This window comes from Triturus cristatus, chromosome 6, assembly GCF_964204655.1.
Source record: "Triturus cristatus chromosome 6, aTriCri1.1, whole genome shotgun sequence".
Classification (NCBI taxonomy): domain Eukaryota; kingdom Metazoa; phylum Chordata; class Amphibia; order Caudata; family Salamandridae; genus Triturus; species Triturus cristatus.
The window spans coordinates 1,284,738,918-1,284,883,096 of record NC_140589.1 but is presented as its reverse complement, the minus strand read 5'-3'; positions in this window follow the sequence as shown (position 1 = coordinate 1,284,883,096).

Genomic DNA, 144,179 nt, shown 5'->3' with positions numbered 1-144,179 from the left:
TATCTTGGCTCAGCGGCTCAGTGACCTTGGTATCTCGGGGCCGGCCCTGTCGTGGATAAAATCCTATCTTCACAACCGCTCTCTTCAGGTGGCGGAGGGCGACTTCATCTCCAGGGAGACTCCTATACGTTGCGGAGTGCCTCAGGGCTCCTCATTGAGCCCGACGCTCTTCAACGTGTATATGTCGCCACTGGAAGGGATTGTCTTCCCGTATGGTATCAAACTCCTGACCTACGCGGATGACACCCATCTGGTTGTCTCCCTCAGCCGGCAGGATAATCCCACCATCGATCTCTATTCCTGCCTGGGGGACATGGTCAGCTGGATGAACTCATCCCACCTAAAACTCAACGGCGACAAAACGGAGATAATGGTGATGGGCAACCAGTCCCATTTCCGCCCGGAGTCTCTGTGGCCCCCATGCATGGGCCCGCCCCCAACCCCCAAAGCCGAAATCAAAAGCTTGGGGATTTGGCTCGATCACAATCTTACCCTAAACACCCAGGCAAGAAAAACTGCTGGAACCTGCCTTGGTCTCCTACGTACCACCGGCAAGATCCTTCCCCTGCTCCCTTTTCAGTCAAGAAAACTTCTCTTACAGGGTCTCATATTGTCCAGACTGGACTACGGTAATGCTCTATATCTCGGCGCACCTAAGAAAGTTACAGCCAGGCTACAGGTTGTGCAAAACGCTGCCGCTCGGATTCTTACCAACACTAAGATCCGCTGCTCTGCTAAACCAGCGATTAGAGCATTACATTGGTTGCCCGCTGAGCAAAGGGTGCATTTCAAGGCCTTGTGCCTAACCCACAAAATCCTTCAGGGAAAAGCCCCGTCAATCCTTAAGGACCTTGTTGTCCCGCATACCACGTCTAGAACTCTCCGATCTTCGAACGCCCATCTAACCCAAATTCCCAGGATAAAGAAAGCTCGCTCCGGAGGCCGGCGCCTTTCCTATCACGCGTCCAAGCTGTGGAACACCCTGCCGCTTGACCTTCGGGCCCAACACAATCTGCTGCCTTTCCGAAAGTTACTAAAGACATGGCTGTTCCCATAACCTTCTGCTCCGCAATCGGCTGATCTCTCTGGTACATCTTTTAGCGCTGGGACGCTCAAGGGCAGTCATGCGCTCTAGAAATCTCATTACAATTACAATCAGCGCACACAGCACGCGCCAACGTCATCAGGAAGCACTGGACGCCTGAAAACCATTTGTTTCCAGGTGTCCAGGCGAGGTGCAAGTAAGTTATGTGCTCCGGTGGGGCGGGGGGGGAACATCGGTTCTCATTGAGGCATCGGGGGAGAGGAAAGAGTGTTTCCTCTCACCTGATGTCTTAATGCAGGGCATTCCTGCTGCACGATCGCGCACAGCGTCGCGATCGTGCAGCAGGAATTAAGGGTGGGCATCAAATTCCGTTCCGTTCCGCTCACGGAATTGTGATATTTTGACATTTTCGCGCTCTGCGGAGAGTGCGAAAATGCCAAAATGTCCACTATTTGCCGCGTTGCGCAGATTTTTTTTATGTTCGCGCTTTGAAAAAGCGTTCTAGCGCACATGATCACCTTACCGGGATCCCTGCGTTCGCCGCCGAGTTTTCCAAACCGTTCGCGTGCTCCACGAGATGTTGATAGCCGGTCGCGCTATCCTGTGAGAGTTCGCGATCGCGATCATGTCATTCTCCTCACCATCAGACACCGCGAGAGTCTGCGATCGTGAGAGAGAGCGTGAGGTCGCAAACACGTCAATCTCCACCGCGACAAAGAGCATGAGATCGTGAACACGTCATTTTGGACGCGCCATCGACGTCCGGAGGAAGTGTGGTGAAGGTCACGATCGCGAACACGCCAAATTTTCGATTTGGAGAAGAATGTTAACTCTAGCTGCATAAAACCTCCTCTAAATGATGATTTGGATTGAAAAAACTCCTCTGATTGACATTTGGCTGTCCTTTTTTGTGCAAGGAGTCCTTTTTTTAAAAATAAAAAAAACATGTAAAAAAATCCCACACCTGACCCACCCCTCTCCCTAACCCCAACCAAAGTTCGTAAAGAAAATGTCCAATTGTCCAAAAGAGAAAACCCAACGCCCGATTCCCACCCACCACAAGAATAATTTAAAAAGGGGCAATAATAACAGGGCCTAAGTTTGGCGAGCTTTTTTCAGGACACAAACTTGTTCCTCCAGGCGGGCAACACGGCGCTTCAATGCACGGCAGTTGCATCCACGGGGGGCAGCACTGATGGAGGGGCGGCGGCGGGCGGCTGCCAGACGGTGGTGCCGTACCACTGGAGGGCGGTGGCTGGGGCTCGGGGCATTGGAGGAGGCTGCAGCTGCTGCCGCCTCCTCCTCTTCCAGAACCACCAGCTGACGATATTCAGTCTGTATGGCCTCCAGTTTCCGGCGCCAGGCCTTGGCTGCTAACTCCATCCGGTCAGGTTTCCCCTTGGAAGGAGTAGCTATATATGAAGAAGAAAAAACAAGACTATTGTAAAATATACTCTTAGCAAAGCAGTAAGACAAATATTTCTACACATAGTGTCACAGTAGCACTAGCAAGCACAGTACATAACATTTGTGGTATGTACTATCTATCCTCCCACTTTCTTGGACTTTAACATTTGTGGGAGTTTCAGGCATTCAACCAACCATGCATCTGATTCCTATTAGCCACCCATGCATGCTGCATGCATCCCACAAATCCTTCTCTGCCAGTCATAAATCTTAAATCTCGCCCGTCCTTCTTCCTTCCACTCTTCTTTCCCTTTTCGTTCAATCCATCCATCAAGTAGGGGGGGCGACAATTTCCGTTCCGCTCGCGGAAATTGCGACATTTCGACATTTTCGCGTTCAGCGCGGAACGCGAAAATGTCGAAACATCCGCGATCCGCAGCTGGAACGGACATATGCAGGTGCAGGACAGGATTCATTCTGGCACGATGCTCCTGTCACAAAAATTAAACCTCAACAGGAAGCACTTACAGATATAAATAAAGCAGGGGACTAAGTTGGAGCTCAAATTCAGCAACGCATTAATCAGCACAAAACATTCAGGAGCTAGGTCGAGGCTGGGCCCACATCTACCGTCAAATATTAGCTGTGATCTTCGATGGAGCTCTGTGCATCCACGACTTTCTCGAGCGCAATCCCCGTGTAGCTCCTGACGCCAGGAGGTTCTGTCTCCTCATCTGCTGCTCTGATCGGTCTCTGGCCCTTTATAAACAAGAGGCATGTGAACTGCGATGGACAGCTGACTCGAGGGACCCCGGGGCCCGTCGACCTGGTGGCAATGTTAGAGACACACATGGTCACTGTAGACAACTCTTCTGGCCCTTTACGCAGCTGTAGTGTGGGGAAAGCACTAAACATTTACCCAACGAGGTAGCACTTACTGATTAGCCAGTAGAAAGTACTCCAGTTGAGTAGAGGTATTGCACAAAACGGTGGCATCTTCTTGGGTAAATATGCAGGGTAGGATTCATTTTGGCACGATGCTCCTGTCACAAAAATTAAACCTCAACAGGAAGCACTTACAGATATAAATAAAGCAGGTGCCTGAGTTGGAGCTCAAATTCAGTAACGCATTAATCAGCACAAAACATTCGGGAGCTAGGTCGAGGCTGGGCAGGTGTGCTTTTCTCCCCACATCTACCGTCAAAAATTAGCTGTGATCCTTGATGGAGCTCTGTGCACCCACGACTTTCTCGAGCGCAATCCCCGTGTAGCTCCTGACGCCAGGAGGTTCTGTCTCCTCATCTGCTGCTCTGATCGGTCTCTGGCCCTTTATAAACAAGAGGCATGCAAACTGCGATGGGCAGCTGACTCGAGGGACCCCGGGGCCCGTCGACGTGGTGGCAACGTTAGAGACACACATGGTCACCATAGACAACTCTTCTGGCCCTTTACGCAGCTGTAGTGTGGGAAAAGCATTAAACATTTACCCAACGAGGTAGCACTTACTGATTAGCCAGTAGAAAGTACTCCAGTTGAGTAGAGGTATTGCACAAAACGGTGGCATTTTCTTGGGTAAATATGCAGGGTGGGATTCATTCTGGCACGATGCTCCTGTCACAAAAATTAAACCTCAACAGGAAGCACTTACAGATATAAATAAAGCAGGTGTCCGAGTTGGAGCTCAAATTCAGTAACGCATTAATCAGCACAAAACATTCGGGAGCTAGGTCGAGGCTGGGCAGGTGTGCTTTTCTCCCCACATCTACCGTCAAAAATTAGCTGTGATCCTTGATGGAGCTCTGTGCATCCATGACTTTCTCGAGCGCAATCCCCGTGTAGCTCCTGACGCAAGGAGGTTCTGTCTCCTCATCTGCTGCTCTGATCGGTCTCTGGCCCTTTATAAACAAGAGGCATGTGAACTGCGATGGACAGCTGACTCGAGGGACCCCGGGGCCCGTCGGCATGTTGGCAACGTTAGAGACACACATGGTAACCGTAGACAACTCTTCTGGCCCTTTACGCAGCTGTAGTGTGGGAAAAGCACTATATATTTATCCAACGAGGTAGCACTTACTGATTAGCCAGTAGAAAGTACTCCAGTTGAGTAGAGGTATTGCACAAAACGGTGGCATCTTCTTGGGTAAATATGCAGGGCAGGATTCATTCTGGCACGATGCTCCTGTCACAAAAATGAAACCCCAACAGGAAGTCAGTAACGCTTTAATTCAGCACACAAACATCTCCGCGATCACGCGAAATTTCGCGTGATCGCGGAGATTTTTTCTCATTCCGCGATATTTTTTAAAGGCACTTTCGCAAATTCCGCCCACCCCTACCATCAAGGTCATCTGATCTGACTTTTAGTCTTCTCCATAAAACTTTCACAGCTGAGTTGAAATCAGATAGAAGTGACCATTGGTTACTCAACACTCCCGCCACTAATGCTTTTACTAATGCTAAGTAAAGGGTGTCTTCAACCGTTCACAACAACTTCTTGCTTAGTAAGTCAACTGTACAGTATTATACAGTACACCCTTGCAGTGAGTCTAATGTCAATAAGTAAGGATTAGGAAAAACTTACCACCGCCCGCAACTGCTGCTGGCTCACCCCCTGCAACTCCTCCTGCAACTGCTGCCTCCTCCTCTCCTCCATCAGCAGCCGTGTCGCCTTCGCCGCTGGCCCTGGCACTGGTGGTTGGTAGTACGCCTTGAAAAAACATTACACATTTTTTAGGTGTCATATCCACCTCACCCAATTTTTCACTAACAAGATTGAAAAATGAGTTAATAGTAATACATACATATACAAGATGCATCACTAGTACAAATGAGGTAGTAGAAGAGTAGACACTAGTAGTTATATGGTCCCTAGGGTCATTCTAGTCTTTGCTTAGTTAGCCCGAGCCATGCTACCATTTTACCTTTGTGTCTTTTATTTTAGCACACGCGTTGTTACCTCGCAGCTTGTTGTATAAAGAGTGACGCCTTTGGGCCCAAATGAGCTCATACTGCTACTAAGCACTGCATTCAAGGTCAACCAAAACAAGCCACTTTGTTAGGGAGTTCTGGTGTTAGTCCATATTGCTTATCCAAAATGCTGCACTTTTTGCCACGACTGAGAAATGCTTGCAATATACTAACGCAAACCATTTTTCTCCTAACAGATGGAAGATTTCCTTCTACGAACCAGAGCTTTGCAGAGCTTATGATGTAACCAGTACTAGCTTCTTCTAAGGTGAGGCGTCCACAGAATTTGCTCAGAGATCTTCATTTATAACTTTATATAAACTATATTCCTATTCCTACAAAGGGGATGGTGGTGCTTCCACCACTGTTCACTTATTATCAATCATGATTTCGCATTTTTTTTCTTCGTTCTATGGACTTGTAGTTGTTGTAAGTGTAACTAAGTGTAACAATGTTTATAGTTTTAATCATATGCATTTTGCTGTTGGTGCTGCATTATAGAACAACGTACAGAGCTTGTCAGTTGCCAATAAAAATTTTAAACTTACATAGACTCGGTGGATTTGGTGTGGATGGACTTACACGAGTGAGCGAGCGAAAGGAAGGGTGTGCAAACTGTGCATGTGCATTGATTCCACAACTGAGAGGTTGGGAGTGTTATGTTCTGGGTTGTCTACTCATTTGGTATCTTGGGGGGGGTTCGGAGAGCTAATAGTAATGAAACACTATTATAACTAGTCAGGCAGGGGATGGTGGTGGGTTCTGTTCTGATTGAGGTGTGAGTGTGAGGAAGGTCCAACCTCCGATCACCAACATTCTATTTTGTAAAATCTGGTAGGGCATTTTGTTGGTGGGAATTGTCGAAAAACATCAAGATTAATAAAACCTCAAAGATTAAAAAGAATAGAAGGAGTACAAGAGGACAACCCAAAGGACTGGACTCATCAATTGCTAGAGCTACTGGTGAATCTGAGTTTTATTTAAAACCTTTTAAATAAAGAGTGGTCAACTGTGCATGCTTAGCTACAGACAGACTAATAGTAGTAGTACAGAGAGTCATAGCAGAGGCAGTTAGAGGCAGGGATAACAAGAATCTAGAAACAGATAGTCTAGATCGAAGGGTAATTGTTGGTAAAAAATAGCATTAGGAAATGCAAACAATAGTTCGGGAAAAAAAATACAGTGCAGTAAAAGTTAGAGAATAAGAATTAATATTAAAAACAGGAAAACTTACTGGGGCCAGCAGAAGAGCCCTCGTTCTGGTCCTCCTGTCCGACTGGAACTGCTCCCGCCGACTCTGCCTCCGTCTTCTTGCCCCTGGGTGCTGATCATGAAATGTATAAGAAAGAAAGAGACAAACATTGAAGATTGGTGTGAAACAAATAAAATATTTTTATAAGACTGTCAAAAAAACATTTGTGTCGACAAGTAGTATCTGGGGACAAGTAGTATCTGGGGATTCGCGGACCTACTAGTTAATATTTATCTACACTAATCCAGTGTTCCATTCTGATTCCAGAATACTAACTAGCCTAAGTAGTACGTACCACCTGACCTAGCCCACCTATTCCAGGTGTGCCAATTGTACATTAAGTAAGCATTTCCACTTCTTTTAGTCCTCAAAAATGCATAAATGGAGGACATATGCCTGTATTTTTGCATACACAAAATTGTTGGTTGGTTGATGCAGATGTTCTGCTAGTGCTAAGCCTATTACCACTCACTGAACAAACTACAAAAGTTTCTACTAAGGACTGGGGTAACTAGCAGCACTCAGCAGCACGTGATGTAATAGAGGGGGCGTCGCAGACCACTAAAAAATTACAAACTTATAATAAGTAACTAAACCTAAGTATCAATCCACCCCTATCTCTTAGTGACAGGACAAAGGAAGGACTAGAGTCACTCTAGCATTACCTAACTTAAGTTTTCTAAAATAAACTCTTACATAATCACGCAAAACGAGTGCAAACGCAAAGCTGCAAATAACAAGATCAGTAGCGCAGAACACCTGTGTCATAACAATCACAGAAGACTTTTAAACGTAAATTACCTGTAAAGTATGTAAGCAGCAGCATTCTAGCTGGTCGGAAAAAAAAATATTCGCAATATATAACACAGAGCAGAAGAAGAGACACAAAGTAGTAATAATTAAATAGCTACTCACCAAGACCCGGGACCTCCACTCCTAGCAGGTCCAGCAGGTCCTGCTCCAGGATATCGGACCACTGGTGCGTCAGCTGGTTCCGGACACCCCAGCAGCGAAACACTGCCTGGAGCACCTTTCCCCACCGCTGCCGACGCTCCCGGAGCCCGTACCCAGGCCTGCCGCCTGCTGCCAGGGTTAAGGGGAGGTGGCACTGCACAGTGCGGCCAACTCCACCTCCCCAAATAAGGCCCGTGCCTGCACCCCTTGTGGGCGCCACCTTCCGCAAGGAAGGCAGTCGCGGCTCAGGCTGCGATGCCCCCTGTGGCCCTTTGCCATGGTTCTGGGGTAGGCGGGAAGCTGAAAAGAAAAGGTAAAAATTAAAAAAGTAAGCATTAGAAATTAAAAAAGCAGGTAATAGAAAAAGTAGTTAAAAAACACACAAAAAGTAGACAAAAACAAAAAATATAGAATCAGGAAAATAGAGAGAGAGATAATAATTAAAAAAGATCAAAAAAAAGTTTTCAGAAACAAAGGATTGAAAAGATAGAGGGAGGATTGAAAAGCAGGCCCCAGAACCATAGCATAGAGTGAAAAACAAGATGGGCACGCCCATTGCGACCGCATGGGCAAGTTCGCGAGATATTTTCCCCCGAGCACACAAAAAGCGGCGTGAACACCCAATACGCGTTCCCGAACAGGAAATACCTATCGCGAACAAGCGCAAGCATGCATTGCGCGACGCGAAACAGGAAATAGCATCGCGAGCGGGCGGGACAAGTGAAAACAAGATGGCTGCGCCCATTAGCGACTGCATGGGCAAGTTGGCGACACATTTCCAACGCAATCATGCAAAAAACATCGCAAACAGGCGGGACAAAAACTTCCGCGTCTTCGCGATATTTGCGCGTATTCGCGGAAATTTTTAGCATTTTCGCAAAGATTTGCGTAGCGCGATTACGCAGTTTCCGCCCACCCTTAGCAGGAATGTCCCCACTAGACACCAGGGATTTTTTTTTGCTTAAAAGAAGCGACCCCTTGGGCAAGGGTCGCTTCCTTAGGGGGCAATAATATTTTAAGACTGTTCTGCCCCCCTGGGATAGATCGCCTGAATTTTGGGGTGTTTCTAGCCCCAGGGGGGGCAGGAAAGCCCACTAGAACCAGGGATATATAAAAAAATAAAATGGAAGTGACCCCTTGGGCAAGGGTCGCTTTAAGGGGACATATTTTTTTTAAATGTGTATTCCGCCCCCCCAGGGGCAGATCAGCTTGTTTATTTGGTCTTTCTGCCCCGGGAAGAATACCCCACTAGACACCTGGGAGTTCTTTATTTATTTACAGGAAGCGACCCCTTGGGCAAGGGTCGCTTCCATAGGGGCACGTTATTTTTAAGACTTTTCTGCCCCCCCTGGGGGCAGATCGCCTGTGTTTTTTTGCGTTTCTGGCCCCATGGGTGGCAGAAAAGCCCACTAGAGACAAGGATATTTGAAAAAATAAAATGGAAGTGATACCTTTGGCAAGGGTCGCTTCCAGGGGGCATATTTTCTTTTAATGTGTATTCTGCCCCCCTGGGGGCAGATTGGCGCATTTTAGTTGGCCTTTATGCCCCCGGGGGGGGGCAGAATACCCCACTAGACACCAAGAAGTTCTTTAAAATTTAAATGGAAGCGACACCTTGGGCAAAGGTCACTTCCGGGGGGGGATTTTGTTTTTTATATGGCAGATGGCCCATTTTTAGCCCCGAGGCAGAAAACTCCACTAGACACCAGGGACTTATTTTAAAATTAAAATGGAAGCGACCCCTTGGGCAAGGGTCGTTTCCACGTGGCATATTTTTTTATATGTGTATTCTGCCTCCCCTGGGGGCGGATCTGCCTGTTTCTTTGGCCTTGCTGCACTAGGCAGGAGGGGGGAGATAGAAAACCCTATTAGGCACCAAGGATTAATTCATTTTGCAAGGGGGCACATTTTTGTCGGCTGTTTTCTGCCCCACCTGGGGGACAGATCGGCCTGCCCGACAACCTCACCCGATCCCTTGGGCAAGATCACACCCCCATTTTTTACTCAGCCCTATTTGAAGGCCCATCTGGCAGATTGACTATTATAGCATGTTATAATGTTAATTGTTTATTTTTTTTGTGAATTGCAATGGTAATGCTTTATTTCTCCCTTTTTGTTCTAGGTCAAGGCTTTTGCTCTTTAGACTGTTCCAGGTTGCGGTTTTGTTACTGGTGGTTCTGCTGTTTGTGTAGTTGCATGTGTTTGGTAAGAGACTTTTTTTGTACACTGTAAATGAGTTTCATTTCTCTGCATGAATGTATTTTTTGCAAATGGTGTAATAATAGAAGTATATTTGGCTTCTGTTGTTTGAGTATCAAAAACTTTTAGCATTTGTGCTAGATGTGTATTTTGTTGTCTTGTGAGTAATTGGTTTTGTTTTTTTCATCCTAGTGGGATATCGTTGTTTCTGCAGAGTAGGTGCTGGTGACAAGCTGTGTCTTGCAAGTGAATTGTATAGTTTTTGAGTATATAGATCTTTGTTATATAGGTACACTCTTTTTTACTTGCTTATTTTGCAGTCTTGGTTGTTGTTGACTTGTTTGTGCAGTCTCCTTTCTTAGTAATGATAACGGCTAGCCGCAGGATTACTGCTTACTGCTCAGCAGGTTATGGTATGCTTTTTAAGTCTTCCTCTATCATGGTTCAGAGACTGACTCTGCATCTTAGGCAGAGGTGGGAGGGGAAGATTCAGGCAGTGAGTTTTCTCTCCACATGGAATTATCGGATAATGAAGCCACTCTCAGTGCGGATGAAGCTACTCTTAGTGCGGATGAAGTGCCTGTTTTAGAGGAAGACATTGATGTGCCGATAGTGTAGCAAGAGGCATCTGGGCTGCAGCCTGGGGCTGCAAAGCTTCCAGTTGGAAGTGATGACCTCTGGGTTGCCCCAGGCATGGTGCAGCCGGCATTGCCAGACTTTACTGGTGTTCCAGGGTGTAGAGTGAATACAGAAAATTGTTAGCAGATACATTTTTTTCAGTTGTTTATGGACGATGTATTTTTGGCAGAGATTGTTGAGCAGACTAATTTTTATGCCGAACAGTTTTTGAGGGACAACAGTGCCAGCCTTAGGCCCCGCTCTAAAGCTACCCGGTGGACTCCCGCAAATCTGGACGAGAAGAAGAAGTTCTTGGGTTTAACTTTTTTGATGAGCTTGCTAAGGAAGCCATCAATGTCTTCCTATTGGTCTACTAGTCCCTTGATGGCAACGGCTATATTTCCGGCAGTCATGAGTCGTGATAGGTATCTGCTTCTGCTTCGGATGCTGCATTTTGTCGATAATAGTTTAGCGTTACCACTAGATCACCCTGAGTGTGACCATCTTTTTAAGATTCGTCCTGTCATTGATCACTTTGTAGGTCGATTTTCTGATATCTATGCTCCAGGGAAAGAAATAGCAGTGGATGAGTCTTTGGTCTTGTTCAAGGGCCGCTTGGTTTTTAGGCAATACACTCCTAGTAAGAGGGCTCGCTATGGAATTAAGCTGTATATGCTGTGTGACAGTAGGACTGGATATGTCTCTAATTTCAGGGTGTACACCGGTAAGGAATCCAGGATTAAGCCCCCTGGTTGTCCGTCCACCTTTGGAGTGACTGAGAAAATTGTGTGGGAGCTTGGTAGAGGCCTTTTTAACAAAGGTCACCATTTATATGTAGATAACTTCTACACTGGTGTGCGGTTGTTCAGGGAATTGGCTAAAGTGGACACTGTGCTCTAACCGTAAAGGTTTCCCAAAAGAACAAATTTGTCAAAAGCTTGTGCGGGGACAGTGTAGTGCGTTGCGTTGCGAGGAACTTCGAGCTGTGAAGTTTTCAGACAGGAGAGATGTCTACATGCTGACTACCATCCATGATGAAAGCACTTCACCTGTGACTGTTTGGGGTCAGGTTGCTGAAGCGCGCAAACCTGTGTGCATTTTAGACTATAATAGGCACATGGGTGGTATTGATACAGTAGATCAGAGGTTGGAACATTACACTGCCCTTCGTAAGTCTTACATTTGGTATAAGAAGTTGGCTATCCATTTTTTCCACTTGGCAACCTTTAATGGTTTTGTTTTTTTCAAGGATTCTTGTCCTGAGTAAAAGATGACGTTTGCTAATTGTGTCTGTAATTAGTCTGTAATAGGCAGCCTTGTTGTAGTGGAACAGGCATGTGTTCCTAGAGTTGGAGTGATGGAGGATGTGGCTAGATTGAAAGATCAAAACCAAAGGGGATGATGGAAGGAGGTGTTGAACATTGCAAGCACTCAACCCAGTCAACTGATCTGGGTTTAATCCATCATCATTCTTTCGCTCACTCCACCACCCCAGTTCAGACATGGCCACATGCAAATCAGTCTGCCCCTGTGCCTCATGGGAACAGTCCAGCCCGAACTGCCAAGCCATGTCTTCCCTGGACTGGAAACAAGCATCCTGGGACCAGTTTCTGGCTAATCAGCCGTCATCAGCCAGGCTAGCTTGAATCCAGTGGCCAAATCCAACCAGTATGTTTTTATGCTTGAGAAACAGATGGCTGTGCAGTAATCTTTTTCTTTTTTGTCTCTCTGCCAAGGTGTACATTCCATCTAAGAATAACCTACCAACTGTAGATATTGTTGTAAACTAAACACCCATGGGAGTACATGGTGATGTTTCTCTTGTGATCCCAATAAGTTATCTTACACACAATGTCCTGCAAAACTCAAATTGTGTCTGTCATATTTTCCTTGCATTATTGTGCCAAAATGTTCACGCTGCAGAAAGAAACAACAAATATCCTACCCCCGCCTTTCTCCAAGTATCCCAATAGAAATGGTACCTCACTTGCGTGGATGGGTCAAGGACCCGTGTCAGGCAAGGGCCCAAAACCTAGTGAGGTGACATCAAAATTACCTATCACGAACCAACCTGGTTTTGCAAGGGTTTTTGGCCCTGTCCTCGGCGGCCAGCCTGGGAAACCTACCAGACCCACACATTTCTGAAAACTAGACACCCAGGGAATTCCAGGGAGGTATGGCTTGCATGGATCCCCCAACGTTTTCTTACCCAGAATCCCCTTCAAACCTCAAATTTAGATTAAAAAAATCACTTTTTCCACACATTTTTGTGTGGAAAAGTTGTGGGCCGTGTCCTGTCGCGGGCGCTAGGCCTACCCACACAAGTGAGGTACCATTTTTCTCGGAAGCCTTTGGGAACGTTGGGTGGGTGGAATTTAGTGGATCCATGCAGATTCCAGAACTTTCCACCACAGAAATGTGAGGAAAATGTTTTTATTTTTTTATTCTTTAGGTTTGCAATCGATTCTGGGTAATAGAACCTGGTGAGACCCAGTCAAGTCACCCCATCCTGGATTACCCTGGGTGTCTAGTTTTCAAAAATGTATAGGTGTGCTAGGATTCCCTAGGTGCCGGCAGAGCTAGGGTTAAAAAACAACAGCTTGGCACTTTTAAAAAAAGGGTCATTTTTCACTGTGAAAATGCGGTGTGCCCACCTTGCTTTTTGGGCCATTTCCTGTTGGGGGCACTAGGCCTACCCACACAAGTTAGGTACCATTTTTCTCGGAAGACTTTGGGGAATGTGGGGTGGGTGGAATTTTGTGGATCCACGCAGATTCCAGAACGTTCCACCACAGAAATGTGAGGAAAATGTGTTTTTTTGACAATGTTTTAGGTTTGCAAGGGATTCTGGGTAACAGAACCTGGTGAGAGCCAGTCAAGTCACCCCATCCTCACTTCCCCTGGTTGTATAGTTTTAAAACATGTATAGGTTTGCTAGGTTTCCCCAGGTGCTCGCAGAGCTAGGGTTCAAAAACTACAGCTAGGCACTTTGCAAAAAAAGGGTCATTTTTCACCGCGAAAATGTGGTGTGTCCACCTTGCGTTTTGGGCTGTTTCCTGTCATGGACACTAGGCCTACCCACACAAGTGAGGTACCATTTTTCTCTGAAGCCTTTGAGGAATGCGGGGTGGGTGGAATTTTATAGATCCACGCAGATTCCAGAACTTTCCACCACAGAAATGTGAGGAAAATGTTTTTATTTTTTTATTTTTTAGGTTTTCAATTGATTCTGGGTAATAGAACCTGGTGAGACCCAGTCAAGTCACCCCATCCTGGATTACCCTGGGTGTCTAGTTTTCAAAAATGTATAGGTTTGCTAGGTTTCCCTAGGTGCCAGCAGAGCTAGGGTTTAAAAACTACAGCTATCCGCTTTGCAAAAAAAAGGGTCATTTTTCACTATGAAAATGTGATGTGTCCACCTTGTGATTTGGGTCGTTTCATGTCACGGGCACTAGGCCTATCCACACACGAGAGGTACTATTTTTCTTGCAAGACTTTGGGGAACGCGGGGTGTGTGGAATTTCATGGATCCATGCAGATTCCAGAACTTTCCACCACAGAAATGTGAGGAAAATGTGTTTTTTTACAATTGTTTAGGTTTGCAAGGGATTCTGGGTAACAGAACCTGGTGAGAGCCAGTCAAGTCACCTCATCCTCAATTCCCCTGGTTGTCTAGTTTTCAAAAATGCATAGGTTTGCTAGGTTTTCCTAGGTGCCGGAAGAGCTAGGGTTCAAAAACTACAGCTAGGCACTTTGCAAAAAAAGGGTCATTTTTCACCGTGAAAATGTGGTGTGTCCACCTTGCGTTTTGGGCCATTTCCTGTCGTGGGCACTAGGCCTACCCACACAAGTGAGGCACCATTTTTCTCGGAAGCCTTTGGGAACGTTGGGTGGGTGGAGATTTGTGGATCCACTCAGATTCCATAACTTTCCACCACAGAAATGTGAGGACAATGTTTTAATTTTTTTATTTTGTAGGTTTGCAATCGATTCTGGTGGCAGCCAGTCTGGTCACCCCATTCTGGATGCCCCTCGTTGTCTAGTTTTCAAAAATGTATAGGTTTGGTATGTTTCCCTAGGTGCCAGAAAAGCTAGGGTTCAAAATCTACAGCTAGGCACTTTGCAAAAAAAGGGTCATTTTTCATTGTGAAAATGTGGTGTTTCCACGTTGCGTTTTGAGCCGTTTCCTGCCGTGGGCCATTTTTCTCTGGAGTCTTAGGGTAACACAGAATTGTAGAGCAACTGTTATTACCTATTGACTTTCGATGCATTTCTGCCTTCCAAATGAAAGACAATGTGTATAAAAGCAGTCATTTCGAAAAATGTCATAATTCTCATGCTAGTATGGGTACTCCCAATTTCGGAAATGTGCAAATATCTACTGTTTCGTAACTCTATACACGCATTCGAGACTCCTGTAATCGCCGTGAGGGAAACGGCTGGTACACAGAATTCTTCCCTTATCTCCTAGACAGCCTGGTTTTATCTCGAGCGAAGCCGTGAGGGGAACGGCAGTGTGAGGACCTAAACCACAACCCCCAGAGGCCCTAGCGCGCTTGACGCCTGACGCGCATTACGGAGAGCAGCTGGTAGCCCTTATCAGCCCGGGGCGCCTCCCGCAGCGCGGGACACGCATTCGAGACTCCTGTAATCGCTGTGAGGGAAACGGCTGGTACACAGAATTCTTCCCTTATCTCCCAGACAGCCTGGTTTTATCTCGAGCGAAGCCGTGAGGGGAACGGCAGTGTGAGGACCTAAACCACAACCCCCAGAGGCCCTAGCGCGCTTGACACCTGACGCGCATTACGGAGAGCAGCTGGTAGCCCCTATCAGCCCGGGGCGCCTCCCGCAGCGCGGGACACGCATTCGAGACTCCTGTAATCGCCGTGAGGGAAACGGCTGGTACACAGAATTCTTCCCTTATCTCCCAGACAGCCTGGTTTTATCTCGAGCGAAGCCGTGAGGGGAACGGCAGTGTGAGGACCTAAACCACAACCCCCAGAGGCCCTAGCGCTCTTGACGCCTGACGCGCATTACGGAGAGCAGCTGGTAGCCCTTATCAGCCCGGGGCGCCTCCCGCAGCGCGGGACGCGCGCGGGCCAAGGGCAGGCCCGTCCTTGCCCGTCGAGGACCGTCCGAGGCCTGGCTGGGCATGCCCTCTGACGTCTGCAACAGAACACTTGAACTAACTTTGATATCTTACCTGTACTCCCTGGATTTAATTTCCGAGCCTGCTGCCTGTCTCCTTCCCGCCGCCGCCATTCCAACGTGGCCGCTGTGTGGAGGGGGACCACATCTTCCAGCATTTCCAGCGGCGGAAGAGGAAGTCGCTTCCTGTAGTCTCGCGCCCGGAGGCGCATAAGTAACAGCTGGGCTACCGCCTCGTGTGGCCCTCAGAGGCATAAAGAGGCTGAGCTGCCCCCCCCCTTATTATTCGTCTTTTTGTCCCCCTGATTGTTCGTGACTTACAATCTACCTGACACTGGACTGTTTTCATCTACCTGAGATCCACAAACAGTAAGCTGCTCTGTATAAGACTTTCCATTAATCGTTGGCTGTGAATATTTTCATTATTTTCACTATTACTTATCTGTTTCTCGCTGATTTGTATAGTGTTCTAATTTCAAGCTCAGATTGATTGTAGTGTGCAAAATGACCCTTCCTGTTTCCAAAGTGTCATCGTTAGTGGGAGGAGCATTTAAACGAGGGACATTGGATAACTTTGTGATTAAGGTACCCACTGGATCTGATAGAGACCTTGCTCTCGACGAGCGACGGGCTGATAGACGTCGCTCAGTCGAAGCAGTAAAATACAAATCCTTATCCCTTTTCTCTCCACAGTTAGTCACGTCTTGGGAATTTACTACTTCTTGTGAAGCAGAGACTCATGACGTATCCTTCATTGACAATACACCTTTACTTTTTCAAGACACCACCCCTCCTTCTAACCTAAACAAAGATTCAATCACTACTTTATCTTTTTCCTTTTCTGACGCAATATTTGAGTCAGACGCTTTATTAGATACACCTGTACAGGCGGCGAGGAAAACTATTGGTACCCCCAAGACCTCCAAGACCCTATGCCTTCAAGGTCCACCTCCCAAAAAAAGGAAAAAGAGGGGAAGTGAATCAAAGAGAGACAAGGTCAAATTAACCAAGCCTGTTAAGGCCAAGATCTCCTCATCTAAAAAATCTTTACCATCTCTTATGGCAGTTTCTTTATATCCCCCAGTGGCTGAAACCCCAGATATCCATCTACTGGAAAATATCGAGAAAATGATCAGATCTTTTATTTTTCCAATACTAGAAAGACTAAAAACAATTGTTTCCCACTTGGGGAATTTAGAACAGACAATCGGGGTGATTAAAGAGGAAATCAGGGATCGATCAAACCCTGTACCAACGCTTTCATCCATTCCATCGGACTTGAAAACTATTGATCGAAAGGGAGGAAAAATAATGACTCAAACAGTACCGAAGTCGGACAATCCAATTCCCCGTCCAAAACCTTCCTTAACTGTGACATTCAAGGAAAAAGAGGTGGAGGTGGGTGAGAAAACATATTCCCAACAAATATCTCAAAATCGCAGCGACAACGAAGATTCTGCAAGGTCTTCTGCTTTTCCAATTCATAATGTGGATCTGCCCCCGGAGGCAGTTCCTCTCGTGGTGGTCCTTACTCCCCTAAAAGCCGGTACAAAAGAAGATCACAGCCAGCTAAAAAATAAGGTCATATTCTGGCTCAGACAAAACCGTTCACTTCCCCCAGATATAAATGGAGAAATCCTACACGTCAGGCGTCTTCCTTGGCTGGGTTATAGGAAAAAGGATATCACTGGGGAAATTATAATAATTAATTTTCGAGATAAAAGGGCAGTTAGATATATCCTTAATTGGTTTCCCTTGAACTCTTTTAACACCATTAAACCCTTTTATCCCAGAGTAGTCCCGATAAAGGAGAGCAACTCAAACTTATTATCTCAATTGCAGGATGAATGTATTAGACCCTTAATCCAACCTCGGGATGGCTACCCTAGGTCCCCATTTAATCATCAAGCTGACCATGACATCTACTCAATTCAACATCCGGAGGATTGTCCCAGCTCCCTCATTCTAGGAAAGACAAATTATTATAATCCCTCACGTTGTTTTCAGAGGGATACTTGTAGGTTTCCACCGCAAAGTCAAAACCAGAATTATTCTTCTGGATTGCAATTTTGCTCTCAGGCTGATTCTTTTGCTCCCTTAACTCAATACCAGAACCATTATCTAAGGTCTCCATTTCAGTATCAGGAACGTCCTTTCAGGTCCCGTCCTAAAACTCAGGACTATACTGGCTTTGTACCCTTCCACTAGGATGATCAATTATTTCTTTCTCATAACCGCTTTGCACCATTATCAGGCTTGGAAGGTGTGGATTGACTTAACTTTTGGGGAGTTAAAAAAGAACTAGTTGATAGTCCTCTAAAGGTCTCTTTTACATGCACAGAAGTAACTCCTAAAAAAACCTCGCATCTATCCTACGGATTTAACTCAAAGTTGAAGCAGTCCCACCCTATACCTACTGACCTATTAGCAAAGACTATAGACCTAAATCTGGCCGACTCTGTCTCGGTTTCAGAGCTAGAATCAAATCCTAATCCCATGATTGAACGAGTGTCAGATATACAGGAATATATAGGAGACAAGATTAACACTAAGTCTCAAATTGAAGTATTATTTTGGAAGATAGCAGGCCAGCGGTCGAAGGTAGGAAATGATATATGGACTGAATTTAGTTCCAAATTCGATATCACAGCACTCCAAGAGACTTGGACCATTGAAGTGGTACATATGGAAGGCTTTAAAACTTATTTCACTCCAGCTTTACCCTCCTCCTCAGGTAGACCGAAAGGAGGCCTAACAATTTACATTTCAAACCTCCTTAACTTAAAGGAAGTAGTTGTCATAAATCTGGATTTAAATTTTCAGATTCTCAAACTGGCTTTGAATAACAGGGACAGCTTCCTTATAGTGAATTTTTATAACAATCTTTCTGATCCTGAGGCAATTAGCGTGGCATCTCAGATCCGCTCCATATTACAAAATACTATAAAGAAATCCTTAAAAGAAGAGATAATTGTTTGGGGGGGGGATTTTAATCTGGGACCATGTTCTACTACCAAAACTGGCAGCATTTGTGGCATTCTTGATGAACTTGTAGCCCAATTCCACATTTTAGACACTCGCCTTTAGGCAATTACCTAAATGAAATTTTGTTTGAGTTGGACCTGTTCCAGGTAAATACCCTGAAAGATATGAATTTAACATTGGCTCCCACCTTTCACGGTAGAGGATGTTCAACTACAATAGATTACATTTTGGCCTCAAACAGTGTGAGGACATTAGATGCAGGATTTAATAGACATCTTATCCCGCTATGTGACCACTATCCCCTTAGTATCTTCCTCTCACTGACCTCCAAATTGAAGTATGGATTGGGCTCCATTTTATCACAAAACAACTTGGTACTAGGCAGAGTAAATGGCTACTCCCTTAACTGGGCGAAAGTAGACCCTATGGAGGTAACAAAGCAAGTTATTGTGAAGGCTAACTCACCCATTATGAAATGTCTTAATTTAGACACATCCCATACAGAAGTGATTTCAAGCTTTGAATTGATTGTTAAAGCAATCAACGAGGCACTGTGGGTAGAAGTAAAACATAAACAAAAAAAGAAGGGCTGGTTCAATCATGACTGTACGGTCGCCTACTCAAATCTGAAGGCTGCTCTAAGAAAATCGGTTAGGGTGCCATCTGAGATAATAGCGTTAAGGAAAATCTATAACTCTGTACTAAAAACAAGGAAAAAGGATTTAAAAAAACAACTTTGGGATCAATTGCATCAAACTTGCTCCCAAAGAAACTCGGCTGCTTTTTGGCAAGTGGTCAAGTCTCCCTTTCTAAATGATGATGCTCACCAATCTAAATTAGACCTAGCTATACAAGAAAAGGAATGGGTTCTCCATTTTTCCAAAATGTTCTCAATTGGCACAGAGCCAAATAATCACTCGAATCCAACATCCCAGAATTCTAATTCTCCAAACTCTAATTCTCAGAATGATTTGGGTAGTATTTATCCAATTGACCTACAGTTCTCATTGGAGCAAGTCGCCCTCGCCTTGAGTGCAAGTAAAAACGGAAAGGCACCGGGTCCAGATGGTGTACCTATTGATCTGTTTAAAAATCAAATAGATCTCTGGACCCCCCTTTTAACTAGAGTTCTGAATGCCTCTTGTCATATAGGTCTACTACCTTCTTGGTCGAAATCCGTACTGGTTCCTATTTTCAAAAAAGGTGATCGAGAATCAGTAACCTGCTATCTCCCAATCTCTCTCTTAGACTACCTGGGAAAGGCGGCGGGTAGAGTCATTTTAGAGCAATTACAAGCTGCGGCGGAAGACGGCAGGATTGTCTCAGACTTGCAGTACGGGTTTCGACAGGGCCTGGGGACCATCGAACAGGCACTAAATCTTTTACTTTTAGTAGACAAATATGTCTATATTAAAGGTGGAGATCTTTATATGGTCTATGTGGACTTATCACCCGCATTCGACTGTGTCTCCCACTCTAAGCTTTGGGCTTTATTGGCTGATCTGGGGGCTCCATCAAATTTGCTCAAGTTTATTAGAGAACTCTATGCCAACGCTACTGCAAGAGTACGTTATGGGGTGGGGTGGGAGTTGACGGAAGCCTTTCCAGTAGAAAGAGGGGTTAGACAAGGGTGTGTCCTGGCCCCTTTTCTCTTTACATTGTACACAAATGGTTTGGAGAAAGATATGATCAAGGGATCCCAGGACCTCCCTATGGTGAATAATCGTCCTATACCTGCACTTTTTTATGCTGACGATACCGTGATTTTAGCCCGTACCCCCAGTGAATTGCAAAAGAGTCTGAATAGATACTCCACATTTATGGCGGGCCTTGACCTTAAGATCAATGTTTCTAAAACGTTTGTAATGAGGGCACGTCCCGGCCAACAAAGTACCATCAAAATGAGGGGTATCCATCTGGATAAAAAAAAATAGCCACCACAGAAAAATATCCCTATCTAGGCATTATTATGGATCATAAATTATCCTGGAAACAGGCTGTAGAAACTAGAAAACTTCTATTTTTAAAAACAACCACAGCCCTTATTAATTTTACCAGGAAACTGGGAAATAGAGTTCCCGCGGAAATTCTTATGATCTATAAAGCTAAATGTTTATCTGTGGCTTTGTATGGGGCGGGTCTTTGGGGTTTTGTGACCACAGACTGTATCCAGAAAGTGGAAAACTCTTTCTTGAGATACATCCTCGCAGTCCCTGGGAGTGTGGGCACTTTTGCCTGCCATATAGAGTTGGGCCTTGCTCATGTCTCGGATCAAGCCAAAGTTGAACCACTCTTATTATGGCGTAAGATCTGGACCTCTTGAGGAAATATGAATTTTTATGATCAATTGTGTCCCCTATCTAGACCCCAACGGCTCCATGTACATGCTACAAGTACATGTATGTTCCCTCCACTTCAAGCTATAAAGACGCAAATAAAATTGTGTCCAACGTTAATATGTCCTCTTTCAGATCTGCCATGAATGGGTCAGATATTCCGTTCCTAAGTATGCCTTGCCACCGTCTTTATATGGTATACTTTTCACGTTTCCCAGCTCTGGCAAGGTAGGCCCTGAATTCTGCCATCGAGCTTTTCCTGCTTCTGCCTCTGAATGCTCCAGCCTGGACCTGCATCTGTATCCATGAACTTTGTCTTACTTCCTGCGCGGCTAACGGTGCCTAGCCCGGCCTGTTGCCTGCCAAAACTGTATTCAGCCTTCAAGTTATCTGCTCCGCTTCTCGAGAAATGCATTCCTGTCTAGTAGCTTAGGTAAACATCCCTCCAGCTGCAGAGCAAAGGGCCCGGCCTTACTGTCTCCGTGCAAGTAATTCATGACTTTCGTTACCATGGTAGGCCCATGCCCCCTCGCATCTCATGTAGACACTTAGACGCTTGTACACGCACTAGCAGTCAGTATAGAATAGACTCTGTCCGAAAAGACCTTTCCTTCCAGATAATATAGTTCCTTAAACACAAGATATTAGATATGATTTGGGACTAGGTTGTCCTGACATCCCAGACTTCTGTCTCCTCATGTAGGGCTAAATGTCGAGTTCCCTTCACCCTCTAGTTGCACGTCAATCACACGTTATGCGGCTGCGCGCGCATCTCTGCCATGTATTTCTGCTGACTTTGCAGGATTCTTTTATGGATCCACCCACTTGTGTCATCATCATAATGACGTTTCTAGTATACGCCTTTATGCACGCCTATTGTAACGCCTTTTTTCATTACGTATGTGTATTCTTATCAGCTGTTACGCCTCCTGCATCTGTCTTTACTGTAATGCATTTTCTATATATATTGCAACTTGTCAATAATGTATTGCTGATCCCTTCCTGAACCTTCGTGGTGACGGAACTCGATTTCCTGGTTCGAACCATCATTCCTTTGTAAGGAATAAATTCCCTTTTATAACCTCAAATACCACGGATTCTGCCTCTTATTTTTACTGAGTTATTCTTCTTGAATTTTACCGCATAAATTAAGTCTAGGTAATTTAAATTTACCACATAATTGGCGCCCGAACAGGGACACCTCTCACACCCCACGCGCCGGAGGTGCGTTGCAGACCCGGTCTCCTGCCACAGCCGGACGGACAATTACGCGTACCCGCAGGATTTCCTGTATCTCCCTCAGGCCAACGGGGGCGACTGAGGCTGCGATCAACACCCAGACGAGGCGGTGAGGAGTGCGGAGAATCCCGACCAGAGCCTAGCTGAGAGAGCAAGATCCGAGGTATACAGAGGCCCACCAGATTCCGAAGTTCCGAAGTATCTAAGTCACGAGTCGAGTCCAGTTTGGTCTAGTCCAGTCCAGACTTCCGAGGCCTTCCGTTCCGTGATTCCCGGTGAGTACCGTTGCTGGGGACGCATCTAGACGTGCACATTAGTTTGTGCCGGTCAAGACGGGTTTGGGTACACAGACCTGGTCTGCACTGTTTTAGCAGTGTATCTGTACTGTTTAGCAGTACATACAGTATATTTAGTATTATGCAGTTAACTAGTTTTATTCTAATTATTATTGTTCGTTTCTAAAAAGTTTGTGATATGTTTTAAATGTCGTGGTATGAGTGATTGTTCGATCTTCATTATTGTGTTTATTGTAATTATTGTGTTCAAGTCCGAGTAAGAATTAAGTAGCAAGGTTCAAGATGCCGTTATTTTCAAAATTAAGACAGATAAAAACTAGAAAAGGGATACTCGAGGAAGCTGTTCCCATTCCACCTAGGGACACTCCAGGGTACTTTATGTACCATAAACATGGCCTAGATGCCGTATTATATCTTGATCTATGGGTGGACTACACCAAGGGTTTAGCAGAGAGTCAGAGATGGCCCGCTACTGGAACATGGAATGCAGATTGCATCATGAGAGTAGAAGAAGTATTATGGAAAAAGAAAGCCAGACAGTCACAGAAAGATGCCATTGAATTATGGCGTAAAGAATCGCATAGACGCACAGAGAAAGCGCTCAGAAAAGAAGAGAAAAGTAGGGAAGATTCAGAAAGAGCCCGAGAAAACATATTAATTGACGAAGGTATCCGAGTAAAAACAGAACAAGTAGACAGACAACGAAACACTCTTATGAATGGTATGTATCCTCTTCTGGCCGAGGGTTTGCCTAAGGCCACCCTGGAGGTACCAAAAGATCTGCCACCTCCATTACTCCCGATTAAAGTACATCCTAAGACCGCAAAGGACATTTTCCTTTCTTCCTATTTAGATGATGCAGCCCCCGAATATGCTAATGGTGCGCAGCAACGCACACCACCTGTTAACGACGCTCAACCCCAAGATCAGCTGCACCCACCCTCGCAGCAACAAACTCCTCCTCACGTTCAGACCGTTCCATCTGTTTCTACAGTCCTTCCTGCACCCACACTCTCTACCCTACACCCAACAAATCCTTTTGGACTTGGCACCTCAGGAGGTGCGACAGGAGGTTTTTCCACGCCACCGCCAGCAACTAGATTGACTTATAGGGATTTAGCACACCAACGTACACCCCAAAGAGCTAATGACAATATATTAAATGAGCCTCTTACAGATTGTAGATATGATCCAGTGCCAGGTAAACACGACAGAATGTTGCTATCTTCAGTACGTTTACGACGAGTTGCAAACTATTTAATGACATTACCGGGAATGGTTGAACATCTAGACAAAATATATCGCTTTGTCCAAACAGGGCAAGGTCCTGAAAGTATTGGCGAGGCCATGGAATACCAGAAAGTAGATATGCAGAAATTATTGTTACGCTTTTTCATAAACTGCTTGATCAGAAACAGAGATAGGCCTGAGGTAGATCTGGAGGAAATGCAAGTACTTACCAGATGGGGTCAGAATATAGCAGACGGAAAACATGATAAACAGAAGTATATAGAAGTCATGTGCCGAAAGATCAGAAAAGAAGTAGAACGAATACATGGAAGAAGATTAGAAGCAGATAAAACTGAATCAGAGGAAGAGGAGGAGGAACAGTCAGAAATGAACACAGGACAATTAGAATTACCAGCTAGACAAACGATAGCTTATGTAGGAAAAGGAAGATCTTTCAAATATCCAATGCGTCCGATACGTCCAGAATGTAACAGAATTTTTCAAACAGTTATCTCAAATCCAAGGACCCCTGAACACTTATTCCAGGCTACTGATAAATTACTTCGAGAACGAAGGGGGTACCATGTGCTCGATTCTATGGATGAACAAGAATTAGCCAGGTCAGCCGTACAATGGGCTGACAGTTCTGAAAAATACAGTGATGATGCACTAGCACACACGTTTCTGAATCTCACCCCAGATGAGCAGCGTTTAGCTAGTATATACATGATACAACATCTCCTTATATTATATAAAGGCCAACACTCCGATCCTGGTCCCCTACCTGATATACTGATAGAACTACTCATGAACAAATGGAGAGGTCTAGGTACCGATCTAATTAAAGTAATTCTAGAATACCGACATAGATATAGTGCCTTTTTGTGTCCAGAACATGATCCAGCTCCTTCCATGGAGAGAAAAATGTATTACATAGACAGACAGAATCCCTTACGCGAAGTACACCCAGTTAGAAATGATGATAATACGTTTAGACGCGTGTTTGTGTACACGCCCATAACTAAAATAGAACTATTGGAAATGAAAAAATTAGTGCCCAGCCATGACAAAGATCCAGCAGGTTTTCACCGTGAACTAAAGGACATGTTACTCATGGGTGATTATACCTATCCTGACATTATCAAAATATTGAAAGTATTATTGCCTGCCGGTATTTACGAGAAACTCAAAGAAAAAGAGTGGGAAGTGGGAGACCAAAAGATTGATTGGACAGTATTAGAAAACGAAGAAAATGCCCGAACTGCAGGCGTAGGGCTTGGGGACAAAACAAAAGCATTGCCAGGATTATTAGTACAAGTATTGCCACGTTTATTAACTACGAAAAAGGAAGACTGGGGAGCAATTTCAGCTTGTAAACAGAAACCCGATGAAGACACTAGTGATTTTTATTCCCGATTTGAAAAATGTTTTGATATTAATAGCGGCCTGAAAGCGAGTAGCGAGTCATATCCACATCTTTTTGTAACAAAACTAGTCGAGAATTCTCTGCCACAGGTTAAAAACAGAGTATTAAAAGTTGAGAGCACTTGGCAAGCTAACACTCCTTCACAAATGTTACAAATGTTACAGTACCACCAGAATAGAATTAGGGAAGAACAAGAACACGAACAAAGACGTATGAAAGACACGAAAATGAAAATGCTCGTCGCTCAGTCAGTTCCAGCTGACGGTCATAAAAAGGGTGCGACACAGTCCAGTAATTCAGCGGTTCCCGTTAAAGGGACATGCAACTATTGTAAACAGCCAGGTCATTATATAAACGACTGTGCAGTTCTGAAACATAATATCTCTACGGGTAAAACCAAAGAGAGACCACGTCCGCCTAGACAGGATCAGATCCAACAACAAGCACCTCAACATGTACAGCCTATGCAGGTTCCACAACAGACCGTAGTGGTACCACAGCCACAGCCTATTGCCGCAACACAAAACACGACGCAACAGATGTACCAGTATGCACAAAATGACTATCCAGATTATCAGCGCTACACATGAAATAGCCTAGAGAGGGAAGTTGGCTTACCCCTTATTGAGGTTCCTGTAGATCAAGAGGGTCCTTATGTACAGAGTCAAGTATTAGGGAAAGACAGAAAGTTTCTACTTGATACAGGGGCAAGCAGAACAACTATAAGTCACAACGAAGTCCCAGGGGCACCCCTCTCAGGCTCACAAAATATTTCCCTTGGTTTTTCAGGAAAGCCTACTATTAACGAAGTATCGCAACCACTTGCATTTACAGTTGGTCCATTGACACGGACTACAGATCTACTGCTTACAAAATCATGCCCAGAAAACTTGTTAGGTATTAAAACATTGAAAGCTCTAGGAGCCATAATATGTTGTTCTCCGGACGGAGTACGACTATTTTTGCGTGACTTTAAAGGTCACTACGTGTCAAGAGACATGGATCACCGGTTACAGAATCTACCTGCACATTTATGGGCAAAAGGCCCCACTGATGTAGGTTGTATGCACATTACACCATATCGAGTCACACTCAAAGCAGGAGTGGTATTACCACGAATGCGACAATACAAGTTACCTCCAGATGCTGTAGTGGCTTTACTGCAAATCATTGACGAGCTCATTGCACAAGGAGTGGTTGTAGAAACCAACTCCAATGTATGTAATTCTCCGATCATTCCGATTCTTAAACGAACTGATCCAAAAACACCCCCAGTATATCGATTAGTTATTGATCTGCGCGAATTGAATAAATGCATTGTACCACAATATCCCGTGGTCCCAGATATCTCTTCATTACTGACAGCTATTGATTCAGAGGCAACGTTCTTTACTGTAATTGACCTCAAGAACGCCTTCTTTAGTGTCCCAATCGATCCGGAAAGCCAATATTTGTTCGGATTTAGTTTAAATGGACGAAGTTTTAAATTCGCACGCGCACCTCAAGGATTTACAGAAAGTCCTAGCATCTACAGCCAAGCACTGAAAAGACAACTTGACAGTATCCACATGCCAGTTAACACTGCACTGCTTCAGTATGTCGATGATCTACTGATCACCGCCCGAAGCGAACACGAATGTGAAAAAGCATCACTGACGGTTTTACATTTTCTGGCCGACAAGGGGCACAAGGTGTCCCCTTCGAAGCTGCAATTCTGTGCCCAGCAAGTTGTGTACCTAGGGCACTTGCTGTCCAAATGGGGGAGACAGCTCACACCTGACCGCATCCAGTTAATTGTAAACATGCCACCACCCAAGACCCAAAAGGAGGTACGGGCCTTCATAGGCCTCACTTCGTACTGTAGGCAGTGGATCCCCCAATATGCATTTCTAGCAAAACCACTCATTCAGTTGACAACCCAGGAGGCAGCGACATCGACTGTCCTCCCTTGGACTCCAGAACATACACAAGCTTTTGAAGACTTAAAGAAAGCTTTATGCCAAGCACCTGTTTTAGCGACACCATGTTACAGTAAGCCTTTTACACTCTTTGTTACAGAACGTGAAGGTACTGCTTTGTCAGTACTCACTCAGGAACAAGCAGGATCACACAAGCCATGTGCTTACTTTTCTAGCACATTAGATCCCGTAGCTCAAGCTCTTCCTGCGTGTCTGAAATCAGTTGCAGCGACAGCTCTAGCGATTAGACAAAGCGATTCCATAGTATTAGGACATCAATTGACAGTACAAGTACCACACGCAGTAGAGGTTCTTTTGAACCGGACACAAACACAACACTTGACTATAGCACGACTGACAGGTTACGAACTAACATTGTTTCAACCACACATAGAAATCAGACGTTGTAGTACATTAAATCCTGCCACACTTTTGCCATTAAGTGGAACAGACCCAGTGGCACATGATTGTATTGAAGTCATTACTATTACGACAAAACCCAGACAAGACTTGACAGACGTCCCATTACCAGACCCAGACCTGACACTTTATGTAGATGGTTCATGTATGAGAACAAGTACAGGAGAGTTAGTGGCCGCTTATGCAGTCACGACAGACACCGAAGTCATAGAAACAAATTGTATTGACACATTATCAGCTCAAGCAGCAGAGCTTATTGCTCTGACACAAGCCTGTATTCAAGCCAAGAATAGAAAGGTTAACATATACACAGATTCACGTTATGCATTCGGAGTTGTACACGACTTCGGAGTCCTGTGGCGAGAGAGAGGTTATTTGACTTCTCACGGTGCCAACATTCAACACGGTCCCCTCATTCAAGCTCTGTTAGATGCAATACATCTACCTACTTCAATATCTATCATGAAGTGTAAGGCCCATACAAAAGTCACCGATATCATTTCCCAGGGTAACGACCTAGCAGACCGAACAGCTAAGCAAACAGCACAGAATAGGACTCATGCAACTGACTTGACAAAGACAATAGTTCCGACGCCGACACACTGCATGACAGTTAGGGATCCCGCCCTTGATGTGATTGACATACAGACACATGCTACACCAGAGGAAATAAAGAAATGGACTGAATTAGGAGGGAACCAAACAGATCAGGGATGGATGACGAAGGGAAAATCTATATGGTTTCTCCCCGACTCAATGGTTCAAGTTATCATTAACACAATACATAGTCCAGCACATCTAGGAGAAAAAGCTATGTTAGACAGTATTCAACACATTTGGTTCAACAAACACTTACGAGCTGCAGCCAAACAGAAAGTCCGAACTTGTATGATTTGTTGTCAGTTCAATCCAGGTAAAGGCGTACCTGTAGAGCAGGGTGGATTTCAACCTCCCGATCACCCTTTTGAAGTCCTCCAGATGGATTATATCCAGATGGAACGATGTCGAGGATTCAAATATGTCCTCGTAGTTGTATGCGCTCTTTCCCGTTGGACAGAGGCATATCCCGTCTCAGATTACACTGCCCCGACTACTGCCAAACAATTAGTTCGTGAATTCTTCCCACGGTATGGTTTGCCCCGTATCGTGTACTCAGATAATGGCCAGCCGTTCTCATCCGAGCTAATGAAACACATTTCACTCTTGTTAGGCTATCAATGGAAATTCCACTGTGTCCGACATCCCGAGGCAGCAGGTCTCGTGGAGCGCCATAATCAGACCCTGAAAATACGACTTTCTAAAATCTGTAGAGAGAAAGGCGTCGACTGGATAGTAGCCTTACCAGTTGCACTCTTTTACATGAGAATGGTAGCACATTCTCGCACAGGGCTATCCCCGTACGAGGTGGTCTTCGGTAGGCCACCAAATATGTGGGGGACGCCTATACCTCGTAAAATCACTGATGTTGATTGTAATATGCTGACAGATTACCTTGCTTCCTTGATGTCTGCACTACAATCTTGCCGTTCACAGGTAGCTGCAGCCTTTCCCGACAACACCGAGGTGAATCCCCATGAAGTGGTTCCTGGAGACCTTGTCTTCATAAGAAACTTCGACAGGAGGAGCCCGTTGGAGCCTCGCTGGCAAACACCAAAGCTGGTACTTCTAACCACGAGGACAGCAGTGAAGGTCGAGGGTCGCAAGGGTTGGTTACACTCGAGCCATATCAAGAAATTTCATGGACTACCATCTGATTTGAACTCTCAGCCCTGCCCCCTTCCACAGACTGATTCAAAACTCCCCCTGGTTGAAAAGACCGAATCACAGGAATACAAACTGAAACTAAGGTCTAGCAAGTCAGACAATTCGATTGTTTAAGTCCTCTCCAAGGTGAATCGGTTGAATTAAGTCTCTGACATGTATCCTCTAGACCGAATTAGAGAGAGAAATAGACAGAAACAGCTCAAGAAACATGCATACTGTAAATCACTTCATAGTCACTGTATAGTGACATTGTTGATTATGTTTTTTCTAAGTCTTTTTATTATTGCTGCAAGTATACTGTTGCACATGTACTATCCTATTTTCAAGAGTGCTCATTCTGCTTACAATGTTACTGCCGAACATTCTTTTAGTGAACTACCTCCACATGAGTTGTCCTATAGATTTGCGCTGCGCAACAACACATTCATTAGTATGTTACATCATTCCCATCAGACCAGCAATGCTACAAATTGTTGGATATGTGGCCGACTTCCTCCCTATCAGAAATATAAAGGAGTTCTGCCTCTCTTTCCGTACCCGTTCACACACAATGGTTCCTGTGGAGCATGGTTTAGTTTGATTAACTCTTTAGATTCAAACACTGTAGTTTACCAGAGCAACTGGGTATGGGGAAACCTGAACTTAGTTTTGCTTAAAGCCTGTTATTCTAACAAGGAGGGACTTCCCAAAAGAACAGGAACTGATCTAGAAAATGAAGTATATGGATTAGGTAATTTTACACTTAACCTCATGATTCTGAATATTGAATCTGAAGCTGCACTAGTCTTGCCTGCTATGTCAGTATTACCAGTCAAAGGTGAATTCTGTGTAAGAAAGAATGGTTCAGTACACCTGGGTCATAGTAAATGTACTACTGTGATCGAATTCAGTGATAAAGGCAAGTCTACATTTAAAGCTTCCCGTCATTCCTACTTCATATGTGGTCATACCGCATATATACGCCTACCTCTAGATTGGGATGGTACCTGTTACATTGCATTCCTTCTGCCACCTGTTTTCCTAGCCCCTCCTGATTATCATAGAAATACCAATCTAGTACACCATAGACCCCAGAGAGATATCCCGATTGTTGACTACACTGAAACAGCATGGGAACAATATACAGACTTCAATAAAGGTCTCTTTCCTTACATAGGTGTGGTCTCAAATAGTAAACTGATACGTAGATTAACCAGAACCCTTGAAGCAGTAGTGAATGAAACTACCTCTGCCCTAGGCAACTTAACAGAGGAGCAGTCTGCGATGCGGATTGTTGTTCTCCAAAATCGTCTTGTCCTTGACGTCATCCTAGCCGATAGGGGCGGAGCTTGTAGGGTCATCGGATCAAGTTGCTGTGTTTTCATCCCAGAAAACGCGCCATCCGTATATAAAGCCATAACTCGTCTTCACAAGATTGCAAACCAGATACATCAGAATCCAGGCACCTGGACATGGCCCGGTTGGTTCTGGAGCGTGTTGTCAGCCTGGGGATGGAAAATCCTATCCTTCCTAGGTATTGGCCTTCTCATAGTATTCAGTTGTTGCCTGTGTCTACAATGTGGACCAGCGATTTGCGGCCTGTGTGCCACATCGTGTATTCCACGTCCAAGTTTTCATTCAAGATCCCGGAAGAAGAAAGAAGAGCAAATGATGTTACATGAACAGATTGATGGATTCCTGAAGATCGATATTTCATGAAGGGTCCGTAGGGGACAAGGAGGGAATGAGGAAATATGAATTTTTATGATCAATTGTGTCCCCTATCTAGACCCCAACGGCTCCATGTACATGCTACAAGTACATGTATGTTCCCTCCACTTCAAGCTATAAAGACGCAAATACAATTGTGTCCAACGTTAATATGTCCTCTTTCAGATCTGCCATGAATGGGTCAGATATTCCGTTCCTAAGTATGCCTTGCCACCGTCTTTATATGGTATACTTTTCACGTTTCCCAGCTCTGGCAAGGTAGGCCCTGAATTCTGCCATCGAGCTTTTCCTGCTTCTGCCTCTGAATGCTCCAGCCTGGACCTGCATCTGTATCCATGAACTTTGTCTTACTTCCTGCGCGGCTAACGGTGCCTAGCCCGGCCTGTTGCCTGCCAAAACTGTATTCAGCCTTCAAGTTATCTGCTCCGCTTCTCGAGAAATGCATTCCTGTCTAGTAGCTTAGGTAAACATCCCTCCAGCTGCAGAGCAAAGGGCCCGGCCTTACTGTCTCCGTGCAAGTAATTCATGACTTTCGTTACCATGGTAGGCCCATGCCCCCTCGCATCTCATGTAGACACTTAGACGCTTGTACACGCACTAGCAGTCAGTATAGAATAGACTCTGTCCGAAAAGACCTTTCCTTCCAGATAATATAGTTCCTTAAACACAAGATATTAGATATGATTTGGGACTAGGTTGTCCTGACATCCCAGACTTCTGTCTCCTCATGTAGGGCTAAATGTCGAGTTCCCTTCACCCTCTAGTTGCACGTCAATCACACGTCATGCGGCTGCGCGCGCATCTCTGCCATGTATTTCTGCTGACTTTGCAGGATTCTTTTATGGATCCACCCACTTGTGTCATCATCATAATGACGTTTCTAGTATACGCCTTTATGCACGCCTATTGTAACGCCTTTTTTCATTACGTATGTGTATTCTTATCAGCTGTTACGCCTCCTGCATCTGTCTTTACTGTAATGCATTTTCTATATATATTGCAACTTGTCAATAATGTATTGCTGATCCCTTCCTGAACCTTCGTGGTGACGGAACTCGATTGCCTGGTTCGAACCATCATTCCTTTGTAAGGAATAAATTCCCTTTTATAACCTCAAATACCACGGATTCTGCCTCTTATTTTTACTGAGTTATTCTTCTTGAATTTTACCGCATAAATTAAGTCTAGGTAATTTAAATTTACCACAAGGCAACCCTCTCCCAGTCTATTCTGTCTGACTGCCTCTCAATGGATAACGCTCATAGGTCTAGGTGGCTTTCGTATATCGCAAGTTTTCTCCATGATTTGGGCTGGGATACATACTATCATAATCCTTCCTCAATATGTGAGATCACTAGGAAGATTTTAAAAAATAAAGCCCTTGCCCATCTGGAGGAACTGAGATTGACGAATGAAATTGCTGAACCTTCTGCCACCCATTCTTTACTGATTCAGCTGGTGCCTATATTACAGCCGTACCTCACTTTCAATACTACAAGCTATGAGCGTTACCTATTGGTAAGATTTAGAATGAACTTTTTCCACCGAATGGTGACATTCCCTGTACGAAATAATTGGGCTAAGAATCTTCCCTTTTGTCCTTGTGATCAAAAATCCCAACAATCGACTCTGCACACCATCCTTTTTTGTAAATTTTATATGGATCTAAGAAAAAAATGGCTTATCCCGTATTTGAAGCGAACTGGTTTTAGACGATGTCGCCCAGCATTACTATTTTTACAGTTGTTGGAGGGGGAGCACTTGGTATTCGTATTAGCAAATTATTTGAAATCTATTGTCAAATACCGCAAGATTTTAGATTGATATATCATTGTGGATATGCAATTTTTTGCTTTTTTCGTTTTTAACTAGTTGTTCTTTTTTAATCCCATTTTAACTTGTAAATAATTATGTTTTTAGAAGTGTTACGATATATGACTGTATTGCTGCACGCTTTTATGATTTGAAATTTATAATCGAAATAAAGCACAAATTGAATTGAATTGAACTCTATATTTTGTTCCCATTTCAGAAATACATAGGTGTCTTTCATACCGATTTTTCCATGTATACATTTCCCCAAAATAATTGCCATATACCCGGTACATAATAAAAAAGCATTGCAAGAGGCTGCTCACTTATTGGGTCTGGGTTTGTCGGGTTCTTGGTGAACCTACAAGTTGACACAAATGGCTGTTTGTTTCAACTAATTTTTAATTTTTCATATATTTATGATGAAACCTTGAAGGATCTACACAACTGACCCCTTGCTGAATTCAGAATTGTTTCTACTTTTCAAAAATGTATAGCTTTCCAGGATCCATTATTGCTTTCATACACATTCCTACCATTAACTGGAAGGAGTTTGAAAGCACAAAAAATAGCAAAAATAGGCTATGTCCCATTAATATCCCAAAACTGTGTAAAAAATGTTGGTTTTCTAACAAAAGTCTGCTTGTCCCTGAAAGCTGGGAAGATGGTGATTTCAGCACCACAACTCCTTTTTTGATACCATTTGCAGGGGAATAAAACAGACGCTTTCATCTGGAGACCTTTTTTCCCATTTCCCCCACAAAAGAAAATTTGCTGTATTTTGGCTAATTTCTGGGTCCCCTCCAAGGGAATCCACAAACCCTGGGTACCTTTAGAATCCTCATGATGTTGGAAAAAAGGACCCAAATTCGGCGTGGATACCTTATGTGCTCAAAAAAATACAGGGGCCTAAGCGCGAACTACCACAAATAGTCCAAAAAAGGCTTAGCACAGGAGGGGAAAGGCCTAGCAGCGAAGGGGTTAAGCCTGCATCGTTAGAGCAACAATGCAAATAATGAAAATTCAAAGCTATGCCCCACCCTCTGCTAAAAAATACTAGGGCTGAGCCAAGTTTTTATAATGTGAATGCAATCTTATGGCATTCTTGTTTCTTGGCCTACCGTTACTCACAGAGTTTACTGGTTTTCCAACACTTATGCACTAGTGTAGTTTTATCTAATTGCTTAGATAGTTCATGCGAGCATTTTGCAACATTGCTGCGAAATTAACTTTCAAGCCATTGTTCTAGGAGTGAATGCCTTGCTTAGATTTTCCTCTTGACTGACTTAAAAAAGGAACAATTGTGTAAAAATTCTCTCGAACGTCCCGATTTTCATGTGAAACGAAGGAGCATGTGAGAATGGTGGGTGCCTCACAAGCAAACATCTATACTTCTTTACACACCCCTAAAAATACACCCCAAAGGAAAACTCCAATTAAACGCAAAGCAGCTGCATTTTGACTAGATGCTAAGCGATTAAACGTGCCTGCCCCCTTCATCGTGGGCGGGTTACAAAGTCCCCTCCCTTGCAGGATTCTGTGTCTTATCACCAGCAGTGTGCTCTTGCTGTCACTCGCATGGACTGAAAGCCATGCCTATTGATCCATGCCAGATTCACAGCCCCTGCTCTCCCAGAAACAACAAAGGCTGTTAATTGTTACATTTCGTGCACGTGCTTTCCCTCGAGCTTCAGAGGTAGGCCAATTTCAGAAATATGGTTTCTCCATCTGGTCTAGGCTGATGTCCAGAATCCCACACACAAGCATGCTGCACTTGTTTACAAATCTCCATTGAGGTGCGTCGGATGTTGATGTTCATTTTTCCCACTCCTGCTTGCAAACAGTGTCATTCTCAGACCAGGTGTTGGCACAGTGATTGAAACATCTGTGTCACCTACTGAAAGCATCTGCAGCGCCTCTTTGTTTGTTGGCATCAACGTTTCAGAAGGGCTGAGGAATGAATACAAAGAGGCTTGTTGTTTATCGAAGCTATTACTTACTGGGATTTAGGTCGATACTAACACAAGGGGGAAACTTTTGGGATAACTGTTATTGACAGAAGGGCCATTGCATAGCAGGCATATGCACAGACACAATGGATTGCACTGTGTCTCATTAAAAACGTGTTTAGAAAAAGGCAAAGGCAGCAGGTACCTGCATATTTTGAAAACAAAATAGTAGGTTCATGTGCTTGATCACAAGTTGTTAGGCAGGTGCCAGCCGAAATTACATCAGCCATGATTGCACACAAATGTAGAGATGCATATCACAAGATTAATTAAGCAAACCCAAATCTCAGTGTTCCACGTGGATAAGTTGTGGTTTCAAAGCACCTTAAATGTCCTTGAAGCGAGCGAAGGGTGAGTTGTGCTCTCTCCTGGCATTTCTTCAGAAAAGTACTTTAAGGTCTTGCAGCAGACTTGTCAGATGGCCCCATTTTAAGATGGTGACTTTCAGTCATCCCTGTTTTTGCAAACGATAACATTAAGTATGGCGGGATGTATAGTGTACTTGTAGTGAAAAGGTGAATAACAATACCAGGCTGAGACCTGCTGCTGGCTGAAAAAACATAAAGGGGCCCATCCTGTAAGTCAGGGCCATGTCAAGCTAAGAAAAAAGTCAGATGCACGGTGAATGATCTCTCGTTTTAGGTGATGGGGAGGAAGTAGCATATGGCTGTAAGAGACAGAAAAGTTTAGAAGGTGAGAAAAAGCCATAAGATGAACAGTGTGTAGGTGATCCCATGGGATGTCTGATTGACATCAACATTTCTGTGGTTGAACTGACCCTTAACGTGGCAGGTAAGGATTTGCAGTGGACCACAGAGTGTTATTGTAAATTTACAAGACATTGTTATCACCATGAGGGCCACCAACCTTGCAAGTGGGTCTGGCATTATGTCAGTCATTGGCCTTTGTCAGGGGTGGGTGATGTCCTTCATTTTGGCAGCTAGCTTGGACATCTTAGAGCTAGACTTTATCACCTTGTCAGATTCTCATCTAGATTTCTACAGGAATAAGGGGGGGAAGCGACGCTATGTTCCAACTCCCCCACCAGCCAAGCAGGCACAACAATTGTCAAAGCCCTACCCCGGCAACGTCGCACAAGGAGTGTTTTTTCCATGTCTTTGGAGGCTAAAACTTCCACAGCGTAGCAGGAAAATTAAAACCAGGATACCCACTACAGAGTTTATAAATGATGGAATAACTCCGAAGATCGTCTTAAAGGTACTCAATAGTCCTGAACCTATGTTCTGAAATAGGTGTACTATCCCACTCGTATCAGACATATTAAAGATAGGATGTACAATTTTTCCCAAATGGAGCGGGAATTTTGTTCAGACTAGTGCCTGTATCTCAGCTGAAGACCTTGCAACCTGGAGATCAAAAGTCTCTTAGGCTGAGGTTAAGGCCACATCCTTTTGTAAAAGCATGGCTTTCAGTCTGCTCAGAGAATAAAACTGTATAAGGGAAACATTCAACAAAGGCCATAGCGGTGCCTCCCTGACTGAGTGGGTTGGTGGAAACAATACTTGCATCCAACAAGAAACCCTGGAACTTACTGTGACTAGAAATGCAATGCCTGGCAGCATCCCACAACAACCTTGATCATTCAACATCAAATAACTCCCATTCGAGAGCAGTTTGAACACTGTATGAATCACGGCAGCTGTGGACACTTTTAAGTGACACAATAAATTTGCAACTGGAGCATTACATGCTCCATGAAGCATAATATCCTGTCAAATGAGAGATTCACTTAAAGAATTCTCATAATCAGAACCACTGAGAAAAACTTCAGTGTCTTCATTCCTGCATCATAATCTGTACGTCAATTCCCAAGATTCATGTATATATCCCTTACCCAATGCTTCATACCTGCCTACGTAAACAGTGTGGGAGGTATTATTCCAAGCACTGGAAGAGCCCTCAGTTACGCTCTCAGTGTTCCCTGTACCAGTCTTCTAGACCCGGACAGCACAAAATGGTTGCTGCCGACCAGAGACACGATTCTGCCCTCCTGCTGCCAAGCCACGCTCAAGCAGGGGAAGACAGAACAATAGGCATCTTGTCACAGGGAGGTGTGACCACCTCCCAGACAGAATATAGTGCATTGGGACCACGTGGGTGTGTTTGCCAGCACCACTAAGTCTGCATGAAGGGCACATTTGGTGCCTTCATGCATAGTCCAGTTCAAACTAGCTCTGGGAGGCGTTGGCTCCGGCTCTGGCACGAAACTGGACAAAGGATATGGGAGTAACCTCCCCCCTGTCCAGACCCTCCCCTGGGAGGGTCCCCTGAATTGTTGAACCCTTTCCTTAGGGTACTTAAGGGCTTACCTGGGTGTAGGTCATGGGACAAAATTCAATTCAGACACCACTTCTTCTTCTACCATCTGGGCACTCTGGACTTCGCTGGACTTCATTTTGGCTCAACTTCATCTCCCTTCCAGTCTTCTTTATGGTCTGTGCCTGTGCACTATACAGGAACCTTCCAAGGCCTGTGGGCATCAAAGACACCTGAAGGAATCTCCCTTGAAGTGAAGGAGTCACTTCCCTGCATTTGCAGGGACCGCAACTAAGCTGACCGGTCTGCTGATTCTGAGCTTCTCAGGTTCTGCAACACAGGTGGCGGTTCTCCACAGCTTCCGAGGCATGCCCTCTCACCAAGTTTGAGGCCAGTATCCATCGTGGGAGCCACAGGAATTGAACCCCTGTGCACTGTGTCAACTTGCAGTTGCAAAGACATGTTGTCTTCCTTCCACCAAGATCTTCGAGCTCCAAGAAACCCCAACCTCAAGCATCCCCAGTGACCAAAGTCTTTGTCCACATCTCATCATTTGCAAGGTGGCCTGCAACTATTTGGTGAGCTGCTCGAGGTCCTCTTGCTTTTCCATTTCCTCCGGCCTGTGGGTCCTGTTGAGGGACAGTGTTGCTTCTTTTAGGCTCCCCTGCTTGCTTGGGGCCTGCCTGACTCCCCTGCATGTGGTGAGTCCCCTGGACCTTGCTGGTCCCGACATTGCACCTTTTTTGACTTCTGCGTTGGTTGCATTTGCCAAGGCTTGTTGGTGCTCCTGCCGGACGCCGACACCTCAGCACTCAACATCTGACGTGGGAAAGCTTGTGCATGGCTCCTGGTCTTCCTTTGCATCACCTGGTCCTCACAGCTGCAGAGTCAAGGTCATCATCAACTCTCCTGCAACTCCCAACATCGGTGGGCATTCGTCTTCCAGATCTCCTGGTCACTCCTAAGTGTCATAGACTCTGTCCCCTCTGCTTGCAGGTGCGTCTCAACTAGAATCCACCTCCAGATTCTACTGGACACTTTCTCCTTCTTCAGCAACGGCACTTTCACGAAGTCCTCCTTTGGGTTCAATGGGCGGTTTCTGACACCACTTCACACCTATGCACCCGGCTTCCCTGGTGTAGGTAAAGGTGGTACTAGGGTATCCACGGGTGGGTGGCTCTCCAACCTTCTGTCTTCAAAGGGGTTTCTTCAGGGTCCACTGGCAAAGGTCCTTAATCTCTCAAATTCCAACCGTGACTTACACATTGATTTGTACGGGGCACCCGGTCATGCTCCCACACTGCACACGCTCTCCGTGGGGTTCCTAGTCCCTTACCTCGGGTGGTTCCTTGGCCTCCTAGCAGTTCTTTGTCCTCTCGACATCGTCCTGACATGAGTCTTGGTTCTATACCACTTTCTTAGTATATGGTTTAGTCCCCCCCTGGGGTCCACGGTGTCTTCTCTATTTCCTTCTCTGAGCATAAGTAAGCATGAGTAACTGAGAAAAAGGTTCTGTTCTGTTACCATGATCCCAGAGGGGTCAGGATTATCATCTTCAGTGGTTGCCAGGAACTATTCGCTCTCCGGGAAGGTTAGTGGGGTTTATGGTGGTACTGTGAGCTAGCTGGTCTCTAGGACAACATATCCTGTGGGGGTGCTTAGAATTAGTCTAGGCACCCCACCCAAAGTTTATGTTGTTCAACAAATATGCAGATCCTATGGATTAGTACGAACTACACAACATCACACCATACAGCCATGCAACCACTGTACCTCAGCATACGTACAATAGGGCACACATACATACATGAGCTATCATAGAGTGCACTTTTGGTCTCCTAAATTCATGATTCAGATGTCTTGACCCTACAAAGGGTGCCCCTGAAGTTGTGAGCAAGACAATAGTAGCCTGTTGTGTCTTGTACAACATTGCATTAAATCATGGCTTACACATATCTCTGAACCCTCACCTAGGTCTGAATCTGGAGAACAAGACCATTGCACAAAACAGAATGACCATAAAATGGCTTCCTGTATAGAACTTCCTAATTTTTTTGTCTGTTTGCCATTTTCTGTTAAAAATCTTTTTTACGCCCTTGGTGTGGAGTCATGGCCATGGATGCAGAGTCTCCGAAGATGTAAACTCTGCTCCCGGGAGGGAGACTCCACAGTCCGGCCAGAATTGACAAACAGGAAATAAAAAGCAGGAAGTTCAATACAGGAAGTTGATCGCAGACATTTTATGGTCATTCTGAGTCACCCTCATCTCCAAGCAAGATCCTCTACCATTCTGCTGCTCTGTTTCACCTGCCCCCAACATGGCTGAGAGACTTGAGGACAAGGCACCCCCTTTCAGTGAAACTGAATTGAGCATAGTAACTGAGGGGGTGTTTGATAGGTACCCTCAGCTTCATAGGGGGGCAGAGGAACAGCTGGGTTTTGCAGCATGCACCAGATTCTGGAAAGATATTGCAGCGTGTTGCCGTACAATGGGCGAGGCAAACGGCGGGTCAAGATGTGTCGCAAATGCCGGGAAGACCTGCAACACTAGGCTGAAATTAAGGCTCAGGACCTATTGGGTGTGTACTCCCAGCCCCAGTTGCAGAGGGCATTCCTAAGGTCACTTCACAGAAGGACCATGAAGATGGCATGCCCTACCCTCTATGCTCTGCTGGAGGAGATTGAGCAGCACAGACCTGGTAAGCATATGCACTGCGTTATGTGTCTTGAAGTATGATGTGAGTGGTGAAAGAGCTGTACTATCATGTGTCTTTTATCACCTTTTACTCTATCAGAGTATCAGGGTAATGACTGCAATACATATATAGCCTACGCATCATTGGAGCACGAGGAATGCTGTTTGTTGAGGGCATTCTGGGACTTGTAGTGTTCTACACACAACTGGTTAAATTACCCTTACAGTAGCGTTTTATGAATAAAGGCACTTACATCATCATGACTAGTAAACTCAGGGCCTTATAACTGTTTATGCAACAGTGAAGGAAAGGCTTGAATAATGTCTAGTGTTGGAATGAGAGGGGTTTGGGTGTTAGATGCTGGATCATGCATGCTTTTTGTGTGTGTCATATGGAAATGACTGCAGTATTTATAAGGTCTATGTATTAGTGGCGCAATTGGAACGCTGATTTCTGAGGGCATTTTGGGCCCTGTAGTGTTCTACACACACAACTAGGTAAATGACCCTTACAGCGGCATTGTAATGAATAAATGCACTTCATCATGAGTAGTGAGCAAAAGGCCTTATAACTGTTGTATCCAATGGTGAAGGAACGACTTGGACAATGTCTAGGGTTAGTATGAGAGGGGGTTGTGTGTTGGATGCTGTATCATGCATTTTATTTGTGTGTATTGTTTTCCAGGTAAAATATTATATTTATGTACCATGAAGTAAAGGCTGACTTTGTGGTACTTGTCTCACTCAAAAGGATACAAACATATCCAGGGTGGACGAAATACACATATCTTCTCAACAGTGACACATATGTAATTTCTAACATCTAGGTAGCTGTACTAACTATGCACATGTGATTGCCAGTGTACAGCACAAACGAAGCAGTGTTGACATGCTAATTGTGGTGCTTGCCAAGTAGAGTGGCTGATGTTGTCAAGGGATATTTCAATATTTAGAATCACATCTTAGCAAAATCTTATCTAAGGCCTTGTTTGTATATACACACCCAATATGGCATGTATGTTGTGTTTCATTATGCTAAACAACAGTAAGTGTAAGACTGTTGAGATTGGACATTACATGATAATCCTGGATCCGGTTTCTGGTGTGGATATATCCATCCAGATTGTGTCCCATCCCCACTTGTAGACTTACATTTGAAGATAACTATGTTTCAATGTCAAGAAACACACATTGCACTAATGCTGAAGGTGAGGGTAAGTAAATGCTGAAGAGTAAATTGACCTAAATTGAGAAAGATGTTATTGTGTAAGGAAATTCCGGATATAACAGTGATAGTAGACATACCTTTGGAACCAAGAAACATTTAATTGGTTAGTGAGATCAAAGAAATACCAAGTCAGCATTTGCTTTATGTAGTCACATGCCTTGTTAGGATTTGTACACCAACTACATATTTGTTTGCCTCCTATTTCAGTGGACAAAGCTGGCCAAGAGCATCAGCAGGCACATCCTCTGGATATGACCAGCGAGGAGGGGGAGGGACCTGAACCATCAGGCAGGGTTAGTGTGCCCACCTGGATTGAGCCTTCAACATCCACAGCAACAGCCTGGGTGGAGGCTAAAAAACTGAAGGGGAGGGGGACAAATATATGGACACCTCCGGCCAGGAGAGGGGTGACTCTCCCCCAGGCCCACAAGAATTTGGTGCCCCCAGGGCAGGCCCTATTACCATCTGTGTCTGCCATCGACCCCTCCCTAACTCTTGAGGCCCCCATTCCACCATGGCCTCCAGCTACACCCCTTGCCACTCCATCCAAGTGCCTTCCCGGAAGAGCTGAGAGAGACATCTGCCCCAGATACCCCACACCCCTCATGTTCTATTCAAACCCCTACATGTGTGATTGCTCCTGTGGCTGCATCCAAGGAAGGGATGGTAGCACCTGATGTTGAGCAGAATGCGTCTTCTCTGGTCTTACAGGAGATTCAGGATGAACTCTTTACGTTCTGATAGGCAAATTCCAGAGGAATGGCCAACACCAATGCCTCCATCACTTCCTTGGGTGCAGCCATATTGTATGGATTGGCCCAACAACCCACCCAAACCACTGTAGTTGTGCCTTCCAGTTAGTCTTCCCTCACTGCTTCCCCTGATACCAGTCATGTTGCCCACTCCTGTCGAGTTTCTGGTCCTGCACTGGGCAACCAGGATGAGTCCAGAGGAGCAGAGAATCTACACATTGTGCAGAAGGAGTACAGTGAGGATGACCAGTGACTGGACTATATGTGGACTGTGGCCTTTTTGTTTTACCCATGTACATAGACTGGTACCCCTGACACTTATTGGTGCATTTTATTTATTTTGCCCAATCCTCTCCAAATTCTCTTGTCCATTCTGCCTGAAGACATTTATTTGATTTCCTTTCTCCCTTTCCAATAGACAGTTGTTTACTCAATGTATTTCCTGATTTATACATATTTTTCTTTAACACCATCTCTGTCTTGTGTTGTTCCTGATATTTGCTGGATTCAAAGTATGGAAGTCAACATTGGAAGGTGTTTAGCCATGCTTTCAAAATGATACCTTGTTCCAAAGATGGTCCTACAAATCTACATCTCATACTCACACACATTTTCATCACATATGTGGCATATAATAAACAATTGACCATCACCAACTATTATGCAACTCAGTATTGACTTGTGATGAATATCTTTTTATTTACATATATTAGGGATATTCATATTTGGCGGTGATCATGGGGGATGTCTCATGTGACTTCGCAATTGCAGTGGTCAAGTTCTCTGTGATTATGTGTGTTTACTGTAATGTTGCCGATGTGTGGGTGTGGTGCATTTGCTTGTACAGCTGGTGGGTGTGACTGTACAGGGGGTGAGGGTGCCTTACAGGTGGGAGGGTGCTTGTACAAGGGGTTAGGGTGCCTGTCCAGGTAGAGGAGGTACCTGTACAGGGGGTGACGGGACCTGCGCAGGTGGGGAAAGTACCTGCGCAGGGGGTGAGAGTGCCTGTACAGGTGAGGATGTGACTATGCGGGGGGACGTGACTGTAGAGGGGGCTCATATGCAGGGGGTGCCTGTGTACATGGGGGGTGCCTGTGCAGGTTGTGGTACAGATGGAAAGGTGGGGTGTGATGCAGGTAGGTGTGTTGGGTCTCCACCATGTGTTGACGATGAAGGAAGACTTTGGTAAAGTTTCAACATGCCAACCATCATCTTCATTGCCAAGGCATGGGGTCTTGCACACTCTTCCCTACACATAGCTATGATGTCATTTTGCCTCCTTGCCATGTCTTAGCAACATTTCCCAATCCTTTCGAAGACATGGGTCTGTTTGTCAACCATCTGTGGGATTTGTTGTATTCCCTGTCGTGAGTATGGAATTTCAGACAGTGTATCACCTATGTCTCACATCAGCCTATTGCTGGAAGAATTCATCCTCTCACTGACCACCATGACCATCTTCCAGCCCCCTCTGCATGGGACAGCCTCTGATACGAGTGTAAGGTCCACCAGCAAGAGGAGGGGGAAGGCTGTGGGGAGGAGATTCATTGATACCACACCAGGGGTATTAGGTCCCACAGATGCTTGAGAGATGGCCTAGGATGCACTGTCATGGGAGGCGTGCGTAGGAGAAGCAACATGTCTGACCTTGACATGAGGGCTGTGAGGAGTTGATTATTATTATTATTATTTAAAGTTTTGTAGAGCGCGTAGTAACCCTAGAGCATCCCAGCGCTAGACCTGAACTCAAGGGGGGGTCAGCAGGGGAGGGGGTTAAGGGCAAGGGAAGAGAAGAGTCTTCAGTGCCTTCCTAAACTGAAGGAGATTAGGTTCAGTTCTCAGTCTCCGGGGGAGGTTGTTCCAGTGTTTAGCCGTGTGGACCGAGAAGCGGCGGCCTCCGGACCTGGCTTTATTAACTCTGGGGGCTGTGATGAGGTTCTCTCCGCTGGAACGGAGGGCCCTTTTCGTTTTGTAGGGGATGATGAATTCCTTGAGGAGGGGAGGGCCGTTGTTATAAAGAGTCTTGTGAGCCAGACAGAGAGCCTTGAAAACGATCCGTTCTCTGACTGGGAGCCAATGGAGAAGCTTGAGGGCTGGTTTTGCCGATGATCTGGCGGGGGTGTCAGTGAGTAGGCGGGCAGCGGTGTTTTGAATTTTCTGCAGGGTGTTGAGAGTGGCTTCGGGAGCTCCCAGATAGATTGCGTTGCAGTAGTCAAGCCTTGCCAGGATAAGGCCCTGAATCAGAAGTTTCTTGGCGGTCGCGGGGAGCAGGGGGAAGATCTTTCTACAGGCCCTGAGAAGTCCGAAGCAGATTCCTGCCGTCTTTTTTGCCTGTGTTCTAAAGCTCAGTTCATTTTCGAGCCATACGCCCAGGCTCTTGACCTCTTCCTTGGGTGCAGGGGGGTCGCCCAGGCAGTCAGGCCAGAGGTGGGGCGGCAGGGAGGGCCCTTTATGCCCGAGCAGCAAGATCTCGGTCTTAGAACCGTTTAATTTTAATGCTGAGGAGTTCATCCAGCTGTGGATTTCAGTGAGACAGTTGTGAAGGTCCGAAGGAGATTGGTGCGGGTGTGAGAGGGTTACCACCAGCTGGGTATCGTCGGCGTAATTGATGATCGATACGCCGAACGGAGTGACCAGTTTCTCCAGCGGGGACATATACACGTTGAATAACGTCGGGCTAAGAGATGAGCCCTGCGGTACTCCACAGCGGAGGGGGATTGCGGGTGAGTGGCTGCCATTCTCCCAGACTTGAAAGGAGCGGTCATCTAGGAAAGATTTTAGCCACTTCAGGGCCGTGCCCCTTACTCCGATTTCTCCCAGTCGTTGGATTAGGGTGAGATGGTTCACAGTGTCGAAGGCCGCACTGAGGTCCAGGAGGATCACTGCCACTGATCCTCCTGTGTCCAGAATGCTTCTAGCCTTCTCCACAGCCGCCAGGAGGGCGATGTCGGTGCCTTGACCTGGACGGAACCCTGTCTGGGAGACCCCGAGTAAGTTGTTGCTCTCCAGGAATAGTGAAAGTTGTTTGTTCACTAGCTTCTCCGTGATCTTACTGTTTCCTGGGAGCAAGGAGATGGGTCTGTAGTTGGAAAGGTCCTGGGGGTCTAGAGAAGGTTTCTTTAGTAGGCCTTTGACCACTGCCGCTTTCCAGCTATGGGGGACTAGGCCCTCCGAGAGGGAAGAGTTGATAAGCGACGTGAGGGGGGGGATGATGGTGCTGGATACTTTTTTCAGGAAACGGAGAGGGGCGGGATCGCGAGGGGACCCACTTTTGATTGAAGGCAAAGTTGCGGCTACCTCTTCCGTGGACACTGGGCCAAAGGTGTCCAGGGAGGGTGAGGGGCCGTCAGGGCAATGGGAGTGGAGGGTGGGATAGTTGGCAGGATCCCCGTCCGTGTGGCTAGTTACGATAGGGGGAAGGGCCGAGAGAATTTTTTGTATTTTCTCATCAAAGAAGGTGGCGAGTTTAATGCATTTGCTTTCCGCTGCTTTGGGGTCTAAAGGTTTAACAGGGGGGTCTGGGGCGTGAAGGAGTTCTTTACGGATGACGAAGGTTTCGTGGGCCGAACAGGAGGCATTTTTGATTCGGTCTTCGTAGAAGTTGCTTTTGGTATTGCGTAGTTCCATTTTATAAGATTTTATGGAGGCTCGAAATATGTCTTTCTTGTCTGCCGTTTTATCTTTCCTCCAAAGGCGTTCGTTCTTCTTACATTCCTTTCGTAATAGGTTAAGTTCGGGAGTGTACCATGCGGACGGATTGACTCTCTTGGTGCATTTAAGGGTGCTAGATTTCGGGAGGATGTGATCCAGAGATTGGGTGACCCAAGTATTGAATTCGTTGTCAGCGGCGGTGGTGTCTTGAGAGGGGAGGGGGGTGTTTTCATTTAATTTGGCTGCCCAATCATCAGGGACCAGTTTGTGCCAGCGTCTACGAAGGGTTCTAATTTTGGGGGGATGAGGGGGGGGAATGTTGATAGGCCATTCAAAGGGGACCAGGAAGTGGTCGGTCCAAGGGAGGGGAACGTGAGCACAGGTGTTCAGATCTTGGATGTTGGTGAATATGGGGTCGAGTAGCTGCCCTCTGTTATGAGTGGCCTGTGGGTTTTTTAGGCCGAGGCCAGTGGAGGTGATATCCTGTAGAAGTTCTGTCGCCTGCTTGTCGACCGGGTCCAGAAAATGGATATTGAGGTCCCCCAATAAGAGATAATTGGAGGAAGTCGTACATTTAATGGTGATCTGGTCGATAAGTTTACTAGGAAATTCGGCGAGTTGGCCGGGGGGGCGATATACAAGCATTCCCGACAGCGATGTCACTGGGGAGATTTGGATGGCGAAGTGGCAGCTTTCACATCCATTGATGTTGCCATCCGCGATTCTGCAGGTGAAGACGTCCCTGTATATTATGGCTAGTCCACCTCCTCTACCCTCTGGTCTATTCAGCGAGCATAATAGGTAGCCAGACGGGAGTGCGAGGACTATGTCAGGGCCGTTGTTGGGAGTGAGCCATGTTTCGGTAAGAAACAGGATATCAGTGGGCGTGGTTTAAGATCAGGAGGTTAATTTCATGCGCGTGTTTAACGAGTGACCTGCAGTTAAGTAGGCCTAATTGGAGTCCACCGGATGCCGGGTCAGGGCCAAGGGGGTTGCAGAGGCTGCAGCTGGTGAAAGGATTGTCGCCCGTATGGGTATAAATGCAGGAGGGGTGTTTCTGGGTGTTTAGGGCCAAAAGTTTTTCCCGGGAGTAAGTCGGGCATTTATTGGCAGGAATGGGCAGGGTAACTGGGCCTGGGTCCGGCTGGGCCTGGACGGGCCCAGACGGGCTTGCCTTTGGCGTGCCTTCGGCGCGCTGACGGCGCGCCCGCTGCGCTCGTCCGCTGCGCTTCCGGTGGATGCACATGATTTATACCGGGAGGAGGGGATTGGATGGGTGTGGCTTAAAAAGGGGCGTCGCCTCTCTCGTGGCCGGTAATGGCGTCAGGAGGAGTGTTGTAGGAGGCTACGTGGCAGCGATAGAATCCGCTGTGCGTGCCTGTCCTAATTCGAGCGGGTGCTCTGTGTGTGGTCTCGCTAGCTGGTGAGTATTTTTAAAAGTACAGGTTAAATTCGTGACAATCAATTGTTAAAAAAGAGTGGTTTCGCGAGTGAATGCTCCCGGCTTCCGCCTCAGGAGAAAGGTCTGTCTGAAGAGTCGCTTTGATCAGCGTTTTTATACTCGGCGACGATGGGCGTGGCTTAAAAAGGGGCGTCGCCTCTCTCGTGGCCGGTAATGGCGTCAGGGGGAGTGTTGCAGGAGGCTACGTGGCAGCGATAGAATCCGCTGTGCGTGCCTGTCCTAATTCGAGCGGGTGCTCTGTGTGTGGTCTCGCTAGCTGGTGAGTATTTTTAAAAGTACAGGTTAAATTCGTGACAATCAATTGTTAAAAAAGAGTGGTTTCGCGAGTGAATGCTCCCGGCTTCCGCCTCAGGAGAAAGGTCTGTCTGAAGAGTCGCTTTGATCAGCGTTTTTATACTCGGCGACGATGGGCGTGGCTTAAAAAGGGGCGTCGCCTCTCTCGTGGCCGGTAATGGCGTCAGGGGGAGTGTTGTAGGAGGCTACGTGGCAGCGATAGAATCCGCTGTGCGTGCCTGTCCTAATTCGAGCGGGTGCTCTGTGTGTGGTCTCGCTAGCTGGTGAGTATTTTTAAAAGTACAGGTGAAATTCGTGACAATCAATTGTTAAAAAAGAGTGGTTTCGCGAGTGAATGCTCCCGGCTTCTGCCTCAGGAGAAAGGTCTGTCTGAAGAGTCGCTTTGATCAGCGTTTTTATACTCGGCGACGATGGGCGTGGCTTAAAAAGGGACGTCGCCTCTCTCGTGGCCGGTAATGGCGTCAGGGGGAGTGTTGTAGGAGGCTACGTGGCAGCGATAGAATCCGCTGTGCGTGCCTGTCCTAATTCGAGCGGGTGCTCTGTGTGTGGTCTCGCTAGCTGGTGAGTATTTTTAAAAGTACAGGTTGATGGCTGTGTTGAGGCAAGTGATTGCTGTGGCTGGTTGGCTGACGTTTGGGAATAGGCAATCCTCAGAGGTGAAGTGGGTGGCATAATGCTGACCAGACCTGGTGTAGGCTTTTGTGTTTGTGTTTTGCCCAGTGGGTCAACCATATACTCTTGATTATCTGAATCCTCCTCTGCAACAAGCACCAGATCGTCTCCTTCACCCTCATCTTCTTCCTCCTCATCTTCCTCTTCTTGGGCGGTGCTGGCAGCTGACATAGCTACTTGGAGGAAGATTGGGTTCTTTCCTTGGATTGCCCATCGCTCTCCACTGGTGGATGGTTCAGCTTCCTCAAGCGACTCATTGTCCCCAGCACCGGCAAGACAGAGGTTGCAGCAGGGTAAGTATTTACCATAATATATCATGTCCTACAACACAATGGTTGAGTCAAATTATCTTTGCAACTGTCAGATGTTCCACATGTAACCTGGTTTGTGTAAACCTACACGTGACCACTCACACCGTAGCATTGAGGTGTTCAATGAAGATGTGCAAGGCAAATTCAAACTCACCAGCTCCTGCCGAAGCTCTGCATGGTATTGAGATCCCGATGATGTCAGCTGCTGAACCTGGTCCTTAAGTGTGTGGCAGAAGAAGTGGTCCTGGATCCAGCAGCTTCAGAAGGAAATGACACTAATGGTAATTTGTTACTTCTATTTGTGAATCAGAAATATACATAGAAATAGCAAAAAACGAGGAGAAATAAAAGCATTTCTACTCATGACACATTCATGCTCTTGCATGGCGTTAATTTTTGGTGCTGCCTCAGATTTACACATCCTTGTAAATCTGGGACAGCATCATAAAGCAATTTGTGTTGTGGTGGAATGCCCACAGCAACACCCATTGCACACCCCTTACACGCAGATACCTGTGTGAAAGGGTAGCATATTTACAAAGCGGTGTGAAGCCACAAAAAGTTTGTAAATATGGTGCAGGGCATACCACCATGGGAACATCAAAAAATATGATGCTCCGGTGGCGCCAGGGGATTGTATATATGTTCCTAAGTGCCCTCCTCCAGTGTGGAAATATACCTTTTTAGGGGTAGACTGGTGCAGCATCACCCTCTCGTCCACGGCTTCCAAAGACAAAAAGAGATCGGCACTGGAGTTGACATAAAATAACAAGTTTATTAATCAATCATGAGTGGGACCACGTCCACACAACACTCTCAAGTGTTGGAGGAGGTAGTACACTGAACTCACAGACCATCGTCCTTATCATCATTACATGCTGGTTTTCTGCAGTGTAAGCATGTGGACAGAAATGGAAAGAACAAGTTTAGAAATAGCTATGAGCAAACAAGGGCCGATAGATAAACACTTGGTCAGCAAATAGGGAGGGGGAGCAGGAATGCTTATGGTAGCAGTAAACAATCAACAAATACATCTAAGACCAGGTGCACTGGCAGCTACAAACCCCCAGCATGTACATAGCTTAACCGTGTCAGGAGGTCAACTAAAATAGATGGCACAAGCAGAGTGAAAAGGCGAACAGCAGAGTACGAAAGAATTACGAAGGAAATGAAATGGACACCAGAGTCAAAATGGCTGTAGCTTATGCTAAGTCAAATATTACACGTTTCCACAGACGACCCTTTTAGCATAAGCTAAGACATTTTCTTATGCTTAAAAAGGGGTACGATAAACATCATGGATGTCAATTAACATATCACAGATTTCTCGTTCCATTGCTGAACGGGCATTTACATTTTGAACATTTGTTTTAGATGGTAGACAAGTAGTACAAGTGGAAATACAGAGGGAACAGAGCATTGGCCCACATTGAATACACAAGCAACAAGAGAAGAGAATCGCAATAATTATGAATACAGCCGACAATATTTTCAGACCCCATACAGAAAATATGCTCCAGAACCATCCATTCCAAATCCATGTTCCTGAGTATTGATGTATCTCAGTGGCTATTTTATGCATTTTGGAAACTGCATCATAAACAGAAGGTGAATTGTCCGGTATGAATACACAACAGCTGGATCTGATGATACGACATGCTCCAACTCGATCAGCCAGAATAACATCTAGAACCATTCTATTTTGCAAAGTCACAATTCTCGCAATTTGGAGTTCTTCTGTAATATTTCCAAGAGCCATTGCTGTTTGATTAGTCACTGCCTGTACCACTCGGGTCAAGCGTCGTATTTTCCTGCTATTTAAAGCTGCACCAACAAAGAAAAAGAGTCCCAAATGAAAGTCAACATATTGCTGTAATGCAGTGTCAGTTTGATCCACTTCATTATTTATAGTTCTTTTGAATCGGTTCAAGGAAATGTCATTAAACAATTTTTGATCTTTATGATAAGAGGCAGGTGCTAAGAACATAGGAGGAGACAAAAAGGACACATAGCATATTCCAGACCATCCAATTGGTAGATGATAGTAACCTTTACTTCCACAAATGAAATAAGTGTTGTGTGAGGATAGAAAACTGCTATTGTTCGTTCCAGTGATATTCAATACTGTAGTACAGTCACTTTTTCCCACTGGGATACTACCAAAACTGCTCACACAAAGATTTGCTCTGGCTCTAGTAACAGCAATAACAGGAGGCCCGTTACCCTTGGCCGTTCGAGTGTTGGGGACAACATAGCTTGTGGAGGAATCTCCTTTGCGATACTCCTCCATTTCCCATACAGTTCCTTTGGCTTGTGGGTTCCCTTCCTCATCGGGGTAAAAAATCTTGTTTAGTTGTGCATTAAGTCCTCCTAGCTAGAGTAATATTACTGATTTCAGAGGCCCACAATAGTGCGAACCTGGCTCTGCAGGAGCCACTAAGTGAGAATGGCAGAGGAATGAATGGCGTTCCTACCTTCTACTGATGGGCTGGCATCATTCCACATACCCAGCAGTTGGTAGTGTTCGTAGCATTATGAGTATGATGCAACATTTGTATGAAAGTGTTATTGAGATATGACATTCGGTGCTTCTTTTCATGATAGGGAAAAGTGAAGTAATAATGTTCTGTGGGGACAGGAGTAGTAGCAAACAGTACGTTTCGAGCTGGAGTTACTCCCTCCACAACCCACATTATTACTGCAATGATGACAGCAGTCAAAGTTAGTCCAGTAATAAACATTGTGCAGCCGCTACAGATCTTTGCAGCATTTGATTTCTTCTCCTCAGACATGTTCATCTCATCGACAAACAACAAAATAGATGATGCCCTAAGGTCCTGGGCAGGCGTTGGTTTCTTCACTAACGTTGAGACGAGTAGTCACTAAAAGGCTACCCCCCTTTGTAGTCAGTCTTTAACCACCCAGGACAGTGGCTCAAACAGTCTCTCTTTGTGATCAAATGTCTTTCTTCCTGGATTGAAGTAGATATCTAGATGCACCACGAATCTTGTGGTCCGGGAAGACTTCCTTAGGTCCTTCGGGTGACGCAGCTCGTCCTTTCTCGGTGACCAGGATGTCGCAGTGATCTGTCAGCACAGCTGGGCTTACGAGGGCATGCAGAACCTTTTGACAATGGGTGGCATGTACCCAGTTCTTCCGGTTGGTCACTCGCACTGCAGTTCTGGTAGCCAGGAGGACCTGCTCTGGGCCACGCCACCGAGGAGCCAAGGAACTTGTCAGTTTAAACTATTTTGTTAGCACAAAATCACCAGGCCGCAGATCATGGCCCTCACCTTGTGACCCATCTGGAAGTACCTGCTGATAAATAGAAGACAAGCTGTCAGTTAACTGAGACAAATAGTCACTCATCAGCACATGGGGTACGTCATGTATAGGGCGAGGCTTAGGGATTCCCCAAATATTCATAGGCCTGCCAAAATCAATCTCATGTGGCATAAGGCCAGATCGTGTATGTGGTATCGATCTGATAGCGAACCCTATTGATGTTATTATTGTGACGGACAAGGGAGCCCTATGAACTAATCTTTTAGACAGAGCACTACGGGTAGCCCCTGTATCAACCAGAAACCGATCAGTAGATCCCAAGACATTTGCGTCAACATAAGGACCCATTTGATCTACTGGCACCTCAACCAGTCCCTTACCCCATCCTAGGCATCCCTATGCGTAATCAGAATCTGTAAGTGCATCAGCAGAATAATCAGGCATCTGGTATTGATTTCATCTATCAAAAGTATTAGAGTAATTTGGTCCTTGTTCAATTGCCTCAAACCTGGGACGAGCTCCTATACCTCCTCTGTTTCCTGAATTCCCTGGGCGTCCTCTCATACTTCCCCTTCCCTGCTGGTACTGCTGACCTCGCAAAAGAGGGCACTCAGAACGCCAATGCCCAGTCTCTTTACAATAAGCACACTGATCAGGGGACAAATTTGCTCAAGGAAGAGGGGGCACTCCAGGTGTATACATTGCACGTCGCCTCTTCCACCTCCCCTAAATGGTGGACCATATACTTGGGCCAACATAACTTTTGTCTTTAAGACTTTAACCTTCTTATCCTCACTGCCTTTCACTTCCTGCTCCTGTCGCTCATAATATTGGGCCATGGTCAAAAGGGAAACTGGGAAGACATGGTCCAAGAACTCTCGCTAGCCTTTGAGTGACTAGCTATCTCCGGTAACATATTAGCGACAAATTTGTCAACAAACAAATGCTTACCTGTATCATCTGCCATTGACTGGCCACTAAAATCATGGAATGTTTCTTCAAATCTCGAAAAGAAATCAGAAACTAACTCATCCTTTTTCTGTTTACAGGATGCTAACGTAGTCCAATCTATTTTCTTAGGGGGTATGAGTGTCTTCAACTTAGTCACAATAGCTTTAGGAAGGTCTAATATCTCCTTCTGAGGTTTCTGCCCAGACTCCCTTTCCGCATCTATTTCTTCTAAATGTTCCCAGGTATCACCATATGCCACATTATCATCTATTTTACATATTGTTCTCCACATATCAGGGGGTAAAATAAGCCCAAATAACATATCAATATCTGGCAAGGTCATAGTGCAGGAGCTGATGGCTCCTTCCACCTCCTCATAAAAGGCGGTGGGATTTTTACGGGGGTCTGGCAAAGCAGCCGTAAGAGCCATAACATCTGCTCTACTCCAAGGAGTGTAAACCCAATTATATATAAAATATCCCTTTGCATTATTCGAAGTTTTATCATCATTTGTTCCTGCACCTTTCGGAGGAACATACAGGGGTGCAGCTTCACGCATTGGTTTCATGATAATTTCACTACTACTGGGTTTGTTCGTATCCACCAAAACATCTACTTTCTTTGTCTGAGATTGAACTGTTTCTACAACTTTATTTTTTCTAGCTAATTCTTGCTCCTTTCGTAAACGTAATGTTTCATTTCGTAATTTAACTGTTCGCCTAATTGTATCAGGTATACCTGAAAAAGGTAAGTCCCATCTACTAACCACTTATAATCAACGTTTAGATCAGCTGGTTCTGTTTCGTCAGAAATATGCCACCAACCATATATTACCTCCCAACAGAATTTTTTTACAAAATAAAATTGCTCTATATCTTTCCACTGTTGAACCATAGCTACAAGGATCGATGCAGCGGTACTCCGGCGAGCTTCCTCTCTAGCAGCGGTTTTTAATGTATCTTTTTCCTGCTTTAGTCAGAGTAGAGCGGGTCTGTCACCCACTTTGCTTGTCTTTCTCTTTATCTTCTGAAGAAGAAAGCTCCTTGTCAGAGGCATCCATCTCATGAGCACTTGGAGCGGGAAATTTATATGGGGTGGGGGTCGTACTAATAGGATGCAATCATCCTGGGGTTTATTAAGTATGGGATGGATAGGGCGCCTAATAGGGGACTGGCCATTTACCTCTAATCGACGTTCTCTATCTTCCTTTTCTATTTTTTCCTTCATTTCTTTGTCTTTTAATTCCACCGCTTTTTTAAATATCGTTTTCTGCTGCTCTTTTTCTGCTATAGCTTCTGCTCTCTTCGCTCTCTCTCGCACTTCTTTTATCCCACATATGTACACAATCAAACATATCCTGTCTACTCTTTCTTTTAAATAAACACTGTTCTACATATTGAACCTTTTTAAAATTGAGTGACCCATTCACTTGCCATTGTAAATCGGACTCTTTCTTTGTGTGTTTGTTCCACAATTAACCATACATTATGGGAGAAATACCATATTTGACATACATGTTTCTATTGGGCGTCCTTTCTGGAGGAGCTGGTTGAGTTTGTTCCAAACTAATCTTGGTACCACAAGAGCAGCAACACCACTTACGGAGTGTGCTGAGAATAGGCATGTTTTCCAAGTATATGTAAAATATTACTACTCCAAACAAATTTTCCAAAAGGAGAAAAATCTTCCACAATACCTGCCTTCAGTCTTTGCAAAAAATGAATTCCAAACAAAAAAACCCAAACCAAGCAAATCAAGAGTGCCGCTTTAGCGACCTTACCAAACAAAAGTCCCCAACTCCCACCTGCTGATCTCTGGTCGACCTAATGGTCACTGCAAAAAGTACGCCAAAGAAAGCCCCAGTCGAGACCGGCCACCACCTGGAGGGTCAAATCGGGAAAACCAGAAAAGTCACATTGGCCTGCAAAGACAAGGGTCTCCACATGCATAGCGCATCCTCACTAATATTTCAATTCTCGATCAAGACCACTCCTTCGGACAGCCGCGTCTCCGATGGGGCCGCATGCTGGGCGCCAACTGTGGAAATTTACCTGTTTAGGGGTACCCTGGTGCATGGTCACCCTTTTGTCCACGGGTTCCAAAGACTAACAAAAAGAGATCGGCACTGGAGTTGAAATAAAATAACAAGTTTATTAATCACTCATGAGTGGGACCACGTCCACACAACACTCTCAAGTGTTGGAAGAGGTAGAACACTGAACTCACGGACAATCGTCCTGGTTTTCTGCAATGTAAGCATGTGGACAGAAATGGAAAGAACAAGTTTAGAAATAGCTATCAGCAAACAAGGGCAGATAGATAACCACTTGGTCAGCAAATTGGGAGAAGGAGCAGGAATGCTTATGGCAGCAGTAAACAGTAAACAGATACATCTAAAACCAGGTGCACTGGCAGCTACAAACCCCCAGCACATACATAGCTTAGTCATGTCAGGAGGTCAACAAAAATAGGTGGCACAAGCAGAGTGAAAAGGTGAACAGCAGAGTACGAAAGAATTACGAAGGAAATGAAATGGACACCACAGTCAAAATCGCTGTAGCGTATGCTGAGTAAAATATTACATGTTTCCACACCAGCCCCCCTCTTCTCTGATTCTTTCCATGCAATGTTTCGCAAAAAGTCAAAATTCCCCTATTTGGGTCTCTTTTTGCTTTTTGGTCCAAATCCTTATCTACTTGGGAGACCCTGGTGGTTGGACTGCTAGGTCAGCAGAGACCCTGGCCTCCAATCCCCTGGTGTAGAACTAACAACAACCTTATCTAGGGATCAATGCATGCTTGACATAAAATGATGTGCTTTCAGGGCATCTGCCAGTGCCTCGGATCCACTGAGGGCACAAGAGAATGTTGTGAGTTTGTTTGTTCCACTCTGCACTCACTTTTTTATTTATGTGAAACAAACTTTCAAAGCAGGAATTTGTTTCATAAAAAAAACCAATGGTTTTGATTTTCAAATAGAATTTTCTCTGCTTGTTAGGGCCATTTTTGCTTTCCCCGTCTGCCGTGTTTCTGCCCTAAATAGAGTAGAAAGACTGCCACTGTGACCTTGGAGACATTTGATGGACAGAGTTCCAACTCCAAGGTTTCCAGTGGCAGAGCCAACTGCAGCTTCTCATCACAGAAATCAGTGTTTACCTACTTTTAAATGGAAAAGGGAATCTGCAAAGTTAGCGTAAGTGCATCCAGTAGTTTTTGCTAGATGCCTTACATCTGCTATGTAAATGACCCCGCAAGTCAGAGGTAAATCACATTCAATCAGAATTTGTAATGGTTTGTTCGCCTCATTCTCCATTCTATATTTTGCATCATGAACATTAGAAGGACAATGAAATGCATGCATCACAAAACCTGATAATGTTCCCAAATGTATAAGATTAAATCAAAGTCCTAGGGACTTGTTTCGAGTTTGCCAGACCGGATATTCTGCCCACCATATTACAAAGTGCCACACACTATAATGAACCTGTATAACAACTGTTGGAGCATCTGCAGTGTTTGTGAGAGAGTATCCTGCCCACCAATCTCTAAATAAGGAGCATAGTATCAGAATAAGGGATATTTTTTTCAAAATAGGCAAAACCGATAAAAAGAACATAGTATGGATATTCGAACTTTCCAACTCAGTGTTTGTGTTTAATATTTCGTTTGACTCCGTGTATTTAACTGACTGCCCACCATGCTTTATGATCTTATGCAGCTGCGTGGCAAACAAATTGCTCGACATCTGGCCAAATCCATTAACATCTGAGTGGCATAGCTTTGTACAGTACATATTAGTGCTTGGCGAGTGCCTGATTTACTAAAGGCACTTGTACATTGAGTAGAGACCAGCTGCTCATTGCACCTTTTATGCTGATAACCCATTATGAATATTCAAAAGGTATAGATGTGTCTGTCATATCCAAAGTCATTTCAACAAAATCAAGGGGAATAGAAATTAAATCACACCATCTTTCACTCACAATTAGTTCGAATGAAGTGACATCACACTGGCCATTGTTCAGTATTTTGAAACTTATGTCTGTGTCATGCAAGTGCACAGCAGTTGATATCATGTCACTATGCATACAAAAACAAAAGGCGCCCACATATCAAGACGAACACTCAGAAGTGGCAGGGGCTGAAAGCAGTGAACAACGGTTGGAAGCATCAACACAAAGGTAGCAAATGCCATTCACTACTAGGCGTTCGTGGCCAGTGTGTGTAGCGCACCTTAGGCTGCCATGCACCAACGCACACACCCTTGTACCATAGAGCAAGGATGCCTGCTTTCTGTCAAGCAAAGGTTTTATACTGGACGGATATCGCTCCAGCACAAAAACTATGCTTTAATACCAGTGGCGTAGCTAGGCCTTTTGCTGCCCTTGGCAGTCCCAGCCTTTGCCGCTCCACAATGGCAGTAAGAGCGGGGGTGCTGGCAAATGAATCCTGTGTTTGTAACCCCACACAGCGGCAGGTAAGAGCGGGGGGTGGCCCTTGCTATGCCAGTGTTTAATACATTTTTAACATGGACAGTGGTCCTTGTAATTTGTGATTCAAGTCAAATCAATATAGAGTAGAATCAAATCTATATTTCAACTATCCAGCCGGATAGGGATTTAATCAATTTAATCTAAATTAACAAAGCCTCTCCATGGTACACGCCGCCTGAATCTTGGTTAAGGCCTTATCGAAGGCACCGCCCCCCACTCTGCGCTCAACACGGGATCCCAGGTCCAGTAACTACGGGACCCTGCTCATCCTTCTCCCAGCCACTTGTATCAAGCTTGGTTCATGGTAACTATTGTTGGCCTTTTGATTCCCAAATCTCATTTTTGTTATTCTGACAGTATCGACTAGGCAATTATTGTTGTCCTGATGATGATCCCTCTATTCTTGTAAATGGGATCGAAACGTTGTCGACCTTTGTAAACAACGTGTACACTGACCAATTTTGCCCATACTAGTGCCACGTTTGTGCTTACTATCACGCTTGTTTTATTCTTTATAATTATAGCGAGCCTTTTCTGTTTTGTTTTGCCTAAATTGTTTTTGTTTTTTCGTTTTCTTGTGTCCTAAAATGTCACAGACTACCTCACCCTTATGTTTCCCGGTACAGGACTGTACCCCACTTTGTATATACTGTACTTTGTTAATTTAGATTAAGTTGATTAAATCCCTATCCGGCTGGATAGTTGAAATATAGATTTGATTCTACTCTATATTGATTTGACTTGAACCACCAATTACAAGGACCACTGTCCATGTTAAAACTGATACCCAAGGTCCTTGTGTACCTAAATTGGGTTCCCTTGTTTCTTTTAAAACACTGTTTAATACATTTCACACTTTGTATGTGTGCTCTACCATGCAACAAACATGCAAAGTTGGAAAATGTGGAGACTTTTAAAACGTACCCCAATGTTGCACTTACCTCAAAGGAGGATAGATTTTGGTGCAAACCTTTGTCTACAAATGTCTGCAAATGTTAATCTATCAGCATTGCATCAAATCATATGGGTAGTAGTATAGGAACGCCATGTGCAACATTTGGTATGCCTCCTTGGCGCAAAGTAGAGCATACATCATGATTTATGTTGGAAAAATGCCATCAGAGCACTTTGCGCTGGGTTTGTGTCGCTTTACACCTGGTAGAAAGTGTTAGAAAAGCTGGTATTGAACGTATGCCTGTCTGTAATGCCAATACAATTTTAGTACAACACAAACTAACCCCACATTACTAGTGCATTACTTTGTAATTCCCAGAATTACTAGAAAACTGTTGCCCCAACCACAACCTGCCCCTAAATCTCCATATCTCGAATGATATGTGCAAACTGTTTCGCCAAACTCGCATTTAGACAAATATTGTCATTACTGGAGATGCTCCTTTCGTTTTCTTAGATATATTCCGTGACCTGGGACACATTTGACTCCTCTATAGCTACTGTGGACGTATTTTCATACTCTTATTGACTAACTTGCAGATGGAAGTAAAACGAATATGATGTACATGTGCAGTAAACACACTGTCCTTCTCAAGTACTCTGATTTTTTTTTCTTCCTCTGTCCTAAATCTATGCACCCTTTTTGAGCGTTTTTAAAGTCGTTTTTATTACCTCTTATTTTGTGATCAAGGGTACCTGCTGCAGAAGCTCAAATATCGCATGCAGCGGGAAAACTAGCTGCTTTTCTGCAGCCAACATTATTTTTGGCAGCTTTTAGTTAGTCAGATGGGCTTTTTGCCACATGCCAGAACAAGGGATGGGAGGAGGTGTGCATACAGGAACATTTTGGAGACAGCCTTGAAGAAGTGGACAGACAAAGAGTATCAGAGAAGTAGTTGCACCTTCACATTAAGGGGGAGTTTGTCGGTGCAGCTCTTTGGCAGTGTCACATAAGAAAATTATTTTGATACCGCTGACGTTTTCAGACACACTACCGTGTAGAACCAAGGGTTTGAGAAGAGCCAGTCTTGGTAATGCAGTCAATTAAGAAGTCAGTAAACACCCAAAATGAGCAACTGTTCAATGGACAAGAATGGATGGAGTTGGTACAAATGGCTTCTAAATCACAATATTTATGACAAAAATGTATGAGGAATATTATGGTCAAAATATCATTCACAAAATATTGCTCAATTCGTTGTATATTTTCTATTATTAACTTGAACGAGGCAGTGCAGAGGAGAATTGCTCAATACAATGATCATGGAGAAATTGTACCAAAGATGGTTCAATGGCGAGATAACAAGTTAGGAGGCATGGTTCTAGGGCTACATTCTTCTTTGGAAACTTTTTTTTTTGGGTAGTTAGTGTTATTATGGGATATTCACTTAGGGGCTGATTTATGTATCGGCGGACGGGTTACTCCGTCACAACAGGGACGGATAGCTCAACTGCTGAAATCTAAATCCCATAGGATATTATGGGATTTAGAGTTTGGCAGACGGGTTATCCTTCCCCCTTGTGATGGAGTAACTCGCTTGCCGATATCTAATTCAGGCCCTTAATCTCCCCATGCTTAAAAAAATATATATGCCCTTGCCTCGTTCTCATGGAAAGCCCTCCAATACCTTTGGGTCGAGTTCCGGCTATATAAAACTACAAAATGAACAGTCAAGCTAGAAAGAAGTATTCACATTTTAGTTTGTCAAAAGGAAAGTGATTAGTTAGTTAAGTTGGAGACCAGACCAGTTCATGAAGGTCTGGTTACTCATGTAGTCGCGGCCACTCGTTCTCTGTCCTCCCTTGCAAACATTGAACTTCATGGTCTCTTTCAGTTGGACTTCTCGATAGGCATGTCCCAATCCGCAAATCTTTGAGACCCTTCCTTAGTTTCAGCTTCTGTTTGATCGCTTCACCTGGTTCTCTAATCGCTATTCTGTTTTTTAGGGCCAGGATGCCCTCTTGGGTGAGAGTGCGCCCTATATTTGTGCTACAACTGAAGAGAATAACGTTTAGTGAAGAAGACAATTCATATCATTGTTGAGGAAACGCACCACCAGGAGCAGTATCCACCCTGCTCTGCCCACTCTCACTAACTGCAGACCCACACACACAGCTCACCACAACATTCCCTGAAGTAATAGCCTATGCAGAGCAAGGAGGGCATAACAAAGAGAGCAGGTCATAGCACTGGACCTTGTGATTGGTTTGCACTCTCTCAGGAGTGTTTCACTATCAAGTACTTTTATATTTAATTTTCTTTCACAAAGATGTCGTGGTGTGAAGCAAAAGGGAGCTATGTTTGGACCTTTAATCTTCTATACTGTAATAAGAAATTGTAAATTGTTTGGTTTGCTGTGTTTCATACCACACCGTTGTCATTTCTGGTCACTGTGAGTACAAGTTGTACTGTTCAAGTTTACGTGACTCAATTTACCTACCGTGCAAGCAGCAAGACCTGTTCTCGAACATGCGTTCTGCAGTGTGAAGTAGGTATCAGCAGCTTGTGTTTAACTCACTGAGACAATGCCATCTAAAGTTCTCCAACATTATGCTGGGCCAGGAGCTGTTGTGGAGCAGACTACATTTAAGGAGTGTCATTGAGTACAGGGACACCAGTGGCTTCAGTAAAACACACCTGTTTCTACCAGTGTCTGTGTCATGTATGGCACTTCGGACAGTGATGGCTTTATACCTAATACAGAAAATGCTGTGGTTTTTGAGCTTTGAACCCATATTTACAAATGTAATTGCAATTGCATTTATATAGCGCTCACTACCTCTGACGAGGCATAGAAGTGCTTTTCTACAAGTAGCACGTTACACTGGAACTCAAAAAGGATTAGTGGTGAGTTAGGATAGTGAAATATGAAAATTATTTGAGTAGTGAACATGTGAGTCTGTTATTTGGGTTGAAAAGGATAGTGGAGAGATGGAAGAGGGAAGGGTCTAGAAAGTGTTTATTTGGAGATCATGGCAGCAGGAGCAGGTTTGGGATGAGTAGAGGGTGAGGGAAAGAGTCACAAGGAAGGGTTTAAAAAGGCTTGTTTGGGAGATCTGAACAATACTAAAAACAAGCTGCAAGTCGCAGAATATAATGTGCTACTGGCTGCAAAACAGGACTGGCTGTACGTGTCACACATGATATGAGAATGACTCACAGCTATGACGTGCAAATAATAGCGATAACTGCATTCTTTAAGAAGTGATGAATGTTATCATATCTGTAATGCATCCTTCCTGCCCTCCAGCATATTGGCTTGAACAACTTTCCATCGGAAAGCTCTTTTCATGTGGGGCTCTGGCATTAATGGAATAGTTTCTGTGACTTCCCTGTGATCTGCACAGAGCTGTTCGCGCCTTCAAGACATGCTGTAGGGATGAGCTTGCGGATCTTCTTCATTTCTATGATAATGCACGCCTGTGGCAGGCTTTCCATCAGACTGCATTATCAATATAACTGTTTTTCATTACTCCTCAATAGGCCGGGCCTGGCCATGTCCTCCTGCATTGTATCCGCCGTTCAGGAAATGGGATGGAATATTACTATTATGTATCTCTTACTTTAGTCGGCGTGATTGGCGGGACTGCCTCCATTTCCAGGCCTTGTGTCGTGTCCGCTTCTGCACACAGCTCACGTCAAACAATAGAGCTCTGTTGTGCTGCTTAGCATTGGCCTTCTCTGGCTAATTTACGCCTACTAAAGTGCAGCTGTTGCATTTTTCCTCATGTGACTCTAGTAAACAAGCATTGGCAAAGCCAAATCAAATTAAATGAGCTTTATTCGGCTTCATACGAGGAAACCATAAAAGTTGAAACATACAAAGACATAAAACCCAGTTACATTAAAAAATACATAGTAAAATAACAATCCAATTGTGGCACCCCCACATTTTGGCAGACTAATTCCAAGTTTAATTTTTGTTAGATTTTTTATTGCATACATCTGTCGCAGAATTAAACAGAAAAAATAAAGCTTTCAGCTACCCAAATGTGTCTGTGCTTTCAATGAAAGATTTAAAATGTGGGCATGTTGCTGGTGATTTTTATTAAAATAACAAGCCTTTCAATTGTGCCGTGCATTTATTTATTATTATTGGTGAAGGGGAGAAGAACAAATCACCACCTAAGCAAGCACTCAATTTACAAGCAGTTGGAATGTTGCAATGTTTCTTAACGCAACTTTAAAAAGAAGAAGGAAAATAAATAATCATTTAACTGGGCACCTGATATGCAAACAAAGTAAATAAATGTTATGTAAATCTTTTTTAAAAAATTAAACACTCTTTGGACAACCTTTGTATCTGAATAGAAAAAAACTATTTTAGGTAGGTGTGAACAAAGTGCACAGGCTCTATGCAGTCACTCAAAGAGAAAGGAGCCAGTGGGTAAAGTAGGCTCACTCACTGCATGCTATGATAGGCGAAAGCAAACTGTGAATGACAATTTAACAGGCTAATTGATAAAGCCCATTGACCATAAGACCCCCATGTATCTATCTATATTGCATATGAGATTTTGGGGGGAAAACATGAGTCTGGCAAGACAGGGTCAGGCCTAAAAATATGAGTCATGTATTAAATGTTCCCATCAGATTTGACAGCAATTCTTAACATTGTAAACAAAAATATCTTTTAAAAAAAATGTTTTTTAGTGGTTGAGAGTTTGATACAGTCAGCGGCTCTAGATCCTGATGATCAAAGTGACTACTGGGGGAGGCCTAAGCAGCAGACACTCTGTTGCCTCGCTTTCAGCCAAGCAATTATTACCTGGAGCACTCTGAATGTCCTTGTTCATGCTGTTGTATAAAATGTCTCCCTTTCTGTATGCTGGACCAATGAAAGAAATGCCTCTTATGTATTCAGCTGAGCAACAAAAGCATTGTAGCACAGAACGATAGCCAGGAGTTCATCCTCACTAGACGTACATGGAAGAAAGACCATTTCCTGTGACATTTTATACACAGAATTTAAAGGCTTGACTGTACTACGAACGGCTTTGGCCAGTGCTTCAGTGAAGCCTATATGAATGTTATTAAGTCCAGAAAAAGCAAAACATAGAATTTATGAGACAGTAAGTCGTCCACAGACTGCACTGTAGATGTATTTTTAAGATGTCTATGCCTTCCCTTTTAAAATGTCAACGCCTTCCTACTGCTAGTCCTTGTACCCAAGTTGGAAGTCCCTCAAATCCCATTAGCTACTTTGCCTTTTGTTTAGCTCTAAGAGTTGAAAAATCGAAAACGAGACCATGAACTTTGATCCATCATTGATAAGCAAGCCCTATTTGAAAGCCAAGAGATAATTTGATAGCAAACAAGGAATTAATTAAGGGAGTAGATCAGTCTTTTCCCTGAACCGTTGACGAGAAGTAGAATCACCACCTCCATAGCGGTTAGGAACTTTGTGGCGAATGTGTTTATTGCAAGTGTTGTACAAACACAGGGAATGAACGACTTACATTTTATAGCAGGTCCGTCAACATTTGTCACTTCCTGTGCATTTTTGTCACCGTCAGTTTCTTTACTGTGCTTACTGTTTAAACCAATGATAGGCTATTCAGACTTTATCAAGCAATGTTTCTGACCCACGCCCATTTGAGGGATCTCTGAAGCCAATCATCAAAGAGGCTTTTAATTCACATTGGGAATTTCACATCTTCCTCCTATCCAGGCCTAATTCAGTTTTAAACCGTGAAATCCCATCGGGACAATCTGATGAAAGGTTGCATTAGAAACCAACAGAATCACCTCCTACTTAAGTAAACTGAATACATTTTTGCATCAAGCCCGCCCCACGCCCGCCATAAAGGAACTGGAGCAAGGTCACAGAGGAACGCCTCACCACCACCCTCCTCCAACCCCCCCCCCCCTCCCCAGGACCACGACCGACACCAACTCTGCAGCCAAAGAATTTCACCGCTGGATCTCCTGCTGCGCCGACAAGCTCGCACCTCTCCTCCACCCCACCAAACAACACACTCTGAAGGCCGCATGGTTCACCACAAAACTACAAGAAGCCAGGCGCTCCTGCAGATGCCTAGAGAAAACCTGGCGAAACCAGAAAACCATGGAAGCACAGAACAAACACAGGAGCGCCCTGAAGGAATACCATCAGCGCATTAGAGACACCAAACGGACCTTCATGAGAGACAAAGTACAGACCAACGCGACCAACTGTTCAGCGTCATACAGCAATTCACCAAACCCCCAAGCGAAGCCGTGGACGTCACACCTTCCCAGGAACTCTGCGACAAGCTCAGCTCCTACTTCCATCTGAAGATCAAGGCCCTCTACAACAACTTCAGCGAACAGACGCCAGACACCTCCCACTCGTCACCGCGGCCGATAAGCCAACCGTCAGGACCTGGTATCCCACCATCATTGAACATATCACAACGACCATGAAGAAAATCCACTCAGGAACCCCAACGGACCTCTGCCCACTGCACATATTCCACAGGGCCGCAGCCGCCATCGGACCCGAACTAGGCCAGACCATCAACGCCTCCTTCAGATCCAGCATCTTCCCGGATGACTGGAAGCGGGCAGAGGTTAAACCCCTCCTCAAGAAACCAACGGCCGATCCAACAGACCTGAAAAACTACCGACCCATCTCTCTCCTCCCCTTCGCGGCCAAAGTCACTGAGAGACTCGTGAATGCCCAGCTGATAGCCTTCATCAAAGAGAACTCCATCCTAGACTCCTTTCAGTCTGGATTCTGCAGAAACCACAGCACCGAGGCGGCCCTCCTCGCCGCCACTTACGACATCCGCATGCTACTCGCCCAGGGACACACTGCAGCCCTCATCCTTCTAGACCTCTCCACAGCCTTCGACACTGTCTCACATCGCACGCTCACAGCCAGACTTCACAACGAGGGGATACATGTAGCCACCCTCGACTGGATCCAATCCTTTCTCTCCGGCAGAACCCAGAGGATCAGACTCCCTCCCTTCCTCTCCAATCCCACCGATATCAACTGCGGAGTACCCCAAGGATCATCGCTAAGTCCCACACTCTTCACCATCTACATGGCCCCCCTCGCAGCCATCGTCAGACAGCATGGGCTCAGCATAGTATCCTACGCCAACGACACCCAGCTCATCCTCTCACTCACAAAGAATCCCGAAGACACCAGACTCTGCTTCCATGAAGGAATGACAAACGTCACAACCTGGATGAAAGACAGCTGCCTGAAGCTCAACTCAGAGAAAACCGAGGTCCTCATCCTCGGACCCTGCACCTCCGCCTGGGACGACACCTGGTGGCCCTCTGCCCTCGGAAATCCACCCACCCCTACAGACCACGCACAAAACCTTGGCATCATCGTTGACTCCTCCCTCTTCATGAACCGCCAGATCAACGCCGTCATCTCCACCAGTTTCAACTGCCTGTGCATCCTCCGCAAGACCTTCAAATGGATCCCCCCCGACTTCAGAAGGACCGTCACCCACGCGCTCATAACCAGCAGACAACACCCTTTACGCCGGAATCAACAGAACTCTTCTACACAAACTCCAAACCATCCAGAAAGCTGCAGCCAAACTCATACTTGGGACACCGCATCACTAACACATGACCCAACACCTACAAAACCTCTACTGGCTCCCCGTCGAGAAGAGGGTCACCCTCAAACTGCTCACCCACACCTACAAATCCCTCAACAACATCAGACCCAAATACCTCAACGAGAGAGTCTCCTTCCACGTACCCAAGAGGAACCTCCACTCTGCCTACCTTGCCCTGGCAGATGTCCCCTGCATCCTCAGAACCAGAGCAGGCAGGAGAGCCTTCTCCTACATTGCGGCCAAGACCAGGAACGAGCTCCCGGTGAACGTCAGGCGCTCCCCGATCCTGCACACATTCAGGAAGGACCTCAAGACCTGGCTCTTCGACTGATCCGGAGCTGCCCCCCTAGCACCTTGAGACCCTCGCGGGTGAGTAGCACGCTTTATAAACCCCTGATTGATTGATTGATTGGTGCAAAATAGTAATGCCTTAAGGTGAAGCGTAATGTGATTGTTTCAGGAAGAAATAACTCATGCCGCATCGTTATGAATTATAAAAGTACCATATTGCTGGCAGGTGGAAGAAACCTTCTACTTGTATATCAAAAGGTTAAAAAAAAGTTCCCTCTGTTAGAATTATTACCGATGGATAAACAGCTAAATAAATTAAAAAAAGGAATTCAACCACCAATGTGGAAAACTCTGTCAGAGGCTGTGGGAAATATTAGAACCCACTTCCCCTCCCTGAGAGTGTCTGATGGCCCTCTCCCCAGGACAACTAAAGCATGCTCGATGGCCCACTTTCCCACCTTACACGCCCGCTTGAAAACATCCATTTGATTCTCCTTTTCGCCCCTTCCAAGACTTACACTTCACAAGGCACTCTCTCTAACACTCACTTCTGATCATCACTCATGCTTAATCCCTTTCTTTTCTTCTTTCTGGCACAACTGCCTACACCTTTCCTCCTCCTGTTAGGCACTCATGTTTGCCCTAAGAGTTTTAACAGGTTGAGTGCTTAATTTGAGGCTGTGGTTTCCGCTGCTCGGCACCTACTAAATTGTCAACACCGGCCCTTACCGGCACTTGCCACATGGCGACGGTGTTTGATTGATTTTGTTTATTAATTCAATATACATTATTATGACTAGTGCCTGCTGCCCAAGCTTTTCTTACAGCTTTGGGGGGCCTAGAATAGCCTGAACTGACACATTTGTAGGAGTGTGATGGTTAGTAGTTGTGTTGGTACTGTCACTGGGGGCAGGGACAATAGGTGGTGCAAGCTGAGGTGTCCTCCTGACGAGGGCTCTGGTCACCATTTTCTTTCAAATTAAGCACTGCAATGTAGTATATTATTTCTGTGTTTAGAAAAACTACCTCGGCCTATCACTATATCAGAGCCAGTTAAATGACTCACCATTTTATTAATTTTAGGCTTAATTCAGAGTTCGGGGCAAAAAAAAAATCCTCGAATTTATACAGGAAAATCAAAGTATGAAGTAGAATGGACCAGCTGAATGCCCTCCGCCATGGGAATATTATTATGGAGGAAACTGTGTATATGGGTCGAGTTCCATGTTTAGAGTTTTCTCCCCAAATCGGAGGATTTTCAGTTATTTCATATTACCCACTATAACCCAGCTATTTTGCCCTATATTCACAACAACCATAACACTGACATTAATCCTTAAAATAACCCCAACTGCATTCCTAAACCTAACCCACAATTCTTACTCCGAGTCCACCCCAAATATTTATGAATATTATCATTATCATTCCCATAGCCTAACCATAACCTTTAACCTAGCTTTAGGGCCTCATTCAGCATTCGGAAGGATGAAAACACCACTGTAAACTGGCTGGGTTCCCAGCTTAGTCAGCTCACAGTTCTTCTGATCTATTCAGATTTGGGGTGTGCAGTGTGTTTACACCAGTGGAGCCTCCACTGGTTTCGCCAGTGCAAACCGCTAACCGGGTGAATCATCCGCCAAGGGGTCATCAGGTCAAAATCATGGTCTTCCTTCCCTATTGAGAGGGCACTAAAGGGCAACTGTGTAGGCCGTTTTTCTACCTATGGGCTATGATGAGGGGAAAAAACTACAGCTCACACACTTTCCCTTTCAGACTGGTCCGCCTGGAAGTGCCGACCATCCAGACTCTCCATCAGGCCTGTCAGCCCCAACGCTATCCCTTAACTTGTTCTTATCTCTAATCCTAAACCAACCCTAACTCCAAGCCATACCCCACATCCTAATCAACCAGTCTACCTATCAATTAACCTGACATTTACTCTTGCACTTACCTCAGTCAATGTAGTGGTACTTATAATGTTAGCATTTCCAACATGGTGCCTCTGATGCAGTGTTAGGCTGATGTAGTGAATATTTATTTATAAAGTTTTGTATAGCACAAACAAGACCCAGGAGGGTATCAGAGCGCTTCACAGTTGAGGTAGGTAGAATACCAAGGTGTGACAAGAGCAAAACATTACAAATAGGTTCAAGATAAACATTACCACTAGGTTCAAGATGAGAGCACAACAACAAAATTGTTCAGAACATTTGCGAACCAGATAGGATAGTTCCAACAATAGAAAGGCATAGGCAATGTCCACAGTAACAGTAGTAGCCTGCCAAACCTATTAAACACCAGATTACACAAAAGTAACAGATAGCGATCAAACAATGGGAGACAGACATTCCATAAATAGCATACAGAGGTGTGGAATGGCCTGTTCCCACTGTTAAACCCAGAAGTGTAACTGTGAACTGGAAAGTCATATCATCAAAGAGAGCAGTATTGAGGCAACTGACCCAAGACTTTATGGCAGGAATTTCAGCATTAGAATTTTTCTCACTGCCCGAGAATGCTCTGTTACTCATTTTCTTTTTGTGGAAGATTTGAGGTTTCAGGAGAAGTGAGTTTGCACTTCAAGACGGATGGCCACCCCCTGATAATTAAAGTTTGTGAGCCAGATAGATGGGGTCTTGAAGTGCAGTGGTTTGTGAGTCAGGCAAGCAATCTTTTGTTGTATTCTGGCTTCATAAGGTAACCAGTTTAAGGATTTTAAGGCTGGAGATATGTGCTCATTTCTTTTTGTCTCAGTAATCAATCTGGCTACTGCATTAATGGAAGCCGTAAGTGGAACCAAGCTTCGTTTGGGGAGACCGCAAAGAGTGGAGCTGCCGTAATCAAGCCTTGGTGAAACTAAAGCTTAAACCGCCCATTTGAAGTCTTCCTGTGGGAGGAATAGTTTCAGATTCTTTAGTAGCCTCATCTGATGTTTAGCACCCTTGGTTACATTGCTGATATGTTTCTGCCTGTACAGGTGCCTGTCTAGGGTGATTTCAAGTGATTTAGCAGAGTCGATAATGAGGGGGGAGCAGTTGAAGGCTGACAGGTGATGGATCCAGAGGTCAATCTTGGGGGCATGGTTAGGGGGAGCAATGAGGTGGAATTCTGTTTTGGAGGTGTTGAGCATGGGGTAGTTTTCAATGAGCCAGTTGAATGGCGTATGAGTATGGCGGGAGGGGGGCACAAGTTTATTCAGTATTATCCCTATTCCTATGAATTGGTCACGCTTTTTATGATCTCAATAGCGCCTTCACCCACTCCATTATTTCACAAATACTAGTTAAGAAATTAGAACTGTTTTTTCTGCTGTTTCTAGTGCGAGCATGACAGACAGTACAGTGGTACTGGAACTAAGAGCTCAACAGGATTTGCAGCCCCCCTCTCACCCCCCCTACACGCCCACCCCTCCATTTTCTACGGACATTTTGTGGGAGACAACAATGAGACCTTTTGAAAGACTTGTCTCTAGTTGTAATATCTCTGTTTTTAAATATTGCCAAGATCAATTATAATTAAGCACAATGATAGAAAAACTCAAGACAGACCACTGGTTCATCAATATTCTTTAAAAAACGCCCCTTCTCATTTATAGTAGATGCAATTTCGGACTCACCAAACAGTATATTGGGCAGAATAGAAGGTGACTCTAATTGAAAAGTTGCAGTAGTGAACACTATATAAAAGCAAGTTATTTTCGTTAATGGCATACCAAATGAATAGTATTCAGTCATAGACTGTGTTTTTCTCTTTCCAGGATTTGTAGTAATCCGAGGAAGTAACACCAGGAGGGAAAATACACAAAACTAGCTTTTCCCCAGTCCGTTATTACCAACTCATTCCAATTTCTGGGGGTGGGAGGAGATGATAAAATGTTAATAATGCATGTTTTTCCCCCGCTCCAGAGTTCTGCAGTTTTCCCCTCGCAGTTTAACAGGTTTTAGTTTGTGAAATGTGCGCAAGGTAAAACGGGAGGTCAGTAAAGTATATGTTTAACACACATCTTTAATTGCATTCCCAATTTGGGCAATTTGGAAGGACTTAAAGGTTTATTATTTTTGTTATGCTCTGCCTTAATGAAGATAATTTTCATCAGTAACATTGGTCTATCCTTCAATATCATATACTTTCGGATCTGTGCAGTAGGCACATTGAAAGACTGGTCGAATGCAACCATTGTTTTACTTTGTGCTGGTTAGGACTCCCCTAGATTTCCTCCCATCCTGGCTGATTGGCTAACTTAAATCATGTAGCACACATTGCCAATGAAATGTCTCCTTATTCTGTAAATGTTTGCAAACGGGGATGGACCTATACAAAACAGATGAGAGGCTGGGCCTCTAACTATAAAGACATCACATAAGAGAGCCACCTCTGCTATAAACGAGCCCATTAGTCAATATACGAACAGTCTGTGTCCGAATGTATGTAATGCGAATATCACAGCACTTGTTATGACATAAAGCATGACTCAATAAATATTACTCATGATATCATAAACACACCCTATCACGAAGCACTTTAGCTCTCCTTTCACATTGCATTATAATATGTGAGAAAATTTAGATTTTCCCCAACCTTGATGGTAAGAAAATATGGATTTTATTAAAGACACAGAGGCTAATATTATTACAATCTTCTTTATTTGGCTAACCACAGCCACTTTAAAGAACTTAGATCGTGTAATACAAGAAATTCCATCCCAATAAAAGGTCAGAACATACATAACTCTTTCTTCTTTTTTCCCAAAACAGATAAACATAAACATGAAGAAAATGTCCCAATTAACAAAGATCCACTTCCGCATCCAACAGAAGGAAATCCAGCTTAGCATAATTTCTCTTTTATTGTTGACCACGACCTATGAAAAAGCAAAGAGAACATCAACAAGGGGTTGGGATTAGGATGGGAAGCCTCCGTGTCTTTAATAAAATCCAGATTTTCTTACCATCAAGTTTGGGGAAAATCTACATTTCATGTCAAGACCGGAGGCTAATCTTATTGCAAGTTTAAAGCATTTTTAATAGACAAGAAGCAGCATTTTCGACAGGTCTAAAATAAAACTTGCGAAAAACCGTATCATTTGACCAATCAACACTTTTAAGAATATCATTCAAGGATCCTCCTTGTAAAAGGGCTTGAGAAGCAAAAGCACCACGAACAGAGTGTGCACCAAACATACTAACATCAACATCAGACATTGTCATCAGTTCCTTAACCCATCTTGCCAGAGTTGTAGATGATACACCTTTATGAGGTTTCCTAAAAGAAATCAGTAGTTGTTTGACATTAGATCTCAATAGAACAGTTGCCCCCACACACTCTTTGACACATCTAACAACCCATAAATTCACATAATCATCAAAATAAGGATATTAAATTGTTTGAGAGTTAGTTTTGGTTCTGCTGTTTAGATAAAACATATACCCTCTGGAGAAAAAACCCTGTTAGAGATTTCTAAAGCGTTGACATCGGAGACTCTTCTAAAAGAGACTAAACTTAGAGGCGTTGACAATTTGAAGAAAGTAATTTCAGAGATAAGGAATTGTTTGTACCTAAACTATCTATAAGTTTCAGGATATTAGAGACATCCCATAGAGACTTGTATCTAGAGATCGGAGGTTTTGAAATCCTAATACTTCTTAACAATCTCTTAATGAGAATATTTTGACCAACAGAATAACCATTAACCAAAACATGACCAGCAGCAATAGCAGAACGATGAACATTGACGGTTCTATAAGCAAGGCCTCTTGCGAACAATTCTGATAAATAGTTTGCTATTTCAACTATATCCACTGAAATGGGATCAAAATTCCTTTAGAGACACCAGCAAACCCATTTCTGCCAAGACAATCTATACATTTTACGTGTTCCTGGTGCCCAATATTTTTTGATGAGGTTTGATGCCTCCTCAGAAAGTCCTTGCACTTTCCATAACTTCCTGAAATTTTCCAGGCCATCATTCTCAATTCCCTTCTAGGACCATGTCATGTAGTTCTCCTGAAGGGCCTAGAAGAATACGATTGGATAATCTACTAGCATTTCAAACAACATAGGGTACCACACTTGATACTTCCAAAGGGGGTCACAAGAATCAATGAAACCTTCCATTTGTGAATCATTGAAGCTACTCGAGTAATCATTGAAAAGGGAGGAAAGGCATATCCTTTCAGATTCCTCCACTCTTGTCTGAAAGCATCGACCCCTGCAGATTCCTGGTCCGGATGCCAACTGTAGAAGGTCTTTAGTTGTGTGTTGAGTATGTCCGCAAACAGATCTACTTGACCTGGACCCCAGACTTTCATCAGACTTTGGAAAACTTCTCTGTTCAGATACCAATTGCTTAAGTCCCTGTGATTCCTTGAAAACCAATCTGCCTCCATATTGTTCAAGACAGGATTGTGTTCCGCTTGAACCACAATATTCTGTTTCAGACAATAATCCCAAAATACTTTCACCAAGTCTGCCAAATCTTTCGATTTCTGTCCTCCTAACTTGTTTACGTGTTTTACTGCTGAAACATTGTCCATCCTCAATAAAATTGAATATCTTGCAGAGTTCTTCGCAAAGCTTTTTATTGCAAAAGAACCTGCCAGAAGTTCCAAATAGCTTATATGTAAACTCTTTTCTTCTTCCTTCCAGAGACCACCAGTAGAAACTGACCCACTGCTCGCTCCCTCTCCTGACAAGCTCGCATCAGACTCTATCACCAAATCTGGGAGAGAACCAAAAATTGCTCTCATTCCATCCTTCCATATTTTTTAACCACCAGTCTATTTCTTCCCTCGCTTCTTGAGAGAGGGTTACTTCCTCTGAATACTTCAAGCCATATCTCTTAGGTGTTTGCTCTTCAAACGTTGGAGCGCATGATAATTCAAAGGACCAGGAAAAATGGCTTGGATCTTAGAGGATAGCAAGCCTATTATCCTTGCTAGCATACCAAGAGATATTTTCCCCACAATTAGGATATTTCTTAATACCTTTTTTGTGCGTTTTAGTTTTTCTCTTGGGAGCTTCAGTTGACCTTGCACAGTGTCTATCATAAAACCTTGGAATTGAGTAACCTGATTTGGAATTAGACAAGACTTCTGTCTGTTTACCACAAAACCCAAATCCTCCAAAAGGTTTATTGCTAAGGTAGTGTGATCTATCACTCTCGATTTAACTTGATCCATTATGAGTATGTTGTCTAGATAAATAATCAGACATACCCCTCATTCTCTCAGGAAGGCTGCCACTGGCTGAAGGACCTTGTTGAAGCACCAAGGGGCCAAAGAGAGACCGAAGGGTAGGCAAACAAACTCCCACATCTTTCCTGCCCATCTGAAGCGTAGATATTTTTGATGATCTTTGCAAATAGGGAATGTTAAATACGCATTTTTTAGATCTAATCTTGTTAGCCAATCCCCGGGTGCAGTATGTCTCTTATTAAGTTTAGATCCTCCATTTTGAAGTGGTGGTGTTCTACCCAATCATTGAGACACTTTAGATTAATTACTGGTCTCATACCTTTCTCCTTTTACTGTACTAGAAAGATATTGCTTACAAAACCTTTTGTCGAATCTAGAGATTCCCTGATTGCACCTTTCTCTAGTAGGTCTTGAACCTCTTTGTTTACTAGTTTGGATAATTCTTCATCAAACCATATGATTTCTGGGATATGATCTTGAAAGGGTTCCCCAACAAAATCTATCTGGTAACCCTTTATGGTTTCCAACACCCAAGGGTCTTTTGTTATCAATAACCAATTCTCAGAAAATTGAGCCAGCCTCCCCCTATCTTTATAGGGGTAACACAAGTGTCTTGACTTAACTGAGCCTCTTGAATGACGATCACCTCATTGTCCTCTTCCTCTAAACCCTTGTCTCTGAGGGTAGAAACCTGGATAATAGTTCTGTAAATGGTAGAGGTTAGGTCTAAATCCTCTCTGAAAGGAGGTTCTTGAATTTCCTTGGCCTTGGCTGGGGAATCGACCTCTTGACCTTCCGGCCCGCCAAAAACACTCCTGTCGAATACCTTCTTAATCTCCCTTTGGGATTTTTGTAGGGAACTAAAGGCACCTACGTACTTGGACATCTCCTTGATAAAATCATTGCCGAAGAGTAACCCATTGCCCTCTTGCCCTCCTTCATTGTTGGCCAGTTCTACCAATTTGGGGTCAATCTTTAGAAGGATGCTTTTTCTTCTTTCAACAGATATGGCTGTATTGGCATTGCCTAGGAGGAATACCCCCCTTTGGATCCATTGCCTTAGCTTGTCCACGTTGAGAGTGGATTTGCCAACAAATGCCTCTTCTGCCATGTCGAATATTTTAGTTAAGGGGCCAGAGAGGTCTAGTAGCCTGTAGGTAATCCTTTTTCTAACCCTTTTCTGGGGTCTTGGCCACCTTTGCCAATAAAGACAATTATTTTCAGGTCCACATCTGGAGTTTGAGTGACTTTGTTGGACAACATGGGTCTTGAGCATTCTGATCTTCGGCGTAGCCTCACGTCCTTGGGGATTTGTCTTCTTAGACAGAACTGTAAGTAATCTGCTACATGCGCAACTGGTGACCACTCGGGAGATAAGGGGTGTTTTAAGAGAGAGGGGTCAGACATAAGACCCAGAAGGGATCTTTGAATTCCCCGAAGTTCTCTTCGTCCAACAGTGTTTCATTGTTTGTCTTGGGTAATAATATCTCAGAACCCTCTGAGTCAAAATCAAAAGAACAGCTCAGTTCAACATCTGCGCTCCCCGAGGAGTCGTCACAATGCGCAACCTTATGTTTACGAGCATGCATTTCTCTTGATTCATTAGATGGACCCTTTCCATGGTCCCCTTGTGTGTCCTCGACACTATTAATTTTGCTAGGGCAAAACATTTTCTTTGAATCAGAGAATTTATCCTTTTTATAGATTGGTCCAGCTGGTTCAATATTGTTGAGCTTTCTAGAAGCCCTACCTCCTTTTTTTGATAGGGGGTCCTCGTTGGCTGACCAGAATCTCTCATCATCTGATACTCTATTTTTGTCAAGGGTAAGCATTTCCAATTTTGTATCCATTTTTCTCTCCAAGGGCCATATTATCAAGAACGGCGATAACATTATCGCTGCGTTAACGGCAGGAAACTGGCTGCTAAAGTGCAATAAGGGGCTTGATAATATGCCCTAGAGAATTCCAATAGAAGCCCAGGTCTGTGGTCCTTCACACCAGAACCTGGGCTTCTATTGGAATTCTCAAGGGCATACTATCAAGTCCCTTGTTGCTGCTTTAGCTGCAGTTTCCTACCGCTAAAGTGGCGATAATGTTATCACCGTTCTTGATAATATGGCCCCAAGTCTTATGAGAATTTTTCCAGCAAGCCTTTTAATTTGTCCTCAAGGGACTCTTCAGAGGTGCTAGGGGTTCCTAGGTTGCTAGAATCTTTGTTATTCATGGTGAGAGGATAATTATGGGCTTAAACCAATGGTTAAGAGGCAGGGTAGGAGAGAAGACTGTAGATATCGGTGGACCGTTGGATTATCAGCTGAGAATCAGCTGTAGCAGTGACAGGATTAACTGTCAAGGCATAAATTTGTTAGTACAGCGTATAAGTTGTATTAATCAATAGAGGGTAACCCAAACTGTTAAGATGGCCGCCGAGACCACGTAAAAAACATAGTCTCAGCGACCGTCGTAGTCCACTTTCTATTGCTATTGAGTATTGCCGTTTAGTGTTAGACGAGACCAGAGGAGGAATGGCCACGCGGGACACAAATGCAGTGTCCAGGCTTGAGTGCGCCTCGCCTTATGTGGCTGAGAAGCGAGTCAAGCCCGTAGTGTGAACATGATTGCAGGTCGGCGAGAAGCACAGCAGCGAAACCTCAGCCACGTTCGGAGCATTATTGGAGCTCCTAGCAACACGGCTGGGGCACGCAACCGGCAACTAGGGAGGTTGCCATGGTGCGCGGCTCGCCTTGAAGATCGGAGGAGTTGAATTTAAAAGAAAGCACAAGGTTGGCTAAACATTTTGGGCCAGATGTAGGTGGCCAAATACCAAGCGCTAACATTGAAATTAGCTGAATTTCAGCGTTTGCGACCGGTAAATAGCCATGTACAATGTACGTAAAGCCAAACGCTATCGTAAAATAAGGAATCGCTAAAAATAAGGGAAACCAGTTAGCGATTCCTTAATTTGCAATGTACCAAAAATCGCTATTACCGATTTTTCAAATATTCGTTATTTAGGAGTTTCAAATTACCACTGACCCAAAGCAGGTGGTAATCAGGTGCACTGCATTTAAACAGCCCCAAAATGCAACAGTGTGAACACATGGTGGCCCTCTATGTCATTGCAAGGCGGCATTGGATGCAAGCAGCAGGACTGAGGATCTGGAGACGGGAGGAATGCGTGTACAGACTGCGCATTACATTATTCCAACTGACTGAGGCTGAAATCCACGAGAGGTACAGGCTTCACCCCCAAACCATCCTATACCTGATACGGGACCTGCACCCACTTCTGGAGCATCAGACACCAAGGCCGCACGCTATACTACCACATGTCCAGGTGCTTTGTAGCCTGCATCTACCTACTTGCATCAGGTAGTTACCAGGGGGTGATAGCTGTGGCAGGTGGTGTGTCACAGAGTTGCCTGTCCCGTTTTTTCATGATGCAAAGAATGCACCACTACATACGGTTCCCCAGCACACAGGCGGTACTGTAAAAAACCAAGATGGATTTTTATCAAAAGGCACAGTTACCACATGTAAAAGGGTGCATTGATAGGACACACATACCAATCTTTCCACCTGCAGCTACAGAGTACATATATGGGAACTGCAAATCTACACATTCTATCAATGTGCAGGTAATTTGTGATGCGCACCACATCATCACCGACATCGTAGCCAAATTTCCAGCACCCATGACTCCTACATATTCAGGAACAGTGGGATCTACACACGTCTGGCTGGTGGCGAATTTGGGGGAGGATACCTGCTAGGTAAATCAATGTGACATACCCTGATGTATACCTTGGATGAATGTGTTGGTGACTGCTATTAATGACTCTTCCTTTCTCACTCAGGTGATAGTGCATATGCCTGGCAGGCATTTATCCTGACTCCATATCTCAACCCATCTTCCCCAAGTGAGAGGAGATTCAATGTGGCACATAGATCTACGCGCAATGTTGTGGAGCGCACATTTGCTCTCCTAAAAAGCAGGTTCCGCTGAATCCACAAAAGTGGAGGTGCAGGGCAGTACCGCCCTATCATCTGCTGTAAAATAATAGCAACCTGTGCCAGGCTGCATAACCTTGCCACAAAGAAAGGAACAGCAGTGGAACTAACCGACTCAGAGGATGAGGGTGAGGATTGTCCACAGCCAGAGCACAGCGCAGCAGGTGTGGCAGCACCGGGATGAGGTCACACACAACTATTTCTGAGTAAGTAATGAGACAAAGCCAGATACTGTAATTGCGTGACGGTGTTTTATTAACCTTAACTCAGGCAATAGCACAGCACACAGCCACACCATGAAGGCCTCAACATGCCATGCCAATATTTACTAAACATTCAAAAGGTGAAATGGGTTACATCACCCATCTCACAATGCCAGGTGATGGCTGTCATTATTTTCTGCTCCCACGAGCAGCACTGCTGCGTTCCCTGGGCACACTGTCCGCCCTGGCAGTCTGTCCTGTGGCAGCTCAGTGCCTTTCACTGCGCCTCCTGGACTCAGTTATCGGGGGTGTGATGCTGCTGCGGCTAGTTGCCTCCTCACTGTCCCCTCATCCCCTGCACCTGTTGCGGCTATTTGGGTGGTCTGGAGAACTTCCAGAGCACTGATAACTGTGACCAGCCCCCTTGCAACGTCACAGCTGCAGTGGGCCATCTCTTCCTGCATGGCCACCGAGCGCCTGCTGAGAACAGAGGTGGCAGTGGAGAGGCGGTTCACCGCCTTTGTGTAGCCGTCCAATTTCTGTCGGTCCCTGCGCCTCGCCACACAATCTTCATCCAGTTTGCTGCACAGCAGCCTCACAGCCTCTGACATGTCCAGCATGCCCTCAGCCACAGTGTTGTTCATGCTGTTCAGGCCCTCCTTAATTTCAAGCATGTATCTGTTCATGTACACTATCTGGCGTTGAACTGATTTGATGGCTTTGCCTTGCAGGCGCTGTACCTTCAGCATATTCCCCTCCAGACCCTCGAATATGCTGGACTCCTCACCCTGTGCAACAGGACTGGCTACCCTCGATCTGCGGCATCTGACACCTGTGTGGGCACACTCGGTGGGGGACTATGTCCCTGCACTGTTCTCATCCTCTATCAGCGTGGAATGTTGACCTCCCATGCTATCCTCCTCTGATCCCTCCATCTCCTGAAGGCTAGCCACTGTATGCCTCCTGGCTCTCGGTGGTAGTGGCGGTGGTGATGGTGATGTTGGTGATAGTGGTGATGGTGATGGTGGTGGTGGTGGTGGTGTGTGCTCAGCAGGTGACAAGACCTCCTCATCCTGTGTGTTGGCTCTCCTGGGTGCCTTTCCTGTGTCCCCTTCAGAGGCCCTGGAATGGATCACCTCCTTCCTCTCCGACAGAACTCAGAGAGTCCGTCTCCCGCCCTTCCGCACAGCGGCCACCAAGATCATATGCGGCTTACCCCAAGGATCCTCACTCAGCCCTACCCTCTTCAATGTCTACATGAGCCCCCTCGCAGCCATCGCACGCAAACACAACCTCAACATCATCTCCTACGCCGCCGACACCCAACTGATCCTCACCCTCACCAACGACCCCGCCACCGCCAGAGCCAGCTTCCAGCAAGGAATGAAAGACGTCGCGGAATGGATGAAGCTCAGCCGTCTGAAGCTGAACTCAGACAAAACGAAAGTCCTCATCCTCGGACCATCCCCCTCCGCCTGGGATGACTCCTGGTGACCCCCTGCTCTGGGCACCGCCCCCAAGCCCACGGACCATGCACGCAACCTTGGTTTCGTCCTTGACTCCTCCCTCACGATGACCAAGCAAGTCAACGCCGTTACATTTTCCTGCTTCAACACCCTCCGCATGCTCCGAAAGATCTTCCGGTGGATCCCCACGGGAACCAGGAAGACAGTCACCCAGGCCCTCGTCACCAGCCGACTGGACTACGGGAATGCCCTCTACGCTGGGACCACCGCCAAACTACAGAAAAGACTCCAGCGCATTCAGAACGCATCTGCACGACTCATCCTGGACATTCCCCAACACAGCCACATCTCTGCACACCTGAGAGACCTGCACTGGCTCCCCGTCAGCAAGAGGATCACCTTCAGACTCCTCACCCACACACACAAGGCTCTCCACGACATGGGCCCCGAATACCTCAATACCCGCCTCACGTTCTACACACCTACCCGCCAGCTCCGCTCCGCCAGCCTCGCCCTCGCCACCGTCCCACGGATTCACAGAACCACCACCGGAGGAAGATCTTTCTCCTACCTGGCGGCCAAGACGTGGAACTCCCTCCCCACCCCCCTACGACTGACCCAGGACCATCTCTCCTTCAGGAAGCACCTCAAGACCTGGCTTTTCAAGCAGTAGCGGCACCCCCCTCCCAGCGCCTTGAGACCCTCGCAGTTGAGTAGCACGCGCTATAAATGTTCCTGATTGATTGATTCAGCAGACTTGCGCGCTGCCTCGCCTGTGGAGACAGAATGTACATTTACTCACTTGTCTGGCAGCATTAGCGTAATAATAAATTTCATGACTGCCAATCAAACTGACTGTCCTCCGCTTGCTAATTACTGATGTGTGTCACATGCCTTTGGATTCAGTGGACTGACTGTTATGATATGTGCTACTTCTGACTACATCTCCCATAATGCATTGCTGGTTTTTTGGAAAACATGTACTGGAGTGTGAATCATACTGGCTCATTGGGGATTGTGGATTGGGGTTGGGGAGTGGGGGGCACAGCATGCTGTGTAAGCATCTTATCTTGCCTGTTGCCAGCTCTGGCTGAGCTGTCTGCGTCTCCAATCCCACTCACGCTCTCCAGCTGGAGGGTGGACTCCACCAATAGTTCCAGGGCAGTTGGTACAGGTGCTGTAGATGTCCCACCACCTGTCTGCGTGGCTTGCTTGAGCCTTTCAGCCACCCTCTCTTTGGCATGTTTTCTGAGGTCATACCAGCGCTTCTGTAGTTCATCTATTGAGCGCTGTGTTACACCAATTGCATTTATCCTCTCCTGGATCACCAGCCATATTTTCCTCTTTTGGGATTCTGGAACATGCAGGGAATGTTTGCCGAAGAGCTTGTCGTGGTCCTTTGCAACCTCCTCAATCAGCACCTCCAGCTCCCTCTCGCTGAATTTGTGCTTTCTTTTTCGCTCTCCTGCCTCCTTTTCCTTCTCCTGGTTGTCCATTTTTGGTTTGGTGTGTCTGCAAGATGTTTGCAAAGCAGCTCCTGTGTTCTGAGGTCTGCTCCCTGCCTTTCCCACAGCTTCAGCCACAGTGTAGCAGCAGTTGTCAGGTCACTTCCTGCTTATGATGTCATCAGAATGCACCGGAATGGCAGTTTAAATAGTTAGCGATTTCTTAAAATACCGATTTGTTAATACCGATTCAGTAATACATAATCGCTATTTGCTAATCGATAAATCGGAATCGGTATTTCATTTTACCAATTTTTACCGATTCGCTATTTTTTAACGAATTATTACCTACATCGGACTTAGCAAGTTCTTAATAGCGATTCGGTAAACATCGCTATTAAGAACTCGCAAATTGAGTTTGACCTACATATGGCCCTTCGTTATTAAACTTGTAAAACGTATAAGAAATAAACATCGTGTCAAAATGAAAAACGAAATAATAAGCAAATCGATGCTAGGTAAAAGGCACTAGACAGTAGATGAAAACAAGCGTATTATAAGAGAGCAGGCATGGAAAAAATACATGAAAAGCCAAAACTAGAGGTAGAAAAAAGGAAAAATATATTAGAAAAGCTTGAAAGAGGTGAGAATAAATAAGATACACCACTAAAAATAGGTTACAATACAATCAAAGTAGGCAGAGCAGAGTGAATATTTTTTTTGACTGACCTTTTATTGGGTTGGAATTTCTTGTACTACACGATCTAAATTCTTTAAAGTGGCTGTGGTTAGCTAAATAAAGAAGATTGAATAAGATTTGCCTCCGTTCTTGACATAAAATTATATGGTCACGACAAAGGGGCCGATTCACAGAACTAATCTGAGATAAAATCCTAAACGTACTACTTTTGGTATTCACAGAAGGCATTTAGTATTAGTAAAGTTAGGACACCTAACTTTACTACTACTAAACTGAGACAAAATCCTAACTTTACGACTTTTGGTATTCAGAAAAGGCATTTAGTAGTAGTAATGTTAGGAGTCCTAACTTTACTACTACTAAATGCCTTCTGTGAATACCAAAAGTAGTAAGTTTAGGATTTTATCTCTGTTTAGTAGTAGTAAATTTAGGAGTCCTAACTTTACTACTACTTAATGCATCTGTGAATACCAAAAGTAGTAAGTTTAGGATTTTATCTCAGATTAGTTCTGTGAATCAGCCCCAAAGTGATTAAACACTCATAACAAGGACCAACAAATGTATTTAAAATGGAGGTATCTCGCGTCACCAGTGTCTGTGATATGTGCCATGTTTGCAATGGGAATAGTGCGATAAGAAGAAACAAATTATTAATCATTTCAGCAAGTATTAAGATTTACCAGTTCTTTCATTTAAGTTCAGGGTGGGATTGTTAGCTTGTGAAGTGATCGTCAGTCATTGTCTTGATAGATCCACACCAATGATCAGTACCAAGGGTAAGGACGGTAGATCTAGTTTTGTTTTACATCTAATTTTCCAGTGTCCATTTTCACTTGCGCGAGTAAGTCGATGCGTTTCTAACAAAGCTGCTTTAAAGACTCTTCTCGGGACAGGGAATTGGTGGAAATCCTTCTGTTGAGCAGAATATAAAGCATTTGAAGTTGGCAACTCTATGTATATACATTAGAGTATGGCATGGCTGGGAGTGGAAGCACTTACTATAAAATTCCAGTTATAGCTCTATCTCTCGGTATTAATTCAGCGGAAGCGGTGTAATTTGTATACTCATTCATAATAACTCCAATATATCATGAAAAAGAAAATGTATTAAAACTAAGAGTTTGGGCCCATAGAATCTCTATAACCACTAATAATCATGAGGTCATCCGATAGATCTTTGGAGAGCTAATAGGTAAAAAGAGACAGATGATATTTCCTTCATGAGAACCTATAATGAAGAAAAAGCCTATCCAATCATGATAGTCACAGTGTGCATCAATGTCAAATAATTCACAAATAAAGACAAACTCTGCATACTTACTTTTATCTAATATTCAAAATATGAATGGTCAATAAACAAAGTATATTTATAAATGTCAATTGTATGTTCAATCAGGGAGTTTTAAGCGTGCTACTCACCCGCGAGGGTCCCAAGGCACTGGGGGGAGGGGGAGCAGCTCTGGTCAGTTGAAGAGCCAGGTCTTGAGGGTCTTCCGGAAGATGTGCAGGATGGAGGATTGTCAGAAGTTAGTCGTCAGCTTGTTCCAGGTCTTGGCCGCGATGTAGGAGAAGGTTTTTCCACCTGTTCTTGCTCTTTGTATGCAAGGGGGTTCGGCGAGGTTGGCGGATCAGAGGTTCCTCTTGGGTGCGTGGAAGGAGATTCTGTCATTGAGATATTGCGGTCCGATGCTGTGGAGGCATTTGTAGGCGTGGGTGAGTATCTTGAAGGTTACTCGCTTCTCAAAAAGGAGTCAGTCGAGGTCTCGTGAGTGTTGGGTGATGTGTTTGTGTCGAGGGATGCCGATGACAAGTCTGGCTGCTGTGTTTCAGTATGGTCTGGAGTAGGCAGAGCAGATGCTTGTTGATTCCAGCGTAGAGGGCGTTTCTGTAGTCCAGTCTGCTGGTTATGAGTGAATGGGGGAAGGCCTTCCTTGATTCAGGGGGGATCCATTTGAAGGTCTTGCACAGGATGCGGAGGGTGTTGTAGCAGGTGGAGGCGACGGCGTTGACCTGTCAGGTCATGGAGAGGGAGGAGTTGAGTATGATGCCGAGGTTTCGGGCGTGGTCCATGGGGGTGGGAGGGCTGCCAAGGGCGGTAGGCCACCAGGTGTTGTCCCATGCAGAGGGGGTGGGTCCGAGGACGAGGACCTCTGTCTTCTCCGAGTTAAGCTTCTGGCAGCTGCTGCTCATCCAGGCTGCAATGTCTTTCATTCCTTCCTGGAAGATGAGTCTGGTGGTGATTGGGTCCTTGGTGAGGGAGAGGATGATCTGGGTGTCGTGGGCGTAGGATACTATGCTGAGTCCGTGCTGTCTGGCGATGGCGGCGAGGGGGGCCATGTAGATGTTGAAGAGCAAGGGGCTGAGCGATGATCCTTGGGGAACTCCACAGTTGATTTCCGTGGGTTCGGAGAGGAAGGCAGGAGTCTGATTCTTTGGGTTCTGCCGGCGAGGAAGGAGCATAGGCAGTCGAGGGCCGTTCCCTGTATGCCGGTGTCGTGGAGTCTGGCGGTGAGTGTGCGGTGGAAGACGATGTTGGACGCTGCTGGGAGGTCGAGTAGGATCAGTGTCGAGGTGTGTCGTTGGTCAAGGAGGGTGCGGATGTCGTCTGTGGTGGCAAGTAGAACAGTCTCGGTGCTGTGGTTGCTGCGGAATCCGGATTGGGTGGGGTCGAGGATGGAGTTTCCTTTGATGAATTTTGTTAGTTGAGCGTTGATGGTCTTCTCTGTGACTTTGGCAGTGAAGGGGAGGAGGGAGATGGGTCAGTAGTTCTTGAGGTCCGTGGGATCTGCTGATTTCTTCTTGGGTAGGGGTCTGACCTCTGCCCGTTTCCAGTTGTCGGGAAAGATACCAGTTTCGAAGGCAGCGTTGATGGTGTGTTGCAGTTCGGGGTGATGGCGGCGGTGGCCTTGTGGAAGATGTGTGGGGCGCAAGGGTCCATGGGGACTCCTGAGTGGATGCCTTCCATGGTTGATGCGGATCTTCGGTAGTGACTGGGTTCAATTAGGAGATGGTTGGCTGGCTGGCATTGCTGGAGGAAGGGGCGGCTATGGAGTCAGGTGTCTGGTCATTGAAAGTGCCGTAGAGGTCCTTGATTTTCAAATGGAAGTAGGATCCAAGCTTGTTGCAGAGGTCCTGGGAGGGGGTGATGTCCGTTGTTTTGTTAGGGGGTTGATGAATTCCTGGATGACGCTGAAGCGTTCCTTGGAGTTGCTAGAGTGTGCGAGGATTTTATTCTGGATGAAGGTTCTTTTGGTGAATCTGATACACTGGTGGTATTCCGTCATTGCGTTTTTGTAGGCGGTGAGATTGAGAGAGAGACAAAGTAATAATACATTGCAATATCAGTATGCAATTCATAAGAACCTAGGAGCAATGAACTAATGCACAGTGTGCAATAGTTAGAAATAGCTAACCCTTCAAACGAAAAGGTATAGCTAGAGCAAACATCACCAGCCGATGAAGTGCAAGGTAATCAGGATAGTTAGTTTTTGCGATTCTCAAATAGCGAATTTTTGAGAATCGCTATTTGAGAATCGCAAAACGCTATGTATGCAGGATTTGCAATAAATTTTGCAAATCCTACATATTCCTTAATTGCAAATCCCAAATTGCAATTCGCAATTAAGGAATACCTCCCCATTCATTCTTATGGGCCTAGATGCCCATAGGGATGACCGGGAAGACATTCTCAATTTGCGATTCTCAATTAGAGAATCGCAAATTGAGAATACAATTTCAAGTGTGCCAGGCTGTCCAAAGGACACCCTGTTGCACTCTTGAAATGTGCATGTGTGCACATGTGGCGCACATACATTCCCTAAGGGCATGTGTGCGCGCCACATGCCACTTTGAAAAATGCAAAAATGTGCATTTTAGAAAGAAATCGCAAATTACCACCAACCTGTAGTTGGTGGTAATTTGCGATTCCTTATGCCATATTCGCACAACTTGGGCGCTTCATACATTACATTTAAGGAATTGCAAATTGCGAATCTCTAAATGCATGTGCAAAATAAGGAATCACAAATTTTGCGATTCCTTATTTTGCGAGGCAATTTTTCTTTTATACATACCATTAAGCCTAATTGCAATCGCAAATGCCGAAATTCTGCAAATTTTGGCATTTGCGATCACAATTTTGAATGATACATATGGCCCTTGGTGCCCATAAAATGGTTCAGACATGTATTATTCATAGTACTCTAGTGTATACAAAGTCTACACATGACTGGAAGGTTATGTCTGCTGTAGAAGATTGTGTAGGTACATCATTCACACAGAATATCTTGGATGCACCCTTTCTGATCATAACCTGCTGTTGTTGACCTTGCAACCTGAAGACAAACACTCTGTAATACTAGTGTGGAGGCTCTACCCGGGCACACTTACAAATCTCCCCTATTGTGATAACCTGCGGGAGGTGAATGTAATATACAGTTAACCAGGGGACATCATTGAACTTAAGCCATAAGGGTAGTAGTGTTCCCTGATAGGGAAATATGTGCACATCAATATGGGAAATGTATATCAAGCAAAAGTTAATGGCATGAAACAATAGATAACACTTTTCTATATGAAACGGGGTGCTTATCTAGCTTAAAGCACACACTACCCAAGAGTGCTAGATATACACGTTAGGAAACATGCATATATAAATATCAAATGAACAAAAGCTAATGCAGCACACCCTAAAAAGTATAAGCAAGTCCCACACAACAATCAGTAAAGAGGACCAAATTTGAATTCATATCAATAAGACAATCCAACAAGTAATAGGCTCATGTATGGCAATCCAAGATCCAATCCGACAAAAGGAGCAGTCCAAATTCTTTTTGATAGGTGATGTTCTTTTTATTATTGTTTCTTCATAAACACGACCCAATATTCTTTTATTGTTATTTCTTCCTGAACACAGCCAACACGTGTTTCGTCAGTACTTATTGGTACAAAGACTTTCTCAAGGCTGTAGACATAAATATTTGCATCATCAGAACAAATCGTACTGGAATACAATCCCACACCCACCTCGGTGCAGAGAGAACGTATGTTCTATAGTGACTCTGAAAAAATGTTCCCAAATACACCAACTCGTGTCAAGAAATAAAACGTTCAGAGTGATTGAAGTCAAGAAAAAGAGATGAAGGAATATCAGGTACAGATTGAGCAGAACAGAGCACTCAGATGTTAGAAGTGCGTGCTAACGGTGATCCCATATAAGAAAAAAAGTAGCCACAGGAATATCCACAACAAAAGCTGGCAGTTCGAAAATACCAGTACACCCACTAGAAATATCATGGCACTCAAAAAATGTTTTGAAAAATTAGTGCTGGAGGGTGAGCCATCAAGTAGCTTGTGAGTAATAGTCACTGGACCCACCTAATAAGGAGTTATATAAGTTCCAGAAAGTAAATGAAACTGGATCGTCAATAAAAGTTATGTTGCAAGTCCACATCCTATAACAAACAAGAATTTGTAATGAATCCGATAAACAAGGAAGAAGGAAACTAAACATTATTAGTCAAAAAATAACAAAAAATATAAGAGAAAAATATAAGAGAGCATCAAACTGCTAGTTATTAAAAAATCTAAACAAACAGAAGTCTCATGTCAACTTGTGGATTACAAACAATTCTGCTGTACATCTACAGAAACCATGTAATACACACGTAAAAAGACAATATATATTAAAAATGAAACGAGAATTGAATCATAAATGGCATACAAGTAAAAACACTAAACCCAATAAGCAGGATAGTGCATACAGCGTGCTCCCTCCAACTAACCAAACATAGTGATAGGTAATTAGATGAATATCATCTTGATAAAATGAAAATTGTTTACTAGCCCCAAAACAACAGAACGCCACAAAGCTTCAGAATACTATTCAAACTATTACTCACAAGTGTCACCCCTCTCTAATCATAAAAGTCACCATCCTCCTGTTGCCTAACCTTGTCGAACGAAAAATGCCAATCAAGAAATATCAAAAAGGGTGCTGGTCATATTTTCATGTTCATATTAACAATTGTCAAGAACAATAAAGCTCACCTATAAAACCAGTGAATTGTGGACAACACATGATAATCACCTAGATAACATCACGATCATGAAGTATCAAGTCCTGAAAAAAACCAACAATGGTGATGTTATATATAAAACAAGGGACTACACCTCACTAGTCTTATATACCTGTTTCAACTACCGAAGTGCTCACCTTATAAGCAGCGTATGGAATGCAAACGAAGGTCTAGCGCCTGATAACGCTCCCCAGTAAGCCATGGTCGGTAGCGAGACGCCATCTTTTAAATAAAAAAAGGGAAAGTCAAGTGAAGCACGCGATCACAATAGACAAGTGATCTACGAACTAACTATTGAAAACGGACTAGTCTGTCAACGGAGGCGTCATCTTATACATAGTAAATAACAAGGCAGTATACTCTAAATCTAGAGTTAAACCAATAATTGCTATTTCTAGTATACAACATACCGAATACGACGAATAATCTATAAAGACTCACATAATACCGAGTAGGTCATATATGCAGTCGAGTAATTTAGCAACCTAAACAATATGCGCGGTAGCAGCATGGTTACTAGTCCGCCCAACTAAGTTGGAAATTGTCGGGCAGTTGTATATGTTAATCGGCGTCCGCCATCTTGAGTAGGAATTTGGCAGTTAAGAAAAACGCAAGTACGGTATAAAGTGTGCATGGCGAAAAACAGTGTAAAAAATGAGCCACATTATTAAGCCCAAATGTACCATACAAAAATTGAAGAGAGGTTAGTAGAAAGATAAAAGATGAGCAAATGTCAAGCAATAAATAATGTTTAAATTTGAAGAACCAATGAGTGTCAACAAAAAACTTAACAGAAAAAAAGTTCATGAACATAGTTGGTAAATAAAAAACAATTATGTAGAGTTATGAACACATTCTGTCAAAACAAGTCTTCTTAAAGGCAATTATAATGTAACGCAAAAATATCTAATATATACCCACATAATATGCAAAATCATTTTCAAAATTGCATCAGAGTAAAAAACATTACTAACAATATATTCACTAACACCACTGATGGCCCAAAATAAATGTGACACGTACCATCAATATACATGTCAAATAACCAAATGGAATAAAGGAACCTTCACATTCATATAGTTATATACCTATAAATTCGATAAACATATTTTGCAAAGGACAGGGAGCAGCAGATAGTAAAATTGCAAAGATAAGACAAGCCAAGTCATGGCAGATGAAAGAAGTGGCATTACTAATAGATCTATATCGAACATTCAATCACGTAGGAACACATGTAGTTCTCTGTCTGTATTCAGCCCATGGTCCACTGATCTCAATTTGATGAGCCATTTGGCTTCCAGTTTTCTAAGAGCCGACGTTTTGTCACCACCCCTGGGATCATCCTTAACTACGGCTATACCATGAAAAGAAAGACCCAATAATTCAGTGGAATTATGTTCAGTGTTGTAATGTACTGCTAATGGGTAATTCATGTTCCTGTTGCGAATAGCTCTAATGTGTTCCTGAATAAGGTCCTTAAGTGCTCTTATCGTACTTCCCACAGAGATAAGCTTACACAGGCAGACAATACAGTAAACAACATATTTTGTGTTACAATTGATGAAATCTGTTATGTTATGTGTCTGACCAGTGTTGTAGCTAAAACTAGTCATCTTGTTATGCGCAAATTGGCACACATTGCACATTGTATCTGTAAAGAAGCCTTTTGGCTTGGCAGGCAACCAGGTGCATGGTGATTCATTCTTGTTTTGACCTCCTTTGGAAAAATTCAAAAAGTTCCTGAGTGTCCTACCCCTTACATAGGTGATTTTGGGTTTATTCTTAAGGTAAGGGTTCCAGGTCATGATCCAGCTTCAGTAAGTGCCAATGTTTATGGAAGGTACAATATACCTCATTACTGTGAGAATGAAACTGTGCAATAATCGCCACTTGCTTTCTATCTGGTTTGTTCTTAGCAATGGAATTAGATTTAAGAAGCTCTGTCCGTTTTTTCCTGTTAATTCTAGTATGTGCTCTCTCAAGTGTGCCACGATCATATCCTCTAATGGCAAATCTTTTCTTAAGACTCACCATTTCTTGCTGGAAAACCTGTTCTGTACTGCAGTTCCTTCTCAAACGTGTCATCTCCCCAAATGGTATTGACCTAATCTGTGAGGCAGGGTGTGCACTGGTCGCATGTAACACAGAATTACATGCAGTGCTTTTACGAAAAAGTTTGGATTCTAGCTTACCATCAGAAAAGAGTGTAACATCCAGGAAATCGATCTGTTTGGTGCTAAAACTAAATATCAGACCAAGATTAAAATCATTGGTGTTGAGATAGGTGACAAAGTTCTCTAGATTCTCAGTGTCACCCCCCCAAATCATTAGAATGTCATCAATAAAACGACCCCAATATACAATTTAGTTTGCCCAATACGATAGACATGCTCTCCACAGGTGTTGTTGTTCGTAAAAGCCCATATAGATATTAGCAAACGAAGGAGAGAACTTAGCTCCCATGGCCACTCCTGCATGTTGTCTATACCAAGTGTCTTGATATCTGAAATAGTTGTTATCTTGAGTTAGTTTAGTGAGCTCAATCAGCATCCTGGTATGGTCATATAATGTAGCATCCCTTTTAGATAGAAAATATGTCAGGGCTTCCACACCCTTGTCAAGTGGAATGTTTGTGTACAATGAGTTCACATCAAGTGTGACCAGGATAAGATCATATGTCCAGGCAAAGTTCTCTAATTTGTTGAGCAGATCTTTAGTGTCCTCAATGAAAGCTGGTAACTGACGCACAATAGGTTGTAAAAAAATATAGGCCTTTCAGGTGGTGGTCAGGGGGAAATGTCCGAATCAAACTGTTAGGGTGCCCCGGGAACTTGACCAGGAAATACTACAGTTAGAGGACATCATCCGCAAAGTGGATAATAAATTGTGTCCTGACCTGGACGCCCTACCCAGGTTATTGGTAACCAATGAGGAATATAATGTTGCCCTAGAATGGCTCAGATGAAGAAAGCAGATCACGGAGACTGCTGGCCTGCATCATTAGGCCGGAGAGTAGGAGTACCACCATTACCAGCCTGCTTTCTCCAGGGGAAGAAAAGCTTTATTCCCCTAAAGACATTAATTTGAAGTTTAGGGGCTACTACATTGCATTGAATCAGCCTGTAGGAACGACCTGATGAGGCCCCATGGCACCCTCCTAATCCTCTTGGTGCTCTGCCAACTCCCCTTGCGGATGAAAGAAGAGTTGGGGAGCCTAATTACAGTTACATAAATAGAGTGTCATCAAAAACATGGCTACAGGTAAGCCCCCGTGCTTGGATGGGCTACTGGTGAAGTTTTACTCAACATATGCAAGTAAGCTGGCTCCGCGACTGGTGGCACTGTATTCACAGGCACTTGCCTCTGGGAGTTTTCTTGCCTTCACAAGAAAGGCTCTGGTGGCTCCGCATCCTAAGTCCAGGGACCTAGGGGGTCATAGCAACCACATTCAGGCCCCTCTCCATGCTCAACATGGATTTTAAAATACTCAGTAAGGTGTTGGCAACTAGACTGTTGCCACATATGCGGATACTGATCTACGAAGACCAAAATGGGTTAATCAATCAGTCAATCAGTCAATCAGTGTTTGTGAAGCGCACTACTCACCCGTGAGGGTCTCAAGAAGCCGGGGGAGGGGGGTACATCCATTGGGGCCAGTTGAAGACCAAGGTTTTGAGCTCCTTCCTGAACCGGTGCAGGGTCGGGGTCTTTCAGGGGTGAAGTGGCAGTTTGTTCCAATACTTGACTGCTAGGTAGGAGAAGGATCTTCTGCTTGCTCCGGTCCTATGATAGCATTGGACGGTGGCTAGGGGCAGGTTGGCTGAACAAAGGCTTCTCTTGGGGATTCGGTTGTTGAGGTACTGTGGTCCGATGTTGTGGAGGGCCTTGTAGGCATGTGTAAGCAGCTTGAACGTTATTATTTTTTCGATGGGGAGCCAGTGAAGGTCGCGGAGGTGTTGGGTGATGTGGTCGTGTCGTGGGATATCAAGGATGAGTCTGGATGGTCTGGAGTATGCAGAGGAGTTTTTTGCTGATTCTGGCATCGAGGGCATTACCCTAGTCCAGTCAGCTGGTGATGAGTGCATGGGTGACGGTTACCTGGAGTCAGTGGGAAGCCACTTGAACATCTTGTGCAGTACTCAGAGGGTGTTGAAGCATGCAGAAGGTACGGCGATGATCTGTCAATTCATGGTGAGTGAAGAGTCAAGTATGATGCTGATGTTTCATGCCTGGTCCATTGGAGTGGGTGTGGTTACGAGGGCAGGGGTCCACCAGGTGTTGTCCCAAGCGGAGGCATTGGAGCCAAGAGTGAGAACTTCTGTTTTCTCCGAGTTGAGCTCCAGGCAGCTGTTGCGACGGCCTCCATCCCTTCTTGGAAGTTGCGCCTCGTGGGAGCGGGATCCTTGGTGAGGGAGAGGATGAGCTGGGTGTCATCGGCGAATGAGACAATGCTGAGGCCATGGTTTCTGACGATGGTTGCGAGGGGAGCCATGTAGACGTTAAAGAGTGTGGGGCTGAGGGAGTATCCCTGTGCATAATACATCCTTCATTCTATATCAGTTGTACAACATTCTCTACCACTGCAATTTAAGAACTAACACATGGGCCATGATCATGTCGGTGGACCTGGAGGAAGCATTTGATACCATACAGTGGGGCTTTCTCGAGGAGGTTATACTCTGCATGGGCTAAGGCTGCACAGGGTCAAGTGGGTGCATATGTTGTATACTAACCCCACAACCAGGGTCATAACTGGATGCACGATCCCGAACCCATCCAGTATATATTGGGCATGAGACAGGGGTGCCCGCTGTCCCACCTCTTGTTTGCAATTGCGATTGTACCTCTGGCAGAGTTGATCAGGATTGCGGAGAAGGATAGATGCATCATTATGGAGGGATTTGAAGAGAACATATATCTCTACATGGATGATTTAGTGATCTATATGGCAAATGGAGAAGCAGGCATTCCATACATGCTGCAACTCCTGGGGTAATTGAAAACCTACTTAGGTCTGCGGTGAACCTGGAGAAGACTTGCATCTTTCCAGTTGTGCATGACACACCTAAACCAGAGGTATTTTCCCCCTACCTACTTTGGGCCCCGCACTCCTAGAAGTACTTGAATATCCAAATCTTCCACAACACAGAGAGCTTGCGGGAAGGTCATTTGGGAGTGGTATTGAGATACCGCAAGACTTGTGTTCCTTTCTGGAAGTCACTTGGGCTACCTCCCTTGGCACAGATAGCGATCTCCGAAATGGAGATGAGTCTGTGGCTCATGTAATACTTTGCCAGCCTACCGGTATGTATTCCAGCACCCTGGCTCCAGCAGCTGGACTTCCTCCTTCCAGAGCTATTTTAGGTTGGAGGCAACCATGGGGTTGCTCTTGAGACCCTCCTCCATCTGCCATTGGTGGGGGACTGGAAGTCCCAGATTTTGAACTTTACTTTGCAGAGACCCTACTCCTGTGGATTACCCGGAGGCTGGATGGAGCTCACCATGCAGAGCTTGGCATAATTCACCAGAAACCAAGAAGGGGGCCTTACTAGCCAAACTGCGTAAGCCAGTCATTAGGATAAAGCATTGGGGCTTACTGTTATCCACAGCACTGAGATGCTGGTGTAGATCCGTCAAGTGTATGGGAGACAATGTTCTTTATGCACCATCGCTGCTGCTGTTGGGCCTCACGCATGGGTACCCTATCTCCTTCTTCCCCATGGAGCAACTAGACCTATGAATGGAAGGGGGGATCGTGACGGTCAGGGATTGCTATAACGTGTGATCATGAATTCCCCTGGAGAAGCTGACCACACAACATGACTTGCCACAGGGCCACTTCCTTACCTATATGGTGCTATCAAGGGCCTTTCAGGAATATTGGGGCACGAGAACTGACAAACTCCCGACCCATGCTGTACTCCAATTATTGCTGTTGCTGAAATCGGGGCAACATCTAATAACATGGTTCTATAAAATATTGAGCACATTGGTTAGGAAACCCCTGACTGGGCTCAAGGCACAATGGGAACGGGTGCTGGAGTGAGACATTGCCACCCCGGAATGGGGTAAAATCTTTTTATAATCCCAGAAAATATCCCACAATACATGCATCAAATACATAGAGTTTAACTACACACCCATGACATACCTAACCCCCACATATAATCACAATCATTTTAATCATTGATGGGGGTGAACCAGGAAAATGTCCCTGGTTTGCACTACTGGGCGCAGACTAGTGCCACATATGGGGGTGCCCTCGGCTACATGAGTACTGAGACGTGATCCTTACGAAATGAAAAGCAACCCTAAGTCAGGCGCTTGACTGTGATATAGGGGTGTGTTTGTTGGGCGTCTTTCCTAGACCCAAACCTAAGAAGGTTCCTGGAACTGGCTCTGATCTAATCAAAGAGACGTATAAAGATGGTCTGAAAGGAAGGAGAGGGGCCTAGGGTGGAGGTCTGAGCCAGAAATGTAACCACGTGCGCACAAGCAGAAGAGAGAGCTCTCCACAGAGAGGGGGCTATGGGATGTGACGGACACCAATTGCAAACCTGTGTACACAGGTGTCGGAGGAATGGGAAATCCCGTCTGGGGTAGGGAGCTTGCTTGATGGCACCGCTGAGGGCAGTGAGCCAGTAAGTCCTACCACTAGGAGACGGGGGCAGCATGCTCAGAAGTACTGATCGTGCATATCTGGGCCATTTCTGATTGGCATGTTGCTTGTGGTGGGCCAAAGGTCGGGTCCTCCACGTGCCCTAAGCGGATTGCTGCCATTAGTTTGGCTGATGCCTCATCCCCCAACCCATTGCAGGGGTGCCCAGCTGGACTGTCCCCCATGTGTAGAAGCTAAAGGTTCCTTTTAGATGTGTCCCAATGACAGTAATTTGACAGTTTGTACAATTACAATACAATTACAATTTGACAGTTACAAGCTCCTTTTAGATGTGTCCCAAAGACAGTAATTTGACAGTTACAAGTTGGGCTATGTTCCGAATGAGGCCCATTCTGCTTAAACCAACTGGATCACTGTTATGGATAGTATAAGACTCTTAGTTAGAGGGCATGTACACCTAATGCCAATAAAAAACATTGACAGGCAAAGGCTGGTTGCATGACGTCCCAAACTGCAATGAGCCAGATTCATGGAGGCTACTGAACAACAGGGATAAGATACATAGGCAGGAAGACAGAAGGGTGCTAACCTACAGCCCTACTTCTGTTTCACTGACTAACAATGTTTGTTCTATTATTGGTTTTGTTGTATAATGTCTTTGTATGCCTGTTGCCTTGCTGACCAACGTGCCAGTGGATAACCCATCATCTACATGTGGTATTGTGTAGATGCACTGGGAGGTACGGGGAAATGTTGGGCACGAATAAAGTCCTCCATTGGGTCGTGCATCTGTATGAAACTGTATGTCAATACAAATATACAAATGCCAATAAAAACAGGTTTAAAAATTATTTTCTTGGTGGCCATTATAGCAGTTAGACGGTTGTTAAGCTTAGTTAACAAAGTTGAATGTCGATGTCGTCAGAGCTATTAAAATTTATACTCACAGATCAGTGGATGACAGACATTGTACTTCTTGTGTATCAATTTGGTATAGTCAAACGTGGATATAAGTCATCAATGTCAAAAACAAATTATTGGATCTAGCAAGTAATTGTATTATCTTATACTCATGCAGGTAAAGACCTTCAAGGTTCTATCGAAACCTGACCCATTCGTGTAATGTGGCTTTATGGGCTAAATGGGGCATATGTGTATGGTTTTATTACAGAAGCTACTTGAGCTAATTTATCTATGTTTGTTAGCCATTATTGTTTGAACCTTACCTTAGAGGTAGCACTTTATTTTGTCACAATGGTTTTGTTGAACAGTTCTTTTCCTTAAAATTATTGTTTACATGTACCGCAGGAGTCTTAGTCCAAATTAAAGATTTATGTTGGTGTGTCATCTCTCCTGTGTGCAACTGTGTCTTCTTTTAGGGGAAACTCAAGAAGAAGGCATAGTGGGGCATATTAACAAGGGCCGGCGATAAATATCGCAAAGCAGCGCTTATCGCTTGCATATTTATCGCCGGCTATCTCTGGAATTTATCGCCCGGTTTGCGCGTTATCAACAACGCGCATCGGCGAGGCGATAAAAATTCCACAGATAGTTGGAAAACGGCGATATCCTAGATGATAGGGCCTGTGGTCTTAGCCACAAAATCCACCCCCCATGTTAAGTATGCCTCAGTCAGGAATTTAACAGACGTTAAATTCCTGCGTTAAGGCATACTTGACGCAATTTTAAAAATTGCTACCCTCCCTTGTTAATCTTGCGAAGCTGCCTTCACGATATTTTCCCAAGGGAGTCTTGTCAGGCATGCCTCCTTTGCATCTCATTAGCGATGCGATCGGAGGCATGCTGCAAACGGGCGCTAAGTCAGCAAGACACGCGATAGCGTGTCTTTGCTGATAAGGCGATGAAATTATCGCCGCTTTTCGCCCGAAAACGGACGCAAAAGCGGCGATAATTTCATATCGCTGCCTTGTTAATATGCCCCAGTGTGTGGGTATGGGATGGTAATGAGGAGATAACATCTAGCTCATTTACCTATAATATTCATTACTCCGAGCCTCCCTCCCTCGTCAGTCTACTTACATTGCTTCACTCCCTCCCGAATCTTCTTTGTGAGTGTGACGGCTTAACTATAACAGGATGATGGTTGAGAGCTTACTTTTATTTACTTACATCGAAGGAGCTGGTCTTATAAAATATCAGAAAGGGAAAGATTACGTTTTGGTAGAAGATGCCGGATTGCAGAGGCTGGGCCACTTTGCATTACGCAAGTGCTTGGGCTAATGACAATCAAAATTATTGGTAAGGAATCATGACCGTCACAAAGTCACTTCCTATGATTTCATCCTGGTCAAAGGGTGTGTAGAGGCCCTTCCTGAAATACTATCAAAGCAAAGGCCATACAATGCAAAGTACTGTGCTGAATCATTGTCAAAGGTTGTGTTGCGTTTCTTACTATTTCCATTATTCCTTCACTTTTAGTGAAATATCACACAACTTTGAACACAATGTCAGAGAAGCTCAGGTGAAAATAGCACCTTTTTCTAAGTAATGCTTCGTGTTCAGGGCTGATGTGTGGTGCAAACGGCAATCCATATGCACTAAGCATTTTTACAGTCCCAAATGCTCCGATAACGAATTTGCATTGTTTTTCAAATGCATGAATTCAATTTTAGGAGTTGGTAAACTTTTACAGGTTCCTAAAATGAAATTCCAACTCTATACCGGCTACCTATTTGGAGAGGCGTGTTGTAGGCATCCCTTTCAAATATTGATTTGGTATGCAAGGTGCAAGGTGTGATCCAGTCACAACATATTAAAAAGTTACATACCTCTCCATTTTGAGTGGCAACCCAATCATAAAAGGAGACTGGTCCTTGGGTAAGGAAAAAAAAAATGTTTGTTGCGGTGTTAGCATTGGTCCAGGGTCTACTGCTAATTCTCAAGCAAAGTATAGAAAAGTAAACTTTTACTTTGAAATGCAGCCCTGTTTCCTTTAAAGAAAATGGACTGCATTTAGAAAACAGTTTAATTAAACATGTTCACAAACATATATGCTGCTGACCCTAGCATGCCACTACCCATGTGATTGCCTCCAATCAGAATGAGTCGCAACTGGTGACCTACCTCACTAAAGGGCATATTTACTAGGACGGCGAATAATAAGCGCAAAGCGCGCTTAGCGCTTGTTTATTTATCGCTGTCTATCGCTGGAATTTATTGCCCTGGTAATGCATTATTAACAACGTGTTACGCCAGGGCCATAATATTCCAGGGAAATGGGCCAACATCGCTGGAAAACCAGTGATGTTGCACCCAAAATGGAGATAACCTTGGTGACATGACCCTGTGGTCGTATCGCTATAATCCACCTCACATGTTAGCTATGCCTTAGTCAGGAATTTAACTGATGTTAAATTCCTGCGTTAAGGTATGGTTAACGGGATTTAAAATATCGCTACCCCTCGTTGATGATATCACGAAGCTGGGGTAGAGATATTTGCCCATGGTGTTTTGTCAGGCACACCTCCTTTACATTTCATTAGAGATGCAAAGCGAGGCGTGAACAAAATAGGAGCTGAATCAAGGAAACACGCGCTAATGCGATATAATTATCGCCGCTTTTTGCCCAAAAACGGACGCTAAAGCGACGATAATTATATCTTTAGCCCTTGATGATATGCCCCTAATATTTATAAGTTAGTTTGGATTACAACTAGGGGTGGGCGATAAACTCTCTCTGACCACGGAGTTCATGGACTGGAAAACCTCTGACAACTGCCGTGTGACAGGCATTTTTCTTGCACCTAGCTCTCCAATGTTAAGGCGATCATGGCCGACTGCCACCATTTGCATTGAGAAAGCTACCTCTGTAGTAGAAAATCTACTCGAGCAACAGAAAAACGCAGCACCGTCTGGCATGCAGCATGATGCCATTCATGCTGATTTTACAGCGCAGAACAAGCTCCCGACCCTAAAAATCAGTGCAAGCAGCTTGACATGCTGAATTCCACCACTCACAGAACTCCACGGAATATCGACTGAGTTTTTATGCAACTCCACGGAATTCCGCTTTGTGAAACTCCGTGAGTTCCACCCACCCCTAATCATGACCCACTCCAAATCTGAATTTTGCAAACCGATTTATTAGTAAATACGCTGCTTTGAAAAAATCTTTACTGTTCATTACAATACTGGTTGCAAATAGCGACTAGTTTGTTGTGACCTGTAAATGGTACATATGATCACATATGCAGGTTTATTATTCATTTTAAGTATGGAAATAGATTACAATAACATGCTTCTTGTTGCAGAAAATTGCAAGTAATTGGAAAAATAATAATATTGTGCTTTTGTAGATGCATTCCTGGTAGTAAAGGAAGTTGAATCCTGCAGAACCACAAAGGAAAAGAAATGGAGAAGGTTTACAAATGTCACCGGAGGAGGCTGTCTCATGGCCCGTCCGTCCTATCCCATGCACGTTTATTCACTGACATGATACCTATAGGCAGAGGTAACAAATGACACAAGGCGACGCATAAACATTCACTTGTACTGTTGAACACTGATGCAAATGTGTCTCTTAAAGCACTATGCATGTCGTTGCTAAAAGTAATGTGAGAATGCTCAGTAATTATGATGAATAAAACATGCCCACATGGCTTCATATTTTACAATGCCTGCTTTTTCCTGTGTTCCATAGTGCATCTCCATCTGAAAAAGTCAACAGCAGATGTGTGTTTCTCTATTTCATATGTTCTGAGGTTTCATTCTTGATTGTATTCCCTTTGAGAGAAAGATGCTCTCTAAGCTTAACTGCTCCCAGCCTAACCTTCCAATGCTAGGAATTAGAATTTAGGGGCATATTATCAAGGACGGCGTTAAAAAGTATCGCCGGTTTAGCGGCAGAAAACTGCCGCTAAAGCGGCGATAATGGTCTTGATTATATGCCCTTGTGAATTCCAATAGCAGCCCATGTTCTGGTGTCAACATGGGCTTCTATTGAAATTCTCCAGGGCATATTATCAAGCCCATTATCGCCGCGTTAGCGGTTTTCTGCCGCTAAACTGGCGATAATTTTAATGCCGTCCTTGATAATATGCCCCTCTGTGACCACTGTTGCTACATTTTAAAGGAATTCCAAGCTGCTATGGCTGTGATATCAGGCAGCCTCTATGTGTGGCACTGAAAGGCAGAGAGCACAACTTCTGGAGCATAGGGAAGGGAAGGGAAGGCACAGAGAGTGGTTGGGGTGGGTAGCAGCAGACAATGTATTATGTTTTTATTTGCGACAAGGAGAGACCATATTAAGTATGGCTCCCTCACTAAGCCTCTGCATAGACGCTGAAAGCAGGCCGTATGATTTTGGTGATCATACATAATATGAAATTATAGAGGACTAAAAAGTGAATTACTGGGAGACTTTTTTAGCTCAGGTTTTGGATTAACATCATAGACAGCTCGAGCTTCTCTCTCGTTGTCTATTTAATGTGACTCAGAACCCCTCCGTGAAAAATATCCTCGTAACTCACTGTTATCGATCTATAATTCTCTATGTAATGCCTGCCTCTCATAGAGAGCCATTACCATGAATGACTTGATTCTACCTCCAGTAATTCACTACTAAGACATAGAAACTGTGAATAACAGAACTTTTTAACCACTGTTAGTACGTCATGAAGAATTCCATGCTGGTCTTCCAAGGCTCTTCGAGAACCTGTGAGATCAGAAATGGAGAGAAGGCTTCTAGAGGGGAGGATAGAGAGAGAAGATACATAGAGTGGTGGGTGTGGTGGCAGGAGGCCAACTATTTTTTTTATTTGGGATAGGAGAAGAAACCATGTAATGCATGGCTCCTCCATTACCCCTCTGACTCTGTGCAGACATTGAAAGCAGGGGGAAATGTTTTTTAGGGCCATAGATGTAGATAAGAAAATAGAGTTTCACTGTTTCCCATTTGTCATTCTATATGAGTGTGTTGCCTTCCAGCACATGTACTTCCACTTTGTCCCAGAGGCAGAGATTTGGGACCTCTGTTTATTATATTTTGCTTTAGAGCATCATCAACAGAATGTGGTCAAAAGTGAGCCTCCTGCTGGTGGCCTACTTAGCTAAGCCTCTGTTTTCTGCCAATGACAGTTGTGGTGTCTGTACCTAAAGCTGGCCACTAACATCACAGGTCTAACCACTGTTTCCTACTATACACTTTTTTGTTGAGGGCACTGACGAGGCGTTACATCCAAGCATCACTATTCTCACATTGTATGTTATCTATTGACAGTCCATACAATAGAGTGAGGGAACAGTGTCCACTGAGCAAGTCAAGGGTGAGGCTGATTAGCGTTTTAAATTGCTTGATTATGCCCCTTCACAATTTAGCACCACATTTATAGACCTAAAAGTAACTAAAAATATACAGAAGATGGAGAACAGTGACCCTCAAAGTCGGATAAGAAAATAAGAGTGATGAAGAGGAAAAAACAAATAAACAATAGAAATGAGGAGACAAAGAGATTGCAGGAAGAAGAAAGAAAGAACAAGAAACTACATAAATAAAAAAGAGGATTAGAAAAAGATAAAGCAGGAGATAACATCTAATGAAAGAAGGTGGGAAGGAAGGAAGAGAAACAAGAGAAAAAAGGAAATAGGCAAAAGGAAGAAAAGTAGTAAGTGGGATGGGAAGGTAGAAAGAAAGAGACAGGTGACAAAGGAGGAAAAAGAAAAGCAAAAAGAAGGGTCAAGAAAAAATTTAAGAAAGATACAAAGATTCAACAAATGAAAGACTGAACAAAATGGAAAAAAGAAACAATGAAAAAGAAATAGAAAGAGGGAGATTACTACCCGAGCCCAATGAAAAGATATACTCTTCACAGTATTAGAGAGATGGCCCTAATGAGTTCTATAAGAGGTGGACAGCTTAGGTTGATCCATGGTAATCAGAGTATGTGCATTATATCCTATGGTATTTGCAGTATGTTGGACCGGCTAATCTTCACACTGTGACAGAATAACCTGTCTACCAGGTGTTAAGTAGCAATAATTCATAATCAGAACCTTTATAAACCATACAATATTAAAAGAGTGACATTTGGCCGTCAAAGGAAAATCATTATGAAGCCAACAGAAATGGGTGGTGGAATTTTGACTGAAAGCACATCTGTTTACATAAAATAAATATATAGACAACTATCCAACAACTAACATTATAGGAGATTGACTATTAATAGAGTTCACGAGCTGCAGATAACTATATGAGAATTTAATGTGCAGCTGTAGCAGAGCTGATAATACGTCATAATTAATGTCTATTCTTAAAGAACAAAAAAACCCAATATGCATGTTTTGTAAACAATACCCAAGATGCAACGCCTTGTTAGACTTCCTGGGAGACCTATTGTGTCTTATTGTGGCTCATTGTGAAGCCTTTGGAAAAATATATTGAATTATTTATATATATATATATTGAGTACCACTAACCATTACTTTTGTTGGAGACAGCTCCCAATTCATTGACTCATTTGAAGATCTCCAATTTGACTATAAAAAGTAATTATTTATTGGTTACTTTTGAAATTGAGTCTCTATCTATCAGTTTACCTCAGTACGATTGTACATTGGAACTAGAACAAATAATGGACACTCCGTCTCCTCTCATACAGCAGTTCACAAAGTTCTTATACTCACTTCTCTGGATTGCCCTAACTAAGAACCACTTTTCATTTGCTGGTAAAATGTGTGTCCAAACAAAGCCTCTCTTATTGGATCTTGTTTTGGCATAAACTTTACTGTTCTCCTTTGTAACTATTTTGAAAGCACCTATCTCTGCTCTTCACATAAATGCAATCTTAAATATTAAGCTGTCGAAGAGAGACATACATGTAGTGTTCATGATTTGGGCTGGTATTCTGTTATATCTATAAAGGCAAGAGGATCAATACCGCCCATGCGGATTGAGATGTAGTCATAGTTTTAACAATGGTACAATTGACAAGTCACACCTGATGATCGAAAGTAAAAGAACGTTGGGCAAGTTTATTTAGGAAGCCTACTTAACAGAATATCTAGTTGCTATATAAAAGCAAGCATTTGAGAGAACTAAAATATCATCTTAATTTTGGCTAATCCCTTAGGCTGTCATAATTGTAAAATGAAAAATAAATATTTTAGAATAGCAGATGTTTTGAGTGACTTAATATTTGATAAAGTTTACATCATATACATTGTTTCTTTGCCGAATATACATTCTTGTGCTTGACATTTATTCTTTCCTGATGATGACCCAACGAATTGCCAGAGTGTTAAAACATTATCACCATTTGCATTTGAATCAAGGAGAGTATTTTGTAAAATGATTTTCAGGTTTTTCTTGGCCACCCCAAAATGTTGCCTTGACTGTTTTGGCTGGCTGTACAACTCTGCTTTTTACTCCTGCTGACTTGTTGTAAAGTTCCTATGTTCCCCTTTTCAAAATGATGAAATTGACATACCGTGATTGGCATATTTTAACATGTGTATATGTCCCTATGCTACCATAGGGTACCCCGGACATGTAAGTCAAATATCACAGGTGGGGTGCAGCACTCATTGTGTCACCAAATACAGTAGCAATGTAAACAAGACTGCAGGCCTACCACAAGCAGCCTGGCTGAGCAGGCTTGAATTGCAAATTTGACATTTCAAAATAACCCCTTTTAACAGGCTAAAACGATTGTTTTAAATATTAGTTACTCTCCCTAAAGTGGCATAACATGCCCATAAGGCAGTGTGCATTGTATTTAAAGGTACAACATGTTAAGGTTTAATGTAAGACATGTCTTTACTGTGATAAAACCCTCAAATCTCTGCTTAATTTATCAGGGTTAGCTGTTCCATAGGAAAACTTTGGGATAGAATATATATACATACATTGTTTTTTGGCAGTTTTATATAGCTTGAACTTGACATGAAGGCATGTAGGGATTTAAATCAGCACCAGTTACATTACACAAGGACATAATCATCAGGGGAAGATCAAGGGCCGGATAACGATGTCGGTCGGAGTTGCTCCGACCAATATCTACATGGAAGCAGAACCAACCGACAGTAGGTCGGTAGTCTCGACTCCGCAATTACGATGTGACCACTTCCATTTCTCTATAGGAGCCTGTGCTACGGTCAGAAACCGACCACAGCACAAACTCCCATAAAGAAATTGGAGTTTTTGTTTATCCCTGCACCGCATGGCAGGCGCCGTCGGTGCAGGGATTAACAGGGAGCACCATACGTGCCCCCCAGTTCCCCAACCAGAAGGCGCTGTTGCAAGGAGGCTCTGCTAGGGGCCCCCAAAGTAGCTTTCTAACAGGCTTTTCATGTTGGAAAGCCCGACATGAAAAGCTTGTGGGAAACTGAAATTGTAATGCCGATGGCTGAACACTGTCCTTCAGGGATTATGTGTCGGTTACGACTGGTATTTGTAATACGGCGGTTGGAATGGAAACCGAAGATGTCGGTCGGAAGCCTCCAACCGCAGGTCAGATGCTTTCCAACTGACATCAAAATTAGGGCCTAAGTGATTTGAAGAGAATCAGCGAATGGTGAGCCGACGCCAAGACTCAAACCAGCTTCTCCAGCATCTAAGTCTGGAGCTCTGGCCAATGTACCACATCCTCTCACAATGTTGAGTTTAATATTTTCTATATCCACTTAGGAAATGACAGAGTTTGTGTTTGGACTCTTTAAAATATTTATTACAAGCACAATGCATTGGCAAGGTTGATTTATAATAACTATAAGGAAACAGATTGAAAGTTTCCTTCTGCTTGTGTAAATCTTCTTGAAGCTCCTTTGCATGAGCTTCCAACTGTCTCCTTATGAGGTGTGATTTTACTGACAGCAGACACAACAGCCTGGGATGTGGGAAGGTATTCTATTTCTCTGACAGGCTGACCATCTGGGCTATACCCAGGAGCTTAATTAACTTCAAAGGGGCCTACTGAGTCACGGGCAGATGTATACAACACTTAGGCCTGTCCCCTTCTTTCGGTTCTCTGGTCAGTCAGGCATAAGGGCCAGTGGGATAGGAGCTGCCCCACAAACCCATTTTGATTGACCATAAAGGAAGATTTCCTAATCTCTATGGCCACACTTCTAGGGGGGCACAGGAACTCTGGACAATAGAGGCTATACTCTGCCATGTTGGGTTTGGGCAGAGTGGTGTGTGGGTGGGATTATGTGCAGTAAAACACAGAGAAAGAGCTGCAACCGTGTTTAGGGGGCCCCCCTACAAACGTTTGACCTATTTGGTTAGGAAATGGTCAAGAGTTTACCCTCACCCACATTCTGACACTGGGCAGTAATTTGGCACCCACGGTCCACTCCTCAGAATACTCATGGACCTGAGAAGAATTAGAAGGATTGGCCTGCTATCAAAAGAACCTAAGAAAGACTGGATTTGTTTATCTTGAACCCAGTACTCCATAAGAAGCTCCAAGGATCAGTTGACTGACCCCCTGTTAGAGATACAGGGCTACAACAACCTTCCAGAGGCCTGTCCCTGCATTCCCAGCTGACCAGTCCCAACTGGACCTGACATTTTCCCCTCAGCTGACCTCTGAGAGTGAGTCCTTGCCCTCAAGTACTGCCCCCCCAGGTCCAGGCTATGTTCTGAAAGGTTCACCAGACTTAGCGCAGAGTATTGACTCCGACAACTTTCATCAGCGGCTTCACCGGACTCAATGCTGAGCAGCACACAATTGAATGCTTTACTAGACTTGATGCTGAGCAGCACCCGATCAACGACTTCACCGAACTCGACACCAAGCAACACATGATAGACAGCTTCACCGGACCCAATGTGAAGCAGCATCCAAGCGACAACGAAAATCTTCGTCAACAGCTTCACTAGTTTCAAAGTGAGAAGCTGACTTTGTGATCGGGGTGAACCTCATCTTTCTATCTGATCCACGCTCTCTTACGGCCAGCTTATAATCTTACACTTGTCCCGGTCCAACGTGACCAGTTGCCACAGTTGGCGCTTGGTGCATTTTGGCACTATTTCTAAATGTTATAGTTAAGAAGTTTTTTGGGCGTTTGAGACAGTGTTTTTAAATTCTTGACCGTGATTAAAACCAGGTCCATCAAATTAAAGATAAATATGTGAAACAAGCTCTCTCCAGATATATTAAGATATATACCACATTAGTGAGACCTGTCTTTAGAAGCCCAGAGGTTCAATACCAGCTAATATACACAGGCATGAGCTGAGGTATGCTCATTAATATGTACTAAAGGAGGGAATATTATTGCCAGTCCTGAAGAAGGTGGTTTTATTTTTTTATCCCATCGAAACGTGTCGACGGAGAATTCTTGGTTGAATTTGTCTTGGGACTAGAATTTTAGAAATCTGGGTGAATAGCTCCTGGCTATTTCTGGTCCACAAAGGTTGCAAATCAACATTGTTAAGACACAATTTTAGTGCTTTTCCATATATAGTTTCCTTCCACTTGAGGCCTATTCATTTTCTTCCTATGAAATATTGAATTGATTATACTGTTTTAATTATGTACTTTGTGGATGAATATGTACATGTGTTTTTTTAAGAAAATGTATTTGTGGTATTCTATTTGATAACCTATTGCTGTGAATCAGATTAGTAATGTGTCAATAAATGTTATTTAATTTAGTGTAATTTTTCTCACATCTCATTTTGAGTTGTTCTAAGTGTGTGATATATTTGACTGAGTGATATATTCGACTGTATGGTGCAGAGTTGGTGATCTAAGTAAAGATTGTTTATGAAGTTCAAAGGGAAAAATTTCTTAACTATAAAGTTAATTCTGGTGCCCTGTCCCTTTGGACTTAACTGAGCCCCTCTCCTTGTTTTCAAACTATTTTTAAATGCCATCGTTAAAAAATGTATAACTCCAATTCTTCTAATTGGATTTTTGTTATTTCAGTGTGATTTTAATTATTAAAATGTACTCTATTGTTTAATTGGTTTGGAATTTTTCTTGAGTTGTGTTTTGACTTTATTACGGTTTGGGTACTGCATAAATACTTTACACATAGCCTTTAAGTTAATCCTGTCTGCTATGTGCCATGGCTACCAGGTAGGTGAGCTCAGGTTAATATACTGACTTAAGTGTTTCACACTGGGTAGTCACCTCCTCAACTAATATACTAGTTGTGATTAGGTATGTTTCCAACTGTATTCTCTATGGTCAAATGGATTTTTATTGATCACACATATTTTATTTTCCACATAGAATCTCTTGAAATAATTATTTTATATTGATAGTACCAGCAGACTGTTTCTATACATTGGGAATTGGGGACATTTGGATCACTACAAGTCTAGTAATGATAACAAGTTGGCTAACTAAATCCTATAGAAACTATTGTTTCATAAAAGAGCTTTGATATAAACTTTGTCTGTATTTGAAAAAATAAGTATGTTTATCAAAAATGAAAAGGTTGTATTTGATGACAAATTCTGTATTTTCAGAAACTGTTAAGCTGCTATTTGGACACATAATAATTGCATTGCATTGCTGGAAACAGTTTTATTCTGATGACTGAATGATATTTCATGCTGAGTTGGAGAGAATTATTGCCAATTTTATTTGCTTAGTAGCATTTACTGCTATGGCTTCTATTTAATTCCTCAGACTGATAAAGCTTTGTTGACATTATTGCTGTAACCTTGCCTGGTCTGATATAGGATTGGTGACTTCTGTTAATCCTGAGTGGGGTGGCCAATAAAATAATCTTGTCTGATGTGCGCACTGTTATATTGCTGTTAACATTTCTTTGTAGCTCTGGGTGATTTTCACTGATGAAAAGTAGCTCTTACTATAGAAATAGTTGAAGATTCCAGGCTAGAACAAGGATGTCTTATAAGCATTTGTGTACACATTTAAAGTAAATTATCATGAAACACTTAATTACGGGTGCTATAGTATTATTAAACTCACAGAATACATTTTATTAACTTCAGAAGGATAAAATTCTGAGTCAGACAGCAGAGTCATGTGGACAGCACTAGCTCCTGAGCAAACAATCTTGTCAGAAATAGAGATTTGCTTCAACTCAGCTGAAATGCTTTAAGCCAAATTCAATTTATTTTTTAAAAGTGCAGAGATTTTCTCAGTACTGATGTTCTTGCACACAATGACAGCTTTGTGAATCAGGAGGGTGCATTGTGAAACTTCTGCAGAAGTGTTGTGATATGGATGCATGATACACTTCAGCAGAGATGTTGGTTGTAAAATGATTTAGGTACACATGCATCAACCAAAATACCGGTTGCAAAGGGGCAGATTCGCAGACAAAAAAGAGGCAAAATAAAGGTCAGAAATGAGCAGAAAGAGGCAAAAACAAAGGTCAGCAACAAGCAGAAAGAGGCAAAATAAAGGTCAGAAACAAGTAGGAGGAGGCAGAATAAAGATCAGCAACGACCAGAAAGAGGTAGAATAAAGGTCAGCAATGAGCAGAAAGAGGCAAAATAAAGTTGAGAAACGATCACAAAGAGGCAGAATAAATGGCGGAAACCAGCAGAAATAGGCAGAATAAAAGTCAGCAATGAGCTTGAAAGAGGCAAAATAAAGGTGAAAAATTAGCAGAAAGAGGCAAAATAAAGGTTGGAAATGAGCAGAAAGAGGCAGAATAAAGGGCAGCCACAAGCAGAAAGAGGCAAAATAAAGGTGTGAAATGAGCAGAAAGAGGAAGGGTAAAGGTGAAAACAAGCAGAAAGTGGCAAAATAAAGGTGAGAAGTAAGCAGAAAGATACAAGATAAAGATGAGAAACAAGCAGAAAGAGGTAGAATAGAGGTCAGAAACCAGCAGAAAGAGGGATGATAAAGGTGAGAAATGAGAAGAAAGAGGCAAAATGAAGGTCAGGGATCGGCAGAAAGAGGCAAAAAAAGGTGAGAAACGAATAGAAAGAGGGTGAACAAAGGTGAGAAACTAGCAGAAAGAGGCATGATAAAGGTGAGAAATAAGCAGAAAGATGCAACATAAAGGTAAAAAATTAGCAGAAAGAGGCAGAATAAAAGTAAAAAATATTGAGCGGAAAGATTAAAAATAAAGGTCAGAAACACCTTTGCTGAGAATTGCTGAGACCTCATTAGAGGCCCAGCCCCCTTTCTAAACCATTCTGCACAGGGCCTGGGCCTCCTGGCGCACTACAAGTTGCAGCCTTGGGTGCTCACGCTCGAGCGCACTCACCTATAGCAGAAAAAAGAGGCAGAATAAAGGCAAAACATAATGAGCGGAAAGAGGTAAAATAACAGTCAGAAACACGCTTGCTGAGAATTGCTGGGTCCCCGTCGGAGGCCAGCCTCCTTTCTCAACCACTCTGCACAGGGGTCTCCTGACGCACTACTGGTTAGGGATGAAGTCCCCTTGGCTGCTGAGAGTCGTTGGGGGCCAAGAACCCCTATTGTTGTCACAAGTAAGTCCCCAACACCGAGATTGGTGAGACGTCATCAGAGGCCCTAGCCCCTGTCATGTTTTTTAGGATAGTCCTGTCATGTATGCCCCCTTTTTACATACATTGGCTCATCCACCCAACAATAACAGTTCTAAACAGGTGACCTTTTACCTAGTAGCTTGCTCCTGTCCCTTCGACACCAGGCTCTTAGTATTCTATCATAATCCCTGTACCTGACGTACATAAACATGTCTTCAGGCAATGCATAATTATTCTGTATAAGGGTCACCACTTTTTTTCATCCTTGGTGAACAGCCCCCGCTGTACATGATCGCATTTGTTTGTAAAAACATTTATGATTGTTTTCAAAACATATCAATTCTAGAAGAAACCCTGGAGTGATCACTCTAGTATATAAGACCCTTATTCCTCCCTGCAAATTAGAGGAGCATTCCTTCCAAGCTGACACGGGGTCATGCATGCTGAATCTTTGACACACAGCGGTATGACATCTCTTGTGGGGTGTCATCCTCGAAGCCGAGACAGGGTCCTTCATTCTATAATATCAGGTGAGAGGGTTGGAGCTTTCCTAGGGGATTATTGGCTACATGTGCATATCTAGGCTAGGTATGTTTAGGAAAATTACTTAGGGCATGCATTATAGGAGTATGCAAATGCTACTGTTTTATCTGAACTGCATAGGTTAATCTTCTTAGCACTATGGTAGGAATGTATCTACTGTTTACTATATTAGCCCTTGCTAATTTATTTTGTATGCTTCTGTCTCCTGATTGTCGCAGCACATATGTTTTACACAGGACTGTCGCTGGACCAATAAATACTTATTGAAAACATCCTAATCGCCATCCTGTGTATTTTCTGAGAATAAGTAAGCACGAGTGACTGAGCGAAAAATACTGTACTGTTTTCCACGATCCCTGGGGAATCAGGGTGGTCATGTACAGTGGTTGCAAGAAACTACCTACACAACTGTAAGATACAGGGGGGTGGTAGTGGCACTGTGAAGCTAGCTGGTCTAACGGCGGAAATATCCTGTGGGGGTGTTTGGAAGCGGTTTGGACACCAAGCCCTCAGTTTAGGTCATCCAAAAAGTGCAGGTCCTGGGGATTCCTAGGAACTACACAACACCCCTTTCTCAACCATTCTGCAGAGGGGCCTCCTGGCATTCTACTAGTTGGGGAATTATTTTCACCTGGCTGCTGAGGGGTGCTGGAGTCCAAGAACCTTATTTTTGCCACAAGTAAATCCCTCACACCTGGATTGCTGAGAGGTCATCCAAGGCCTGACCCCTTTCTCATCCATTCTGTACAGGGACCGCCTGGGGCACTATGATTCGGGGAGGAAGTCCCCTTGGCTGCTGATGGTCATTGGGGGCTAAGAACCCCTATTGTTACAACAAGTATGTCACCCACAGTCAGATTGCTGGGACGTCATCAGAGGCCCCGCCAACTTTCTCAACCACTCTGCATAAGGGCTTCCTGGCGCACTACTGTATAAGGGGATGAAGTCTCCTTGGCTGCTGGGGGTCATTGGGGGCCAAGAACCCCAATTGTTTTTGCAAGTAAGTCCCCCATAGACGGATTGCTGAGAGCGCACTCACCTATGGTACAAAACAATTGGCCCCATTGCCGAGTGTGGAGTTTATCGGTAACTCTGCATTCTTAATGGAAAGAAGAGTTGCTGAATGCAGCTGAGTCCTCAAGCAGAGCAAAACTTCAGGACCAGGCCTAGTTACCATTCACAGACCCACTCAGAAACTCATGCCCCAACTCACAGATCCACTCAGAAACTCACACACCCAGTCCTAGACCCACTCAGACAAATACAGACCCACTCACAGACTCACTCTGAGGCTCACACAACCACTCATAGACCTACTCAGACATTCACGCACCCATTCACTCACCCACTCAGAGACTCACACACCTATTATCTACCTATACAGCCACTCACACACCCACTCTCAAAGGTTACAAGTTACAGTTAGGTAATAAAATTGAAAAAAACATTGATATTCACTGAAAAACCAAAGGTTGCAGGGGTGTTGTAGTTAGGAAATAGAATTTTTAAAACTGTTAAAATTAACTGAAAATATCAAAGGTTAAAGGGACGTTATAGTTAGGCTCACATTTAACCCGTACACAACCAGAGAAATTCAACATTTATAGTTACCTGAGCTCCATAACTTACGCCCCAGTAATGCACTGCTTGTGAACTTACATATTATCACTCATGATGTGGTCAGTGACATCAATTATGACCTATCAAATTACATCACTGATGACATCATCCATTCAACACTTCTTTTTTCACTCTTTTTGGTGCAACCATGATGAACGGAACTCCATACAAATATACAAATGTATATGATATAAATGGTTTTGAAATATAAAATTTGGTTTGACTTTTTGAAACAGCATTAAGGGGTCGATTCCGATCTCGCTCGAAAGAAAGGCCTACGAATCAGATTTGGCTTTTACGGATCCGATTCGTAGCCGTTTTTTCTGACCGAATTGTACATTGGTCCGAACATCCAAGTATGATGCACAGATTGCGCACACGCCAATCGAATCGTCTCCCAACTTGATCCCATCCGTACAACTCGTACGCAGATGCTTCGCACAGCTCAATGGACTCTGTTTCCGAGCGAGCAAGTACGATGCACGATTCGGACAGCCTTCATGATTCGGTATGTCTGGGTCAAAAAAGCTGCCGGAATCGTCCTTTTGGGGCCCATAGCAGGCCCCCCATCATCTGGAGCCCTCTGATTCAGACCCGTGGGGGTACCCATTGGTCCCCCCTTCCCATGCATGCACAGTATGGCGGGCACCATGGGGTGCCTCTCCACAGGGTGTACACTTTTTCCCACCCACCCCTTTTTGCTATGGGAGCCTGTCTACTCATCCAGTTTACAGGCTTCCATAGAGTTCAATGGGATTCCGAGCGAACCGAGTCTGTAAGCATGTGAATGCATCGTACTCGCTCGCTCGGACTCCAGGTGCACGATTCGCTCGTAAAGCCCTATGTATCCGTGTCGGTCGGAAGGCTTTCCGAGCGAGATCAGAATTGGGCCCTAAGTGTGATCTGTTCAATTTGCTTTCATGCTCACCTACATTGCAAAATAAATATTGCAATTCTCTTGCCAAGAGGACCATACTGTTATATATACTATATGCGTTTCAAATGAAACATTTTTTTTCTAAATGCAGCTCATTTTCATTAAAGGTAAACTGAATGTATTTAAAAAAGAAAAATGCAACAACCCAGTTTAGGTTTTTAAAACTTGAAGTAGGTGGTAACTGCAATTGTATTGTGATCACAAAACAATTGTATATACCATTGTGACTTGCTATTAGGAAGGGACACCCTTGGAACTCCCGTTCCTAATAGCAACTCGCAAACCCTATTTTGAGAGTCGGTGATAAGATACCGACTCCCAAAATAGGGTTTGCACATACCGCAAACCTCGTTAGTGGTCGCAAACGGGCCAATTTCCCATTTGTAAGAGTCGTACATCTGGCCCTAAATGTACTGATTTAACTTATGTAGTAGCTTATTATATATGTTTAAAAAACATAAACTCTTAGAAAAAACCTACACTCATCAGATGATATCTTCAGTGATGTCATTTGAGATGTCATCAGTGATGTCACTTGACCATGTCATAAGTGATGTAATACGTGAGGTCATAATCAGTGCATTGCGGGGTCTACGTTATAGTTAGCTCAGGTAAATATAACTGCTCAATTTCCCTGGTTTTGTACAACTATAAAGTTCCTGTAATCATTGTTTTTTCCAGTGAATATATATATATATATTATATATATTTATTTATTTTTCGCTGAAAAAACCATATGTTTCAGGGGCGTTATAGTTAGCTTGACTTTTCACTCGTACAAAACCATTGCAATTCCCCCGTTATAGTTAGTTCATCTAACTAGAACTCGCGCGCCCGCAATGCACTGCTGATGACGTCACATATTACATCACTCATGACATGGTCAGTGACATCACTCATGACATCACTGATGACATCATCCAGTGAATATGTTTTATATATGTATATCTCAAGGTCGATGGAAGAATAAATGGGTATAAAAGTGTCTAAATGGATGATTTTGTTTTGAAAAATTGATTGTATAACTGACTGTTTAAGTCTATCTTAGTGGCTACATGGCTTAGTGAGTAATGTTTAAATATGTAAATATCTATCAATCTCTCACTTTGTGTATAAGTGGCTGCATGGGTTGGTGAGTAGCTACATGAGTGTCTATATAGGTTATTAGTTGTTTTTTTGAGTATCAGTATGAGTGTCTGAGTGTCTGTATGGTTTGGGGGGTATTACATAGTGCATAGATGCATGAATGAGTGACTCACTACTTGTATGTGTTGAAGACAGCATGTGTGCAGGACTGTATGGGTGGATGAGTGTGTGCATGGGTGTGTTAGTGAGTAAATGACTGTCTCAATAGTGTCTTTATGAGTAACTACATATGTTTTAAACTAGTATATGAGACTATTGGTGTATATAAGTGAGTATATGTGAGAGTGAGAGATTGGGAAGAGTTCCTGTATGAATAAGTATGTATTTCTATAAGTGATTGTTTAAAAGACTAAGTGTGTGTAAGTTTCTGTAGAAGTAAGTATGGTGGTGTGTGTATAACTGTATATGCAAGTAAATGGATGTTTGATTCTTTATTAGCATGAGTGACTATGTGTGTGAGTAACTCTATGGATGAGTGGCGTTGTGTAACAGGATGTATAGGTGTATGAGTACATATGATGAGTGAGTACATGTTTGAGTGACTGTATAGGACTGTTGGTGAATGAGTGGATGTGTATGTGGATCTTAGCATTACTGAATAGGTTGTTATAACTGGTATTGGTATGTCCATTGTTTTGAAAATTTTAGTTTCAATTTTTGAATGTGTGTATCAAAGGTTATATTAGGGTGAGAGGAGGTCTGCCACTTTATCACAAGGATGTTGTCATCAGTGATGTCATCAGTGATGTCATTTGAGATGTCATCAGTGATGCCATGAGTTATGTCACTGATCATGTCATGAGTGTTGTAATATGTGACGGCATCAGCAGTGCATTGCGGGCGCTCAAGTTATAGTTAACTGAACTAACTATAACGGGGGAATTTCAAGGGTTTTATACGAGGGAAATGTCCTGCTAACTATAACGCCCCTGAAACCTATGTTTTTTTCAGTGAATTTCTAAGGTTTTTTAAATGATAATTCCTAACTATAACGTGCCTGAAAACTATGGTTTTTTAAGTGAATTTCAAAGGTTTTTTCAATGCTAATTCCTATCTATAACTTATCTCTAATGCTATGATGTCTAATGATTTTCATAGGATTTCTAAATCTTTATATTTCAGTGTGTCAATTCCTTTAATCATGTTTTTTTATATTGTTTTTCACCATCTTTTAAAGTTTTTTCTTTTCAATTAATTCTTTTAAAAATTAAAAAATATTATTTGTTTTTAATGATTAAAAAAAATTTTGTAAATGTTTTAAAACTATTTTTTATAGTTTGTAAAAATATTTTTTAAACTATATTTTTAATACTTTGGTATTTAAGTTTTTTTTACATTTCTTTTGGATTCACGCACCCTATGCACACCTTTCTCGATCCCTGCGCGGAACATAGTCGCCATTTTACGATTGTAGTGTAGGATCCGCGAACGGTATGCGTTGGGTACGTATTTTCATGCGCGATTGCTATGCGACCGGTACGCGACACCAAGCCCATACGCGACACGTACGAAGTACGTTACGCAACACTCGCGCGCTTGAGCAAAACATCATGTGCGTGTTTGACGCGGTGGGTGAGCGAATCCAGCGAAATATTTTAAATGTCAAAAAACATATATATATATGTATTTCATGTAAATATTAATTGAAGACATAATCTAAACTACTCATAAAATTAATATATTTTTACTTCTTATCCTATTTTGCTTTTAAATGCAATTTCGCGAATTCGCGCTCGGTGCGTGCTGCCTATGCGCACGGTGCGCGGATCCCATGTGACCTGAAAAAAAGAGATTTGATTGGTTCATTACACTTAATATTCTAGCTATTGAAAGACACCACCCATTTCAATCATTCTTCTTTGACCTTCTTTGGAGGAGCATCTCTCTGCAGAAAAGAACTTTTTTTGGGAGATTTCCACAGCTGCCATTCATTTCATTCTGAAGAAAATGGCTTCTGGACAGCAAGCAACATCTGATTCAGAACATTCTTCAGATGATGGGTGTTTTCCTGAACATCCACGCCCTGAACGATACACTTCAGTGGTTTGGAATTGTTTATCCTTTCCTGAAGGACAAACAAAAACCAATGCAACTAAGGTCACGCGCAAAATTTGCCAGAGGGTCATGTCGAGAGGAGAGCCAACCAAAAAATACTCTTGCGGGACCGCAAGTATGATGAAGCACCTCAGGACTCTCCACCCCGTCAACCTGGCAAGGTAAGAGTGCAGAAGAATGCGTCACAACCCTCCACCATCAGTGGCAAGTACATCTGCGGCATCGCCATCTGTTGTTCACCCGGACATAAGTCCCGAATTTGGGCAACTTAAAATTAGTTGCATTAAATGCAACAAACTGCTCTGTTATGGTGAGCAGTCCATTGACCTTATCTGCAGGGCGCAGAGAAACCATCAGTGTTAATTTTTTTTTTCCTAAAGTTCACTATTTTGTTCATCCTGTTCCCTTTTTTTGTTTAAAAAAAAAAAAAGAAAATCACAAAATCGTTGAAAAGAGCACAAAAAAAAGAAGAAAGAAGAAAAAAAAAAGTTCTGGTCAGAACTAACTTCTCTGTTTAAAAAAAACTATATTTGTATGTTAGTGTGTGAAAGTTTAGATGAATGTATGTGTAGTGTGTAATTGACTGAACGAATACATTAGTAGCGTATGATGAATGTATAATTGCAGAACTATAAGGAAGTGCTGCAGCATCACACAGTAACCTCTTTAACTGCAGTGTGCTGTAGTACTTCCGAAGCACAGGGATGCTGCATATGTACATAAATATGTTGCAAGTCTATGCTTCTCTCTGCACGGCTCCTTAAACTGCAGCCATGTGGTGACACAGGCACCCTTGCACCATGGTGCAAGGATATCTGTGTCATGTGGAGTTTCTTTTTGTGCAGGAAGACACACCTTCCTGCACAAAAACAATCAGTAAAGGCATTTTTCTCCTTCAATGTATGCTGAGCATTGTAGCATGCATTGAAAGATAAAACATGAGGAGAAATGAAAACAATTCTCCTTGTTGTGCTTTGCTACACCAATTGGAGAATGGTGCAGCATTCACACACATGTAGAGATTTATGATTTCTGATAAATCTGTAGATGTGTCTTGTTCTAGGAGTATTCTGTGAAATCACGCACAGCAACACTTATAGATCGCCCTTTCAACGCAAAGTGGTGTGTATGATAAGGTTGTATTTACATGGAGAAGAAAAGGTACACAGAGTGCCTTTTCCTCTCTTTGTAAATATGAAAGAGTGTCTTGCGCTATAACTATGTTACAAAAAGTGACATATTTCTATTTGGAAAATTGCTTGCGAATGATAGGAGGTAAGCACAGAGTTTTGTCTGCAAAGATGCTCAAAGAAGAATGATTGAAATGATAGGTACAATGGGAAATATTATGAACAACTCAAATCTGTTTTTTGCAGGTCACATGATATCCTATGACAGGGAGATTCCAAAACTACATAGGTATAAACAGGGTGTTTTAAAAACGTATTCAAACTTTGTAGCTTCTTGCAGATCTGCCCATTCTGCATATTAATACTTAGTTAAACCTACCTTCACAGTAATAGAAAAAAACAAGCATTGGCATAGCCAATAGGTCTCGCTTATGGGACCTTATAAGTATTTAGTTGTGCAGCACCATATCCCTGGTACAGCAACATCACCTGTTGCATGGCTAAACCTTGTACCATATAAGTGTTTAGCCATGCAACAGTTGATGTTGTTGCACCAAGGATATTGTGCTGAAGCTATCCAGCACAATATCCTTGGTGCAACAACATCAAGTGTTGCATGGCTAAACACTTATAAGGTCCCAAAGGCGAGACCTATTGGCTATGCCAATGCTTGTTGTTTCAGTTGTGTGTGTCTTTCTTGCTCTAGTTTGTCACTGTTTGAGTTTGTTCCCCCTCCCTATGTGTCTCTCCGCAGTTCTAGTGCTAGGATGCCTGCGGATGACAGTTTCCTCTCTTCAAACAAATACATACAAGCATTTGCAATGCAATTGATCTCGTATTCATGCGAGTTTGACCTATTGGCATTGTAAATGACAATGCCTTTTATTTATGTTTTGGGTTTTAAAACATAAATAAAAGGCCTTATCATTTACAATACTAATAGCTTAAACTCTCGGAAATGCGAGACCCACCGCATTCCAATAAAGGGCCTACTCGACCGCTTGTTAGATTGTAAATATCAGCGGAAGAGAGTGGCCTACGACGTCTTCAAGGTAGTGATAAATAGTGCAGTGACGCAGATGTGTAAGTGTTGTAAATTACTCAGACACAAAGTGTGAAGTGAGAGTTACATATGATCCGAGCTATAAACACTAACAAAGCACTCCAACACCTTTTGCTCTCTGATTTCACTGTCGCGGCGCAGGTGGAAGAGCGCTCTATTTCCTGCCCTCTCTGTGATGTGAGTGTGCAGTGTGGCATTGCATAATGTCATTGCTATCTTTGGCCTAATAAAAAACAACACTCCAGCTGTAGTAGGACCCTGGCTTCACCTCCTGGTGCAGGGCGGGCTGTGCTTTATGGCAGGCATGGAGGGAGAGAGGGATGGTCTCGGCTGCAGCTCCGGTCTCGTACAGTGCCCCTGCTATTACTAGTGAGCGAGAGGCACTGAGGTGATGGTACTGGTATTGGTGGTGGTGGTGGTACTGGTGGTGGTGGTATTGGTGGTGGTAGGGGCATTGGTGGTGGTGGTGGCATTGGTGGTGGTATTGGTGATGGGTAATGGTAGTGGGGTATTGGCAGTGGTGGTATTGGTGGTGGTGGCATTGATGGTGGTGGTGGTATTGGTGGTGGTGGTACTGGAGATGGTATTGTTGGCATTGGTGATGGTATTGGTGGTATTGGTATTGGTGGTGAGGGCGGTATTGGTGGTGGGATTGGTATTGGTATTGATGGTATTGGTGGTGGGATTGGTGGTGGTGGTGTGATGGTATTGGTGGTGGTGGTATTGGTATTGGGGGTGGTGGAACTGGTACTGGTGGTGGTATTGGTGATGGTATTAGTATTGGTGGTGATATTGGTATCAGTGGTATTTGTGGTGGTGGTATTGGTGGGGGTGGTATTGGTGGTACTGGAATTGGTGGTGGTATTGGTGTTATTGGAGGTATTGCTGATTGTGGTGGTACTGGTGGTGGTATTGGTGGTGGTGGTGGAATTGGTATTGGTGGTTGTGGTATTGGTATTAGTGGTGGTGGCATTTGTGGTAGTGTTGGTGGTGTTGTTATTGGTGATGGTAGTGCTGGTATAAGTGGTGGTGGTATTGGTGGTGGTGGTCGTAGTGGTGGTATTGGTGGGGATGATATTGGTATCAGTATTGGTATTGGTGGTGGAATTGATATTGGTGGTGGAATTGGTATAGATATTGGTGGTGGTGGCATTGGTGGTGGTGGTATTGGCAGTGGTGGCAGAGGTGGTGGTTTTGCTGGTGGTGGTATTGGTGGTGATGGTGGTATTGGGAGTGGGATTGGTGGTAAATTCAGCAGTGCAATATGCATTCTTCTGATTAAATAAAAAATGAACTGCAAAGAAACATTTGTAAACAAATTGATGCCATATTTAATTACAGTGAGCACATGAAAAATGAAGTGTCTGACTGAAATCTTCACCTCTGTGCTTCACACAAATATAGCCTTTGAAAATATCTTAAATCAAAACGTACTAACAGTAAGGAATAAATTAGGCCAGTGATATAGCTCATACACAACTTATGGGCTACACCAATTGATAAATGTGAACATATCTATTTCTTATTTAAACAAATTTTTTCTCTCCCTATGATTTAGCAAAACATTTCTCATTGCTGTCGGTAAACTATTAAATCGGGACTATTGCGGTATAAAACATGAAGGATCCCAGTGCTGTTTACGGCACTATATCTCCAAGTAATACTTATGGAAACGAGTAATGATCTCCTTGAATATCATGGTAGCACCCTAATTCAAGTTGTATCTGAAATAGACATTTGCCTGTGTGGTGTTATTGCATTTATCATGCATTTCTTGTGGCACTTCAATGGTGTCAATTATTATGATGTAATCGGGGTTAAGTTCTTGTGGCATCATTTCCTAGGACGATTAAGGGTCAATGTTCATATGATGTCACTTCCGCTACCCCTGGCATTTTGGTGAATCGACATCCATTACACTGTGCCTTCTTATCAGTATAAAGGAAAACTCTTATGCATTGCAAAGAGAATATTTACAGTACATTAAAAACATTCTACCAGGCTGACTGACAATGTTATCAACAGACTCTGGCTCGGAGCTCGAGACTTATTTCGGTTGTAGATAGTCGTTTATCTCCATTATCACTGCCAATGCCTGAGTTGGGGCCATGATTCTGATTGGGGTAAAAGTCTTCCATGCTGTAAGGAAAGGCGGATTCAACAAAACACGGGTTAACTCTCACCTCCAGAAGCAACTAAATACCGCAAGTGGAGAAGATACACTGTGCAATGCGTTATTTACGCGTGTGCTGCACTCTTACACAAACACCAGTCACATCTGAATATTACGGCTGGAGTCTGGCCTTCTAAGAAATACAAATTACTATACAAGTATTTCTGACCTCAACTACTTCAACTACTCACCATCACAATAAAAGGGGTGAGTGCTTTGTGGGCGTTTGCCTTACTTAAACCATCTATTGCAAGCATACAAGAACAGCCATGAGTCAATTTATCGTCAGTATTGCAATTTAGTTGACGTCAGGGTTAGTACGGAGGGTGAAAGGTAATACTGGACAGTGCAGACTAAATTAGACTGCAGAAAATACGAGATGCACAACTTAGAAGAAACAGCACTTTTAAGAACTTTTTAAGGGACACATGAAGCTCTTTAGCAATAACACCTTTTGAGATGTGCCTAGAGCATTGGACGTGTTAATGTCTGGGAGTGACGAACGAAGACAAGGAGAGAGAAATACAGGCAGGGAGGGAGAAACAGAGGGGAGGGAGTAACAGAAGCAATATGGAGAAGACACAGGGACGCCGGGGATAGAAAAAACAAGGACAAGAAAGTGGGTGGAAGGGAATAGAAACAAGGTCTTCGCTACCAAGCATGAAGATGAGGCTATCAGAACAATCGATCGCGATCAAACATCAAAGCGGCCGCGAAAGTGAAAGTAATGCGGTCAAGCGCGGTGCGCACGCCCACGCACATGCACTGTAGCTCTAGGCTGGCCTGGTAGCACTTTTTGGAGCCCTCTCAATAAGTCTCGCCAGACCAGCGCATGCGCTGGCTCAAGCGAGACCTAAAAATGGTACACATTTTTTCAGATGTTTTTTGTAATGTAAATTGGGGTAAATTGCTTATTTTAGAATTAGGATCTGTGAAAGAAAAGAAAAAATAGTTATAACATGTAATAATACATTTTTAACAACACAGCATAATTTAAACAAAGTAATTTGTTTGCCTTTTTTGCTGTTCTCAGAATATATTGAATTTCACTAGAAATAGTGATTTCAATCGTACTCATCACATAACAGCGGGCAAAAAAAAACAATCAAAAAGATTGTTTAAAAAAAAACAACATGCTATTCTCAGTAAAATACCAGAAAATACAAATCACACATATATGAAATGCTTATGGCTAACCAAATTTTATAACTTTAACTTATAAAAACTGTAAATGCTGTTGCTTTAAAATATTCACCGAGTCAATGAGCATGAAAAAGTCCATAATTCAAACATATACCTTTCCTTGAGGCCAAATGGTATTTTTGCACTGTTTTTTATGTAAATTGTCCAATGGTAATCCTAATAAATTATAATAATAAATTCCTCAGAGAGTGAATTATCTTCCTAAAACGTTGGCTTTAAAAATATTAGGTAGGAATTTGGTAATTCAATAGGCAAACGTTGTTTGAAAACCAACTGGGCATCATTACAAAGTGTCCAGCCTTTGTCACATTTTAGATAGGCAGTGTAATGTCCAGATGTTGTGGAAGGGCCATCATGGAAAATAATTGCAATTGCTACAAAAGTCCTTCCTGATATTGATAGTTGTGTTGCTACAAATTGCTTTATTAAAGTATTCAATTTTCTTCCATCAGCTGTACAACGTTGCATCATTAAAATTATATATTGTCCATATTTTTTTTTAAATAATGTGGATAACATTTCTGATTTACATTGGCTACACTCCATGTTTTGATTTGCACCTTTAACTAATTTATTGAAAGACACTGATTTACAGTCCGGTAATGTTAAATATAGAAATCTTTCAGTGTCTACATTAGTGCTAGATGTATACATGCAATTTTCACAATGATGTTCCCATTTGTAACAAAGGCCAAAAAAATGTTCTATTTCTACACCTTCATTTTCAAAAATGGTAAGCATATACTTTAAAAATTCCTGAGCATCCGGTTGGATATTTTGTGTAAATTGTGTAGAACCAGAACACACATCCAAAAGATTACCAACATCTGAAACAGTTTGTATTTTACTTGTATCTCTTGTAAATTTTTCATAAACAGAATGCAACAAGGAACAAAATCTTTTTTGCAAATTCTGCATAATTTGTTCTTGCAAACCTTCAAGATAAAAAACAGCATTGACCACTACATTAGCATAGCAGTTGACACTTGAACTATTTTCAAACTGATAACCAACAATCTCTTCAATAGTGTCCTTTTTCTTTTTACTTGCAATCACAACATTATCTTGTTCTTTTCCCTTCTCTACACCTTCAGTACAGATATTCTCAAACATTCTTTTTCAACCAACCACACGCTTTTCAAATACAGGATATTGACCTAAATTGGGAGAATATGCCCTGCTTAACCTATTACACTCTTTTAGACAGTTTGCATCTGCAGTAACCTTGTCTCATCAAAATCAATCAAAAACAAACCAGATAATGTTCTGACTTGCGACAAGGCAACATATGCCATACCCTCTTTAAACACGTTAGATCCAATGTTCACCAATGCACTGTCTACACTTAATCCTTGAGATTTATGAATAGTCACTGCATATGCCAGAGAAAATGGAAATTGTTTCCTACAGACATATACATCTTTAACAAGCAAAAAACGAACTGAACAACGACCAATTTCTTTAACTTCTTCTATCTGATCAAATTTAATTTTTAAAAATTCAATTCCTTCTTTTTTCTGATAATTAACAAAATCCACCACTTTACCCATTGCTCCATTAACTAAACCTTTTTCTACATCTTAATTACGCCTTAAAATTACCCGACAGTTTACACATGCATATAGAGTCTTTTCTAAACCAGCCGTTTTAGATATCTTTTTTTCTAAAGAATCAAGTTTTGTTTTCAATTTTCCCGTCAAAATAATAGTGATTCCTTCATGCTCTATTTTATCGATGGCTTCCATCTTTATAATTTCTTCATTTTCCAGTTTCAATAGTTCTTCCTTGAATATAGAACACTCGCGCAGTGTTGGCATTAAGCAGATCACTGATTTATTTTCTGAAATTTTCATGTACACTTTCTCAGGAACAACATTTTCATTTGGAAACAAATTGGAAAGTAATCGACTCTGCAAAGCTTGTTTGCCATGTTCTGTCAGAAGTCCAATTCTTATATCTTGAAGAATACTTCCATAGTCAGCATTATTTGCCTGTCGCATATTTGTTGTCAGTTCTTTGTATTAAAAATATGTCCAAATGTTCACGTTACCAACACTACCGAGAGACTTTCTGGTATCTTAATGTGCAAGTGTTTTAAATACCGATTGTCCTTTTACCGGAGTCAGCTGCAGTAGATCTCCAAAAACTATGACGTGTTTTCCTCAAATAAAACGTCATACTCTGTTTTAAGAATTTGCTGCATTATTAAATGCACAAAGGCAAGCATCAAGTTTGAGACCATGCTTACCTCATCAATAATGAGAAGTTTCATTTTCTTCAGGACTCTTGAAACTTCACAAAAAGCTTCTCCAGATGGCTTGTGGTATTCCAATTTGTTCTCATGCTCTACTGGTAGCATTAGTAAACTATGTAAAGTAATTCCTTTAATGTTATGTTCTGCCAACCCAGTTGGAGCAGTGACAACACAAGACAAATGCGACTCAGTTGTTCTCTGCAGATAACTTGTAATTACTTTCATTAAGAAATGTTTTCCTGTTCCAGCTTGACCACTCACATACATTCGGATAGGTTGAAATGATGTACATGAGCACCCTTTCTTTTCATGAAGTAATCCATGGTCAATCTGTTCTTTCACTTGTTGATATATTTGTTTCTGTTCAACATTTAGGTGTTCTTCCAAGTTTCCTAACTGCATTACATCTTCTAGAGCTTGATGCATTGCTGTTTCCACCTCATTCATGGCAATTGCTGCTTCATTTTCAACAATTGGTTGTCCTAGTGGATCTTGACTCAGTGCAGCAGAACATTGACTGTCTTGAGAACTGTCTCTAGCAATCTCTGCTGCAATTGTAGCTTCTTGATCAATTTCATCATTCAACATTTTCACATAATTTGCAAAAGCACTGCATTGTATGCTATCTTTACAAGCATTAAATGAATCTTCATAGCTCTGAAAATCTCCAAGTAATTCCAGTTCTGAACGCCATGGTTTGAACATTTGCAAAAGGGCTAAATAGTAAAATTCCCTTTTATCAGCAGTGTCGCAGGTCAGTTTCCTGTGATTAATTAAATTTCCTTTCCTTTGTTTCACCAAACATCCTTTGGAACCAATCACTGCATATGTTCCATCATTGATGTTCTCTGTAGTATTCCGTTTAAAAGTGTAGTTTTGCAGCACTTCATAGAGACACATGTTCTCAGGATGATGACTTCTGTTTGGGTAATGTGTGTCCAACATAATAGTTTTCAAAATATCTGTACTTTCTGGTTCTTTTTCTGCTAAATATTCAATTTCTTGAACAGATTTCAGTACCCGATTTCGCATTGCTGCAAGACCTAGACTCACCCAAATGATTCTTCTAATTTTGGAGTATAGACTTGCAGATGATAACCGATCTGAGCATTCATATGCTCCAATTTCACAATGCAATAACATCTTCAAACTGAAACTGTATAATTTTTTACTTAGAGTCTTCTCGTGAGAAATCTCTTCCCACATTTCTTTCAATTCCGTCTTTTCTGATTTAGTAATGTAGGACGTTACATATCGAGCAACAGCAATGGAATTGTACGCAACACACTGAATATCCATGTTAGCGTTCCACATGGATAAAATTACTGGATTGTAGTCATTTATGTATTTTGACTCTTTGCTTCTTCTTAAGTTGTAGGTTTTTTTTGGAGACTTTCTTTTGATGGTATGTCGCATAGCTGACATAAAACTGTTCACTCTTCCTTTGAATAATACAGGACGTGGAAATCCAAAACGACATTTGGTATAGAACTTATCCTTTGACTTGTACTTTCGTCGACAGTATTTTCCACACCTATGGCTTTGGAATCGGAAGACTTGTTGTTTTAAGTTTTTATCTTCTCTGCTATTGGGTACAACACATTTGGCATAATCTTCAATGAAAGACAAAACAGTATCATCTGAATCTGTTCCAAATTTGGGGGCGTCCTTGATCTATAACAACATATGTATATGAGGAGCACCTCTTGCTTGATACTCCTTTCTTCAAAAGAAATCCACAACTTCTCCAAGAGGTGGATTCTTTTTATTGCAGATGAAAGACATCATAGCTTCAAATCTATGATTGAAATATCTGCATACATTAACAGGATCCAAAGAGCACAATTCTCCAGGTGTCTTGTATTCAATATTTTTTATATTGGAATTTGCCTCTCGAAAAAATTCAAGTAAATCATCCCAAGCATACTCAGCACAGCTTAGTGTAATGAACCATGTAGGAGTTCCTAAGTTCCGTAGCATACATTTCAGTTCTCCATGACGAATTGTACCAATATTTATTAGTCCCACACTGACATGCCATCAGATTAATCAACTGAGATTCTAAATGATCATCTCTCTGATGCACTTTATCCATAACATCCTTTGCAGTTACATTTTGCAGATGCATTCCAGTTTTTAAATGTGATTTACTGCATATGAAAGTCCAGACAACTCACTTTCAAACACAAGATGAAACATATAAGGGATACATTGTCGAAATCTTGGATCTTCTGCATATAATCTTGTTGTCCGATATTCAGATGCAGGAATCTGCACAGGACGTCCATCATATCGTCTACCTTTTCCTGTTGGAAACAACTGCGGGAAACAACGAGCTTCCAAGCTCTCTTCCCATACACTCATGGGACTTCCTCTTTCTTTTTTTCATTTGGAACAACTCAATCATATTCCCCATCACCTCTTTGGAATGAAGTGGATGTACACTGTAATGTTCATAGATTTCTTCACATCTGGACATGTCCACTTTTTCAATTTTTCCACTTAATGTTTCAGTATCTTCTGCTAAATCACAAACACATTTCTATAGTACTCATTATTTTTTATCAGATACAATGATGCCTTTTGAACTTTTCTAACATCCACTAACTCTTGCCAGATGTTCTTATTCTTAGTAGGAACACCATTAACTAGAATGACTAGTGGTTCATTTTCTGCATGGTCTACACCGATAGTTTCAATGTTTTTCTTTAAATACAACGGTAAATACACAACTCTTCCTTTCAATCCTCTTAGTAACTCTGATGGAGGTAATTTACCTGTTTTAGGCTCCATACGAACAATAGCGTGCAATGGGTGCACACATTGAATGAGAATAGACTCATACGAATTTAAAACTATCAGCTCTGGAGGAATAGCAACCAACTCTAGATTATCATGAACAGCTCTAGCAGGCATTTTATTCTCATCTAATTTGTTATAACAATATTTGCAAATACCCTGCCCCGATCCCAAATCAAAGCAATCCTCTACCAACAAATAAGTTGCAAATTCCTTCCACTTATCATTATTTTCTGTTTCACTTTTTAAATACAGATTGACACTCCTAGTCTGATTTTTATAGTGACTTCGCCGACAACAAATACAAGAAACATTTGGTCTTTCACCTGAAATTACCTTAAATTTGTGATTTGAGCTTCAACATTTTTTGTAATCACGGGTTCTACATTGTCTTCAACATTTTGTTCTACTAATGGTCAGTTTCTGCACTCTCTTGCTGAGGACCAAAGTAACAAAGCTCAATATCATCACAAACCTTGTTCACATCTGATACTGACCCACGCAAAAGAGCACTGTTCAACTCATTTAACTTTAGTGCTGGAATTTTTGCATAATACAATCTTCTCACTAACTTCCGCATTTGAGTATGATGTACTGCCAACATCCTGAAATGGTGAAAAATACTTTGACAAACTTTCCTAGAAAGACAAGCCAGAGAATAACCTTGCAAACCAGTCTTTTTTCTCACTCTGCAAGGGTCTAGTCCTTGCAATACCTTAATCTTTTGTTTAACACTTTTTTTTACTATATGCTCGTAAGAAACTACATAATTTATCAATAGATTCTTGTCGTACACTACAAATAATACTGCAATCCCAAGTGTACACAGGGTGTTTAGGACGTCTCCCTAGAACTTCATCAGCTATCACTTCTGCATTTCTTTCAACCATTTTCTCTTTGTCAATTGGACAACCATCTCTAACCTCATAACCTCGACCATGGGTGTCAACTGCATGCAATAAATTATTGCTCTGTAAATAACTCTCTTCATTAAAGAAAGGCTCTGAACTTGAACCGTGTTTCCATTCTCCCCAAAAAAATCTCAAAAATGTGTTCTATTAATTACTCTTTTCCTCCTACTTTTGGCCTTCATTAAATTGATTGGTTTATCTAGTGATCGAATTCTGTTTAATACTAAAATGAATAGTTTCCTTTTTACTTCAGAAGCCTTTTCAACAACGGTTTCAATATGCTTCTTCTTTTTATAAAATAGAGCTCTCTATTTATATTTCTTCACATCTTTCAGCAAATTATGTACTACTCTCTTGTAAAAAATTTTTTGCGTATTTCCTTATACTGATTTTGCCTTCTTTTACCATACTTCGTCTCCTTTGACTGTCCATTTGCTTTTTTGCTATACCTATTATTTTGAATATTTTTTCTAGTTGAAGCATTCTCAGAGGTTTCATCATTCTGTACATTCTGTCTGGTCTTACAAACATTTTTAATAAATTGCTTTGTGATCTTACCCGAAGATTTTTTCTTTTTAGCCACATTATGTTGTTCATTCAATACTTGTGGTTGATTTTTCTTCAAGTAACACTTCTTTCTCTGTTCTTTTTCTTTTTTTTCTGGCATGATTTCTCTATTTTAATGGTGAAAACCAGTATCTGTAAAAAATAATCACAAATAAATGTATATTAATAACTTTAAAATGTATACTTTTCTATTACTATACAACCACATTTTATATAAATACTGACTAAGAAATTATAGCCCTGAAGCATGGTTAAAACACTACATGCATAGTGCATACTACATTGAAGCAGTTCATGCCCTAAAGCCTGCCTCACTGAAAGACAACATGCTAACTGACTGAATGATTGCACTACTATAAGGAGAGACACTGAGTGAAATCACAGTTGTTTGAATTCTACTTCATTGAATAGATCACTACATGCTACTAAAAGACTCACTATGGGTTTGCAACAGCAGTCAAAGTGTGTTTGCTGGAGTGTATGCATAGTAACTGTGGAAAAGTAGGTCTGATGCACAAGTGTAAAACTGGTTAGACCACTATATACATAGTGGATAGTTACTTCACACAGTTCTTGTCAAAAGGCATGCTTCACTGCATGAGTACCTGAATACTGACTGAAACATTCGAGTAATGCAAGGATAGTACCTGAATGAATCTTTTAAGGGTTTGGGTTTTTGTGCAGTAAAGATTACTACATGGTGCCGGATGAGTCACTAGAAGAGAGTAAGGGGATTGACAGGGTGTCTTCTGGATGTGTATGGATACTGACTGGCGAATTGAAGGTGTGCAAGGCAATTGTGTACGTGGTAAGAGGCCTACATGCATAGTGGATGAGCGTTTGAGTCAATCCACGTGCTAAGGCCTGCCTCACTCCATTAGTACGTGGGTACTGACTGAATGTTTAGAGTATTGCAAGGAGAGTGCCTGCATGAATTTATAAGTGTTTGTTTTTTGGCATAGTTAATGGATTACTTCATGTTACTGAAAAAATCACTGGAGAAATGCAAAGGGAGTGACAGGGTGTTTGCAAGAACTGTAGATACTGACTGGGATATTGATGGTGTGAAAGACAAGTGTGTAGGTGATTAGAGACCTACATGCATAGTGGATAGGCGTTTGAATCAATCCATGTGCTAGGGCCTGCCTCACTCCAATAGTACTTGGGTACTGACTGAATGTTTTGAGTATTCCAAGGAGAGTGCCTGGATGAATTTATAAGTATTTGTTTTTTGGCGCAGTAAATACATTACTACATGGTGCTGAATGAGTCACTGAAGAACTATAAGGGGAGTGACAGGGTGTTTGCTGGAACTGTATGAATACTGACTGGGGAATTGAAGGTGTGAAAGACAAGTGTGTGGGTGGCTAGAGACCTACATGCATAGTGGATAGACGTTTGAAACTATGGACTAACACCTGGATCCCTGCATAACTACCTAAGTACTGACTGAATCATTAGAGTACTACAAGGAGAGTGCCTGGGTGAATCGTTTTAAGTTTTTGGGTTTTGGCGCAGTGAATAGATTAGTACATAGTGCCAAATGAGTCAGTGGAGGTGTGCAATTGGAGTGACAGGGTGTTTATTGGAGTTTGTAGATACTGACTGGGAAATTGAACGTCTGAAAGACAATTGTGTTGGTAGTTAGAGGCCTCCATGCATAGTGGAAACACGTTTGAATAAATCCACGTGCTAAGGCCTGCCTCACTCCATTAGTACTTGGGTACTGACTGAATGATTAGACTATTGCAAGAAGAGTGCCTGGGTGAATTTATAAATGTTTCAGTTTTGGCGCAGTGAATGCATTACTAAATGGTGCTGAATAAGTCACTGGCAGAGTGCAAGGGGAGTGAGAGGGTGTTTGCTGGAAGGACATGGATACTGACTGGGGAATTCAAGCTGTTAAAGACAAGTGTATAGTAGGTTAGAAGCCTGCATGCATACTGGATAGACCTTTGAAGCAGTCCATGTTTTAATCCATTGTTCACTGCATGAGTACCTGGGTACTGACTGAATCATTAAACTACTGCTAGGAGACTGCCTGGGTGAAATTTTTAAGTTTTTCAGTTTTGGCACAGTGAATAGATTAGTACATGGTACTGGATCAGTCACCGGAGGAGTGCAAGATGAGTGACAGGGTGTTTATTGAAGTATATAGATACTGACTAGTTAATTGAAGAAGTGAAAGACAAGTGTGTAGGTGACTAGAGGCCTGCATGCATAGTGGATAGACGTTTAAAAAGTCCATGAGCTAAGACCTCGGACACTGCATGATTACCTGGGTACTGACTGAAGCATTACAGTACTGCAAGGAGAGTGCCTGGGTTAATCTTTTTAAGTTTTTGTGTTTTGGTGCAGTGAATAGATTACTACATGGTGCTGAATGAGTCACTGGAGAACTATAAGGGGAGTGACAGGGTGTTTGCTGGAAGTGTATGAATACTGACTGGGGAATTGAAGGTGTGAAAGACAAGTGTGTAGGTGGCTAGAGACCTGCATGCATAGTGGATAGACATTTGAAACCATGGACTAAAACCTGGATCCCTGCATAACTACCTGGGTACTGACTGAATCATTAGAGTACTGCAAGGAGAGTGCCTGGGTGAATCTTTTTAAGTTTTTGGGTTTTGGCGCAGTGAATAGATTAGTACATAGTGCCAAATGAGTCAGTGGAGGTGTGCAACTGGAGTGACAGGGTGTTTATTGGAGTTTATAGATACTGACTGGCAAATTGAAGGTCTGAAAGACTATTGTGTTGGTAGTTAGAGGCCTCCATGCATAGTGGAAACGCGTTTGAATCAATCCATGTGCTTCGGCCTCCCTCACTCCATAAGTTCTTGGGTACTGACTGAATGATTAGACTATTGGAAGAAGAGTGCCTGGGTGAATTTATAAATGTTTCAGTTTTGGCGCAGTGAATGCATTACTACATGGTGCTGAATAAGTTACTGGAAGAGTGCAAGGGGAGTGACAGGGTGTTTGCTGGAAGTACATGGATACTGACTGGGGAATTCAAGATGTTAAAGACAAGTGTATAGTAGGCTAGAAGCCTGCATGCATACTGGATAGACCTTTGAAGCAGTCCATGTGGTAATCCATGGTTCACTGCATGAGCACCTGGGTACTGACTGAATCATTAAACTACTGCTAGGAGACTGCCTGGGTGAAACTTTTAAGTTTTTCGGTTTTTGCGCAGTGAATAGATTAGTACATGGTACTGGATCAGTCACTGGAGGAGTGCAAGATGGATGACAGGGTGTTTATTGAAGGATATAGATACTGACTAGTTAATTGAAGAAGTGAAAGACAAGTGTGTAGGTGACTAGAGGACTGCATGCATAGCGGATAGACGTTTAAACAGTCCATGAGCTAAGACCTCGGACACTGCATGATTACCTGGGTACTGACTGAAGCATTACAGTACTGCAAGGAGAGTGCCTGGGCTAATCTTTTTAAGTTTTTGTGTTTTGGTGCAGTGAATAGATTACTACATAGTGCCAGATGAGTCGCTAGAGGTGTGCAAGTGGACTGAAAGAGTGTTTACTGGAGTTTATAGATACTGCTGGGAAATTGAAGGTCTGAAAGACAATTGTGTAGTTGGTTACAGGACTCCATGCATAGTGCATATGCATATGAATCAATCCATGTGCTAAGGCCTGCCTAACTCCATACTACTTGCATATTAACTAAATGTATACAGTATTGCACGGAGAGTTCCTGGGTGAATTTATAAGTGTTTAGGTTTTGGCACAGTAAATGGATTACTACATGATGCTGAATGAGTCACTGCAGAACTATAAGAGGAGTAACAGGGTGTTTGCTGGAACTGTATGAATACTGACTGGGGAATTGAAGCTGTGAAAGACAAGTGTGTAGGTGGTTAGAGGACTGCCTGCATAGTGGATAGGAGTTTGAAGCAGTCCATGTTCTAAGGCCTGGCTCAGTGCATGAGTACTTGGGTACTGACTCAATAATTAGAGGACTGCAAGGAGAGTGCCTGGATGAATTTATAAGTGGTTGGGTTTTCGCACAGTGAATGGATTAGTACATGGTGCTAAATGGGTCACTAGAGGAGTGCAAGGGGAGTGACAGGGTGTTTGCTGGAAGTGTATGGATACTGACTGGGGAATTGCATGTGTGAAAGACAAGTGTGTAGATGGTTAGAGGACTGCATGCATAGTGGATAGGCGTTTGAATCAATCCATGTGCTAAGGCCTGCCTCACTCCATTACTACTTGGATATTAACTGAATGTTTACAATATTGCAAGGAGACTTCCTGGGTGAATACATAAGCAATGACTGCCTTCTAATTCTACCAAAACTTGAGAACAGGAAAGGTTTTTAAGCAGTTATGTGTATGCAAAGATATGAAGTACCCAAATGCTTCTCTCACAGTGGTTCCCAAATGCACACAGACTCAAAGGTGTGATTCTAGACAAGCAACACGATCCCTTGGACATTACCAAAACACATTCACTACTATGGAAGGAGTAAGGGGACTGCACATAATCTACATATTTCAGTACTGCACTTTAGTGTCAAAGCCTGACTCATTTTATCAATGCATAAGCAAAGACTGGCTTCTAATGCTACTAAAACTTGACAACATGACAAGTTTTAAAACAGTTATCTGTCAGCAAATACACTATATAACCAAATGCTACTCTCACAATGGTTGGCCAAATGCACACACACTCACAGTGTGATTCTAGACAAGCACCACTATCCCTTGGGCTTTACCAAAACACATTTACTACTCTGCAAGGAATAAGGGGACTGCACACAATCTACATATTTCAGTACTGTACTTTATTGTCAAAGCCTGACTCATTTTATCAATGCATAAGCAAAGACTGGCTTCTAATGCTACTAAAACTTGACAACATGACAAGTTTTAAAACAGTTATCTGTCAGCAAATACACGATGTTACCAAATGCTTCTCTCACAATGCTTACCCAAATGCACACAGACTCACAGTGTGATTCTAGATAAGCAACACTATCCCTAAGAGTTTAACAGAACTGATTAACTACTCTGGAAGGGGTAAGGGGACTGCACACAATCCACATATTTCAGAACTGCACTTTAGTGTCAAAGCCTGACCCATTTTATGAATGCATAAGCAATAACAGGCTTCTAATACTACTAAAACTTGACAACATGACAGGTTTTAAAAAAGTTATCTGTCAGCAAATACACGATGTTACCAAATGCTTCTATCACAATGGTTGGCCAAACGCACACAGACCCACAGTGTGATTCTAGACAAGCAACACTATCCCTTGGACTTTGCCAAAACATATTCACTACTCTGGAAGGAGTAAGGGGACTGCACACAATCTACATATTTCAGTACTGTACTTTAGTGTCAAAGCCTGACTCCTTTTATCAATGCATAAGCAAAGACTGGCTTTGATTGCTACTAAAAGTTGACAACATGACATGTTTTAAAACAGTTATCTGTCAGCAAATACACGATGTTACCAAATACTTCTCTCACAATGCTTACCCAAATGCACACAGACTCAGAGTGTGATTCCAGACAAGCAACACTATCCCAAAGAGTTTACCAAAACTCATTCACTACTCTGGAAGGGGTAAGGGGACTGCATACACTCTACATACTTCAGTACTGCACTTTAGTGTCAAAGCCTGACTCATTTTATAAATGCATAAGCAATGACTGGCTTCTAATGCTACTAAAACCTGACAACATGACAGGTTTTAAACAGTTATCTGTCGGCAAATACACAATGTTATCAAATGCTTCTCTCACAATGGTTGGCCAAACACACACAGACTCACAGTGTGATTCTAGACAAGCAACACTATCCCTTGAACTTTACCAAAACTCATTCACTACTCTGGATGGGGTAAGGGAACTGCACACAATCTACATATTTCAGTACTGCACTTTAGTGTCAAAGCCTGACTCATTTATGAATGCATAAGCAATAACTGGCTTCTAATACTACTAAAACTTGACAACATGACAGGTTTTAAAACAGTTATCTGTCAGCAAATACACAATGGGCCACATGCATCAATGAGAAAACTGGTCGCAAACGGACAGATTAGCAGAATATGCCCCTTTGCGACCGGTATTTTTGCATTTGGGATGCATCATCCCAAATGCAAAAATCGCAATTTAAGGAATCTCTAAATAGCGGTTCCTTAAATTGCGATTGCATTTAAGGAATCCCAAATTGAGATTCCTTAAATGCAATGCATTAAAGTTAAAAAATTAGCGATTTCGCTAATAGAGGGAGCAAATTACCATGAAGTTGAACTTCATGGTAATTTGCAAAAACTTTGAAAAATGCACTTTTGTACATTTTTCAAAGTTTCATGTTGCGCACACACATGCCCTAAGAGCATGTGTGTGTGCAACATATGTGCACAGATCAATTTCAGGGGTGCAATAGGGTGTCATTTTGACACCCTTGCACCCTTGAAATTGCATGAGCAATTTGCGAGTACATACTGGTACTCGCAATTTGCTCATGCAATCTCCAATTCATTCCTATGGGCCAGGAGGCCCATAGAAATGAATGGGACGGCATTCCTTAATTGCGACTCGCAATTTGCGAGTCGCAATTAAGGAATTTGTAGGAATCGCTATTTTTATACCGATTCCTACATGCATAGGCTTTTGCAATTCCTTAATTGTGATTCCTTAAAAATCGCAATTAAGGAATCGCAAAAGTCTTTGTTGATGCATGTGCCAGAATATAACCAAATGCTTCTCTCACAATGGTTGGCCAAATGCACACAGACTCAGAGTGTGATTCTAGACAAGCAACACTATCCCTTGGACTTTACCAAAACACATTCACTACTCCGGAAGGAGTAAAGGGACTGCACACAATCTACATATTTCAGTACTGTACTTTAGTGTCAAACCCTGACTCATTTTATCAATGCATAAGCAAAGACTAGCTTCTAATACTACTAAAACTTGACAGCATGACAGGTTTTAAAACAGTTATCTGTCAGCAAATACACGATGTTACCAAATGCTTCTCTCACAATGGTTAACCAAATGCACACAGACTCACAGTGTGATTCTAGACAAGCAACACTATCCCTTGGACTTTACCAAAACATATTCACTACTCTGGAAGGAGTAAGGGTACTGCACACAATCTACATATTTCAGGACTGTACTTTAGTTTCAAAGCCTGACTCCTTTTATCAATGCATAAGCACGGAGAAAAAAAATGTAAACCTATTTTTATTGTTTATGAAAGCATCAGTAGAGACCAAGCACTTAGTTTACTGACAAATATGAGGTTTTTAAATGTGGCATGTGCAATAGTAAGATTTGTAATTGTTATACAGGAGTTAATGAGTGAAATGGCATAGGTTGAAAATTCAATCTTACCTATGATCTGGGGTCTATGCGAGATTTTGTATAAATGTATAGCTAATGTATAAGCAGCCCCTTGCTGCCTTGGTGATGAACTAAGTGCCCTTATACGTGAGCCTTTTAAGATATATTTTAGCAGGCTTTTATTGTGTAGTATACTGTTTTATGGTAAAACTTTGGGACAAATCATGTATTAAGTATTTGTAATGGTTAAATATGCCAAATAAAAATATTCAAATGGAATGCATAAGCAAAGACTGGCTTCTAATGCTACTAAAACTTGACAACATGACAGGTTTTAAAACAGTTATCTGTCAGCAAATACACGATGTTACCAAATGCTTCTCTCACAATGCTTACCCAAATGAACACAGACTCACAGCGCGATTCTAGACAAGCAACAATATCTCTAGGAGTTTACCAAAAGTCAGTCACTACTCTGGAAGGGGTAAGGTGACTGAACACATTCTACATATTTCAATACTGCACACTACTGTGAAAGCCTGACTTATTTTGCAATTGCATAAGCAATGACTGGCCTGTAATGCTACTCAAACTTGACAACAAACCAAATTTTAAAGCAGTAATCTGCACACAGACTCACAGTGTGATTGTAGACATCCAACTATCCCTTGTACAAAATACATTTACTAGTCTACAAGATGTAAGGTGGCTGCACACATTGCAGTAAATGTTCTACTACACATTAGTACCAAAATGTTTCTCTCAAAATGATTCATAAATGCACACAGACTCATTGTGTGAGTCTAGACAAACAACACTATCCCTTGCACTGTACCAAAACACATTTCTTAATCTAGAAGGAGTACTACATTTTAGTGTAGAAACATGACTCATTTTGCAAATACATAAACAATGACTGGTTTCTAATTCTACCAAAACATAAAAACAGCACAGTTATTTGTCTGCAAACACATGAAAAACACAAATGCTTATCACAGAATGGTTTCTACATGCACACACACTGACAATAAAATTGTAGACAACAAAAGTACTCCCTGCACTTTAGCAGGAGAAATACATTAGTCTGATTAAAATCAAAATAGACCACATATATCCCCTCACAATTAAATAACTCACCTTTCAAGTTGTTTTGTAGATTAAGAAGTATGTCAGTCACACACCAGATTTTCTTATACAGAATCTCTGCACTGTGCACCTGTCAGCAAAACCAAAGAATGGCAAAGTGTCCCTCTCATTTCGCACACATATACATGTAAACATCAAATCACATTCCTTCCCACATTAATTCAAAAGCTAACACACATTTCTATTGGTTAAACATTTCAACCCTTTCCAAATGACATAAATTTGAACCCTACCCCCAATCTGCCTTCTGCCTGTTACCATAGAAACAGGTCATGGAACACTTAACTGAGCACACAGTTCACAAGTTCAGCACACAATGTTGCTAATCAAAACAGCAAGTGTGCTTGACTTTTCAACATATCAGCTTATCATATATAATGTTCCTTTCAATCAGTTTTTGTTAACCAATAAAAATCATGTGTTTAAAAAACAGAAACATGCACCCTAGTTTTCAGTGTAGAAGGTTGTCAAACAACCAATGATTTCTTGTCTTTTTTCAAAACTGCATCTTAGCCACCATTTTAGAAAAATCTTACTTTGCAAACTGCCATTTCATTTACAGAGACCATCTGAGTGCATCCAGACCTCCCTTCAAGATGCTTAGAGTGTGGATTGTGGGACACAGCTATATTTTCTGGAGCCAAAGGTATGCAGAAAACAAAGGCATTCACAAAGACCTAGGTTTGCCAAATGTAGACATTAAATGGATTGGACAGAGAGGGTTAAAGTGGCACCAATTGATGCCATTGGTAAAATCCTTTATGCATCTCCAACACCCTGACCTCATAATAGTGCACTGTGGTGGCAATGACCTAGGCACTTTGACTGGGGTAGGTCTGGAAATGCTTATGAAGAACACCTTTGCAGAATTGATTTCACTTTTTCCCAAAACTGCCTTTGTGTATTCTAACATATGCCAAAGGCAGAAATGGAACTGGTCCAATCATTTTTGTCCACAGATTGAGAAAGCTAGGAAACGTGAATAAATCTGTTTCTGCTTTTCTCCGAGACTATAGAATGGGGTCCATTTACAATAACAATCTGCGCTTTCATATGCAACAGATGTATAGGAGAGATGGAGTACACTTTACTGATGAAGGAAACAGAGTCTTCCTCAACAACTTTAGACTCTGGATAGGTACTTATAAGTACCAAAAACTCTCAATGAACACAACGGATCTTTTTAGAGCCACTCAAGAATAAAACACTTAAGCTTGATGTTTATCTCCAAAAAATTTCAGTTTTTTTTTTGCTTGGAGACGCGCACCCAACGCACTAGGAACCGTGCACCCTATGCGAGAGAAATCGTGCACCCAACGCGTTAGGATGCGCGACTCCTAATTTTACCTTAAAAAAAAAATAGCCCCTATCACTAATTTTTATTATGCCCGGGGACCCCATACCCCGGGGCTTATAAAAACACGTTGGGGACCATGAGGGGAGCCCCAACGCCCCAATGCCCCCTCGGTCCCAGCCGGCTCCCCGCATCCTTTGGGAGCCAGCACTGCTTTTCCACATGGGGAGCTGCTGACATGCAGCTCCACGTGTGGAAAAGCACAATGGTATATGGTTGCAGACAACAGCGGACACAGTGACCGCACTATCCTGATGTGTACCCTTAGTGTGAAGGTCCGTAATTCGTATATTGTAACTTTCAGCCCTGAAGAAGTTCATCTTTGAACGAAACGCGTTGGCTGACAATCACCTAAAATGTCAAACATTTTCCAATTAAAGACACTATTTGATTACCAACTATAAGACTTTGCGACTCATTGTCAAAACAACTTTGTTTATACCTTGGTGGTGCGCCACTCCAACAACTTGGATTACGTGTGGAAAAGCAATATGATTTGGATTTTGAAAGAGAGAGCAGGTTTCCCTGCTCTCTCTTTCAAAATCCAAACAAAGTTTGCTATGGGAGTTTTTTTTTTTTACGGCCGGATCCACGCACTCTGCGTGCATTTTTCTGTTTTAAAAAAAAGAGGGGCCCTGGGGGGTCCTTCTGGGACCCCCTAAGCAACACTAGAAGGTCAGAGTATTTCTACCCTGCCCCCTTTACATCTGTCACACACTTATTTCCCGTAGTTCCTCAGCCTCGCTTCTACCGAGGCACAAAATGGCTGCCAACAGTTCCTGGTTTCGAATGTTGACAGGCGCTTGACAATTAGCATTCAGCGTGTGATCGGGAGGATGCACGCACGGTTCGCAGAGGGTGCGCTCAGGGTGAGCATAGGGTGCGCGGATCCTCCGAGGCCATAGATATAAATGTACTTTAAACTCTAATTTTCTCAGGAACTACTGAACAGATATACACCATTTAAGCAAAAGGCACGAGTCTGAACTGAGGACTACCTTTTTGCCAAATTTGGTGTAATTCCGTTCAGCAGTTCGGGCTGTAGCTGCGTCAAAAGGTCCTATGGGAAATTGCATGGGGAAAATGTGTTTTGGGACCCCCCTTTTTCTCAGCCCCTGCTTGACGAATCACCCCAAAACTTTCAGGATGGGAGCGGACCGGAGCTGGCCAAAAGTTTGGAAAATTTCGCGAAGATTCGTCAACCGGCGCCAGACTTATTGGGAATAGAATGTTGTGGAGTTCCTATGGAAAATAGGTCCTAACCATAACTACCTACTGGTGACCGCCAGTAGGTAATATATATATATATATATATAATTCAATGAAAAAACCATAGGTTTCACACATGTTACAGTTAGCTGGACATTTCACTCGTAAAAAACCATTGAAATTCCCCCGTTATAGTTAGTGCAGGCAACTATAACTCACGCGACCGCAATCCTCTGCTGATGCTAATACTGTATTTAGACACTTATTTGCCCATGTCTTCTTCCATTAAATTTTAGCTATACATATATTACAAATATTTTTTTTTCATAAAGACACATATGTCATCAGCAGAGGATTGCGGTCGCGTGAGTTATAGTTGCCTGCACTAACTATAACGTGGGAATTTCAATGGTTTTTTACGAGTGAAATGTCCAGCTAACTGTAACATGTGTGAAACCTATGGTTTTTTCATTGAATTTGCAAGGTTTTTTAAATGCTAATTCCTAACTATAACGTGTGTGAAACCTATGGTTTTTTCAGTGAATTTGTACGGTTTTTTAAATGCTAAGTTACTTTACGCCGTTCGTGGCGTGCGCGCCCACTTCACGCAGTTAGTGCCGTGCATGCACGGTGGGCACGCGGTGCGCTACGCGCACCGTGTGCCCACGTTACGCTGGATGGGCCATGTACGCACGATGTGCTTCGCGCACCGTCCGCACACGGACATATTATGCGCTTCTATGCGAAAGGTGATCTATTATTTGTTCTATTAATATATATGCCATGCATAAAAGGTGCACTTCGGGCACCTTTTGCACACGGGGTGGGGCAATTGTGGATATTGTTTTTTTTTTTGTTTTTTTTTACCGTACGCGTACGGTAAGCGTAATCGGCGTTTTTTCAAAAAAAAAAAAAATTATTTTTTGGCATTGGGGGTTCTTTTGGGACACCCTAACCATGGCTATGTGGTTAGGAGCTGTCTAGGCTGCCCCTTTTCGTGTTATCCAGCTTTGTTTTTCCTCCCCCCCTCAGAGTGCGAAAGAGAAAATGGCGGCCGACACTCCCTGGTTTCGACCGATTCGAATGTTTACTAAGATCTAACAGCCAATCAGAATCGCGCTCGCGCACGTCACCGTACGCGTATGGTAAGCTTACCGTAAGCGCACGGTAAGTGCACCGTAAGCTGCCACAGATATATATATTGATTTAAATGCTATTTTCTCTGGAACTACTGAACAGATTTACACCAGGCACTTCCTTGACCTGTAGACTACCTCTCTGCCAAATTTCAAGTAACTCTGTTCAGCCGTTCGGGCTGTAGCTGTGTCTAAAGGTCCTATGGAAAAATGCATGGGGAAAACGCGTTTTGGGACCCCCCTTTTTCTCAGCCCCCGCTTGACAAATCCCCCCGAGACTTTCCGGGTAGGAGCGGACCGTAGCGCCCCATTAGTTTTGAACATTTCGCGAGGATTCGTCGACCGGCGCCAAAGTTATTCAAAATAGAATGTTGCGGTTTTCCTATGGAAACAGGGTCCTAACTATAACTATCTACTGGCGACCGCCAGTAGATAATATATATAGATATATATATATCTATATATATATATATATATATATATATATATATATATATATATATATATATATGTTTTTTCACTGATAAAACATAGGTTTTCAGGCACGTTATAGTTAGAAATTAGCATTTAAAAAACCTTAGAAATTCATTGAAAAAAATCATAGGTTTTAGGGAAAGTTATAGTTAGTTGGACATCTCACTCATACAAAACCATAGAAATTCCCCTGTTATAGTTAGTACAGCTAACTATAACTCGCGCCCCCGCAATGCACTGCTGATGACGTTACATATTACATCACTCATGACATGGTCAGTGACATCACTGATGACATCACTGATGACATCTCAAATGACATCACTGATGACATCAAATATGTTTAATATATATAGGGAAAGGCATATTGAAGAATGAGTCGGTGTATAAGTGTCTGAATGGATGATTTAGTAGGTGTGTGACTGACTCTATAAGTGAGTGGTTAAACGTATCTTACTGAATGCATGGGTTAGTTACTAAACTGTGTGAATGTCTGTATCCGTCTGTCTGTTGGTGTGTAAGCGGCTGCATGGGTTTGCGAATAGCTACATGATTGTCTATATGGGTTATTGATTGGTTGTCTGAGTATTTGTATGGGTGCCTGAGTGTTTGTGTGGGTGGGGTGTGTGACTCTGTGCACAGATGTGTGAGTGGGTGATTCACTGGGTGAATGGTTTCAAGAGTGTATCTGTGATGGACTGTATGGATGGGTAAGTCTGTGTATAGGTGTGTTGGTGAGTGAATGTATATCTCAGTGGTACATGTGTGAGTAACTACATAAGTGAAAGGCAGTATATATGTGTGTTGGAGTATATAAATGGCTATAAGTGAGAGTGTGTGATTGTGAGAGTGGCTGTATGGACGAGTGTGTGCTTGTATGAATGATTGTATAAGAGCGTAAGAATGTGCTAGTATTTGTATGAGTAATTGAACTGGTGTGTATATAACTGTATAGGTGCGTAAATGGCAGTGTGATTAATTATTTGCATGACTGACTAGGTGAGTGTATACCTCTATGGATGAGTGGTGGTGTGTGAGTGTCTATATAGGTGTATGAGTGCATATGATAGTCCTGTACTGAGTGACCATACGTATGAGTGACTGTACGGGTGAGTGAGTGGATGTGTGTGTAAACCTAAGAATCAGTGAGTGGGTATGTAGTTATTGGTGATGGAGTGTCTATGGTTTTGAGAATGGCAGTCTGTAATTTAGAGTGGGTGTATCAAAGGTTATGTTAGGGTTTGAGAAGATGCATCTAATTATCACATGGATGATGTCATCAGTGATGTCATCAGTGATACATTTGAGATGTCATGAATGATGTCATCAGTGATGTCACTGACCATGTCATGAGTGATGTAATATATGACGCCATCAGCAGTGCATTGCGGGGGCGCGAGTTATAGTTAGCTGTACTAACTATAACGGGGGAATTTCTATGGCTTTGTTTGAGTGAAATGTCCAACTAACTATAACTTTCCCTAAAACCTATGGTTTTTTCAGTGAATTTCAAAGGTTTTTTAAATGCTCATTTCTAACTATAACGTGCCTGAAACCTATGGTTTTTTAAGTGAATTTCAAAGGTTTTTTAAATGCTAGTTTCTAACTATGCCTACAGAGGTAGGACATGTGAAGAAAGATGAAAAATGCACAGAAAGTAGCAAAAGAAATACAGAAAGAAGCAACAGACGTCCACAAAGATGAAGAAAAGTGCAGGTTTCCTGCTCTCTCTTCCAAAATCCAAACTACAGTTTGTTATGGCAGGGCGGTAGGTAATATATATATTTGTGTGTGTGTGTGTGTGTGTGTGCGTGTGTGTGGGTGTGTGTGTGTGTGTGTATGTTTGTGTATATAGTTCCTACTGGCAGTCGCCAGTAGGTAGTTATAGATAGGACCTAGTTTACATAGGAAAAGTGTTTTTTGATTAGCCAATATCTTTGGCGTCGTTTGACGAATCTTTGCTAAATTTTTAAAACTAATGGGGCAGTCAGGTCAGCTGCTGTATTGAAAGATTTGGGGTGATTCGTCAAGCGGGGGCCGCGAAAAAGGGGGTCCCAAAACATATTTTCTCCATGTTGATTTCCATAGGAAAATGCAGACACGGCTACAGCCCAAACTGCTGAACGGAATTACACCAAATTTGGGAAAAAGGTAGCTCCTGGTTCAGAAAGCACTGTTATTGTTAAATGGAGTATATCTGTTCAGTAGTTCCTGAGAAATGTAAACATTTCCCAGATATACAACTGGGGACGTGGAAGGATCCCTGAACCCTCCCGATCTTGTGCCTGCAGTCTCATTGGCTGCCAACACTTCAATCCAGGAAGTGTTGGCAGCCATCTTGTGACTCGGTCGAAGCTATTCACAAGAAAAAAGGTTAAAAAAACTGAAAAACCAAGACAAGGGGTCAGGGGAGAAACACCCGGACCACATACGCCTGCTCAGGGGGTCCCAGACCCCCAGGGTGAGAAAAAGAATTTGTTTTCAAAATTTCTGCAGATTCTCAGTAGTTTCCTTTAGGCCCCCGAATGGGGCAGCTCCCGGGGATAATGTTAAAAAGAGATGCGTAGGCCGCCGCAAGCCCCTGCAGCCCCGGGGACAGCTACCTCTCCAGGGCTATATTGATAAAAAATGTGTGGGGGGCTCCTGCCCCCATGCAGTCCTGGGGACTGCCACCTCCCTGGGGCTAATTATCTTAAACACTGGGACCACGTTGCTCCCGCAGCCCCGGGGACCACTACCTCCCTGGGGCTAAATTAAGAAAGATGTGTGGGGATGCTCCAGCATGCCTCACACAGCCCCGGGGACCACCAACTTCCCTTGGCTTAAATACTGTTGGAGGGGGACATGCAGCCCCCCTTGTAGAACCATAAAAAGCCCTGGGGACTGCCACCCCAAGGGCCAGTTCCAGCAATGTCTCGGGGTGCCCACCACCGGGACAATGCAGTTTGCTATGGGATGGCGGGAGCACTACTCCTGCCATCCAATGGCAAACAGGTGCTCCACTTTGAACAAGTGAGAGCATTTTGCTCTCACTTGTTCAAAGTGGAGCACTTTGCTTTGTACCCCCAGGGAACTGCATCTGTGCAGCTCCCTGGTAGTAAAAAACAATACAGCCTCTCCCGCAGGAGGAGGGAGACAGCTGGGACTGTGGGAGCTTAAGGCTCCCACCGCAGCCCCAAAGGAGATGGCCATGCCCTGGGTGATGGGCTCCCTGTGGCCGAAAATTGCCAGGAGAGTGGACCTCCTCCCTTTTTAAAAATAAAAAAAAGGAATGGCCAGGCCCCTGGGGTTGGGGTACCCGGGCCGATATTGGCCTGGGGAGGGGGCCCTTGTGACCCCCTCCTTGAAACAATTTAAACAAAAATAAATAAAAGTAATGGCCTGGCCACAGGGGATAGGGTCCCCGGAGCCAAAGTTTCCTAGGTGGGGGGGGGGCCGCTTGGCCCCCTCCCTTTAAAACCAAACAAAATGGCTGGGCCCCAGGGGATGGGGCCCCCGGGGCTGAAATCAGCCAGGGGAGGCTGCCACCCGGCCCCCTCCCCTTTAAAATAATATAGACAAAGGCCCAGCGCCGGGGGACTCCCCTCCCATTTTATTTTAATAATTTTTTTTTAAATGGGTGAGGTCCCGGGAATGGGGTCCCTGGCGCCCAAAAGTGTCAAACGAAGAGGGGCCACTCAGCCCTCCTTGCTAAAATAACCACAAAAAAGTTAAGCGGGCAACTCACCAGAGGCCCCGCCCCCTTTCTCCACTACACTGCAAACACACCTCCTGGTGCACTCTTGGTTGGGGGATGAGGCCCCCTTCACTCCTGAGGGTCCTTAGGGGCCAACTTGTCCATCTGTTACCTCCATAATCCCACACAGTGAGATTGGTGAGAGGTGGTCAGAGGCCATGCCCCTTTTTCTACCACTCTGCAAATGTGGCTTTCAGTGCTCTGATGGTGGATCGATGAAGTCAGTGACATCACTGATGACATCTCAAATTACATCACTGCTGACATCAGTGATGACATCATCCAGTGACTCTTTTTAAAAAGTTTAGGAACGTTAAATATACAGACTAAGGTGTATTGGTGAATCAGTGGGTGTATGAGAGTCTTTTTACACAAACAGAACCCAGGCAGAAGCTGTTAGATTTTACATGCACATCCACTATTTTGTATGTTCGATGCAATGGATTGAAATCAATTGATGTATTTAGGTGCTCTTCAGGCAAAACGTCCTCCTCTGCCTTCGGAGGACAACATAAACACCAATGAGGCAAAGTCCCCTTTGGAATCCACAAATATATCACACACTTGCCGAGGCACACTTAATGATATTCCAAGCCAAAGAAGCTGGCTTCTTCTGTTTTTTCACGTACAGCAATCGAAGTTCACAAGTTGATCTGAATTTTTTTTTTCCTTTTTAAAGTTCTGTATTTTTCTCTTCAGAAACAAAATATATGTACAGGCAGCCGACACATGTTTCGTCCCATGGACTTTCTCAAGGCTGCAAACAACACATAGACATCCAATTAAAATCCATTAAAAACAAATCATGAGTCTTAGACAATCTCACTAAGCTGACATCTGCTACTTCTATATATATCGAAAAACAGAAACTGGCATCAAACCAAATTAGAAGTTGTATTAATCAACCAAGATCCTATTCTTTGGTATTTATATTGATACAAACACTACAAAAAATAAACACTTTTATGACAATCATATCCCACGTGTTTGAAATCGCAAACATCACCACCATCTCCAAGAACCAAGTATTGAGTGTACGTGTAAAAAGAAGAAGAACCTACCACCACAAGCTTTATACAGAAAGAGTATTACCTCTAGCTATTCTATCTCACCTAATATAAGTCGATGTATCCAAATAATTATTTCTTAATTGGTGAGATAAATAAACGACCAGTTGAAGAGTAAGTATTCCACATTGTGTCACTAGTCCTGAAAGGCATTCATTGTGCAGTTGTCACTTCAGTAGTCAATGTGACCAGGTCCTAATAAACCTACACATGTTTGAAATGTATGTTACTGGTATTCATCCAGTAATGATGCCACCATATAGATTAAACAACATTTTTAAAAGAGACAGCATGTTGTAAGTTCAACAGCTACTTGTCGCAGCGCATTGGAGAAAATGAGCAGTCAAACCACAAATAATGAAAACAGCGTGCATAGCGCTTTCTGTTATTTTACGCTTCCCAATTTTACCGTTTGCATCGTGATTCTAATGGCAATTCCAAATATGGTCAGCCAAACATTTGTATAATCTCGACGTCTGCCAAGCGCCGTTCGTAAAAATATCTCCACAAGGCAAAAAGACAGATAAGCAGTGAACCCCGTAAG